Raw genomic sequence first — 123,706 nt, forward strand, 5'->3', positions numbered from 1 at the left:
CCTTGCGTTCTGCCCAAGACAGGGCTTCACGTTACGATTGGTTCCAAGATAAGCGCCAGTGGGTTCGGGCGGCAATTGAAAGAAAGCGCGGCTCCTGTCCTTCAGCGTAATTCACACGACGTTATCTCGTTTGGTATTGCGTCTTTGCTTGTTGAGATGTTTCTGCCAAATTCCAACTCATGAGATTGTCATCGTTGACCCCCATGCATTCTGCCAACGTGAAAGCGCAATTATCGCCTCAGAAACGGGAGCCGTGCTTTCTTTCAGCTGCCTCCCGTATCCACTCACGCTTTTCTCGAAACCAAGCACAACGCTAAGCTCTGTCTTGGGCAGCACGAAAGGCGCAAAGAGAGTGGTTTTTACAAAGCACGGATTAGAGCACTGTAATCGCGGCGCATTCGGGCGTACGGAGCGCGCTGTCACGTGGTATTTTTTAAACTGCGCGGACTTTCGTTTCCCCCGAATAAAAACGGGCACGCTAAGTCACGCAGCACTTTTGCTGGGCTAGTTGGTCCATTCTGACATTAATGAAAACATGGACCAACTAGCCCAGCAAAAAGTTCTGCTAGATTACCTTTCTTATACAGAGCTCTTTCCTGTCCCTTCCTCGTTTCGCCTTCGGGCTCCTTCTTTCGCGCTGTTTTCACTACTGTCAGAACGCTAAGTCAACTCCGCTGGAAGCGCCTTTGTTGGACAATGTTTGTGGAGCTCCACAACTTTCCTATTGACGCCTGAACGTTTTAAGCTATATTTAAGAAGTTAATTTATTTATCTGGACTAATTATTGAAATAGTAAGAGCGAAAAAATGGTACTGTAACTTTAGATAAAACCTAACAACTTCGACGCAATTTCAGTTCAGAAGAACGCTTAGTTTTTTTTTAAAACTCTTTCAGTCACGGTGTCTCCATATGGAGACGCGACTTTCTGCTCCCTTTTTCTCATCAAAATAGGTATGATTCGCGCTGCAACTTGGTGCGACTAATAATCGAGACACATGGTGAAGCGATACGTAGCGCCATCTGATGTGAAGCGGCGGAACGCTACTCCGAAACAACGCTTCAAGATGGACGTCGCAACGTTTTACGGGAGCTCTGGTGAGTTGCTGTTCGAAGTTCTTTTTTACGGTAACGTACGTTATATATTATAGGTAAAAAACACCTGTTTCATGTACAGAAAGCTCTATTTGAACGAAAAACAGTCAATGTTTCATTTCAGACGATTTTACTTAATAGTTTTACCGCTGATGAGAACCGCGTGTACAAATGGACACACCGTGACCTAACCCATACTTCTTTTAGCATCGCCGGGGAAGGTCAGTTTGCTTTGCCATTTGCTGTATGTTGATTTTTGGTTGCATTCATCTCCTCTCAGCCATCGCAAATTATCTAAAGACTGGCCGCAAGGCCAATATCTCTGCAGCTGCGAAAATATTTTTGGCTATTGCGGACGGCAACGAGTCTGACGCTAACCTCTCGGACGATGAGACCAAAGTGTGCGACGATGTTGTGAATGTGGTATGTATACTTAGCAAAAGTATTTCGTAGTTTATAGCAGAGCGCGGCCCTAAATGATTGCGTTCTATATTTTTATTGTAGGACATTGACTTTGGAGGTGCAAGCAACGCTTCTGCACCAGCGGCCATGGAGACCAGCGACTCAGATGAAGATGAAGATGTTTTCTAGTCAGGTGGATTGAAAATGGGGTGGTAAACATCGCCTCTACGCAAGTAAGGTATGGTTCCGTTGGTGTTGCCAGCAGGTGGAGTGACGCATCGAAGGAGCGGGTTGAAATACCCTGCCCAGAAGCTAATCTGGAGCACAAAGTTACGAGGAAATTTAGCGGCTAAAGTGGTGAAAGGCAAAAGCCTGAGTGCTGCATTCTGCTACGCGATCGTTGACTTCACATTCTGTTGGTGCATTATTTAACTGCCAATTAATTACGCTTAATCTTTGCCTCTGAAGAGAAGTTTATTTGGACCCGGGAGCCTTTAGGAGTGGAACGCGACACCGTGTTGTAACGCTGCCAGGGAGTCCACGGAACGCCACCACCCGTTTGGCGCGATGCGTTGCTCTTTGAACGCAACGCTTCTTGAGGAAAGGAAATGGTGCTTTAATTCTCTGTCATTGCGGTGGACACCTGAACCGCAGCGTGCAGGAAGGGAGGAAGTGGAGTGAAAGAAGAAAGAGAAAGTCGGGCCGTAATGAAGAAAATGAAAACTGTATTTGAGGACAGGAAATTAGGCAATAACTGTCTCACATATCTCGGTGGACACCAGTCGAAAATTGTATTTAAGGAAAAGAAATTGCGCAGTAACTGTCTCACATGTTTCGGTGGACACCCGTCAAAATTCGTGCTCAGTGACGTCACGACCATTTCTACCAATCGGAAACGCGGACAAATTTGCTAACACGTCTTGGTCACGACAGTATGAGCTATTAAAGGCTTTCGCCTTAATAGATTCATGGGAGGAGTGGACAAGCTAGACTTTGTGATGGCCCTCTACCCCATGAAAGCGAAAAACAGAAACTGGCCTGTCAGAGTAATGGGCCACTTCACATCACTGCTTTGGCCAACTCATGGCTGGAGTATGTGCGAGACACCAGCAACCAAGAGCTTCCAAGAAGAAAGGCCCTCGGCATGCTCTCCTTCGAGACTGATGTGGCTCTCTCTAGTTCAGTGCAACAAAGGGGCACCAAGGAAGAGAGGGCGGCCGAGTGTTGACTCAGCTGATCCACCACCACGTCGCTCACACAATGCTCGTCCGTCACCACCAAACGCTGTGAGATACGATGCCAAGGAGCACTGGCCTCAGCAGGTCCAGTTGCCGTTTCCACTGCGGTGCAAGTACGAAAAATGTTCGGCAAAAACCAGGGTCCGCTGCAGGAAATGCGATGTTTTTCTGTGCATTGCAGCTGAGAATGACTGTTTTTTTCCTTTACCACAATCAGTGAATCTTTCTATGCGCCATTCGTACACTCTACAATAAATATTTTGCCTCCTTGTTCCAAAATGCTTCCGTATAATTATTATATATATTTTTGAACAAAAGCAGCATTCAGTCACGATGTCTCCATATGAGGACGCGACCGCAATTGCATAATAATTATTCTAGAGAGATGAAACCTTCTACTTTACCCTCTGGACATCGGAAGCATCGAAACCTGAAAGTATGGAATTTTTCTCCGAACAACACAATAATTCGTGAAGTCAGCTGGGGCACCATCTATATTGCGTTTGGAGAGGGCTATCATTGCTTTGGACGCGGCCGTCTTTTCATCAGTGAAAATAGTCTTGCGCTTTAGTTTTCCGCCGATGTCCTTCCTCCTGGCTTTGGGAAACCAGCGCGACGTCGTTAGCGTCACGCACAAAAAGCACACTGTCAAACGGTCAAGAGTTCCCCGAGAAAATGGAATTGAAGCTCTACAAGGCACCGATACGCACAACGCGCTTGGGGCCGGTTATTATGGGCAGCCAGGAGGTTTTGGAGAAGTGGGACCTTTCAGTGGCCTTGGAAAATCCCTCTTACCGCACTTGCGCACGCAGCGAAGGTCGAATGCTTCCTGCAGAAGTGATGAGGCCTAAGAATAGTCTTACGGCTTGCAACCTTCTAGCGACTATTTTATTATCGCCTCTGTCTGCTCTCGCACTGCATGTTTTAACTGGTGGCCTGTCGCCAAAAACCATTGATAACGGACTCGTGAGATTATAGAGGCTGAAATGATAGACAGGTTGGTTGGGTCCAGCATGGTCAAGCCATATATTGCTCTAACTGGTAAGGAGCTGTTATACTTTCGTCAATATATGAATGTGTCGCCTACAGCGCATGCGTGATATTTGCCCGGATTTTCAGCTATATTTACTGGTCCGAGCTCAAAATGAACTGTTGCAAGTCAGCCCTCGTGTGTTCTATGTGTCTTCCTTGTGTCCTCGTCTGTTTTTGCGCTTCACATTCCAGTCACTAATAGTTCTGAGCAAGTGGATCGCTGAGCGACTGAAAACTGTTTCCAGGAAGGAAAGCTGGTGCCGGGACCGAGCCTCAGCATTTACAGCGGTGACTTATTGCTTGAGGCAGTTTCTGCCTCCCGGAGCCATATATGAGAACTCAAAAAACCTCCTTCTTTTGTGCCTTTCGGCGCAGATCAAACCTGCGGACCTTATGCCGATTTCGTGTAACGTGAACAGATGCGCTTTGACGACATCCCCATAATCCCTGTCGTGCGCACTGGTAAGCAGAATTTCTTGCTTAACGCAGTAAAGACGCTACCACAGCCAGCGTCACTGTCTCTTAGCGGCACCGTGTGGCGGCGGACGTAAACTCTCTTGTTCGTATTTCATACGTTATTAAATGTGTGGGGGCCTAGAATAAGAACTCTTCTTCCGGTGTTAAATTACAAAATTCCTGGAGTTTTAGCTGATGCCTGAATAATACTATGCGAGTGAGCCACAGAGGTTCACTTCCGTGAATAAGCATGATCATCATTAAAATATAGTGTTGATGAGGACGGCGACGATCGCGTGCTCGTGATCTCGGGTGCCACACAGTCGCGCGTGCTCGCATTCTGGCGTGATTCGATTTCTTGGTGGTGGCTTCTCGCATCACAGCCAAGCGTCGCATCGCCTGCCTTGTTCAGGTTAGCAGTGGCTGTCCTGCAGACAGCGCGTTCCCGCCCATGCGTCAGGTGAGACTTTTCAGAGGCGTCATAACAATAACCCTTTTGAGGGTGCCTGCTTGACACAGCGGCTGCGCGTGCTTTTTTTCTTTGTTTTGTTTTCACAGCCTTCCAGGTATGCAAACGAGGTAAGCTTTGAAGCCGCTGGCTGTAGGCAGCATCTGCAACCTGAAGCTGGTTCTGAACTGTGTTGTCCTTGGCGCACGTTTTCGCAGAGCCTAGCGTTGGTGACCTGCTAGACATCTGCCTTTGTTTCATGGCTGGAAAACAAATGGGCTGCTCCCGCATCTGTTCGGCATTCAACCGCGCAGAAAGACAACGTTCCAGGGAATGTGCATTTATGCCGGGAACAGGCGTGTCGACAGCTGCACCCTTGAAAGGTGAGCTGATTACGTGAAGGCATGCGTCGGTTGCTCGATGCTTTATAATAGTCACTTAAAGATATTTCAGAGTGCTGCACGGTGGTCTCAGGTTCCCTTCAGCGCGTTCATCTGGTGGCTTCGGAGGCATGTTCGTCCGATGGTGCGCTGTTAACGGCTTTCCTTCTCGTGGGTTCGCTAGAATAATGACGCGGCTGTTAGAAACTCCTGACCGACCTTTGTGAGATATGTGTTTGTTTTAATGCTTCTTTATTTTTCATATTTTTGTTCTGGCCTGAAATGTTACACGCACTACCTAAGTAATGTACCATAATTTGGGAAGCGCTTTTGAGTTGGAGGAAAGGGAGAGGTGTTTAAGAGGTAGGTCTTTGTTTAGGAAGCACTGCGGCGGCCATGGGTTTGGCCAGCGTCCCCGGGTGCCGAACGTGCTGCACGGGTGACATGCATTTTACCCCGCCTTTAACCTGGCGGTGCTTCGGTGCTGTCACGTGACTACGTCAGCACTTGGCCGGACGGTCAATAGCACGGCAGCGGAAACACCTCGCTAACCGCGGAGTACGGGTGTCGTCCCTTTCACGCTGCGTGCTGGAAGACGGCTTTTCTGCTTTTGCCTGATACTAATCTCAGGTTCAGGTGCACTGTAACAACGCTCGGTAACATACATTGCGCTACATGATATTCGGAACAAGGACGCTTCCAGTCTGCTTCGTAATTAGCGCAAAAACTCATACGATCGTCAGCGCCGAGCAAAGATTTCGCTTGTGTATCGCCCCTTGCCATAGTTACCTTGACGTCATGGTTGAGACTACGTATAGCTACTGAGCGTATTAATGTCAAAGTACTCATACGATCGTCACAGCCGAGCAAGAAATCTTGTATTTGCATGGCTCGTTGCCATAACAACTGTGACTCCGATGTTGAGCGGAAATATTGCTTGTGAATCGCCCGTTTTAGGAAATGTGGCGCCAATGTTGAGCCAAAACACTGCTTCTGCATCGCTCGTTTCCATAAGAGCAGTGACGCCAAGCGGCAAGAATTTGGCTCGGACCACCGCCGAAAATTCGAGATGCTCGACACATTTTTGTGCTGAGTCAAAAGTGTCCGCAAAAAATAACAAAGCAGACTTAAGCTGCCCGTCTTGGAATATCCGGCGGCGCAGTGTAAGTTAGCGGTTGTTGTAACAAAATAATTCAGCCTGGGCTGTCGTTCTTAGACATCAACCGTCGCGGGTGGCTCTCGGCTGCTGACCAGAACAACATGGGTATGATTCGGACCGCGGCGGTCGGATTTCGTTGCAGGCGAAATGCTACACGTCCGTGAGCTGTGCTGTCATTACACGTAAGAGATCCCCAGGTGATGTAAATTTCCGGAGAGCTCCACTAAGGTGACCCTGATTGCCTGAGGCATTTTGGGACGTTAAACATCATAAACCAGACCTTTCTTAAATGTCACTTTTAATTATGAGGCAACTGTGGAATAAAGTAAGATACGACTATGAACATATTGATAGCAATGGTCTAACCTTCCTATGCGTAGCTAAAGCTTGCTTTTAACCTGCGTCCTGCGCTCGCACTGAGTAGTGTAGGCTACCATAATTCTCAAATAGAGTTTTTCTTAGAATGAATACTAGAACAAATAGAAGCTTCCCGAAAGAGGATCTGCGGATTTATTTGTTGTTATAGTGAAATTTTTATGATATACAAAAAAAAAGTAGCGCTCATAAACAACTTCTCTTTTAAAGCATATGCTTATTCGGATCTTCTGGGCATGCGAACGCTTACTCTAGTGGGCAGCGTCGATTTAGCGTACCGTTCGAGCTATCACTATGACATACGTTAATTTCACGGTGATTTAAGCGTGAAAACTTTATGGTGGAATCCTCAGCTGCTGTTGTCACGCACGTTACGAAATAGAATACCGAGCGCGCGTTTTTCTGGTCCTCGACAACTCAAATTTTAAAGGAGTAGAGACACCAAATTTTAGATCTTTGTGTTCAGAACTTGGAGGGATGCGCAGCACGTTAGAAAACGTGGATAGCCACGTGACTTGCGCCAAAAAGCTGTTAACAATTTAATATATTTTTTCTGTCATGCTGTTTCGCTTACAACGTCCGAACGAGGGCTGTGAATTAACAGATGGCTTGAGCTGCCGTGAGGCCTAAGAAAACTGCAGTATGGTTGTTCTTTCTGCGTTTTCATTCACACTAACTTACGGAAGCCCGTCCAAGAGTTGTATTAAGAATTAAGCAGTGAATATACCGCTTGACCTCGAATCGTCTGCTACACCACAGCCGTCATTCAGCCATTCGAACCGAAACTGAAATGCAGGAGGAAAAAATACATGTTATTCATCAGGTTTAGGTGAATTCCACGTCGTGGCTCCTGTAGCCTATTGTTTTGCGCACCATTTATAAGAAAAAAAAGCAGGTATCCGAAACCTTGGCTTCTCTACTCCTTAAGGGCAACTGCATAGCTTCTAGAAATCGACGAGCTTAAGGAGGTCGAATGTGCGACACTTGCAACTAAAACGCGCTGGGTACTTTGGAGCTAGCATTTGAAATGCTGGTGAATTGGTGACTCAAATAGAGAAATACATCAAGCTTCTCCACGGCGCACAGCTCCAAGGGGGGGGGGGGGGGGGGGGCACATCACGCCGGCAAGGAAGGTATAAGTAGATTTCCAACGTATAAACGCTTGCTTTCAAGCCTTTATACGTTCGCCAAAACGATCGCCACCGAAGGAAAAGGCCGCCGAGCGTTGTTTAGCAGCATGCAACTGGCACGGACCGGTGTATTGGCGGCAGCGGAAATTTGAAATCTTACCTTCCGAGTCGTCACAACAAACTTCTCCGCACTGTTTTGTTGTTTTTATTAGAAGCCTGATAATTATTCGTCGATTACGACATTATTTTAAATCGCAGCTCAAAATCACTTGGAGTGATTTACCTGCAGCCTATATTTATTTCTGCCCCGCCGCGGTGGCTGAGTGGTTACGGTGCTCGGCTGCTGGCCCGAAAGACGCGGGTTCGATCCCGGACGCGGCGGCTGAATTTCTTGAAGGCGAAATTCTAGAGGCCCGTGTGCTGTGCGATGTCAGTGCACGTTAAAGAACCCCACGTGGTCGAAATTTCCGGAGCCCTCCACTATGGCGTCTCTCATAGTCTCAGTCGCTTTGGGACGTTAGACCCCAATTAACCAAACCTATATTTATTTCTATCGTTGAACAGCACGTAATCCTCATAAATTGGGGCTCTAGCCCCTTAACTTAAAGCGCAGCTCACGAATTGAATGATGTTTACATGCGTTCCTTTAACAAAATAACACTCCCACTCTTTCACCCTGCGCGCAGCCGAGAGCACTCACTGCTGCCTGGCATGGACATACAGATTGCCTGCATGCTCCGGGGCGGGCTTGGCCGCCTGGCGGAGTCGCTCGAGTACGCGTTCGATGGAATGGGCTACCTTCCGAAGCCGTGGACTAGGCTCCTCTGCAAAGTGCAGCCGGTCTCGGTTATCGAAGCCGAGCCCGACCCTGACCTGCTCGAGAATCTGCAGCCCGTCGACGCCTCTTCACTGTCTTCCACCACGGTCTGCGAGGTGGGTCACTGGCTGTGCGCACCAGCTGAAGCTTAGCATGGTTAAAGAATGCAGCGCGAAAAGACAAGGACAAACGAGCCGCCGCGGTGGCTCAGTGATTATGGTGCTCGGCTGCTGGCCCAAAAGACGCGGGTTCGGTCCCGGCCGCGGCGGCTGGAATTTCTTTGGAGGAGAAATCCTAGAGGCCCGTGTACTGTGCGATGTCAGTGCACGTTAAAGAACCCCAGGCGGTCGAAATTTCCGGAGCCCTCCACTACGGCGTCTCTCATAGCCTGAGTCGCTTTGGGACACTAAACCCTATAAAACCAACCAACAAGGACAAACGAAGAAGTGGACAGGACTGGCGCTTACTACCAACACATTTATTCCAAGAAACGAGCAGCTTTTTATAATGCCATCCAAGACCCACGTGACCAGATAAAGCAGCAGGCGCTGGATATCTATCTGACACTGATACACATCATTGCACACAACATGGAAGTAACAGCACATCGAGGCCACGCAACGTCACCTCGGTGCCTAAGAACTGCATGGCTAAATGACCAGGATGACCCAACACAAACGAGTAACAAAAGAATGAATTATCGTCTACCGCTGTCCACTCATCGTGATGCAATCGGCAGAAACAAAGAACAAAAGCCAAAACAAAACAATACCGCGAAACTGTGTAAAAGTCGAAGCAAAGCAGAGTCAAAGAGACAATACAACAAAAGGAAACGCTACGCGAAAGCTGTGTCAAATGCTGAAAGCCATACAGAGCCTAGGAAAAAGTTAAAAAGTTCTAAGCAACTTGTCAAAAGGTTCTAAAGAACAAAGGTCAAGCAAAACACAGAGGTAATTAAAGCGGGCCAAGAAAACTCAACTCCTTGTCTAAAAGTAAAATTTAAGGGGTGCTAACGCACTTGTCTCCAGCTTTGGCGATCAACCGTGCTTCAATGATGACTCTTTCTATTTCGGTCTTCGCTCGTGCTCTGATGACCTTGCGCTTGCAGAATGGTTCGCACCCTTGGCAAATCTTGCAGTGGTCGTCCAGGTGCCTGTCCACTTCTTCGTTTGTCCTTGTCTTTTCGCGCTGCATTCTTTAACCATGTTCACTGACCAACAAGCCCAAACAGCCACTTTAGAAGCTTAGCACTCCGCTAACGTGTGCAATATGCCCCGACGGTGGCTCATTGCATCTTAGTAACGCGTGGAAGGGTGCGCCAGAAGGCGATCACAACGACTTTTGTCAGCTGGAGATTGAAAAGTATTTTTTTAAGGTGGGTGGAAAATTTTTTAGTACTGGCGCATTAAGAGGCACAAACCCGATTTTTCCGTTATATACCAGGTGTTTCAAATTATTCCGCCTATATTTTTCTGTAAAAACCCCTGAATGATACTTCGATACGCTGTCTGTAGTTTGATTTCACGGAAGACACGCATTATTTTGCGATGGAGCGCAATTAAAATGCAAACAATCATCTTAAAATAGCTGATAAACTTTAGTATCTCAGTTATAGGGCGCAGGTTATATGTCTAAACTGAAGGTCGACAATATCAAAGGCGTGCGCAGTTTTGAAATTCCAGCATCTGCATTATGCTTCCAGATGTCGAGAATGAAAAAAAAAACACTTTTGAGGTCTCTCTAGCTGGGCTTTCCGACGTTGCATGTTGATAAAATTGACGCTGCTTGAATAATACGAAGACGCAGCTTAAGTGTTTTAGAATGTAAATGGTGTTGGCTTGACTGCCGTGCTGACATCACGTGCAGCAATGCCAATTATCAATAGCACCGCGGAAAAGCTAACTAAACGAGCTGCCCTACACGCATTTCTTACGCTACATATCTAGAAACACTATGCTGACTCAAAAATATTGTGAACTGTGTTCGGCTTCTGTGTGGAAGGCCTCCTATTTCTGAATAGAATTTTGTGCCTTAAAGCAAAAAATAAAAAGTTTATTAGTATATTTCAGTTAAATACTTGTCTTTTCAGTGCTCTCTATTACGTTAAAAATTCCGTCATGCCGCGTACTCAATCTGAAAAGACCGCGGAGGTGACGTTTCACGGCTGTTCAAAGAAAAACGTGTGTCAGTTATTTGCAACATCCTGGATAAAAATTTTTTGCTTGCCTTTCTGGTGTATAGGTACAATTGTCTTTTTACGCACCGCATGTTCTTCGTCACTTTCCTCGGCCCTATCGGTAGATTTGGCACCTGAGGACGCCGTGCTTAGGAAAAAGTAATGTGGTTCCTTCTTTCCTCAACTCATTACTTGCTCTTTTCAGTCTAGACATGTTGTGCTGACTGTGCATCGCGTAAGCGGTCACTGAGTGGTGTCTCTTACCAATCCCTTTATTTGCCCTTCTCAGATATTGGCGCAGAGGGAAGGCTATGAAAGCAGCCGCTTCGATGCCAGCGAGTTCTCGGCCCGCCAGCACCGGTACGCGGCATCCTCGCAGGCTCTGCTCTGGACCCTGGAGCCCAGGGACCAGGAGAGAAGTGACCGGTGCCGCAAGGCATACTAGGGCTGCACGCCAACGAGATGCTGTACACCCCTGTTACGCTCATCTCGGAGGTGGTGCACATTTCGGTACGCCTTTTGTATTTGCCGGGTGGGCACAGCATTCTCAGGCCATACAGTAGAGGCTACAAATTTCTTTTGTTCAGCTGCCCATCTGTGTGGCTCCTTTTCCAGACACTGAGAATAGCTGACTTGCACGAGACGACTCTTCGCGGCTGCAGCGTCCTCTGCATAGGGAATAGTTGTCCTGGAGAATGTTTTTGCACCAACAATGTGTCTGTTTGATTCTGAAGTGGATCCTTAAAAGATCGCAGTTTTTACAGCCGGATGGAAATCGGATCAAAGCGGGAACCTTGAGGGGAGAGAGGATACGTTTGTATTAGATGACACGTCGCTCTGCTCGACATGGCTGCCTTGATGTTCGCAATTCTAGATGACGCACTGCAGATGTTGTTTGTGACTGGGGACAAGACGGGCTTGTAAAAGCTTTATTGCGTCTCTCCTGATGGAAAGGTTGGGCCCTGATTGCCGGTAAACAGTAAGAGTGCCCTTGTGGGAGAGAGCTTTGGATCATTCACATTTTCTTGGAAAAGGAAATGTGAAATAAATTGAGAGCATGTGGAACTTCTGCTGTGCGAGATGTAGCATGGAGGGACTTTGCCCGTGTAAATATTATTTTATGTAGTGTGCGAGCAATGAAGTCATTTGTGCGAGATGTAGCAGGTTCTTTGCCCCGTGCAAATCGTGTTCTATGCAGTGTGCGAGCAATGAAGTCATTGTGCAAAACTTCTCTAAGCCTGTGAATGTCCTTCTTCTGTTAGCGTCGATTGTGTTGCTCAGATCATCCTAGGGTGTCATGTGCCGCTTCACCATATTAAACCCAGAATACTGGGCAGGCGCAGTTTTCAAGCGTAAGTTACTTATGAATCAATTGTTTTACGTATCGCTAGACTGCTGCGTAACAATTAATATATCCGCACGTGCCCCCTCGGGACGCTTGTAGTTTTCTGCTGTTTATTGCCAAAAACAAACCCCATTGGTTGTCCACGGCGGTAACAACTATTCGGTGTGAGCTGAGAACCAATTTTAGAAACAAGATTTTACTCTGCATTGGAAGATTAGATCATTCCCATAATGTAGTAGCAGAAGATCTTTATTCGTCTGTAATTTACAGGCAGAGCACCTCGACTGCCTGGGCGACCAGACGACACTGTTATTCTTCCCCTTCAGCATCAAGCCAGTTGAGCCAGGAGGTGATGGATAGGGAAAAAGAGGGAGGTGATAGGTCGTCGACTGCTTAGGAGCCTGGCAGTACAAGAGGCAATGGGCCAGGTCCGCATAGGTACAGGGGCAGCAGGGACAGGAAGGGTTCGATTGATGGCGATAGAGAAAGAGGTGGGAGGGGTAATGACTCTACCTTAACTACCTTAACAAAACTAGGAATAGAAACTAACCCAAATTGCGTGCAGTGCCACACTCCAGAGACTATTGGACACTTCTTTGCGAGTGCGTGAACTACACTGATGAGAGGATAACATTGGAGGCGACCGTGAGACAACAGGACTCTCGCCCTCTCTCTGAAGTAGCTCTGCCAGGGCGGAACGTGCTGATTGGTGGTGTGTGATGAAGGCCGCGCTCAAGTTATATGAAACAGGCCTGGATACCGGTCTGTGACTGCCTGTTCAATACCTGAGTAGTTACGCGCTTTACAATCTGATATGCGTGAGAATACACATTAGCGCTTTCATGGCTCCCCTACTCCAGTATGTGCTAATGACACGAGTCGGTGTGTATATTCAAGACAAGAATTTCACATGCGTCTAATCTACTCTATGCGACTGCCAGCCAGTGTTTGTGTATGTGGGGATCACCGATGAAACTTATTGTATTATGCCGTCACCAGCCTTCATTCGGACTTTCCTTTTCGTCCCCTTTCGTTTCCATGGTCCGGAGTAGCAGGCCAGGGCCATGTTACCACCTGCCGACCTCTCCTCTTTTTCTTGTCGCTAAAATTCCTTTCTATTTCTCTTTTATTCGAATGTGCCGAAGAAGGCGAGCCTGAGGCACGGTGAGTCGAGGCCGTGCTCGAGGTAGACGTCCTTTATGGTGCGGCGCAAGGAGAGCCTTCTACTGTCCTCCGGGGATTTGGGCCTGGGGATAAACGGTGCCTGGCAGAGAGTGTCGCGGGCGAGGTAATGGGTCACCTCATTGCTATCAATACGTGAATGCGCAGGGGCCCAGAGGAGTAACATGGCGGAAGGCTGCTGTGCAGAAACCGAACGTTCGACCTCGTGTTGGAGTGAAGAGTTTAGGGTGTGGTTTGTCATGCGGCAGATAGTGGCATCAGAGTCAGAAAATACTGTCGACTCTGGGAGAGAGGGGAGGAGAGCAATTGACTGGAGGGCTATGAGGTACAATGCATCCGGAGGGTGCAGGTACGGCCCGCCCGCTGATGTGCGTTTCAGGTGCGCAGAGGTGGGATGGTACTAAGCGTAGCCACAGGAAACTTGAGGAGCCCCAAAAGAGGCATCCATGTAGACCGCACTGTAGGTATCAAAGAGAGGGGAATGATGCTGCGTGGCCGCATGATCACGGCTGGCATACATGACGGGCGGCATGTTGATCGGAATTTGGAGGATAAGGTGATTGGGAGCCGGGGTGGGTGTAGAAAAGTTAAAGATGGAAATGGAAATGGGAAAGAGAGCCACCTGAGCCAATAACCACTGACCCTGACAAGTAACGAAATGCCGGGAAAGTTGCAAGTCACTTTGTACAGTGAGGAGAGAACATAAACGGTTGAAGAGGCCTGTGGCAAAGACCTTGGCAGTAGAGGTAGTGATAGTTAAGCTTTATGTTCAATATACTATCTTACAATACTCCGAAGTTGTCTCACAACTGGAAGTGATGCCCAAGAAAGCTGAACGCTTAGGTGGCGTATATTTTGCGCCCTTCGTTTTCAGGTTTGTTTTTCCGTGATTGAGGGAAGGGTAACAAAGCAGGGTTCTATTTTTGCAGCTCACAATCGGATGTAATATAGGTTACTCAGGAGACGTCTTCTCTTATTCGTAGTTTTTTTTAAGCCCCAGAAAGGCACTTTTCTCTAAGCGCTCGTTCATGTGCGGCGCACGAAGTGCTCTATTTGAGCGCATTGCTTCAAGAACAACATGGTAATTGTAGGTGGAAATAAAAAATTGTTAAAAATATTTTTCTCCCTATTTTTATTAGTCTCATACGCAGCATTTCTATGTCTGTACAAGACGCGCCTGTCTTTGTACACTGCAGAAATATTCGTTCAACATCACAGCGACCATTTTAAGCGCGGAAGAACCGTGGATCGGCACTTCCTTATGATGACAAGAGGAGGACTGTTCAGTACCGCGTTTTAGCTTCTCGCTTCAAAAATGTGCTTTGAGAACTTATCTTAAGTTTAGCCGCGTGACGATTAACCAGTGCTGGAAGAGATTTAATGTCGCCAGCCTGCCGAGAACACTCTTCTGTTGTACGCAGGGTATATATTTAAGGATGTCTGCAGTTTTGTGCACTGGGAACAGTACGTTCCCTCAAAAACGAATTTTTGGATCTGCAAGGACTTTTTGAACTGGCAAGTGTGGTTTGAAGTGTGCAAGGATCGGCTAAAATCGGCTTTGAACCGAAAACGCGAGGCGCTAACCATATAGTGCATGTGGGCTGTCGAGAGCAACTTGAAGAGAGGCTTCTAACTGCCGTTTACCTATTCGAGAGCAAATAAATCGAATCTAGCTGTACATGGGGCGCAAACACCAAAAAAACGCATCCTGGATGAGCCGTAATAATATGTGCATACTGCTCTGCCAGTGTTTAAAGACACTGGCCTACCATGGAAGAGGTAGTAGCATTGTGTGTTTGTAACGAGAACCATCACATTCCTTTCTTTTTATACTATTCTCACCAGCACTGGTATCATCGGAATATGGTTGCTGCTATCAATTCGTGGAAACGGGTGCCACTATGCCATGGTTTGTCGACGAGGCTTCATGGCGGTGTTGCGGGTAGCAAAAGTTCTTTGACACAGAATTTTCGTGAGCCGCGCAGATTGCATGCCATTGTGAGATATATCTTTTACTGTGTTAACACAACGTCTAATGCGGCGGTAGCGCGGACGCGGTGTTCGCCATTTCATGAGCCACATCAAAAGTGTCCAACGAACCCAACAACCTACTGCAAGACTCTCTAGTATCGCCCCAGCTGAGCTGATATCGATCTGCCTTTTGTGCCTGCATCCGAGTAACTAGCAGGCACACACCACTGCACACGTGCACGCCCATAGACACATCTGCCACTGCCTGCTGGCACCCATGAGCAGTGCTTTCGTACGGGTCTCTCTCCAAGCGGATCCTTACTTGGACGTTTCCTTGTCGATCACAGCGCCCTAACCCACACCCAAGCGAGTTGAGGAAACGCCAGGCCTTGTCAAGCGCAGTCAACCGAGAAGCGCCTTCAGCCATAGTGTTTTAATCGTTGAGATTGTGGTCTCAATCCTATCCTGACGAAAGCGGAGGTCGGCGGTAGCTTCTGGATTCGCACCAAAAAAGGAGCCTCATTTGGGCCTGCGATGCTTGTTTCCACTAGCAGCGCGCTTCCACTAGCAATGAAAGACCGAGACGAACTGCGGGGGGCATTAGGGACAGTGCCTGCGACGGCTACCTGGTCATTCGTTCCACCGAAGGAGAGGAGGGTGCCTGATTATAGTTTCACAAAACTTATGGCTAGTACTTCCAGGCGCACTTCGCTATTTTGTTGGGTTAGAGATATGCTGCCGATCTCTATCTTGTCTGGTTGCGCACTTTTCTCGCATTTGCTGGCATCCCGAAACTTTCATCCAGCACACCGAAGGCGCCCACGCGTTACCGTTACCTTCTGTTACGCGAAGTGAAATTCGCCAGACAAGAAGGCAGGGACATGCGTTATTGTGGTGGGTAAAAAAGGAATATACCAATGAAAATGGGTTCTTTGTTCTCCGCGCAGTTCTGCGCCTCTCGATGTGTCGCAGGAAAGTGAGACACCAGGGTGTGGTTGTCTGGGTATGTGCTTTATATACACGAACGATTATGTTGAACAACAAGTTGGTGATAGCAGAGAATCCGTCTGGTCGAACCTACTTCATGGCTATTAGAGGACACGGTTCGCTTGCCTTGTTCCAGCCGAAACCGAAATCACTATGTTGCGATGAATGTTAAACCCCTCTCGTTTCGCGTCCCCATATACACAAGTAAATGTAATATACATGAAATGAATATTTCCCATGGCCTCTCTCTTACCTCTAGTTCGAATGCTTCCATTAGACTAGAGCGAAATTGAGGCTTTCCCATTGGATTTCATAATGTGCATTGCATAATGCACCTTCTCTCTCTCTTGCATAGCACCAACTGGAGCGGCGACTGCGGTTCACTGCAAGCGGTTGAGCGGCGTTCTGCCCTAATGAAGGAATTTCACGCGTTAAACGCGTTCAGCGCGCCGCGCAGCACGGCTCTTCCGACGTTCACGCGTGTTAATATCGACGAAGCTAAAAAACTTTGCCAAAGCTTACACATTCCTCCGAAGATTAAGTAATCATAAACAAGATTTACTGAATTCCAAAAAGAAGAGGTGAGAAGCCAATGCCGCTTACTGTAACACATGCTGGAAACCTCTGAAGAATAACATAAACTTTGTAACACTAACAAATTGGCATGTAAAAAGTGGGCCGCGTCGTTGTCCAACTTTAGCGCGGGCTCTAGTTCATACACTCATAAGCGATGACAAGAATTCCGCGTTCCCATGTTCAAGTCCCGAGTGAACGAGTTGGTCATTAATCCCAACGCTCATTTTGGAGACGCTACACTGCGTCTGCATTACTGTGATGTTTCCAGTATTGGTGCTGAATTGTCACATCTTAGCCCTCCCGTGAGGTACAAAAGGGGGTGTGGTCGGACACAACAATTACCTGGGCGCCATATGCCCACGTCTGAAAAAGAAATTCATGGTCCAGATGACCTAGAAAACTGGCCTTTCGATAGTTTCCCATCACATCTCCTTCAGCCTCAAACGATGAATAGCAAAGGCGATCGGCACTTACGAGCCGTCGTGCGGTTAAGAACATGGCTAGCAATTGCCAGTCAGCGCGGCTAATGGAAGCATTTTCTTGTAAACCCTCATGTTGATTTTACGGCGCTTCTCTGAAAACCCCAGGTTTTGCGAAAAGCAGAGCTGACAGAAACCAGTTAAGTCTGATTCACGACTCTCTTCGCTGATAAGAGCGGTCGCGGTTCTACTAGCGCACCTGTATTCCAAACTACTCGAAAATCAAGTCCTTTAATGTAACGTTATTTTGCAGGAAAACGACAAGCGTAGCATTAGGTAACAGACAAAAGAGTTAGACAATAAGGTTGAGCGGAAAATGTGCGCCTCAAAACGATGTGCAGCGGCTGTGTAAAGAGTGGAACAAGCAAGCACTTGTCTTCTGCAGTAGCAGTTCATGCCCGGCAGGGTGAATGTAGGTGAATAGCACATTCTTGGAATGGCTTTTCACACCATGGGCTGAAAGTAGAATTTGCTTTAAGAGGACTATGTCCTGCGACAGCCGTTGTTCATGGCCACTACGTTGTGACCTTCCGCCCCTGGTCTGCTGTTATCGGCTCTCACGTCCACGGTACTGTAGCGTTGTCATGAGGTGTCCAAAGTGGCGGCAGCTCTTTTCCATCGTCTTCGTAGGGCATGGAATTCGCCCGTCATCCTCGGGGTCTGGACCCGGAGTGCACATGCGCTGTACCGCTGGAGCATGTGGCTGCGCATGCTGTACGAGCAGCAGGGGGCAGCCTCCATGCAGTGCCCGTCCCGCGCCAGGAGAAAGGCATGCTACGCGTCGTCGAAGAACGCCTGCTGCGGACAGGAACAGCGAAGGCCAGTTGTGGTGGTAAGCTACTGCACGATTGTAGTGATTGTTGAGACCCGTGGGGCGAACGATTTTCTTGGATATGCAACTGCCGTAACCGACAAACCGTGTGGAGGATTCCCTCTAACAGGCGCTCTCTAAACGCGGCCCACTAACTCGCACGTCTGCATTTCAATCTCGGTGGCCACGAAATGTACATGACAGGTTTCGGTTACGCCAGACTGCGACGGCCATAGAGTTTGCCTGGTTTGAGAGAGTTCCTATTGAGCAGTTGCCTCCAATCCTTCTTGCCCTCTTATCTTTCAGCGCTAATGGATATGAATGTTCGTCATGAAGGTATCACTGGAAAAGCAAAACGCACTTCTCGCCTCCTTTGTGCTGTACCTTATGGTAGGCTTCAACCTGTTTACCAGAAGATAAGGAGCTGCACTGAGGCGGTTAACAGTGCAGTACCGTGTCAACACATGGTCGTGCTTTTGCTTCTCATCCTACTTTTTCCACTCTTCTAATCATTAGTGAAGGTTGTCTGGAACACGTGCTGTGCAGTTTGTTTGAAAGCGTGTTTACTTTCAAATATTACTGCGTGAATGTTGAAATTGGCGGGAGGGGGGGGGGGGTGTTGAACTTTGTTTCAAACACCGATATTGACGCTGTTGCAAGCTACAGGTGAGTTAGATTTGCGGATTCTGCCCGAAATTGCTCTACCGTAGCGACTCTCAAATGTTAAGTCCACAAATCGGCCACACACGTATGACCTGGCTGACCTATATCGCTATACACACAATCATCCACAAAAGTCAATAGTCGGCTCCTGCTATCACCATCTAGAGTGCAAATCCGAGTCCTGGATGGACTTTAAATGGGCTTGAAGCCTCTTTCCTACATGACTTGTCCGCGCGGTTAGGCAATGTCAGGGAACTCTGAAGGGCTCGTGTCCTCATGAGGCAAGCGAACAACGCTCGCCTTTCCGCGTTGTACACTGGACAGCGCATAAGATAATATTCTAAATCCCCACACACCACATTTGGAACATAGCGAAGACGATGCCAGGCCCATCTTAAATATACCACAGAGAGGTACGGGCATAGCCCGTTCGAATGCGATGTAGTAAAGTAGCCTGGGATCTTTTTAGTCCCTTGGTTACACATGGCTTGTTGAGTGAGCGCGGCATGGTACTAAAATGGCTCAGCACCGTCTCCTTGAAGAGCCTCTTGGCATCTTGAGGAACTTTTCTGTTTTGCTCTCGTTGAACACTGTTGCCCTCCCCTAGCGCGCTTTTAAACACCTGCAGGCAGGAGTGCCCGTAGGAGAATTACCATGCAGAATGATCTGGCAGTGAGTCGCACCACCGCGATTATTCGTCTCACAGCCAAAATTTCGGTGCAGATTTCTCATTTGAATTGACAGGAGGGCGCTGCGAAAGTGAAGGTGATATTAAGATGTGGGTGTACAAGGAAAATCGAAAGGATAGTATTGCCGCTGCAAATAGCACCTGGCGCCTCATCACCGCAGAGTTATACAGCACCAGATTCATTATTCCGCTTTCCACTATCAGACTCCGCCCTTCAACGCCTCTATCTCAAGTATCCTTGCGGTGGCGGGAAAGTAAGCTTTTTGACGACCAAAAAGCGCCCACAAATGGCACCGCACCATTCTTAGTGATCACTCCGCCAGAGCGTCTTAACAGCGAAGATTCCCACCCGGATGATTGTAGCCGTGTGCTTAAGATGCGTGCCCAAGCCGATTGGTACCGCTAAGCACTCGGGCCACCTTATGCTGCTGGTCCGAAAGGCAAGAATTGCGTGTGCGCGGCAGTGTGAAAACATTGAAATCGGCACGATGTGCAAGGAGTGAGTCCGCATTGTTCATTTTAAGGCTATGCGTCGCTGCTGGGAATTTCTCTGGAAGAATTTTCAGCGGTCGCTTAGCTTCATTCGGCACGGGAAGTAGCTGCGGTTTTCTAGTTCTCGCATGGGTCTGTTTTGAATGTTAAGTAAAAATATTTTCTAGGCAGGAGGACGTCAACTTTCTGATGACTGCATCTCGTGGCCGAATGACACACGTAGATCTCTGTAATTTGCAACAGAACCAGGGATCACTTTTACCTCGTGTAAACTGCTAGCGCCATTTTTAAACGTTTCATTGCTTATGCGACGTTCCAGTGGCTTTCATTTCTAACGCGATACCGGTAAAAGCCTCGTTCTCCAGAAAATCTGATGTCGGCGTTTTTGGCGTTGTGAGCGAAAAATGAGGAGCATGTATGGCTCCATCAGGTGGTCCCCAGACAGCAACCTTGGAGGCAGGTGGGCCATCTAAGTCACGTAATCTTGCTGCGTGATCACAGCCTATCCACCCGATAGTGAGCAAACTTCCCATCGTGGCAGGTGGCAGTTAGATTATTGATTGGTCGCTCTGGAAGAGCAACCTGAGCACACAACGCCCACCGCTGGGAGCCCTGCCATCGCAGGTCAATGGCGCATCGCTTAAAAGCTCCACCACTCTTCCAGGAGGAGTAAGAGGACTTCCAGGGATCTATGAATGTAATGTAGACAGTGACCTTCGGCATATGTGGGAATGAACCCATTACCCTTAAGGTGGAACTTTAATATCCGCTCCAAATTTTATCACCGGCGAGTTTCTCGATCTGTACTGTACCAGGCTCTATATGTTAACCTTGAGTTCTCGAGGTGCCTTTCTCGGAGCATCGAAAGCAGCATGCGGCCGTAGGCATTGGAGAAGTGTGCGGCTACGCAGGTACGCTAGTTGCAATCAAGGAGCCGCTACAAATTTCCCCTCCCTGATCCGAATTGATCGAGCTTTCTAAACGATCCTGGCAAGGTCTGCACTGCCGAAAGGTGATTTTCTTACGGTGACCATTTCTTCGGTTGCTTTAGCACTCATTTGATGCGCGCCCGGGTCTTCATCCGCGGACGCAGGGAACGAGGACAGCGCGGCGCACCACCCTGCTGCTTGGTCGTCGGGGGAAAGTGTAGCCCCTCGTTTGATCCGCTTGCCGCCGGACGCTGACCACCGAGGGATGACGCCGAGTGCGCACGTGGGCTTTGTTTAGGTCGGACGGTGCAGGGTGCAGCCGCGAACTGCTCCGACGACAACACGTGATGGCGCCTGGTCACCATTACTTGTGTTTGAATGTTGTCCTTTTTCTATCGATAGAAATTAACGATATCAGTATTAAACATTAGTAATAAATGTCCTCCAAATCGATCGCTGCCGCTGTCCTGTATTCTTACCATGCTTGGTGCCTTTCTTAGATGACTGGAGCCTCGAAACTTCTAGCGCAGAAAATGTTTTTGAACAACACATTGTGACGTAGACACGAGTGCGTATTCAAAATAAAATGAATGCCTCAAAATGAACCTTGTCAGGATGGGTTATAACTTCACCAGCGAAAGAACGAGACACGATGAGAAGAAGAACACAGGACAGCGCTGTCCTGTGTTCTTCTTCTCCTCGTGTCTCGTTCTTTCGCTGGTGAAGTTATGTCTGATGTGCACCAACTAGCCCACATGGGTACCTTGTTTCAGGATGGGTTATTGGTTACGGCGTTTAATTGCCCAACGCTAGCCTAACACTAGTCCGCCTATTCTACCAGCAGGCCGCCTCGGTGGCTCAGTGGTTATGACGCTCGGCTACTGACCCGAAAGAAGCGCGTTCGATCCCGGCTGCGGCAATCGAATTTCGTTGGAGGCGAAATTCTATCGGCCAGTTGCGTGTGCGACGTCTGTGCACGCTAAAGAACCATATGGTCCAAACTTTCGGAGCCCTTCCCTACGGTGTCTCTCATAGCCTGAATCGTGGTGAGGCGTTAAACCTCCATAAACCTATTCCTGTAGAAGCACAGAACGCCTCGGTGAAAGAGAAGTGGTTTATCTCTCGGAAAGGTGTCTCGGTTCTTGCTGTGCCTGAGAATTTTCTTTTCTGCTTATCAACGAAAACCTGACGCGGATGAACTGGGAGCTGTTGCGGTTAGCCCGCTGAAAAGGAAAGGCAAACGGACATATTATCTTATGTACGGGAAACTGAAAGGTTCTGAGAAGGAGCTCCGAGGTAGCACCTTTCATTGGAGAAGAAAAGTTCTCGGAATTGGAATTTGCCTGTACTTGGCTGACTTGGAATGTTTCAAATGGACGGACTTTGGGGTGTAAATAGGTTCTTTTTTGAAGCCTCCACTAGCAGTTTTAAATTGCGCATGTTAACCTTTGCAGCCTTAGGAAACTCTCTATTCAGTTCTGGAGCATCACTTCATCTCGCCTAAAGTTCAACGCTTTTGTGTTACAATATTAAATTATATATTTCCTATAAAATATTAGATCTTTACCTAGCTTTTTGTAAACAGTTCCAACCAGAAAAGGAGGAGGCATAGCAATCTTCATAAGTAACAGTTCACTTTTTCCTTTACCCAAGCTGGAATTTTACTGCGGTTGAGCCCGCCTGCTTTTTTGGTGCTTCTTTCGTCGGTTTGCCGACTACCCAGTTTCAATGCACTGATTTTTTTTATCCGAACTTGATCTGGCATTGTCAAGCTTATCAGCTGAAGGGCTCGTGTGTATCATCGGTGACATGAATATTGACCTTTCGCGTCTAATAGTAAGTTTGGTCGCTGATTACCGCAAGAGCCTTTCCAAATAGTGCTTGGAATGTGCCATTTATGAGGCGACAGAGGAATTTTTGGCCGGTAAGCTCGTCGTGTCCTGTATTAATCATGTTGTCGTTCGTGATCAAAACCTACCTGTAAAATCCGCTGTAGTAGAAACTTGGTGATAATTACTTTGCGGCTCAATGATTTGTCTAAGTGCTGCGACGGCACCCACTGGTTCTTCTGAACTAACCTCAGGGCTCTATCCGAGTATATTTGATAAGCTTGTGGCGCATATGACTGAAATTTTTTTAGCGGTCGTTTCTCCTTATGGCCTTTTTGACAAGCTCGTCGAAGTGTGAGAGATTAAAAGGAACTGCTACCCGAACACTTTGTGTCAAACGACATAACATAGCAACAAGCGGATGTCATCTCACATACTAGCTGGAATAAACGGAAAAGTATTACTGTGGGCCCAATGTAAGCGTGGAAAAACGTAAGAAAAAACGACCTGTCCAGACCTACGGATCAGGTTTAAGCAGATGAAGGATAAAGTTAATGTCTTGATCCGCTCTGCAAAGCACACACACACTTGCGAGTGACGTTTAGAGATGGCAATCACAGCAGTAAGAAAGCATGGTCGTTAATTGAGAGCTTTAGAGGTTTTAATACGTGAGGTAGTATAGAGAAATATTTTCCCTCCATTGTATCCAGCGGCAAGGCGGAATATTGCTGATGAGTGTAACACTTACTTCTCTCGTGTAATTAGCAACGCAAGCTTACAGGTAGGCTTGTGTTTCTTGCACCACAGTATTGGTGAATGGTCATTTCTGCCTTTAATTTCCCAGGAAGAGCTATGGTCTATTATTTTCAGCTTAAAACGTAACAAATCTCCTGGAATCGAAGGTAATTTTATAAAGACTTGCGTAGAACTTATTAACACATCTGAGAACTTTTGGTAGCACTGCCAAATCGTAAAATCGCAAATCGCAAATCGCAATCACTGCTAGTTAGGTGACTTTTACGCCAGCGTTTTAATTAGTTCTTTGGTGCGCCCTCTTTACTGCTTTGACCCCGTTTTTTTCGTACTTTCGCACAACGAGTATATTGGCTACAGAAGTACGCGCCTGACTCATGATGTTATTCTTTTTTTTCTAACTAATCTGTGCTAACAATATTTAGTACCAACAGCTCATCTATTGTTTCCTCTAGCGCTGTTCAGCGTGGCGGACGGTTCTCACCCGTCTCCTTGCCCTCTTACAGGCTCAAGTCGTCGACAAGATGGCCAGGTGTAGCGGCGAGTGTTATCTAGGAAAACGGAGCTGTGCCATTACATACGCGTTTACATAGGCGAAAAGCATTGTATTCTGGTGTCTGAGTTCCACGTGCGACTGCACGATGCAAAGAAAAATCATGGGTACAGTGAAGCTGTTCACAACGCGTCTCAGTGTGGCCCTGTTTCAAAGCTTCTCTTTGGCGAAAGCCGGGTTCTCGTGTCCCTTGTCGAGCCAGTGGCGCTCGATGCGCGGCACCTGCACCATGGGCTCCGGAGCCGGTGGCCGCCTGGCGGCCAGCCTCTGCGCCACCAGGGCCTCTAGGCGCACGAAGGGCTGCTCCAGGAAGAGCGACAGCACAGTCGCCACCACCAGGGCCAGCACGAAGTGGTGGATCAGCACGTACGACTGCGCGAGAAAGGTTTGGTTTGGTTTATGGGGTTTAACGTCCCAAAGCGACTAAGGCTATGAGAGACGCCGTAGTGGAGGGCTCCGGAAATTTCGACCACCTGGGGTTCTTTAACGTGCACTGACATCGCACAGTACACGGGCCTCTAGAATTTCTCCTCCAAAGAAATTCTAGCCGCCGCGGCCGGGATCGAACCCGCGTCTTTTGGGTCAGCAGCCGAGCACCATAACCGCTGAGCCACCGCGGCGGCGCGCGAGAAAGGGATGGCATCGTAGTTTACACTCGTATAGCGGGTCTTTGTGAAAACACAGTACGGCTGTAAGCGCAGACTGAGCGTAGTCGGCGGCTTTAAATGGGCGACCAACAGCACGACTGCCTCATGACTTCTGCCGGACGACGCTGCCTGACTAGACTGGGTGAAGCCGGTGCGGGCGACCAGAGCAATGAAGTGTTCACGCGCAAAACTCGCATTGTGCTATTTGTCGTGAAATTTGTTCTGTCCGACTTCGAATAGCTGTCGCAGGGCATTAAAGAAACCACACAGGACGGTTACCACTGCGCAACACGACATCCAGCAACAGCAGCGGAGCAATTCTTTTTTCGGAACACATTGAAGTAAAGAGTTTGAGAGAGCCATGAACGAGTGCATAGCTATAGAGTTGCCTTTTTTTATTTTCCACAAGTACTCGTTTTAGTGAACCAGCACTAAGTGCCTCCCAGCGAAAAAGCTGTCTTGTGTGGGGATGAAGCCTTGGTGCACAAACTAAATTAAAAGACTTCACATACGCGATTAGGTTTCTCACCATAGGGAGGCGAACAGATCCGCGTCGTTGGCCGCTGCATTCGACCACTGCCCATCGCTGCAATGTGAGTCGGGCGCGCTAGACTATCGCCGCAGTCGAACACCCCGCATGCTTGCCTCTCGCGCTGTGCTTTACACGTCATCGTCTTCATTAACTTCTATCCGTGGGAAACAGATCTAATAACCGTAACCGAAATGAAAAACGAAGTCTTTACGCACAGAATTCGCATTTGGATTAAGTGCCTCACTAGCGAAAAGCCTTCAAGTCTGGGGGTCAATTAACGGAACAGCCACCTGCCACAGCTGACAGGTGGCAAAACAGAGGGTTGGAAATCTACAATTTCCTCTTGTAAGAGAGAGGTTGGAGAGAAACGACGACGATAGAACGAAAACTCGGGTATAACTAAACACTTGGATACAATGAAAGTCTATGCTGTGCGTCTTATTCCTCCTTAAAGGAATTCAAAAGGGCACGCGCTTTCGCATTTCCACAGCTTCATTAAAATTGATCGCCAATAAGTTTCATCCCCTATTTAACTCCGGCAGCACAGTGACCACGATTAAGAGACAAAGTTACGTTAAGTGAGTGTGCTGGCTCACCTACGACGCAATTAGTTTAACGAGGTGAATACGGGGTTAATTTTTTTTCGACTAGCACTCCTCTCGATGCGCCGTTCAAGGCGCTCTCTAAATATCGTCCTGCGCCCAACGCGGCGTTGGAACAGTGGCAGTTGACGGTAGCCAGCGGCACCCTCGGAACCACGAGACGCTAGTCACCATCACTAAAGCGTCTGCGGAATGCACTGGAGTTCTGGACTGAGAACGTAACCCACAATACGCTCCGGTCTCCTTTTTTACAATAAAAGTTTATACTATCTCCGTCTTTCTCAAAGGTAACACTCTCCTCCACTTATCATCCGATTACGCGCGAGTGCTCCGATTTGAATGCCACGTTTGCGCGGCCAGTGGCCATTTATTACAATGTTTGCGCGATAGCTGTTACCCTCCTGCTTACGTTAAAAACCAAAGTTAGCTCCCTAGAAAGAGAAATTTAACTTTTCAATGGTATGCTTCGTTAATAATATTTTTTCTTGTTGCGAAGGACGTGAGCAAAAAAAAAGAGTGCATAAAGCAATACATTTTTTCAAGCTGCCTGCTGCGTTTTGGAAAACTACCCCACCGAAAACGGGGATGCTTCTGCGCAGTTTAAATGTAATATTGACACCGCCATTCGTCGTCATCGCTCTCATGAAAACACGACCGCGCGGAATGCGCGCGACCTCGCCTTGAGAAAAGAAAGAAGCCGAAGTGTGGGGCAAGCGAACGCTCAGCTTTAGGGCTGGTACCGACGTCCACTGCAGTCGCCTACTTTGACGTACCCAACCGTACTGAACCACGCATGACATCTGGTGGAGGTGTCAGCCATGAAGAACGCCTTGCTGCATGAACCTGAATTCAATTCTCCCTGAGGTTCCTTAAACCGAAAATCCGAAAATCTGGGTTGGTTTTATGACTTTCATTGTTACAAAGTGATACAAGCTATGATTGACACCGTATTGAGGGGCTCTGAATAATTTCTTCAAGCTGCGGTTCTTTAACGCACACTCACAACGCAGATTACACGGCGCTCTAGCAATTTTGCTTTCCTTCAAATGCGATCACAGCGGAGCAAATCAAATCCGCGTCTTCCGGGACAGCAGCCAAGCACCACAACCACTGAGCCACCGCGGCGGCTCGAAAATACGAATGTTCATCGAAGACCGGCTGGAGCAAGAGTTCGTGTGCTCAGCACGAGAACACTGTAACCGGCGTTGAGCCGCTACGGTGGAAGCCTCTGTAAGATAAAGTACGGTCGGTTATACCGACGATGAGTATGTCCGATGAGTACCCCGAAAAAAAGCCCAAGAAAAGCCCGGCGTACTATTCCGCTGCATTCTTCTAGTAATTCTAGGGGTGTGCGGTTATCTTGGACGGCACGCACGTTTACAAGTTTTCATGTATGGCCGCCGCTACTGCATGCGCAGAAACTAAAGCGCAGTAAATTTAGCAGCAGAGTCTTGGCAGAAATGAAAACAAAATTAGTGCATTTGTGGCGCAGAGGGCGCGAAATATTATGTCGGAAAAGCAAGTTTGACCAGTCCGCTTACCATGGCGTCGTAAGATAGGAAGTAGGCGTGCTCTCGGACTCCGTTCGAGTAAGCGATGACCAGAGGGCTGGCCATGTACAGTGAGTAGAGGAGCCTGCTCAGTGGCTGCCAGCCTCTGAGCGACAGCACGTCGTTCAGCCAGCCTGCGTCGACAGGGAACCTCGTCAGGAGTCGTGGAGCACGTAGCGTAAACATAATTACGCTGAGATTCACGCCAATGAAACAGCTGCTAGCAGCGCATCTGATGGAACACGTATTTCGAAAAAGAAAGGCTTACTGCAGGAAAGTTGAGAGCTTTCCTATGCCACACTCTTAAAAAAAGTTAGTGAAAAGGTAGTAAGCGCAGCAGTTACTAACCCTGACTTCGTTTTGCTACATTTATCAGCTATTTGCTACCCTCTTCAAGGTATAGCTAGTAAAAGTAGCCCTTGCTACCTTTTTACTAAATATGGTCGCTAGTTACTACTTAATTAGTAACCGTTCTTTTAACTCTAAAATGAAGTCAAGGAATATAAACTGACACAGATTGTCGTGCTAATAAATTGGTTTTGTGATTAATCATTTCTGCAGGGGCACATGGTTAGGTAGACTAAGCTGTTTCTACAATCAAAACTTCATTATTAACGCTAGTATCTTAGCTCGTAAATGAGAGTCTGATTTACGGAGTGTATAAGACTGAGAAAGATTTGCCGACATGTGCGGGCGCATTGCGCGAGTGTGACTCTTTCTTATTTGTGCTTTTCCTGCATTCTGAACCTTTGTGTGCGCAGAATTCTACATTCTAAATGTAATTTGTACATGTAATGCGCGATAAGCTTATACCTAAGTGTGTGATTTACGGCCAGCACACTCTGATAGCTCTGGCTGGATTCCGGAATTAGTGAATTTGACTGTGAAGATTTTTTATTGTTCGAGCACGCATAAATTTGACAAGTCACGCCAGCACACCGTACGATGAATCTAGCAACATATGCAAGTTTTTGTTCATTTTCTTAGTAGTAGTAGTAGTAGGTTTATTTGGCCATATTATATACAATATGCCCTCGAGGTGAGGCTAAAGGAGGTAGACCAAGCATACCTCCTGACAAGGCCTACACCCCGATCACACATCATGGAAACGGGGGCCGAATGGACATGAGATAAAAAAACAATGAGCAAACATGATCACAATAGAAAATAGTTAATGATAGACAATAATAAATATCAATTAACAATAAACAAAACATTTCATAATATGCACATTTAAAATAAAAGCAGAACACAAACACACACTAAAAAAAAACAACTAAGTATACAGAATTAGCTGAAATTTAACCGGGCGAGAAAAGAATCGTCAGTTTTTTCTTGAATACAGACACACTATAACTTTCTAAAGCAATCTGAATAAGAGACTGGTAGGTATTACACAATGTTATAATTTGATAATCGGTTGTTTGTTTACCATAATTTGTTCTGGGTCTTGCAGTAGATAGGGCAACGGAACGTAGACCATACGCAACGTTTCTTGAATTATAAGTGTTAGAAAAAGAGCTAAAGTCATGCTTGACTTTATAAAAAATATGAAGAGCCAAACTAAAATTGTATGAATGAAAGAAATTGCGAACATGAAATGTTTCGAAAAGATTCGTTTCAACAGATGAACTTGAACTTAATAAACGTAGAGCTCTTTTCTGGAGAGAAAGCAATTTGTATGAATCAGTTTTGTTGCATGTACCCCACACTAGGTTGCAATACACCAGGTGAGAATGAACAAGGGCAAAATATAGCTGTTTTTTAACTTGTAGTGGGAGGAGATGTCTAACATGATAAATAACATAAATAGATCTGGCCATTTTTAGTCTAATGTAGTTTATATGATCAGTCCAACCCAAATCGCTACGAAAAAACACACCAAGGAACCGGCAACTACGAACTTGCTCGATGTTAAAGTCATTAAAAAATAGTTTGATGTGATGATCTAATGGTTTGTTTTTTGGATGGAAGAGCATAAACTTTGTTTTGTTTACGTTTAATTGAAGTTGATTAACATAGAGCCAAACCGCTAACTCCTCAAGCCAGGCATTACATTGGTGTTCAATTACTTGGAGACTGGAGCCGGAAAAAAAGACATTAGTATCGTCGGCATACATCATGATATTAGGAGTTAATGGAATGTTTACAATGTCATTAATATAGAGAATAAATAAAAGTGGTCCCAAAATTGAACCCTGAGGGACACCGAATTTTATCATACCAAAACTGGATTTTACATCATGAATCTGAGTGTACTGTATCCGTGCAGTTAGATAACTTTCCAAAAGTGAATTTGCCACTCCACGGATCCCGTAAGTCTTTAATTTATGGAGCAGTATTGTATGTTGCACAGAATCGAAAGCTTTGCGCAGATCAAGAAAAATTCCAACTGAAAAAAGCTTAGTTTCTAAATTGTTAATTATAGAGTTCTTAATATCTAACAGAGCAGATTCTGTTGATTTACCGGCCTGAAAGCCATACTGTTGGGGGCAGATAAGATGTTTAGCTTGTAAGAAATTGTTTAGTCGCCTATAGAGTACACGCTCAGCTAACTTCGAAAACAAAGGCAATACCGAAATAGGACGGTAATTATTTGGGTCATTTTTGTTGCCTCCTTTGAATAAAACGGTAACTCGTGCGACTTTTAATTTGCTAGGGAATACACCAGAAAGTAGCATTCTGTTACAAATATGCGTAAGAGGGCCAGCAATAATATTTACAGCACATTTGATAGGAAAAGCAGCAACTTCGTCATCTCCAGGTGAGCAGGTGATTCTAAAAGAATTAATGATAGAAATAACTTCATCCTCTGAAGTAGGGGACAAAAATATAGATTCAGTACTGCAAGAGGGTAAGTATGAGTCTACAGTCCGAGTTGAATGACAGCTAGCAGAGGGTCGGTATGCTCCGGCAGCTAAAAAGTGTTCATTCAGCATATTGGCAAGTGAAACTCCAGCATAATTCACCCCATTGACTTTCAGCTCAGAGGGAAGACAATTCTTCCTGTTCCCTATAATAACGTTAATACCTTGCCAAAGTAATTTAGGATTGTACTACTACTACTAGCTTTCCTTAACTACTAGCTTTCCTTTACTAACTGCAGGTCGCAGTCGTTACTACCTTCACGTTACTAACTGCAGTTACTAACAGGGTAGTGACATAAGTGACAACCAGTTACTGCACCACAGGATAGTAAGTACTACTACCTTTTATCTAAGAGTGTATGAGGCCTGTGGCCTCATAGAGTATCTATAGGGATAATTCAACAGAAGAACACTGCGTCGATGTAGCCATTCAAGGCATACCTACCTTTATGAATCAATGCCGGCACTGGAAGCTAAAGGCCGTCTGTATTTTAGCCAAAGGCGCAGCTTGAAGTGTAAAAAACGTGGGACAGCAACGCTGTACCATCAGGCCGGGTATGATCAATGAAGCCCGGCTCATGTGCTAGAGTAACGAGTGTTGGTGTGGCTTCCTTCGACGTATACGACGTCGCCCTTGGCGTCGGCGACACAGCATATCCTAAACAAAAGCTGTCTCGCTTACCAGCTGCACGAAGGCGACCTGACTAAGTCGGGCCTGAGTCACAAGAGTCATTCTGGCCGGAGAGAGGGCACCCTTGAGAATGTCACTTCTATGGCCACATGACGTAGGGGGTTCTGGCGGTGTATGCATTCGCGGAAGTTGACGTTAGGTGCAGTATAACTGCCGCTGAAACTTTTTCGCCCCATCTGAGGGGGAACAGTACATGAATAGTACTGGGCTCAGTGTTCCGATAGCAAACGAAATAATTGCTCGGAGAAGCAAGCGTGACGCACCGCCGTAGCCGTGGGCACAGGCGACCACCACCCAGCACACGGCGGCGGCCCACAGCACCCTGGAAAAGGCTCCATATGCGGCGGATGCCTCGGTGCCTGGCAGCTCCAGGCCGCGGTTCCACTTGAAAGGTGCGTGGATGAGGGCTAGCAGAGTTGCCAAGCAGCAGATCCAGCCAAGAAATACCAGAGCCTGCGCGCGTGCAAAATTCGACAGCCTCGACTTGTCCAATCTGCACACTTCTTCGACATCAACGTCACGACCGCCACGAGGCCGGAATTACCTATCTATAGGCCCTGAAATCGCCATGTGCACGTATACCGTGCATATGGGCATACCTGTGAAGATTTTGTTGCAAGGGCGAAATTAACTGGTCTGGGCAGTGACTCAGGAGCCTTGAGTCCGCACAGGTACTTACAGTGCAGTCTACTAGCTCGTCCGGTAGAATGTGAAAATGCCGTGTTTTTCTTCCGTGAAGCTGTAACTGTTAATTGCATGCACTCCCAGATCTCCAAAGCTGATGTCGACTACTACACAACATGCTGGGTAGGAGAAGTAGAAGGAAGTTGGACAGGGAAGGGACAAAGAAATAGCAGGTGTTATACAGCATGCGGTGGTGTGCGGCAGTCTATACGGGCGGCGAGAGTTGGCGGGAAGCACTGCGCAGAGCGCGAGAAATTCGGCAGCTGCGGCGCACCTTGGAGTGTGAGGATTCGCCGCTACAGTGCAGAGCGGTCAGAGAGGATGGGACGCCGCGGCACGAGGCTAGCGGTCACTGCACTGGCAACGCGGTATGGAAAACGGCAGGTGGTGTGTTAGGCAGCACAGTGTTACAGCTATTGCTTTAGGCAGCATAGCGTGAGCTTTTGTCAGTCTTTTAATGTTGGTATAATCCCAGTGAAACGACAATCATGTAAGCTTTCCGCGCCTTTAGGCCTACGCGTAGGAGCCAGGGGTCCCTACTTCCGCACTGAGTGCTTACATGTGCAGTAAGGAGGAATTAAAATCGTCTTTTTACCGCGAGAACTCGACCAACAAGCTGCGAGCTATCTTATCAACTTCGAATCATTGTCCTGTGCGGATGATATCTCCATCAAATCAGATTAAACATCCCGGCTCCTTCCTTTTTTTTTTTTAACTGACCTCCGAAAGTAGGAGTCAGCCAACGCGTGGTGCACCTTTTAACCAGTCGCGTGGCGGCTTCTCATTCGCTTTTATTTTGCATTTGAGGTTTTCTTATTAAATATTTTCAGTCGCAGACTACAGGGCGACAAATTAGGCCAACGGAAATAAAAATACTTGTGGATTCTTTGCTTTCGCCGTTAGCTACATATCGCTCCGCCGATGGCAGAGCGCCAAGCCGCTACACGGATGGCTGAAAGGCACTCCGCGCTTTGGCTAACTCTTCCTCTTTTCAGAGGTGTGTTAAAAAAATAAAGCGAGAGCCGGGATGTTTAGTTCGATTTAGAGGGGAAAGCGGCTGCACAGAACAATAATTCGAAGTTTCTAGGAAAGCTCGCAGCGTTCAGTTCGAGTTGCCGCGGTAAAAATACGACCTTAGAATGTTCTTTATTGCACGGAGCGCGGTTCTTCTCTAGCGACTGCAAGGCGGCTTTCGGATTCTTCGTTTTGGTTTCGGAGTCCGCATGCAGCTATCAATGGGCTTTATTTCGCGCCTGCAGGTCACAAGTAAGCATTCCTTGACTAACGTTGCAGAAGACGCTCGTATCCTGCAAGAACCAGGTTTGCTCGGGCTGCCAACTGCTTGGCGTCGCGCCTTTTGGCATTCATTTGTCATTATAGTTTCCTGTATAAAACCTCGAGCATGCATAACAACATATCCGTTCACATGGCCAATGCTTTATGCCTTCACAGTGCTCCACATTTCTATCCATGCTTTCGCAGTATATTGGGGCAATATGGTGTGCCAGCAGGCATCGCGGCCGAGAGAAGCGCACTGACTAAACTCGCGGCAAATCAAATCAAGCTCTAGCGATCGGGGATCGCTTTTTTATGGCGTCTAAGATGAAGGTCACCAGCTCACCTTGTGAATGTTGATCTTCCTCCGGTGGGAGAGAAACTCGCCTGTCAACGTCCCTGTGAGAAACACGCTGACTCTCGTGTAAGGCCGGATGTAGACCATCTCCGTGTAGGTGTTGCGCGTTCTGAAGTATGCCAAGAAGAACCGATAATATCAGCGTGTTTGCCTCTATATACACAAAACTAAAGAAGAAATACATCACATCTGTTCACATAATTTTTGTTAGTTAAGACTTGATGCGCAAGAAAGTAATTGCCCAGCGTGCGGCTGATAGAGATGACCTACCCTGGCTTGTACTCACGGAACAACCAAGTGGGTCCCAGGTCGTAGAGCAGCGTGAAGAGGACGGATAGGGCCATAGATGCCACAATGCCGCTGATGGACAGCACACGACCCACCGCCGGTCGGCTGTGAGCGTTTGACGCAGAGCAAAGTCATTTTTCACAGTTGTAGGCATCATTTGCATGCACCCCATTCGGTTTTTGTTTAAACTTCTCAAACAGTGTCAAATCAAGCACACTTGCCGCCACAGCATGCAAGGCGACATTATCTTACAACACTTGCGTGAAAAAATAGGGGCCGTTGGTAGGGATTACGTTTAGAGCCATTGTAGTATCTGCCCCTGCAGACAGTTAATACAGTGATAACAGCGGCAAATATATCAAACTCTAGCCAACATGCTCTATTTTTTTTCTGCAGTGAGGCAGTTATTATCTTCACAAATGAGCACAGTTTTCAGCCATTGTACTATCTGTCCCTGCAGACAGTTAATACAATGATAACAGTGACAAATATATCAAACTCTAACCAACATGCTCTATTTTTTTCTGCATTGAGGCAGTTATTATCTTCACAAATGAGCACAGTTTTCATCCGAGGCGAAGCTAATCTGCATGAATTTCGAGATCAAGTGTCACGTTTTTCACTTTTCTCGTGAGGCAGCTGATGCCAGCCGTGATTAATGGCGCAGGGCACTGACACTGCGCGGCCTCGCCTCGCCTGCTCGTTGGTTTAAGTTCTCTTTCGCTATCGTTTGTACGTGACATTCACGTGATGAGTATGGACGTCTGAGCAATAGCCGTTAGGAAACCTCGGCACGTAGGCACGTTACACGAGCGGGGCGCGTGTCTTTATTAGTAAAAGAAGGAAGCAAGATACATTTCAACCGCTATTCTGCGTTCTCTACTGTATGCGGAGTCGTAATATTTAAGTGGATCGTTCGTTACAACACAATGTAACGAATGCCCAGGTTTATCTGCGATGTTTAAAAAGTGTGGAAGGTCACTATTAAGTGTGAGGTCGGCAAAAGGAAAGTTACCCTCATCGCCTTCGCCCATGTTCAGACCTTGTCAGGAGATGCAAGCAGGCAGCCAGCAGTGCATAATACGTATGCAGAGGTCAGGCGTACGTATGTGCACCAGTGGCTTGATGCCTTGTCGACTCCCAAATTCACTGAGCAATGTTAGCGACCCTGCAAAGCCCGAAGTTCTTGGCACCTTTTGTCGGCATTCCGTTCTCATGAGTTAAGCAATTCTTTTGAATGCGTATGCTTTCTCAACGAAGAGGGCAAAGTGCCTTGCTATCGCCCATATTTTATCAAATAACCGACAACGCTTGTTATATATTGCATGGCAGCCCTTGCCAAACCATTTCCCTTCCGGGTGAGTAGCAGACACAATGAGACTGTCCTATTTGCCAAGTAAAAATAGCTGCGAGTTCCGTTCGGTACCTGCTCTCAGTGTGCTTCAAGCAGGAGCATCTGAGAACGATTGCACAAAACTTTGAGGATGATCGCCATGCCAATCGGTACAGAGTGGCCCACCTATTACCACGCTCTGGCTTGCGCATTTTATTCTGCTGAGATGGATGTTCTGCTAATGGGGAAGTTCGCACAACACACAAGCGGCCAACAAAGTAAGGTCTCTCTCCACTGAGAAGGCAGCGACAGTCCCAGTTTTCTCCTGGCTTCCTCCTCGAGCCTCCATGTGTCAAAACTGCTCAGCCCATTTAAAAGTATGTGAAGCTTCGCTATCTTTCTGCGCCTCCATTACAATCAGTACTTCATATGAAACTTTATTCCGATCTTTTGGTTAAATTTCGTGTGACCGCTCGGGCTATCGGTGGCGAACCTCGCATGTCTTCAGCGTGTGCTGAAGTTTTGGAACGTTTTCAAGGCACAATTAAAATTAGTACCAAGTGTACGAAGCACGATGTGGCCGCACTGCTAACAGTCACAAAGAAGAAGAGATAGAACACTACACAAGGGCCTTGCATACACTTACACATGGCTGCAGTACCTGCCGTAGGTCGAGGCTATTTCAAGCGCCGGAACGAAGCGGGGCGCGCTTTTTGTGGAGTGTATTCGTGAAACCAGGCCAGCTTCGGTATCTTGAGCACGCCAACTCTTTGCCTCGAAGTTTGTTGGAAACTAAGTGAAAACAGCTGTTGACATAGCAGACGCAGAGAAGTAATCTGCGGTCTGCTGTCATGAAAGAATAATGCAGGATTGTCTTCACTTTTGCTAACGTTCACTGCGGCTATCACGATTGCCGAGAACAAGGGCGGGAGGCAGTCGTCAAGCGTGTTTCAGTGAGAGATATCGTGAACATCTTGATTCACAATTTCCTGGTTGCAGTCCTAGTTCCAACTTTTGTGCGAAAGGACTGCGAGACTCGGCACGCGCGTAGCAAAATTTGTTTGCAACTGAACTCTTTGCCTCGAAGTTTGTTGGAAACTAAGTGAAAACAGCTGTTGACATAGCAGACGCAGAGAGGTAATCTGCGGTCTGCTGTCATGAAAGAATAATGCAGGATTGTCTTCACTTTTGCTAACGTTCACTGCGGCTATCACGATTGCCGAGAACAAGGGCGGGAGGCAGTCGTCAAGCGTGTTTCAGTGAGAGATATCGTGATCATCTTGATTCACAATTTCCTGGTTGCAGTCCTAGTTCCAACTTTTGTGCGAAAGGACTGCGAGACTCGGCACACGCGTAGCAAAATTTGTTTGCAACTGAACTTCTCGCAGACCTATTGAGCAATGCTAGAAGCATAGGGGCTGCTCATCTTTACCGTCGGTTGTTCCTCTAGTGCGGGTAAACTGGGAAGCTTTTTAATGGAAGAATTGAAGCACTTACTGGTAGAACACCGGCACCAGCAACACTCCAACCACGGTGAACTGCATCATCACGGCGAAGAGCCAGGTGTGTTCCAGGCACTGCAGGAAATACAGAATATTCGCATAAGTATATTTTTGCCGGTGAGCCGAAAAAAGAAGCAAGCTTTATAGTCTTTGGGGGTTGCTCGCTTCGAAAATGTTGATTATGCGCACAGCGAGAAGCCAGTGAAAATATTTAATGCGAATTACACCGTGGTACGCATCATTAGCACTAGCTTACCTACAGTGTGTTTTTGCAGGTCAGCGCTTGTATTGCATTTGCTCTGCATTAAGCTGCCTCGGGTATACTGTCATGCAGCTCGTTTGTGGTCACCGTCCTGCGAGCATTCGTCCTATCTTAAACCCGTTCCATATTTGTGGCGCTGGCCTCCCGCACACGTGCAGCGTTCAGAGCACGGTGCTCCGGATCGTCTACATTCATGGCCCATTCAGCAGTGCGACAGACGTGCCACAACACGACAGTCTGCTTTATCGCAACTGTGGTGGCTGCTGCTGCGCCATCTGGTCGTTTGAGATGTTCTCATGAGAGGCGTCCCAAGGCGTTCGCCGACGTATTTTTTTTCGACCCTGCGCCCTACCTGATGAAAGCGAAGTTAGCGCGAGGCACAGGCTAAGTGCACGGGGTGGTCACGTGAGCCGCAGACACTCGGTGCTGACAGCGACTATCTTACTACTACACGAAGGCCAGGAACGTTGGCGATAACAGCTACAGCTTTTGCAGTGAAACAGCGAAAAAATCTCTGCCTCTCCCGTAAACGAGAGTACAGTAAGCATGAAATGTTTACGGGCCTAATGTCATCTCGGTAGACACCCGAACCGCACCGTACAGGAAGGGAGGAACGCCACCACCCGTTCAGCGCGATGCCTTGCCATTTGAACGCAAGGTTTTCTGAGGAAAGGAAATGGCGCAGTAATTCTCTGCCATCTCGGTGGACACCCGAACCGCACCGTAAAGGAAGGGAGGAACGCCACCACCCGTTCGGCGCGATGCCTTGCCCTTTGAACGCAGCGCTTCTCCCCCGGGCCCCTGTGCGCCTGCGCGGCTTTGCTTCGATGCGCGAAGCCCCTAAGAGATCACGTATGTCAAGGGAAGTGTAACGGGGCATTTATGTGCTTTTTGCACGCGTTATTAGAAATCGGAAATTATAATTCCGTGCATTATCAAACCCACAGCTCCACTGATATCTTGATAAACATTGAGAAGGCACTGGCAGCAGTTATTTTTTGTCTCGTTTGGAGACCAACTGGCGCTTGCATGCCGGTCGCGTAGGAGGGCTTACAGAGTCTCGTTAATTCTCGTTAAGTCTCGTACGGTGCCCGGATGTTCTCGTTTCAGAGCCCGGATGACTGGAATTCAGTGCCCGGATGAGTGGATTTCAGTGCCCGGATGACTGGAATTCAGTGCCCGGATGACTGAAATTCAGTGCCCGGATGACTGGAATTCAGTGCCCGGATGACTGGAATTCAGTGCCCGGATGAGTGGATTTCAATGCCCGGATGAGTGGATTTCAATGCCCGGATGAGTGGATCTCGGTCTCGGCGTGACGTCACCACACTGCCGACAACGGGGGCTAAAAGCATTTCATGCTTAAAAAAAATTAAGTTGCCACTCATGCGCCGAATCAGGATACGCTAGCTGGCACGCTGTAAACCGTGCATCCAAAAATTACTCATTAACTCTTCCCTTACCGCGGGAAAACAAGCAGTTTCATGGTGCTGTGCGGGAAATATTTATTACCCATAAATTTAAACACTTTGGTTTATTGCAGCATATCATTGTGGACGTAAGATTGGAGTAAAAAAAAAATTATCCCGGCCTTTTTAGCTTATGAAGGAAAAATATTTGCCAAAATTTGGGGGACTCGCACAAAAATTCACGCAACTGTTCGTTTATTTATTTTATTTACTTAAAATGCCCATAAGAGCGCTCGTGCGAGGCTATTACATAGAGAGGGAGGGGGCATACGAACATAAAATACGGCACAGACACTTGAAATAAAACAAATAATGAATGTATGACGGAGTATTAAATAAATCTAGTAAAGTACACAGATAAAACAACAACGCAAAAAAAATACACAGTAAAAGTATAATTCACATAATACCACAAAAGTACAAAATCTTTTAATGCATGGTTTCCTTTAACGAATGCTGAAAGGATCGTAAGTTAACTTTAGTAGTTATGTGTCAGAAAATAGAAGAATAAAATATATAGAAGATAAGTTATATGCATTACTATGCCACAAATAGTATAGACAGAGAGCTGTTCATGCTTAACTTTCTGGTCAGTAAAAAAAAATAAACAGCTTGTGCGAAGTTCTTTGGAATACTCCGCAGAGCAGGGGCAAGGTCAATTCTCACCGAATAAAAATCCACAATCACGTTAGCGATCGGGGTCATCGACTGCAATCACAATTATCGATCAAAGTAGCGATTACCAGTCACAATTTCTGATTACCAACCAGCAATCTATAGGTTACACTGCTCGACACAATGGGCCCCTCAATACTCATACTGATACACACCATTTGTTTAAGTGCGATCAAGCTGAATAACACCACCTTTTTCATTTGGTGCAATTTGTGACGCTTAATTCGCATATTAAAATTTGGTTTTCGCTTTTTTTAATTTCTATAAGATCAGTACACATCCCGCACACACGTTACTAAGTCATACACAATACAATTCGTTCACTAGGTGCCTCTAACACACTCGAACCAACGACCCTTCGTGGCCTATTGCTATGCGGAATCACGGTAATAAACAAAAAAAAAACTGTTCGTGGCCTATGCGTTGCTTGCCCACATGACATGCAGAGGGCTCGGGTTTCAACCCCTATGCTGGCTATATGCTGATTTTTAGGATTGCGGGATATTTCTCGACTGACATCGAATGAAGAGCGACGCCGGATTTTAAGCAGAACGAGCTCCTTACGCTCTCGCGGAATATGCTTCCATGGACGCTACGTAAGTGTGATTCTAGTGGGGTGATTTCGGAGTGTAATCATTCACTTAACATTCCCAGCAGCTGTACTTAAGTACTGCTGCTTACCTCACGAAGATGAACACTACTGTTTGTTTTCATCCCGATTTCGAAAAAGACATGACTATGCACTACGCGCGATTTGCTACGCAAGCAGGCGTAATGACCACTATGAGTTATTGCGATTCTTGCACACCGCGTCACCAGATTCTCAGCAAAACCATTGTTTATCTTACTTCGATTAGCATCAGTATGAGCGACGTTTAGCCGAACTGAATTAATTTCGTCATGACCCTTTTCCACTCCAAGCAAGAAAAGCGCAACAGTGTTCACAATGCACACAATTTCCATAATCAAGAGTTATAGCATAGCGTGATCCGCGATCCGCTACCGTGAACTGTTTCCGCAGGCACCACTGAGTAGGCGCTGATTGCTCTCTACGCAGCATACGCGCACGCAGATGGCGCGTGCGTGGCGCCATCTGGCGCCCACAGGGCGTTATGCACAAGCGCAGTGGCGCCTCGCGGAAGGGGCCCACGGTAGGGGATCGCGCTAAGCTATAACTCTAACAGTTTATGGTCGTAAAACGAACGAGAAAAAGCAGAAGAAGAGGACACCTGCTGCTTCCTCGGGAGAAAGTTGTTGATGTGCAGCACGTTGAACCACCAGTTGCTACGGCACTGGGCCACCATGCGTCCGGACTCGAGCTCCCACGTGGGACCCTGGCCCAGCTGGGAGTATACAGGGGCCACTAGCACCGTTGTCAGCACCATTAGTGGCGCCAGCCTGCACGTATGGGTTGTGCGCGCTCCGGATTGATTTCATGCGTACCTCAAAGACTAGTGCAGAATACTAGTCAACGTCAAAAAATTTACAACGTTTACGCCATTATGCGTAATGTGCTAGACATGATCTGCAGAAGGTATTGTATCAGCCAGACGAAACGGTGCCTCATTGACAGGCGGAAGGAACGTCACGCAGCAGTGGAAGCCACTGTGGCATCAGGCCATCTAGCACACCATTTCAAGTGGTGTGAGTGCATTAAATCATATGAGTGTGCATGTGAGGTAGGTAGAGCCGGAGCAAGGACTGAGAGGGAGATCCTTCAAGCATTCTTCACTAGCAAGAAAAGAAATATACAAGTGCGTTAGCAACCCGTCAGGAGCTTTTTCGGATAAAGACGTAGAGTTAAACAGCCACGCTCCGAATGATAGGCTTCAAATTCTGTGCAGTTCACCTGCTTAGACAAATGGGTTCGTAGGTTTTTCTCACCCTGTATTTTATTTTCGTAATTTTCATAAGTATTCGTGTCTGCGTGCGCATATGTGACGTGCTGTATATGGTATACAGGATGTTCAGAATCAGACTTTCAGTATTTTTGTAAAGAAACACTGAGCAGTTCACATAAGTATTTTTCGCACGTAGATTACGTGATCTGGCGGGCATAAATTGCCATTCACCAAGTTAACCAAAACCAATTATTAAAGTTTTAATTCCTGTGCTTAGCATGCATGTTTATACACAAAATTTCCAGGCAGTCGAGTTATAAGCCTATTAAATTTCGTAGATTTTTTCCTGCACGTCGGTGTTACGAGATAATTATTCTCGCCATCTGCCTAATTACGTCCACTGCAGTACAAGCGACTTTACCATCTCTCTCCAATTAACCCTCTCCTGCTCCAGCAGCGGCCACCTTAATCCTTAAGAGACGATTCACCGCCAAGTTTTCGAGCCAATCTGCATAATTGTGCAACAAAGGCGGTAACAATCGTTGCTAACTCCTCCAGTTGTGACACAGCTGTTGCGTGCGGTGTTTCGTCGGCAAACAGCGTATAGCAAGAGGTGAAGTTGATGGCTGTTTCTCTTTTACTTTCGGTCAGCACAATAAAGAAAAACCCTATATGTAACACCTGCTTCAAAATGAAGCCCAGTGTTGTGTCGATCACCACCCCTTTGCAGCCGTAATGACGGAGATTCACTTGCTAATTTGAAGGCGAATATATATCGACCAGCGCGGGCTAGGAAAATTCTACCAAATAAAGTAGTCTAAGAATACGACCGTTTTCAAGTTTACAACATAAACATGCATGCTTAATTCAGTCACTAAAATGTGTAATAGTTGATATTAGTTTATTGGGAGCCATGATGTGGGGTGTAATTGGAGGATAAATACGTTCTCCCCCGCTTAACCGCGGATGACACAGTTTACACCGCCGGACGCCCCTCCGTGATTGCGCTCCCCACCGAGCGCACGCCGAGCACGGCGGTCCTTGCTCTGAGGGAAACAATACAACGACACTGTGGCTGACACAAACGGGCATTTAATGCTACAACAAAAATAGCGCAAGCTAACTCCAAATACACGAAGGAATTGAGGTCATCCGGCTAACCAGCACGGTTACGAGATAACGCTCGCCCACGCTAGAGTAGGGAAGAAGCTGCGATAGCGGACGGGACGAGCTGCGGGAAAATGTTGCCGCTAGGCCTCTTCTCGCGTGCCGACACCGCCGTGCGCGACCTTGTCGCGCACGGCGCAGGTGCGCGACCAGCCGAACAGATAGTCCTATCCTCTTGCGCGCAGCAATCACGCCGTTAGTGGCGCTCGTGTGGCTGCGCCGCCGACATCGTCTCTTGTTAGTAAAGGTAACTAGCTAGGGATGGTGCATGGTTAGAAAGCAAACCACAGGGGACGAAGTGGGGGCAAGTCTTCACAATGACGACAGTTGTCTTCGCACTTCGTCCTCGGCTGGCCGCATGATAGACTTGTGAAACCGCTTTTGCGTACTGCTCATGGTTTGCTTTAAAAAATCCTGACAGTTTGTAATTGAACAAGATATTGAACATACTTTACATACCCTGCGTTCGCCGCGTAAACACACATTTGATGTCTAGTTTTCACAGTGTGTGTCGTCCTTCTTATCCGTTGTCTTTCATAAGCGCTCACCTACCAGTGCAATTGACTTCGTAACGGCGTTTGGTGCCGGCAATTTCTGGACAGTTAAATGAATTCTCCTTTCATTGTTGCGTTATTTTCAGCGCCAGGAGCACCAGAGAAACCCCGCGATATTTGCCCACTCTAGCTCACGCCATCTGCTAGCTCGCTTTCGTGCATCTGTCAGTGAAGATCCGTGTGACACGTCCCAGACACCAGACCCTTATCGCCTCTGGTGTTAGTGATTTTACGAAAGTCAGAGCCTTCCCAATCTTACATTAGGCCTACTTTCCCTCCGAAAGTGCTGCTCCCTCGTGGGGCGAAGGCCAGACTCGAGTGGTGGCGTATTACCTGATTACGCGATGAAGCAGGTACTTGAACAAGTAGCGTTTTGTCTGCACGGCGTTCTCCTCACGAAGCCTGCGGTTGTTCAGGTAGACCATCATGAGGCCCCTGTGAAAAGAAGCGGGCGCTTGGAAGCTGACCAAGTGTACGATGTGACATGACCAGTGTTATCAACTCAAGTAGGCGTGGCCCATCACGTAATACAGCTTCGCACAAAATTCGGACATAAAGGTATCCTGCAGACAATTCGAGTCCATTCTGTGCTCGATCAATATTGTTCCATAAATTAAACACGACAATGCCCACTTGTTCAGAAGAACGAACAGCGTATTGTGCATATATTTCCCACAGTAAGAGGTGGTGACTTCGTCAAGGAAATATTAGGGGCTAAGGGTGAGGAACGATTTAGAGGTCTGTTATTAAGGAGGGTCCTTGATCTTTGCAAATAAGAATAGGCAAGAAAGGAGCAAATGGCTGGTAAACAGGAATACTTTCTGGATGCGCCACACTGGATTTTTCTGAGGCTGAGTGTGAATGGATGCCCTCAATCGAAAGGGCCAGAACCGATCCCCTCGCGGTAAAACAGGCCAAATGACCCTGCTAACTTTTGCATAGCCAAATAGTCAGTGAGTAAGCAGTACATCGGGTCCGCGGGCGTAACTGCATGATACAGCTGATCCGTAAGCCATCTATAAAAAACGCGACGCCTTATTTTATTTTGTTACAAATGCTAAAGACGCACCGTTGCCTGCACTTGTAGCCTCTTGCAGATGCATGTTCTTAGTCGTTAAGCACCGAAGCACCGTTAGATGATAGCCACACAATTCTCGAACTGCCAACGCCGCGCAGACGTTGGGAGATGTCAGACAAACACTGGCGCGTATGCACACCGCTGTTGTCGTTTGCGTGTTGACAGTGACTCGAGTACTACTGAATGTAGTTTGTCCAGAAGCTCTAAATGACAGTCCTTGAATGTGAGATATCTTTTTCCTGCTCTTCTACAACAGTAAAAGCCACCATTAAGCTGGCCGCGGGCCTACTGATGTCGTCAGTAGAGGCTTTTACCATAACAGAGGCGTATTAGCACAGAAGTCTACCGGATTAACATATGTCTGCTGCCCACACACTGTTGTAATGAGGTGTGCCGGGTAGGGCATGCACCCGCCGCTGCAGGTGCGCAAAAGACAAAAATTAATCCGGTAGACGTCTGCGCTAATACGCTTATGCCGAATAAGCCTATGAGACGACTCGTATCAATGACTCGCACACCTAGGCAAAACTTTAAAAGTCTTATTTTGTGTTGTGTATCAACGTTTCAGATAATTAGAAATTATGGCCTTCGGTACGGAGCGGTGCAAGCAGGAAAAATGGTTAAGTAGATATGAGTCGGAATTCAGAGAGAGAATAATCGCAACGTGAAGAAAATGACGAGCGGGAAGGTGGCATATGTTCAGTGCCGATCACTACCAATATTTATATAAGTTTCAGTGCACCATAATTGTTCCATTCACCTAAACATGCGCTTACAGAGAGGCAGTGGATATACGGGTCATGTTGCCAGATACGGACAACTAGCAAGCATGTTTCTGAGCATACGCACAAGTGTCAGTGCAAATAGTATTAAATTTTAGGTCTCAAATTCCATACACATGCAACAAAATTGATATACGATTATCTATGTGCATGGAATACAACAGTGGTCTGCTTCCTTGTCGTAATGCTACGAGTAACATATTGCTTATATTCAAACAAAAACAGTTGCTTAGCTGTAGTCATGCACGGCAAGGGAAATATTTTTTCCAACGTACGTCTCTCTCGGCAGAGCACTTACATCAAGCAGAGGATGCTGTCTCCGGCAGGAGTGAAGTTCACGATAAACTGTATGCTGATGTCCTTTATCTTGTCTTTCAGGAGCACCAGGTTCTCTAAAACACAGTACCAACGTTACTATGAAGTACAAAAAGGCACGGGTAGTTCTCACGCACAAATTTTGTGAAAAGTTTGAATGGCCTCCCCCTGCGAAAGTAGTTGAAGTGGGATGACTTAATGGGCGGCGTTGTTATTTGTAGTGCACCCGTGGTCGTACCAGAGGAGAAGGCGCATTGCTGACGTTCTAATGAGACCGCATTATCATCACACGCACAAGTGCGCGAAGGTCATGCCCTAAGCGACACCTATCAGCCAGAGGATTAGGACGAGAGCAGCATAGCTCTACGCACTGCACAACCTCCGTATAATGGCGAGTGCCGGTGGACACCTCTGTACTGTACAATAGTAAGTAAAAATATTAGCACAAGCGGCAAACGACCGCAAGAGAGGAATCGCACCGCGCGGCGCCTCGGTTCGCAAGCATGCTGATAGTGACGTTGCCAGGCCGTTCCCTCATTTACAGTCGAGGCACACACGGCCGGCCAATGTCTGGGTCAGCACAGTGGTGATCCTATGATTCGGAAGCGGCGCGTTTGACAAACGTTGCTTCGTGCCGACTTGCTCCCGTCGCGGAGGCTGAAAGCATTACTCGTTGCGCATCACGGCTGCCGTTGTACCCCCCAAACGGCTTGAGCGGAACGGCTTGTCCGAAACTATTACAGCTTTCGCTGTGAAAGATTGCTTCACACGCTGTGTGACTGTCTGCTGAGCCCGCTTCGAACTGGAGAGTGGGAACAGCCTGCCAATCTCGTTATCGGTGTGTTCCTGTGGCCGCAGCGCAGCGAGTTGCTATTTCGCCGCTCCGCTGATCGTTCACTTGTGCTAATGCCTTTTACTCTCCACTGTACATAACTGTGTTGCATATATGTTCACCTTGTTTCATTCGGCAGGGAATAGGGTGAGGGGATATGTGCAATAGTGTGTATTACGTCACAAAATGAAAGTGATTCCGAGGGCACGTTATACACGTGAAGTACAAACACCGTGGTTGCGCAAGAACACCTACAGCTTCCACTCTTAGATGACACTGTGCAGTCACCTTCAGTATTGCCGTGATTGCTTACGTGTTGGTAGAGTAGAAGTGATGGGTTATCCAGGCGTGACAATCACTTACGCGTACAAAGTGAAGTTAGGGAAAAAGGAGCCAGCTATGCTGACGTACTAATAATGCGATACCATTTCCCGCCTCTCGTTCACCAAATTTTCTGTTTGGTCAGGACACGTCACGTCACGTTGTGACGTCATCATATTTTGCCCACTATTGATCGCGGGAGACCTTCCCACCGGACTGTTAGCAAACTGCCCGTCACGGCAGGTGACAGTTGAATTAATGATTGGTCAAGTGAGGTAACGTGAGCTAGCGACGTCATCACAACCGGCCCTCCGAATTCTGAGCTACCTGGCTGTTGCGGCCCGTGGCAAGGAAATTAATTGAAACAAATGCAGTGTAATTGCCCACTTGCCCATCATGACGCTGCGCACGAGTCTGGCGGCAGCTCAGGAAGAGCAACATAGGTCGCACAATCCCCACTGGTGGCTGCGTTTGAAAGAGCCACATGCCGGGACAGTGGCGCATCGCTTAACCGTTGCACCAGGACGGATGAGGACTGCCCGCGATCTCGAAATACGATTGAGAGGGCCATGACGTCAGCAACACCACATGACCGCCAGTGGAGCCATCATAGGGCACCATCAATTTGAAAATCTGAGGAGACACAATATTTGGAAGTTGGCCCACCCCCCTAATTTTGGAAATAGGCCCACCCTAGAAAATAGATTAAGGTGAGTTAATGAGTGGACTATGGTGTTTAGTCCGTAGGAAGAGTATAATCCTCTATGATAATACAGTTGAAGGCTCTCGAACAATCTAAAGACGAAGACACATGCATATCATATAAGGGCAAAGGAACCGGTCCCAACCGGAGTTTTGGCCAGAAAATCGCAAAAAATATGAGACACTTGTTATAGACACCATAGTAGGCAACCTAAATGGTGTCTCATATTCTTCTTTAAGAATGTTGTTAAGAAGGGCTCCCAAGTGTTTTTTTTTCAGCCTTCGTTCAAATCTGAACTGCGGTAGAGTAGTCTGTCTGAGTAGAATGCGACTAAATTTGCCCTGTTCTCACTGAATTTGACTGTACGCCAGTTGCTGGGCGTCCTGAACACTGGTCTCCTCCCAAGTGTTTGCCACATACGCGTAGCGTTTTGCAATCTGCACGTAGCTTCCAATGCCTGTATGCATATGGCAGTAGTTTCATTATGACTTCAGTAATGAAGCGTTTGTAATGTGCTCGGCCCGTGCATCCAACCGTGAATTTCAGGCAGAGCATCCAGCATACGCAACAACAGCTTACAGCAACCGAACAATCCTGGACAACAACATTTTTGAGCAGGAAACCGTTTATGAACGCAATTTTTCCATATAATGAAGATTTCACATAACAATCATTATCTCCGCACGTCTCCCGACAGCAGTCTTGCATTTATTCTTATATGAACTTTTTTTTACTGTTGGCCAAAGCGTTGCCGATTGGTTTTTTATGGTAGTCTTAGTTTTCGATGCGATCGATGGAAGATTTAGCTACATATCCGAAGAATGGAACATTAAGTTCATTATTTTAGTAATTGTCTTACAATTTTTCAGTTTTCAAAATTTTTGTTCTTGAATGTAGGGCATCTGTAACAGACGCCGCTAGGGATGCGGCAAAATTTTGAGCGTTCGATGACCTTGAGTACCTATTATTACAGCTTAAACGACCTAGAATTTCAGCAGTTTCGGCATAAATCTGCTCATTTTTTATTAATGCGAGCCTCTCGCTCTGGCTGCCATTCTTGAGACGATGGGATTTCATGAACTATCTCACCTGAGAATTGCTGCAGGGATTGGAAAGAAATTTGTAGGACTTGCGTGTGAGTACGTTTTACAGCTTAAATGCGAAATTTTATGCTCTCTGTTTGTTATTAGTATCAGCAACAATTGTGGAAAATTATACATGGTAAAATCCGTTGCTGAACAAAACTTGTGGCAAAAAAGCAACAAAAAGATAGGGATGAAGTGTCACACAGTACAAGGTAAAGCACACATATGGAGAGGACTTGCACTTTGCGGATAATGTTTTCTGGCAAACTTTTCTTTAAAGAATCATTTCAGAGTGGGAGCGCAATGCTGCATATATAATAATGGGCGGGTGTCTGACACCGAAACCCCGCACTAGCACGCCAGATTGCATCGCTGTAGCGGGAGCCTACACAAACAGTCCGCGAGAATGAACAGCATTGCTGGAAGTACAACGCTCGGTTTCGAGCCCTGAAAAAAGCGTTGGTAGGCCACACCATCGGTCTTTTCAAGTTGTTCGCATTGTCTTATATAGCCTTATGTAACGTTATACTAGCTGCATTTCGTGCTCACTACGATTCTGAGAAGGGTATAGGGAGAGCGTCTCAAAAGGATGCTTGCATGTCTCGAGTTAGCAGTGTTTCCGCCATGGCTGCCTTCATTTAATGTGGTTGCGCAATCCCTTCAGCCATTATAACGTGCGCTTCTCGTCGGCGTGCAGAAAGAGGCAGGTATGCAGGAAGGAGCACTATTAGCCTTGTAAAAGGTGCTAAAAATTTATCACAGCACAGACAGTGGGAGAGCTGCTTTGAGACAAGCAGCCTAAAATAACTACATATGTGGAAAACTGTAAGGGCGCATCGTGCGAGAAACTAAGTAGGAAAAAAGGTGGCTCTCACTGGTGAGCATCATGGAGTGCAGCAGCAGGAAGTGGCCCATGATAAACCAGACGACGCTGAGGGCGCGGAGGCCCTCTACACATGCCATCTCGCCGCGCTGGTCGTCCGTGCTCAAGAGCCGCCGCGCGTTGCTCGGGGCCGAGAAGCATCGAAACAGGTCACCTAACCAGCTGCCCCGCTTCTCTGCATGAGGGAGAAGAAACTTTAGTCTGAAAGTGGGCGTGGTGCTCGGCCGGAAGACCAGCTCTGAAAGCATACTACTCGAAATTAATAGTGGGAATCGGGATTGAGAGCGATGTAAGAATGTTTAAAAGTCGAAGTGGATCTCATTTAACTATATAACGAGCCATATGCATGGCGTCCAAGGCCTGAAGCAACAAAAAGCTGGACACAAATAGGCCACCAGTATGCATTCAGTACGCACAAAGAAAGCACACACATGTGGTCCACAAATGTGCATCAGAGGCCTGCACTGCTGGCACCCACTCGAAGTTTGCTTGAGCCCTTGAACTACACGTTCTGCACTTTAAATAACCTTGACGACATCAGAAGCTATGACCTGACATCTTTTGTTGTGGCTTGAACAGCTGCACGGGTGGGAGCAGCGGCGGCAGACCATCCTATCATCGCTGTGGGATGCCTGCCGACTAGCCAAAGGATCATAAGTAGGCAAACATTTGGAGGAAAAAAAAGTTATACTTACACGTGAAAAGATACCCACAGACGCCTTTCAAATTCTAGCCTAATTTTTTTTTGTACAACTTGTTACGGCGAGTCCACAAGACATCATTATCGTTGCAGTGCTACCCGCGTTATTCTTACCGCAGCAGGCGGCCACAACAACAGCAGTATCTGCGTTGTACGTAAAGGGTGGTGCCGGGTGGTGCAGTCGCCAATAGTTAGAAGCCTAGAAGCGCTCTCCTTTTAACAGCTTCCTGGTCCCCGAAACGAATTAGCATGAAAAGCCGGTATGCTAATCGACTAGACATTGAATTTGAGTAGAACGGTAATGGATCTCATCAGTTGGGCAGAATAGTCTGCATACCACCGCCACTAGAACAGCCATCATTGCGAATAAGAATGCCCACAACTAATTTATCTTTATGACGCATTTTGCAAATGGTGTAGATGATGGTTATTTCGGTCTCCTGGTAGTTTTCAGCGTACGTGAGCCAAGATTGCAGTGCGCTACCGTTTCTGCATTTCGGACAGTATTCGAATGCAGCTCATAGGGTCAGGAGTATAGGCAGCGAACTCGTCCTCAGCCACAGAACAGCGTAGCAGCGGGCCGCTATATGAGGGCAGGTCTGCGATTAGTCAGCAGAAGCCACGACTAACCGCATCACCACCGAGTCTCACCTGAGCGCTCTGCATGAGTTTTACTTGGCTGCACATGACGACATAATGATGCGGGAAAAGGATATGCTGCACAAAGGGCGCGGCGAAAGACGAAGCTCAAAAAAACCGCGGAAGGGTGTCAGAAACACAGTTCTATAAATAGCTGGTGATTGCAAACCAGGAGCAGCATCCAATTCAAGTGGTCTTTTCTAACAGGCAGCTATATTCTGAGAAATGAGGGCTACGCGTACAGTTGCCCGGACCTCCGCGCACGTGGTGATAGCCGAACTGATTACCGCCATATGACTTATACCAGGTGTTTCAGGAAAGACTACGTAATTTTCAAATTTACGCCTTCTGGGGTCATAATATGGCTTTTCCAGCATAATATTACCAGTGTTGGTGGACACCAAAAAAAAAACGGTGAATCGTTTTGAGTAGTAAATTGGATAACTATTTTTTAATAATTAACTTTTTACCTAGTAGATTTAGGTGCCTAGTTGAATTTCGATATTTCTAGCCGGTCGTTAGTAGTACATATATGTATCAGTTTTAAGAATTTCGAAAACGCGATTATCCTCTACGTTGTGGCTCAACAAAAATTTGGCTGGATCGTGCCAAAATACATCCGCTTTCGAAAAGCAAGCAGGCAAAGCAACCTTTCCAGTGGACGTAAATATACTATAAAAAAGCCAAATTTTGTAGAGCCGCAGCGCCAAGGGTAATCAAGTTTACGAAATTATAAAAACTGATATCGCTATCACTAACGACCGTCTACAAATCTCCCATAGACACTAGGCGCCTAATTCTAAAAGTTAAAAAGTTAATTACTAAAAAGTAGTTAACTAGCCTACTAGAAACGATTCACTGGCTTTCTGATGTCCAGATTTTTACCTCAAAAAAACTACTTTTGAAAATTACTTAGTCTTCCCTGAAACAACTGGTATAGGGAGTCGCGCCACCTGCATGAGGGGCATGCAGCGCCAAGAACGGACAGATCAAAAGAAGCGTGGAGGATCGGCGCTGACTTAAAGGGAAGCTGAAGAGTTTTTCGAATTCATTAAACTGCTCACGTGTGGATGTGGGAACTTTGTAAATCATGCGGGTGGAATTTTTTTACAGATTCATAACTTAGGAGCGACGTAATCGCCGTTTAAAATTACGCGGTAGCTCCGCCCCCCGCGGTCCGCCGAGCGCTGCTGATGGCCCTGACGATGCGAGCCAAAACCGGAAACCGCGGAGTGGTGACGTAAACACAGGTGTTCCGTCGCTTCACAGCCTCCGCGGCCGTGCTTGTTTCTGCGTGCGTGCCCTCATAAGCTGCTTCGAGCTGCCTTGTGTTTCTTTATTTGTGCGTATTTATGTTTGTGGTGGCGTACAGAAAGGTGTGCAGCATCGAATAAAGCGGTGGACAGCCCTTTGCGCAGCCCTCGGCTGCACAAACATCCGCGGCCGCGACGATCTGGTCTTTCATTATTGACCTCAAAAAAAGAAGCTCTCCGCGAAGTGAGTCACTAATGAGAAGCGAAGGGATTTCAAGCCGTCAAAGGCAACAGTGCTATGCTCTGGCCACTTTCGTGATTAGAACTATCACCAGAGCCTGTCGGCGATGCATTCACAGCACCTGTCAACAGTCAGCTCGACTGAAACCCGGTGCAATACCGTCTGTTTTATGATAATTTCGTCAATTTCTTGGCAGCACCAGCAGTCTTCTTCATTCCCCTCTGCAATGCAGCGGACGGAGGAACACCTGTTTTGGAAGTAGAGTGTTTACAATGACATCACTCAACTGCCAGGAATACATTTCTAATAACGCATGTAGTCGTAAAGAATTGCAGACTGCCGCGTGGCTTCATACATTAATAATAATACTATGTAATTGTGCGCCAAGTGTTGCTACAGCCAGCCTTGGGATTCGTCCTGCTCGGCTGCAGCACGAGTCCATCTAGTTAGTGAAAAAAAAACCCTTGCCGCTAGATCTGAACAAGCGCGATAAAGGCGGCGCAAACGGATGAAAGTATTCATACAAGGACTTGTAGCATGAACCAACTCGCCTAAACAAGGATTTTAAGTTACTGCTAGCTCCCATCATGGCACGCAAAACGGAAGGCGCACGTTTGTCACCTAGACGAGTTTTGTCGCAAAGGGCTGCGTACTTGTATGTTATGAATCGAGCCGGCATGCAGCGACCATGAAGTGGTGCAACCATAAAATTTGCGTGCAAAAAGAGCCTGATAACGTATTGCGCATGCCAATGATCTTTGTGGATTACAAGCAGATTTGCGGCAGCACTGACAAGCGGCAAGACAAAAATGCCGACGATCGCATCCCGCTTACATTGTATTAGGAAAATTACGTCGCGCAGTACTATACTGCATTTGCTCGCCTCAAAATTCATCCACCGTATCTCTGAATGTAGTTTGGCAAGAAAAGTATACTTACCAAAGCCATTTCCAACACGTGGAGATGCTGACACTTCGCTTTCGTTCGAGTTAAAATCACGGCTTGCGCCAGCATCGTGTCTTTCTTGGAGAGGTTTGCTCTTTGCAATCGGTTCTAACATGTAGGGGATGACGCCAAGATACTACGGGTAATCTTCGATATGTTCCATCGTCGTATAAGAAGCAAAATAACAATCTCTAACCGCCGAGCGCCGCGGTTCATGTGCAGCGGCGGCGGCCGAGCCGACCGAGCCAGCGCCATTGTTGATGTTACGAGGCGCCCAACCAATCACAGGCGGCAACGAGGCGCGCGAGCTCGCCCGAGGCTGCTGCTGCACTTCTCGCCAAAATAAAATATGTTTGCGCTTTCCTTTGCCCAATTTCGACGAGAAATTCGAATTCCGAGGGTGGAAAACTGTTAAGTGCATCTCTCCACTCAATTTTTCGGGTAAACCTTTCAGCATCCCTTTAAAAGCAAGAAAAAAAAATTCCCGATGATTACGTTATTTTCTAATGGGAAATTTGAGCCCAGTTCTTCAGATGTTACAGCTTTTCGATAGATTGAGGGAAAGAATTTGAGCAAGACATGTATGTACAATTACAGAAAACTTGTGTTACGTTACTTTCTAATGGGAAATTTGAGCCCAGTTCTTCAGATGTTACAGCTTTTCGATAGATTGAGGGAAAGAATTCGAGCAAGACATGTATGTACAATTACAGAAAACTTGTTATTTTTCACACATATTCCTTCCTCAAGAAACACTCTCCACTAACAGTTCTAGATTGTCATCAAGGAAGCTTTGTGGAGAGAGAAATAGATGGACATATGCTCGCCTTGCTGCACCAATGCCTGGTTCTCAAAGACGAGGTCTGCGCAAGTATTTCGCGAGGTTGTCACAGCTTTTGGAGCCGATACGAGCGAGAGAAAAACGGGATGTTCTCCCACATAAGTGGTAAGAAGTTCCCGCTTGTCTTTATATCTACATTAAAGTCCTCACCCACCCTGCCACCCTGGCAGGTGGCAGCGTTTCTCGCACAAAGTTGTCAATGTCAAAGCATGCAGCACACATCCGTCACAACCGCCACGTAGCTTAACGCACGATTGAAGTGTCCACTGTTCTAAGAGGGCAGTTATGCGCCTTCCCTCTGGTTCAGGTGTCCACCGAAATGTCTGAGACAGATACTGCGCATTTCCTTTTCTCAAAAACCAATTTACAAATTTTACCCTCTGCTTTCCAAGCCCGCGCTCTATTGGTTTCACAGCTGTGGGAAACGATACTCCGCATTTCCTTTCCTCAAAAAAATGCCAAAGGCACTTGGAAATTCTGAAGTGTGCCGGGCGAAAGCCTTGTGGTCAACCCACTGCCGCTTCCCCGAACCGCTTGGCGCGGAATCACTGGGCCGTTTCGGAGCCATGCGTCTCACTATTGGGCTGCAACGAGACGTCTGTCGATGGAGCGGAGGTGTAGCTGCCACCGCCGACGCGCGCGCGCTCGTTCTACCGCTACTGTGTGACGTCATGGTTGTTATTCCCAGCTGCGCCCCCAACTGGCGAGCCGGTTGCTAAGGGGGGGGAGGAGGCCGCGCTTTTACTTTCTCCTTTCCAAGCTCCCGCTCCATTGCTTTCGCAGCTTAAAGGGTGTCCACTGCTGGTCACAACGGACAACGGCAACAGCGACGCCGCGAAACGCAGGAACGGGCGCTTAAGAGCTGCGCTCTAAAAAAGAATAATTATTAAACTGCGCATATTTTTAAAGCCATGGACGGCGGGTCAAATAAAGCATAAATAAACCAAACCATGCACAGAGTGGACCTTCAGACAACGCATCTCACGTGGAAAAAAAAGAAAGAAGAAAGCCTAATGAAAGCACGCACGTCATATATGAGAACGGCCGCCGCGGTGGCTCAGTGGTTATGGCACTTGGCTGCTGACCCGAAAGACGTGGGTTCGATCCCGGTGGCGGCGGTCACATTTCGATAAATGCTGGAGGCACGCGCTCTATCCGACGTCAGTGCTCGTTAATTAATTAAAGAACTCCAGGGTGTGTAAATTTTCGGGATCCTTCACTACGGTGCCCGTCATAGCCTGAGTCACTTTCGGACGTTAAATCCCCATAAACAATCTCTGAGACCTTGACTTCTTTGCCGTTCAACGCCAAAGATGGCGGACTGACGCACAACGTGGGGCTCCTTGCAGATAAAATACACCTCCATTGCCATAGAACTGTAATCAAACAGGGACTACTTCCGCACCCGCCCTAATGCGCCTACAGATGGTAGGAACGATCATCGAAGCGAAGGAAAAAAGGCATTTTTTAAACGCACACTTCAGACAATCTTGACGTACTGGTCACTCTGCCTTGCAAATGTGCGCCTCTGCGTGTGATTTCTAGTTTTTATCTTTCGGATTTTATTCGTATTTGATGTATATAATGATATTTGCTGGCAATTAAGCTTTTAGCTGTTAACAGTAGCGCCTGTGTTGCCTTGATCCCACCGCCTTTGTCCTCCTGCTCTCAGAACCTGTACGGCCAGTATGGACTAGCAAATATTTCCTTTTTACGGTGATCAAACAATGAACTTTTGGGTCTGCGTAAGCGTAATTTGAGAAAATAACCTGTCTGCTCATTTTTTTTGCAGCTCTGCTACCAAGTTACCGAGCGAGGAGGAACATCGTTGCTTGTCGGGAAAAGTCATCCACACAGTTGCGCAAGATCTGCCACATCACTCACGGCTCGATCACCGCGTGCCTTGTAGCCAATGGCCACTCAGTCGCTCCCTACCATGACGCCGAAGATGGGCCACCCGAGACAGCGAGACAAAGAAGTTTGCGAACGTCTCGGCGAAAACGTGCGCAAGGGATAACTACGGAATGATGCGCAATTTCGCGCCAGTGAAGTGGCGCGAGATTTTAGTGGGGCGAGGGAATCCTGACGTGCAGCTCGCGATGCCGAAAGAGCGTAAAGATCAGGTAATCAACGTTCGCGTAGCCTGAAGAAATTGCGACGAAATCGGTGAACAGTCACTGGAAGCATATTTCGCGCTCGTGATCGTCACCCATCGTTTACCTTGACAGGCAATGAAGTCGTGTCCTTAGAAGACTCGGGATAATATTTTTGTTGCTAGCTTTTATATTTTTTTCGTTGGTGTGTTTTCTTCGCGTCACCACTGCGCATACTTTTTCTGATTGTTCCTTTATTGGTCATTTAGTTCCTGTGTGTAATTATGCGTACATTGTGTTGAATTCCTTACCTGTAAGTTAACACTAGTCCTGGGTACCTATTTTTTTTTGTCCCGTTGTTTCATCGCGCGGTTGGTTTGTTACCATTCATAACCAACTTGATTAATTGCGCATTCTGCTCGTAGCGGGAAGTTTCGAGTATTATCGAGACACTTATGTCGATCATCATGAAATAAAGACTGCTTTCTGTTTGAAGGCACTGAGGCTGGATCTTTGAGTGACATTGGAGGGAACTCACCATGGACGCTGTTCTTCGTCGGCTTCAAGTTGTCCAAAATAGACAGGAGCGAGCCGACAATCACGAAGAACAGGATGGCTCCTAGAACAACACTGAAGAAGGAAACGGCGGGACACGCATGTCACTAATGAGCACACCACACCCTTCAGATCTTATCACGTGAGTGGGAGTTTTGTCTGTTCTGACCTCCGGTCAATCTAGCAAACTTGAAAATAAATCGGCAGCCATAGACTTCCTCAGAGAAGGCACTTTAGGGCAGTCTTATTCAATCGTGCTTGCTTTGCATGACTCAAAGATTGCGACAGTTGCACACACAGCGTGCGTTACCTACATAACAATTATTTGTGAAAATAACATAGAAAGACCTGGCTATTACTCATGTGGCGCACAAGCACTGTTTAAGATTAGAGGTGCTCACGTGTGTTGATTTACAACAGGGCTAATTGAGAGGTACTACTCCCTCCCAGCCAACGAGAGCCGATGGCCACTTGAAAACTGTGGCAAAGAATTTTTCTACAAGAGGATGGCTGAGAGACGGCGTTAAACCTCGAGGTTAAAACAACCGGATTCAATGTGCTATTCTTGCAGATTAAATGCACCTGAACGGTTGTAAATGTGGCGAGCATTGTAAGAAGACTCTCATACAGTTTCTGCAAAGCAAGCGAAGCCTCATATGAAAGCTGGAAGGAATTAGCTACGCGAATGTTTTGAAGTTGTTGAACAGTGAATTTTGTGTACTAGGCAGACGTTTATACGACCTTTTCACAACACTCTATGAAAGGGTAGCAAAGAGAAGAAAGGCACATCGGTTTTCTAGAAACTACCGCACAAAAAATGTTTTACCTCCTTGCGGAGCTCCTTGCCAGGAGAAGCCGGACCGTTCTCTCCCTCACGTACAATTCTCTACTTCTAATTTTTTCCGCTTTAAACCCTTAAAATGCGTACTTCTTTGCTCCAGCTTCGGCAAAAAGATACACACATACTGTTCTTTCTCCGAATGTTCGCTGCATTGTTCAGAGAAAAACGAGCGCTCCTTCTCGTTGTGCCCGGCAATCTCTTCAGTAAATGGGCCAAACTACAAACGCTGCAACTCCCAGCTTTATCTCTTCCTGAGCACGTTCGTAATCTTCTAAGTAAGCTCTACTTCAGAGCAAACATTTCAATGGGCGCAGCACTATTTCCTCTTCTTCTCGCGCGAGCGTAGGTTCCCATCGCCAACATTCAGCAAAACTAGAAATTTTAATTTCAGTATCACTGTTCTATTTCCAGCAAGGAGTTGGGGGTCTTCAGGTGGTAAAGGTTGCCGTTTGCAGTTTGGGAGTGCCTGATGGCCACGCTATGGAACGGTGCACGAACATACAGTAACGGGTGACGGGGCCACGTCAGGCAAAAAATGAATTGCCTTTTGTCCCGTCACCTCTGACAAATCGATGTCAAAATAAACTTCACTTCACTTCACTTCACTTCAAATTTCGTAAACGCTAACACATATCCAGGAAAGTTCAATTCATCAAATACAACCCAAAACTCAATTCAGTTCTGTTGAGTACATTGGCGGAATCATTTCAGGTTATGGGTACAGTGCAGGACAACGCAACCAAAAAAATTGTGGGCCGTGAAAATGACAGCAAAAATACGTAGTCAATCACAGCAGGAGTGAATTGGTTGCTGGTATTATAGCAGTAACATATTTGCCTATCGCTTCCGATTACACGTACTTATTTAAAATTTGTCTGTAGTCATTTATTCCGTACAACAATTAATTGTACCCGAGTGACTGCCACTTATAATTAGTAAGTGTCCGTGGTGGTGGCAATCTATCAGCTCTAGGGGCGTCTGCTTTTTCATGGCGGTAGCAATTCTAACAATGTTCGATTTGTATTTCGAAATTACTAGGAGTACACTGTACGGAGACTCTTAATTCTTTCATCTCTTATTATGCGTATTCTGACTCCGTGGCACACGCTGGGGCTTCGGCCTCTCCTCAAATAGATGACAGATCGCAGACACAAGAAAAATTGAAGTTTATCCAGGCATTTACAACTCGTAAAAACGCGGTGCTGCCACAGTCGTGCAGCGCGGTAGAATCAAGGAACGAAATAGAGCGCAATTACGTAAGATGAAACCCGGGAGGGTGGTGAAAAAGGCAGGAAGCACGCGAGTGAAAGTGAAGGCGTATGGGGAGAACGAAGAGAAAGGGAGAGAGGGATAGGAGCCGAGTATTTGCAGATGAAGCCGAAGCCCGGGCGGGAAATGCAAACTGGATTCGGAACACCACAATGCGTTATCCAGTGAACAACCGTTTAAAAGAATATAAGTACGATACATGTGCCGCAAAGCGTAATGCTTTCATTTGGAGGATGAGAATATTTTGACGTGTTGTCAATTAGGGAATGGCCCAAATCAGTGAAGAGGAATGCAGTATCTGCAGTAAAAGAATACGGGACGAGAATGCGCACAAGTAATCAAGTGGTGCAAAATGTGTCACGGTACGGGGCCACATGCATGCTCCATGCGTTCGCAACAGTACCACGCGCGACACAGAGCTATTGTAATTTTTTTTCCGAGAGCACGCGTCCCCGAAACGTTTGCTGCCGATAGTGAGTGAATAAAAACAAGACATGGTAAATTTGAAGCTTCCCTCGCTCAGGAAGAAAATGGCGTCACAATGGCATTGGGCTGACCACTTAAGGCAGTTTTTGATAACTATTCCATGTGTCATATTTATGAAATATTCAATGAAAGCAACACAAAAATCAGCGTTAACGGTAATCACATTTCATGAATTCCGAATACTCCTGAGAATATTATTAACAGCTCTCTACAAATCGCAATTTGAAACCAGGCGCCAAATTCGAAATTAAAAAGTTAACTATAAGAAATTAGTTAACACGATTCATCTGTTTTTTTTTTACGCTCGCCAGCACATGTATTACTATGCTACAGAAGTCATCTTTTTACCTCAAAAAGCGTACTAAGCCGCCGCGATGTATCAGTGGTTATGGTGCTAGGCTGCTTACCCGAAAGACGCGGGTTCGATCTCGGCCGCGACGGTCGAATTTCGATGAAGGGTAAATTCTAGAGACCCGTGTACTGTGCGCTATCAGGGCACGTTACAGAGCCCCAGGCGCCTTTCACTATAGGCGTCCCTCATAACCCGACTGGCTTTTGGACGTTAAACTCTCATAAAACAAACCAAAACGCGCATTTTTAAAAGGTGGTAGTGAGCTTTCCTGAAGCATCTCGTATATGTAGTAGTGAACAAAATTATATGTTGTCAGTTTTTTTCCGCACAATTTCAAAATATCTAGGAAATAAATACATTGGTGCTTTTTCGGACTATAGCCGCCGCGGTGGCTCAGCGGTTATGGTGCTCGGCTGCTGACCCAAAAGACGCGGGTTCGATCCCGGCCGCGGCGGCTAGAATTTCTTTGGAGGAGAAATTCTAGAGGCCCGTGTACTGTGCGATGTCAGTGCACGTTAAAGGACCCCAGGTGGTCGAAATTACCGGAGTCCTTCAGTACGGCGTCTCTCATAGCCTTAGTCGCTTTGGGACGTTAAACCCCACAAAACCAAAACCAATTTTCGGACTATATTTTGATGCCATAATGCCATCTCCTTTCACAAGGAGTTCGGGGGTGTAAATGATTGCATTCAGTTTGCTTTTAATTTTGTTCTTCAATGGACACAAAGCACATAGCTAAGCTTTCGTCTGTTCTAATTATTATTAACCCCATGTCGTTAATAAGTGACAAATCTGCAATTACATGTATTAATGCATATATTTATAAGCAATGGGCGCGGTGTGAGGTGCATGTAACGACTCCAAGACTGTTCAATTAGCAATTATTCGCGCCCATTAGCCTGGGAGGAAACACCACGAAATCTCTGTGCAGTTCACAGTAACGCAGTCGCCGGCTATGCCAGTTTTTAAGATACAAAAGTTCTGAGAAGGCTTGGTTTTCTGATCTTCACCGGGACATCCCAGACCGACCAACCAAGTTGTCGAAAGTACATTCTTCGATCGAGCGGAAAGAACTCAGAACTCTTTGTTATCAACATTTCCAAACAATGCGCACTGCTATCAGGCTGTACAGTTGCTGTATGGACTGTAAGACGTCTTGTGGAATGTACTGAGCTAAACGCCAGGAGTCTTGCTCAAAACCCGCCTACCACTGAAAAGATTTAGGCTTCCAAGATGAGGTAGGCAAAGGAACCACTTTTGTGAAGAGATGACTTATAGTAAAGAATGATTTCAGTAGACGACTAGAGGCCCTTGTTCAGTAGGATGCGATTTGTTATATACGTCACCCCAAGCACACAAGATATGTACCTTGTTATCAACTTTAAAGCTTAAAACATGCAAGCTGCAACGTAATCGCACGGGGCTGGTTTTCCATTTGTGGAGTTGGCTTCATTTACAGAATTGAAGGTACCTTGATTTAAGAGGTCTATCAGGGAATTCTTTAAGATGTTGTGCTTCCTTATGCATGCAAGAATTTCGGCTTTGGATATGTGTTTCAACAGAACTACGATCCGAAGAACTCGTCTTCGCTTGTAGAAAAAAATTGGTTGAAGAAGAGAAGGGCGGACCTTAAGGAGTGGCCATGCTGGTCTACTTAGATTAATTCGATTAAAAATCTTCAGACAGGCTTCAAGCGTCGTCTGATAAACAAAAAGCTAACAGAGCCGAGAATAAATTAAGCCACCGGTTGCAAGAATGGGGAAACAGACGAGGCGTCCATTTACAGATTTTTAGACTCAATGTCTTGACGGTGCCTAGCAGTGAACAATGCATAAGTCTTGCATGCGAAGCACTGATTTTATTTGGTTGTCGTCAAAAGGGATTCCTGAAATAGATGCTTCATTTTTAATAAACGTCTATATTATCCCTGACGCTGGTACTTTCGGGCACCGTAGAAAGCAGTTCTTCAATAAATTTGCTGAGGGAACAAATTGTGGCATAATATGATGGTAAGTATTCTTTGGTATCCTATAATTTGGCTGACACCATCTTGCCATAAACCTCATGTGCTACTATTACTGCGGTAAAAAAAAGTTAAGTTGAACGACTGAAATATGTATTTTTGATCAGTGATATATAGTGATGAAACCCCTGTTATGTCAAAGTCATAGGCTTCGTCCGAAGGCCGTCATAATTTTCTGAAATATTGTTTCATAAATTTATGAAAAAATGGTGTATTTCTGTATCATCCGCAAGACAAACAGAAAACGTCTCATTGCACTGTTACTGAAGTAAAGGGCTTGTCTATTTATTAGAATAACGTGCATAGTTCATAAAGTGCTCATTAACATGATGAGTTGTTCTGTATGCTTCAGTCCAATATTTTACAAACTGTGTTAGCAGGCCCTTCAGCTGCATTAGAAAATTGAATGTGAAGGTCAATTTGTGATTCGCTTTGCAGTTCCGAATTTTGTGTAATTTGTTTAGTACTTAAAGGCTGTATGTTTGCGTGGGTGCTAGGCCTGCCACAGCGCTCGGAAAAGCATTTTTGAGCGATTTGCACTTGGGTAAAAACAAGATTTCCTTATCATTTTTTAAAGCTTAAGACTTTGATATTGGTACGGCAACTGATACTATACTAAGTTGCTGTGCCAGTATCAACGTGTACTAAATGCTAAGTACACGTAATTTCTCAAAGCCAGCTTTTCTAGACTTCACCTTTAACTGTAAGACACCTGTGGCATATTATAAAATACTGTCACGTAAATACTGAAGGTAATGGTATAATCTTCCAATCCGTCGCAAAATCTTGCCTTTAAAGTTTGTCCTGTGCTCACACCGAGTAGTTAAAACTGCGATATAGAATCAAAATGGTGCGTTTATAAAAATAAATAGCCGATTACAACAAGCGTCTCGATAAGGGATCTGCGGATATATTAGTGTTGTAGTGAAACCTTTAATATGCGAAAAGACGCTCATAAACAACTTCCCGTTGCAAACATGCGCTTGACTAGAATTTCTGGTCATAAAAATACTTGCGAAAAACGGTTGGTTGCTGTACTTCATGGTGGTTGCAGCAGAATGGTTACAACCAAGACAAAGAAAGGAACGAGCGAACAAGCGTAAACAAGGCTGCCTGGTATACTCCAGCTCATCGCAGCCGAAGTAATTTCTAGTGATTACTTGAGAGACACCTGTACTTTAGTTGACAATTTTTCTAGAATTTTTTCGGAGAGCGAAGGGCATTCGGGAAAAAAAGATAGGGCTAAGGGCACTAGCATTGTAATTTAGAATACCAGACCCCAGAACAGTCGTGTCTTCATTTGCAAGAAAAAGTTCAAGTGTCCGACTGGCCTTCGCTGCTCGAGTTCGCATCTTTATGACTTTGCGCAACCTAGATGCGACGAGGCTGCTATATTTCAGTATTCGTATCAGATCGAAATGACAATGCTTTTGAAATGAGGAAATTCTAGTATTTCTTTGGGAAGCCCATGAACGCGGTCCGTTAGCCAGAAAGACAATGAGGGATAAAAATACTGCTCGGTCGCTTATCACACACATAGCTTCGGGATATGCCGTGGCACGTGCGCTTTGCTTCAACTCATCTCTTGGTGAGCGTGGTTAGAGCGGATTGCAGCTTTCACGGCCACAAATGAAATGAATGTATTAAGGATGTAATGAGGATGCACAATGGAGGATGTAATGGCCATCCGCAGCTGGCGGCACAGTGTCGCTGTTCAATAGCAGAGTGTGCCTTGCAAAAATACAAAAAGGGAAAGGTGGAAAGAGAGAGACCAAAACGTATGAAATTTAACACAGAACGGAAACAGCGACGTTTATCGCTTCGCAAAAACGCATGTGCTGAATTGGCAGTGATCGCTCCCCATTAGTGTTTTCCGCTCTTGCTTCTCCTGAAGGCTTGCGAGCATTGTTTTGACAGCCGCGGAGGAAGTGCTGGAAATGAATGGCACCGCATCACTCTTTTCAGCCTGTTTATAAGCGCAGACACATAGCACCTCTTGTAATAACTATCAAGGCTACATGCACGCACTGCTGTGTGTTCCCTTTCGTATGGTCCACAGCTGTAGCATCCGGCACGCAGGTTCAGGAAAAAAGCCGCGGCATTTGATAGACGACATACAATTGAGCTTGTTCGGTACGCCATCACCGAATATAGAGGAGAAAACATTGCTCGAATAAACGAGACATTTTTAACGCCCGTCCTGGTTTTGCAATGAACTTTCGCACCACCCATTTCCTTTTCTTCTTCATTTCAAACCTTATATCACGGTACATAACTATACCATTTCGCAGGAATGGTAGTATTTGTTCATATACAATATTTTTGCGACGAATAAGACATTATGAGGGAAGGGACTACATAACCAGGTATGAAGAAAAACACACATAGAATATAGCGTAGGAAAAAAAGCATGATGTCTAGAAATTTGTTTGGTTTGTTTTGTGGGATTTAGCCTCTTAAAGCGACTCAGGCGGTGCGGGACGCCGTAGCGGTGGGCTCTGGATAATTTGCACCACCTGGGGTTCTTTAACGTGCACTGTCAGCGCACAGTACGCGTGTGCCTAGCATTAAGCCTCCATCAAATTGTGAGCGCAGCGGTCAGGATCAAACCCGCGTCTTTGGGATCAGTAGCCGAGCACCATAACCACCTAGCCACTATGCCTCATTTGATGTCTCGAAATGCCAACTAACATGGAGGACACAAGCAAATTGTAGCACGAAAAACAGGAACGGTAAAAGAGTGAACTCACAGGTGACGATACAAGGTTCCGGGGCAAAACATTCACATTTAAGCTAAACCTTTCTTGTTTCCACTAATAACAGTTTTAGTTATGCTAGAAAATAACAAAGGAAGTCGACGCCACCGACTTTATGTTCATGTTTTAGAAAGTACGTGGCTAGTCATTATGCTTTAATGTTTATTTGTTGGTAGTCTAGGGAAAAAGAGTGTAGAGGCCGCCTTTATCCAACAACTGCGTGGTGCTGAGCTTTCATAATCATAATATGCGCGCGTCTTCTGAAATTGCTCTCGGCGCGGTTTTTGCCTGCAAATCGAGAGCGGTGCGAATTTATGTTATCCTTTCTTAGTAAGCTGTCTTGACTAATGTAATCGTTTGAAACTGCTTCTATGCCGACGTAGTCCTCCGCACTAATCAAGCACACTTCAAGGCGTCCATGAAAAAAAAAATCCTCGACATGCTGCAACCACAACTTCTCACGTATGAGCCAACAGTGGAATTTTGTGATATAAATAAATAAATAAAACAAGAAAAACGCTCTCGAAACGACCCTTTTGTGGCGCTTTAGCAGTAGGCTAATTTATGACGCGTGGTTGCAGTGTGGGTGAACGTCTACTTGCATCGTTCACATGACCTCGACAGAAGTCGAGCTAAGTTTTCTTTTTGCAGGAAAGTAAAAAAAATGAGGAAGAGAGTAGATGACTAGTAACGGCTTTCTTTCTTAAAAGCGGCTGTTTCTAACAGTCAGCTCGACTCTCACTCCGTCGAGTTCATGTAAACGGTGTTACTGTGTAGCCGAAGTGAACAGCGCAGACTGACGAAAGACGAAGCATAGAACAGAGACCAGGTTTGCGTCATTCCTTTGTCTTTAGTCAGCGTTGCGTTTTTCTTTTCTAGGACATATATAACAACAAGCTCAAATATTCGCATATTACTTCAACGAATTCGTGCGCGAATGCAGAGCTCCTGCCAAAGCAGCCTAGTGTGCAGGTATTTCTTGACACCAATCCGCGACATGGGCTGCTTCCAAGAAAATGTGCCAGTCTAATGACCGGAAAATATATGTATGCAGTTATACTTCGTAACAATGTGCAGTAAAGTAGGAAGGGCAGACATAGTTTCAAGTTTCATTTCATTTCGCTTTGTCCAAATGTGCAGCCAAGACAAAAAGCTGTGAAAACAGCTTCAAAGGATCCTGGCCCCTACCATGACGCTTTATTATGGCGGGAGCGCAGCAGTGCACTTCAAAGCGATCAAGTGTACCCCGGAGAACCTTCAAAGTCAATTCCTATACCAAAAGTTTCCGGGAAATGGCTTGTCCTGGAACATGTCCAGAGGACGCAGTAGACGTCCGGGGTTCGTGCCAATGCCCTGCACTTGAGGCAGCTGACATCAACCTTAGCGAAAACCTTTCATTAGCTCGTAAATTCTTGCTCAAGTGAACCACACGAAGTTCCCCCTTACTGTAGAAAACGTAAGCTAGAGTAGCAGCACCTGAATGTAAAAGTATTTCTGCAGAGAACATTATTAGTTCATTGCTTTTCGAGCAAAGAACAAACTTTTTGCGTGAAAAATTGTTCACACACACAAAGAACGCCTTTCATTTACAGCTACGTGCGAAATTTTGTTTCTTCACTTCCCTTTAAGTTGGAGGGTGATGTATGCTTCAATGCCTAGCACCTGACGGTATGTCCTTGCTCCACCTCTTTTATTTTGCAGCGAAACCTTTCTTCGGGCTTTCATACCCAGGTTCCGAGGTCTACGGCAGTAACAGTTTCTCGAATTCTCATTCCGATACAGTCAAGTACTAACGTATCGAACGCGGATATTTTGAATTATGTTCTATATCGAGCCCACAGTTTGTCCCCTTGAAAATTACATGTCAAAATATACGAAGGTTGCGCAGTATATTGAACTCCAATTTCACCGTCTATTCAATATGCGCTTCTCTTCTCCTAATGGCGCTCTTCAATCCCTTTTCCCACGCGGAGCCGGGTCGGCTGCGCGGCCTTGGGCACCTGCTAGCAGCGCCAGCGCTGTGAAACTGCTTGACGAGCTGAACGCAGGGTGTGCATGAGGGTGTGCTTCGGTCTGTTCTACTATTTTTTTTTTACATCACGTCGCAGTTATGTGGTGAAACCGACCTAAATGACAAAAGTCTAGTGACGGCGCTTTCCTGGCTTGCTTCGCTCGCTTCGATGCTGAGGGCGCTGCGGAAACCAACTGTACCTTAATTTAAATGAGAGAATACTCTGTTTATAGTTTGCTGTAACCAGAATTAGACGTGCTATAACATACAGTGGCTAGGTGAAAAGAGCCGTCCACTCAGGCTTCGATGCGGAGCGAGTTAGGTATATTAATATGCAGCGACCGGTCTGCTACAAGCGCGCCAGCATGAAGCACGTCACTGAAAAAACCACATAACTAACCTGGGTGGAATGCATTGGAATTGCATATGTAGAATTCTGGATAAAGGAAACTATTTCGCGACTTCTATTTAGGTCAATATATCCCGATTCAAATGCGTCCGAAAACCACTTGAAGTTTTCAGTGTGGTGCGGTGTAGCCTTGCCGCAATGAGAGCGTTTAGTCCTTGATGCGCGCATTGCTGCTACTGTTTTAAGCCAGTACTTACAGAGCCGCAAAGAAAGACGGAGTCCAGTCGATGGCTTCCACTTCTTCCCGAGTTTTGCAGGCAGTCACTTGCACCGATATGGTGATGTTGGTGAAACTTTTCACAATCGGCGTAACTGTGCAGGCAGAGGGAATGAGCGTAACCAACGATGAGTGAAGGAAGCTAAACGGATTACCTCTCATCTACAGTACATGATAATTTTACGTGAGGAACGATGCTACAGAAAGCCGTCCATTAAGGCAGAACGTATGCCTAATTTTTGTGCTATGTTGCTTCTTAGACTCATCTACTGGAGAGATTGCGGTCCGAATTTTCCAGGCACACACACAAACCAAGTATAAAAATGGCTTACGGTTTAGCAATGCTAAGAACGAATTATTGTGCGAAAGCACAATATTTTTGCAGGTGGACACCAACGCCACGTACCTTAAAGCGCGATTGAGGTGTCCAGTGACCAAGGAAGTACATATAAACAGCGCTAAACGACAGGACTAGAAGAGGAGTAGACAAACACGGCGCCGTGTTTGTCTACTCCTCTTCTAGTCCTGTCGTTTAGCGCTGTTTATATGTACTTTCGCCATGGAACACCAACTCGCCCAATCTACTGTTCTTCTACAGACCAAGGAACCCAGTTATGCTCGTCTTCATATTTTCAGATCTCCTTCTTCAGATCTCCAACGCCAAATTGCTCATTGTACGCAGGTAGCCTATGCTCTAGTGCCGCGTTTCTGCAGCAGTGTTGCCAACGCTTATTGCTCTAGTATGGTGTTTCCGCCACAACGTTGTGTACGCCAACACATGCAGCGCACATCTCTCCGTCACTACCATCGTGTAGCTAAAAGCGTGGACATTAGGTTGATAGTAGTGTTAGTTGATGAAGAAGACGATTTGCAGTACACAACACGAGAGTGTGTCGCATTTGAACACGAGGCGTGTTCGGCTGCAGTCACGTTTATCAAAATCTCTGTTCAGATACCACTGTGCTATGGTAGGGGGTGTGTATTCTGCGCAGGATCGACCCCCTGGCTGGCTCCGTCTCCTCGATGCATGCGTGCGTCTCCTGGAATTTTTATGTGCTGGAAAAGTGAGAATGGATGCTGGTGTGATTGTGTATGACGGGTTGTGTGATGCGACCTAGTTAAGACGGACTTGAAGCCAGTCGGTGCGGGTGCACTTCCATGCAATGAAGGAAAAAAAAACTGCTGTGATAGCCTAGTGCTCTCGCGCAGTGGTCAGCGAAGGTAATCTGTTCGCGCCTCCGCGGGTTCAAATCGCAGCCACGGATATTTATTGGTTTTATTTTTATTTCATTTTTTCACTTCGCGCTAACCCACAAGCATCGCAAAATCTTCTTCAGGGTTTACCCCTCAGGGTAGGGATGGCGCTGTCAAAATGGGAGTACTGGCGCTGTAATTCCTTTCTTCTTCCACTCAGTTCAGTACAAAAGTTTTCTCTGCTGGTTTGTGTCTGGCAAATTCGCGCAATTTTCATTATGTCAAAACTATCTGGTTCCGCAACAGATGCTTTCCTACATTGAAGCGGTCACGTTTTATGATCATCATGAGCATGACTACGTCCACTGCAGGATAAAGACCTCTCCCATACACTTACAAATAACTCTGCCTTGCTGTATAGCCGGTGCTTAAAATTGAATAAGTTTATCTGAGTAGTCAGGTGGTGGATTATGCAATGAAAATATCTCTACTTGCTCAAATGATCAGTAAGAACACTTTTCGTTTGTTTCAGCCGCCCGTAGCGGGCACCTTGAATGTTTTTTTTTACTTTCGTACTTTGCATATATGTTACCTTTACAAATCATTCTCTCCTAAATTTTGGACCTTTTGACTGCTTAGCGTGTTAGCGCGGCGTGCTTCGCCAGAGCGCTGAGGTCAGAGTGCTCAGGCATCAAGGGTGCATGCAGGAGGTGGTGGCTAAAGCGCAATTCATTGCCGCGAAAGAGACCAGCCACGCACGCAGGCTTCGGAGCGCAACCGTTGCAGGAGGCCGCTGGACAGCACCGCCTGTTAATGAGCCACAGTGTACAGAGTTTTTAGCCTATTCATGGCTACAAGATTATAGGCTTCGTGCCGAGGCGCATTGGAGTATATAGAACCCTCCCGCCGGACAGTGGTGTAGCAGTGCAAAGAGAGGAGCAGAAGACAGGAAAGGCAAACAACTCGCCAGGCCTAATACCCAGTTTGCAAGCCTACTCATCGGGAGGCGAAGAAAGTGAGCGAATGAAAAGAGAGCGATGTGTTCAGCCCTTTGTGCCTATGGGTCATGCTATTATGATACACACACACCTTGGAGCTAACAAGCCGCCTCCGCTTTTTTAATCTCAAGCAGACACTTTAGCGAGCATCGCATAAGCGAGCTGTTTAGCACTTTAGCTCTTTAGGCTAGCTGTCAGTAGCGGCGGTCAAAGCAGAACTTTAAGTAATTATTTCTTCTACACGGGGTCGTGTCGAGCCTTATCATATGCAGTCCTACTGCGGCCGTGAGTTCGGCTTTGTGTCGGTTGTCGTTCAAAGCATATTAGCTAGCGCAAAAAGACTGTGAACCGAGGAGGGAGAGATAGGAGGTATTAAAGACTAGAAACAGGAACCGCTCTGCCGTGCATTTGGCGAACTGAGAAGTCGATCCTTCAATCACAATAACAACAGGAAAAAACGACGGGCAGTACAGTCAGACGCTTGAGGCAGTTAACACTGAGAGTAAGCTGGCCAGCTACACAACTCAATGCCGTGTTTCTATCTGTAAAATGACGTACGTGAAGTCTGTTCCTCTTCGCTCTTTTTGCCACTTGTTACTATGACTCGAGTGCCTGCGCACTGGAGCCAGTCACCGCAGATCGCTGGTGCCCCATAGATCATTCCATGTGGCTTTTTATTGAACTGTCCAAAGCAATGTCTTTCAATATTTCTTTGGAAAAAATTTTTCCCGTCGTGTGAGGGCCGTTTCAATTTTCCAGCCTAATGCGAAGCTAGGCCTCCGCTGAAAAATTGCGCACAAATTGTTACTTTTTGTTTCCACTCAGAATTTTTCAAAACAATCTATAGGAGTTCTAGTTTTCTATCATGCATCAAGAGATAGTCGGCAGAGATTTTTTGAGTTTTTAAATTCGTTCTTTAGTTCAAGGATCATCAATTTTTAATTTTTAAAAACCTGCAAGCTATATTCATGACCAATATAAAACTTCTTGTCGGGTCCTCATAACATGTAGTATTTGGAAAAAAAAAGTTCTAGCTAAAGGCGGCCTAATAACCTTAGGAAAAAAAATGCCATGATTAAAAAAAATCCTGATACGTAGTTGCTAGTTGCAAAAATAAAAATAAAAACTAAAGTGATGGTCAGTTTCGTTTTAGTTTTATCCACAAATTTTCATCGAGGCCTTTTTTCTTTTAGTTGATGGAAGAAATTTATAGTACGGCGAAGCACTCGTGGTGGTTGTTCTGTACTGTCACTTCACTGCACAATACAACCTCGGCGCTCCTCAAACTGGTCATCTTCCGTGAATTCACGTGTTCAAGAGTTGCTCTTGCACCGTGAGCGATGTCCGCATCATCGCTACTCGCGTTCTGTGTTTACCACAGAAGGGATACGCGAAGATAGAATGAGTGGCTCGAGGGGGCACCCACAGCAGCAAATGTATGATCGCCTCAGGAAGCTGGTGTTTTACCACCACGACCTCAGCTTTTTCTTCTTTCAACCAGCCCTTTTGCCGGAGCCGAAACACTTCGGAAGGCCCCCGAGTTCTGCAACCTACGTCATCTTCCGCACGGCATAACAGTTCCATAAAGAGCGCGTCGTCACGTGATAAAGTATCACCCGATCATCCTCATTGAAGCCGGCCGGCAGCGACTTACACGACCGCCATGAAGTATTTTCTGGCAATTCAGACTGCCTAGAAAACAACGGTGTTGATGCGGCTGTGTTGCAAGCTGAGGCTGAAAACACTGAACAGCGATCTTCCGTAAATGAGAAAAATACATTACTTCCCGGATGGCGCCGCCTCCAAATATATAGAAACAAAAAGAACTCCGTTAAGCTTTGCTAACATGAAAATAATTTTGACTTATCGGCTGGGTGTAACGTTTTCGCAAAGTTTCATAGCAACAGCGTTTTCGATGTCGTTGGCGGCACGGTAAAACGCCTAGCATCAAGGGCAAGCCTTCAAAGGTCTTACAAAGGCCACATTATGACACCCCGTCAGCTTTTCACGGGGGCAGATGATACCATAAAACGTAGTGTGACCCTCTGGGTTCCAGAAAGCGCAGTTCAAGAAAAGAAAACAACTTGATCCCACCTTTGGATGGCTATTCCGGGGAAAGCCACTCCTTTAAAGCCTCATCCCGTAGTACTGTTCTTGCTGGAGCCACATCCACCTCAGAAAGAGAGGAGTTTCTAGTAACAGAGTGGGTGAACGCACAACACCTTTGACCCATCACACAGGATTCTGGCACCAGTCGTTTTGAGCTACGCGAAATCACAAGCACAGAGGCGCTTTCGTAGTTGGTAAACCGTCCATTTAACTCAGACTGCAGCACGAAGGAAGTACGACGGAAGACGCGGCCGCAATTGTTTCAGTTTTTTGGTTCGTGCAAAACATGAATGCTGCCAATAAATGTTCCGAAAGATGTTGTGTTGACTCATGTTATTAAGGCGAAAGCCTTTAATGTCTCATCGTTGTAAGCAGCAGTTGTCGACAGAAATGTCACGCTCTTCAATTGTTCCAAACGGTCGTGACGTCACAGTGCGCGAATTTGCTAGTAACTTTGGCTAGTAACCAGGCAACCAATTGAAGGGATCGTATAGTGATGCTCCAAGTAAGTGGGACTGAGCTTAGTTAATTGCTCAATTAGCCTAATTAAGTTTTCTAGTCAGGCCATATAAACAAATAAAACCGAGTAAGAAATTGGTCGAGCTCGGGAATCGAACCCCGGTCTTCGGAGTGTGAGACGAGCATGCTATCCACTCCGCCATGCCAGCTCGATGGTTTGGGAAGAACAAGGGTGCGTCTAGTGAATACGGTGTCTTCGCACACTCCCAGCGCTCGTGTCCTGTCTTCACCTTACCTGTGTCTTGTGTTTCGCGCTACGTTTTTCGAAGATGCAATTGCTCCGACTAGCCCAGTTTAGCTTACTTGTGCCCATCCTCCTCCCTTCCCTTCCGGCGAGGTTTAGGTGTCCACCGAGATATGAGAGACAGATACATTTCCTTTCCTCAAAAACCAATTTACCGACGAGCGAGGCATAGAACCGAATGGGCGATGGTGTTCTATGCACTCCTGGAAGCGTTGCAAGACGCTGTCGCGTTCCACTATTAGAGGCGAAGCTTAACATCTTAACCACACATCAGTGACCACACTTTAAGTCAAAAAAGTGCCCCCCCCCCCCTTAATTTTGACGGGTGTCCACCGAGATATGTGAGAGAGTTACTGCGTAATTTCCTTTCCTCAAATACAATTTTCATTGTCTTCATTACGGGCCATCTTTGTCTTTCTTCTTCCACTCCCACTTCCTACCTTCCTCTACGGTGCGGTTCAGGTGTCCGCCGAGATGACAGAGAATTACTGTGCCCTTTCCTTTCCTCAAAAGTGCTCAAAGGGCAAGGCATCGCGCCGAACGGGTGGTGGCGTTCCGTGGACTGCCTGGCAGCGCTACAACACGCTGTCGCGTTCCACTCCTAAAGGCGAAGCTTAAGCGTCATTAATTAGCAGTTAATTAGTATTCAGGCACAAATCAGTAATTAACCATTAATTAGTGATTTGTCGTCACTTAGCAATTAGTACTCAATTACATGTGACGCCACCAGCGCCACAGAAGCAGTCAGAGTGGTGCGGAAGACGCTTTCGCCTCTACGCACTTTAGACAGTCAAAGTGCCCCCTGAATTTTCTTCGGATCATATATCCTCTATAATTATTGATCCACCTTGGAATCTAACCTTCGGCTGAAGGCGCTGAACAGATAAAATTCTTGTTTTGTTGTGACCTTCACCAGAGCGCTATAACAGCGAACTCTAATGGGCTGGATGCATCCTTGGCTGAACACGATGTTCTCATTTATACATTTGATAAAAAATGTTGACATTACAGAACTCCGTATTCCGCTGAAATGCATTAACTCCGGTAGAGCGAGAACAAAATGCAGAGGGTCGTGGTGTTGAGACGCCAGTCATCCTCGCATATCACTTGGCAGCCAGTTATATGCTTTACCAATTTTGTGCAACCATGACTAGGGCTGCGGCGCACAACTTCAATTTTTTTTATTCGCTGAAGCACAAAGATCACGACAAAACATGTTAAACTACATTAAAATGACACGGGCTATTAGGTGAATTAAATATTGCATTTCTGCGACGAGGACCTGAGCAGGAAATTTTCGGTCGAATACATAGCACAACAAACTGTTCTGAACATCTGAGGGTTGGTTATAAATTTTGTACAGGTCATTAATTCTGCTTGCAGGTTTCAAAGAAAGTTAAAAAATTATTCTTTCTTAGGTGAAAAAAAAAACGAATTAAAACATGTATGATATTGCCACGTATCATTGCAGTGTTTGTTCGTTCACGCTCAAGGCAGCAGGAAAGGGTAGTTATCACTTTTGTTCGTGGCGCGCGAAGCGACCAGACTAATCTCGATCGTTCGCAGCCATGAAAGGCTGCATCTAGGTTTTTCCAGATTACCGTAGATGATTTTGACCTGTTATCTGGAAGTTTCCTTGCCGGCTTTAAATTGAGCGATGCCGCGAGCGGCGGACATTCGTAGTTCGACGACCGCCGAGAGCGCCTGTTGCTTACGCCGCCGCCGAGTGATTCAGTTCTTTTGAGGGCGCAAGTCAGCCCAAATAAAGAGCTTCGTTTGCAAGTATTTCTGGTGTCTTCCTGACCGCTGGACTGCCGTCACTACAACGTGACATCTGGTGGAGGTGCTGGGTAGCCTTCCATGTTCCGGACACCCCCTACAAGTCGAGACGCCAGCCCTTTGAGTCATCTACCGCAGGACCTGAGTCCAGTCCACCGCGCAAGCCGACGCCTGCAAGGGGACGCACCTGAGTTCGGGACCCTGCCGGACCCTACCCGGAAGCGAAAGCAAGTACCAACGTCCATCATGACCTTGCCCCAGACGACCACTCCAATCATTCTGCAGCAGCCCCGGGTGCCACCAACCTTCGACGCTTCGCCTGGCGCCGACCCCGAGGAATGGCTGGAGCAGTTCGACCGTGTGGCTGTCTTCAACAACTGGGACGACGCCATGAAATTTAGGTACGTCTTCTTCGCCCTGGAGGGACCAGCAAGAGTCTGGTTCGAGAATGAGGAAGCCAGCCTTGCCAACTGGGAAACCTTCAAGGAACAGCTTCTGAAGACCTTCACAAACGTCGTGCGAAAGGAGAGAGCCCAGCAGCTGCTACAGTCTCGCATACAACACCCAAACGAGACCGTTGCAGTGTATACTGAGGAGATGAAGCGTCTCTTCCGGCGTGCCGACATGAACATGAAGGAAGAAGAGAAGGTGAAGTTGCTTATGCGAGGAGTTAAAGAGCAACTATTTGCCGGCCTCGTTCGCAACCCACCGAAAACTGTCGCTGAATTCGTAGAAGAGGCATCCACAATGGAGAAAACTCTCGACGCCCGAGCCCGCCAGTATGACCGCCAGCAGCGCTTTTTGTCAGCAAGCTGCATGGACACCGTTAACAATGATAACCTGCGGGAGGTTATACGTGAAGTTGTGCGAGAGGAGCTCCGACGGTTGCTGCCAACGGGAACGCAGCCGCAACTTTCATCGCTCACTGACGTCATCCGGGACGAGGTTCAACAGGCCTTGGGTGTGACGCCGACACCCACGCAGCCTCTGCAGCCCCCAGCCATGACTTACGCCGCAGCTGTGCGCCGTCCTGCACCTCGACGACGGGACCCAAGCCCCTATCGCCCTCAGCCAGCTGCGTTGGACCGCCGCCCACTCGCCCCAACCCGCCCGTCCTACGAGCGACGCGCGCAGCGGAGGAAATGCGACGAGTGGAGAACTCCCGACCAGCGCCGCCCACTATGCTTCCACTGTGGCGAAGCCGGTCACGTCCTCCGGCACTGCCCATACAGAAGACTGGGCATCCGAGGGTTCTCTTACGACGCTCCACGACCCCGACCCGGCCAGCGACCAGCCGAAATCGAGGAGTTTTTACGTCGGGAAGAATACTCATCGCCGAGCCGCCTATCACGTTCCCCGTCGCCATCGTCCCCGCGCTTTGTTTCTCCTAGCCGAGGTTACGCCGTGCGTGGACGCTCCCCCAGCCCACGAAGGTTAAACTAAATAAAGCAGCCTCTGGAGGTGAGGTTGCTTCTAAGCGCAATGACAAAGATCCTCCATCGACGAGTACTCAAGACCATGCCTCAACTACGACGACAACACCGACGACGACAACACCGACGACGACAACACCGACGACGACAACGCCGACGACGACGACACCGACGACGACGCGACCGACGACGACGCGGCCAGACTTGAAGCTTTTACCGCTGCCCAGTGAAGTAACGTCGCAGTACGCCCACCGCAGCCTCACTACTCGACGAAGCCGAGATCGGACACCGAAGACAACGTACAATACCAGAACGCGAACAAGTGACCTTGAAGTTACGGTCGACGGTCACGCGGTTACTGCCTTGGTGGACACGGGAGCTGACTACTCTGTCATGAGTGGCCCACTCGCTGTCCGACTCAGGAAGGTGACAACAACCTGGGATGGCCCGCTGATCCGCACCGCAGGTGGCAACCTGATTACGCCGTCAGGACGCTGCACCGCGAGAGTTACTGTAAATGGGAGAACCTATGCGACAACCTTCCTGATCCTACAGCAATGCTCGAGAGACGTGATTTTGGGAATGGACTTCCTGAACGAACATCGGGCGATCATCGACCTTCGATCTAAGTCGATCAAGCTTTCCACGGAAAAAGCCATACCTGTTGCGACGAGCGCAACTCATCACGTTGCCTTAAACGTCCTCGATGAAGCATTGAGCGTGCCGCCCCGATCAAGTGTTCTCGTCGGCATAGGTACTGGAGACATCGAAAATGCCGAAGGTGTTATCGAGGGGAACACCCAGTTACTCCTGGATCGAGGATTGGGCGTCGCGAGGGGAGTCGCCGAAATCCGAAATGGCCGAGCCCAGGTGTTGCTAACCAACTTCACCGAAGAATACCGGCATCTAAACAAAGGTACGACGATCGCTTTCCTCGACGAGCTGGCAGACATCAGAGACGTATTTGCCCTTCCCGACCAACCTGCAGAACTATCTGAACAAGGCCATCAACCCACGTTCGACATCAACCCAGCATTACCCCGGAGCAGACAAGACCAAATACGCAGTCTTCTTCAAAGGTACACCGATTGCTTCTCATCAGCATCGAATGTGCGACGAACCCGGCTTGCCAAGCACCGCATTGTCACAGACGAACACGCACGACCACTGCGACAGAGCCCCTACCGCGTATCGCCGTTAGAACGCCAAGCTATCCGCAAGCAAGTTGAGGAAATGCTTCGTGACGACGTCATCCAGCCATCGAGGAGCCCCTGGGCAGCACCGGTCGTCCTAGTGAAAAAGAAAGACGGCACCCTTCGCATTTGCGTCGATTACCGCCGCCTGAACAACATTACGAAGAAGGATGTCTACCCCCTCCCCCGCATCGACGATACACTGGACCGGCTGTGCAACGCTAAGTACTTCTCATCGATGGACCTGAAGAGCGGCTACTGGCAAATTGAAGTCGACGAAAGAGATCGCGAGAAGACTGCGTTCATCACGCCAGACGGACTCTTCGAGTTCAAAGTGATGCCATTCGGCCTCTGCTCTGCCCCAGCGACGTTCCAGCGAGTAATGGATACGGTGCTCGCAGGCTTGAAATGGCAGATTTGCCTAGTCTACTTAGATGACGTTGTTGTCTTCTCCTCAAGCTTTGAAGACCACCTCAGAAGGCTTCGGATAGTGCTGGAAACGATCAAGTCTTCAGGCCTGACACTGAAACGAGAGAAGTGCCACTTCGCTTACGAGGAGCTGCTGTTCCTTGGTCACGTCGTAAGCAAGGATGGAGTTCGCCCAGACCCCAAGAAGACGGCTGCGATCGCAGAGTTTCCACAGCCTAATGACAAGAAGGCTATACGCAGATTCCTTGGATTATGCGCCTATTACCGGCGATTCGTCAAGAACTTTTCGCGCATCGCTGAACCTTTGACCCAACTTACCAAGGCTGACGTGCCTTTTAAATGGGAAAGGCCGCAAGAGGAAGCTTTCAACGAACTGAAGCGCCGCTTACAGTCCCCTCCTGTGCTCGGGCACTTTGATGAAAACGCCGAAACCGAAGTTCATACCGATGCAAGCAGTGTGGGCTTAGGAGCGGTCCTCGTTCAGAAAAATGGCAGACAGGAGAAGGTTATCGCGTACGCTAGCCGTTCACTGTCGAAAGCCGAGGCCAACTACTCGACCACCGAGAAAGAATGTCTCGCCATTATTTGGGCCACGTCGAAATTTCGCCCCTACCTGTACGGACGACCATTCAAGGTTGTGAGCGATCACCATGCTCTGTGCTGGCTAGCCAATTTGAAAGATCCCTCCGGCCGCCTTGCTCGTTGGAGCCTGCGCCTTCAAGAATTCGACATAACTGTAGTCTACAAATCTGGCCGCAAGCATTCCGATGCAGACTGCTTGTCGCGAGCCCCCGTCGACGCAGCACCAGAAGAGGAAGACGACGACGCTTTCTTAGGACCAGTAAGCGCGAGCAGTTTCGCGCAGCAGCAGCGCTCGGATCCTGAGTTGCAAAGCCTGGTTGATTATCTGCAAGGCAAGACCGCATCGCCTCCCCGAGGGTTCAAGCGCCAACTGTCGTCCTTCGTCCTTCACAATAATGTCCTCCTGAAGAAGAACTTCGCGCCCAACAGGACAGTGCATCTTCTTGTCGTGCCCAAAAATCTCAGGCAAGAAATTATGCAGGCATGTCATGATGAGCCGACTGCAGGACATCTCGGGATTGCTCGCACGTTGCACCGCATCCAGGAGAAGTACTATTGGCCGCGGCTAGCTACCGACGTTTCGCATTACGTGAAAACGTGCCGTGAGTGCCAACGACGCAAAACGCCTCCGACTAGACCAGCCGGACTCCTGAACCCCATACCACCGCCAACTAAGCCCTTTCAGCAAATCGGGATGGACCTACTCGGCCCCTTTCCTACTTCATCATCAGGTAACAAGTGGATCATCGTGGCCACCGACTACATGACCCGCTACGCCGAAGCAAAAGCGTTGCCTAGTGGTACCGCAACAGAAGTTGCAAAATTTTTTGTCGAACAAATTCTCCTCCGACACGGCGCACCCGAAGTACTCATCACAGACAGAGGAACAGCATTTACAGCGGAACTGACGCAAGCCATTTTAAAGTACAGCCAGACAAGTCATCGGAGGACAACTGCCTATCATCCGCAAACCAACGGACTCACAGAGCGTCTGAACAAGACCATCGCAGACATGCTCTCCATGTTCATCGACGCCGAACACAAGACGTGGGACTCTATTCTGCCCTACGTGATCTTCGCCTATAATACTGCCACCCAGGAGACAACCAGGTTTACTCCATTCCAGCTGGTATACGGCAGGAAGCCCACAACAACACTCGACGCAATGCTCCCGCACGTTTCCGACGAAGACAACCTCGAAGTCGCCGCCTACCTTCATCGCGCCGAGGAAGCCCGAAGACTTGCACGGCTTCGCATTCAAGACCAGCAGCACACCGACGCCCGACGCTACAATCTGCGCCGACGAGACACGCATTACAAGCCAGGTGATCGGGTTTGGATATGGACGCCAGTTCGCCGCCGCGGATTGAGCGAAAAGTTGCTGCGACGCTACTTTGGCCCGTACAGGGTTCTCCGTCGCATCGGTGACCTCGACTATGAAGTCATCCCCGACGGCACGACAGCATCTCAGCGACGCCGCCCACGCCCGGAAGTCGTACATGTCGTACGCCTGAAGCCATATTATGAACGCTGAAGGACTCGAAGTTTAATTCTCCGTGTTTATTTTCATTTTAAAGCATCGAGACGATGCTTCTTTGGAAGGGGGGTAATGCCACGTATCATTGCAGTGTTTGTTCGTTCACGCTCAAGGCAGCAGGAAAGGGTAGTTATCACTTTTGTTCGTGGCGCGCGAAGCGACCAGACTAATCTCGATCGTTCGCAGCCATGAAAGGCTGCATCTAGGTTTTTCCAGATTACCGTAGATGATTTTGACCTGTTATCTGGAAGTTTCCTTGCCGGCTTTAAATTGAGCGATGCCGCGAGCGGCGGACATTCGTAGTTCGACGACCGCCGAGAGCGCCTGTTGCTTACGCCGCCGCCGAGTGATTCAGTTCTTTTGAGGGCGCAAGTCAGCCCAAATAAAGAGCTTCGTTTGCAAGTATTTCTGGTGTCTTCCTGACCGCTGGACTGCCGTCACTACAACGTGACAATATGATAGTACAACTCCTGCGCATTGTTCATAAAAGTTTGGGCACAGGAAAAAATAAAATTTTTAGTAACTTTTTTACAGAGGCCAGTTTAGCAGAAGTTAGGAAAATTAAAAGCGTTGTCAAACGACGCGAATATTTTTCCCCCAGAAATAGTCAGCAGAACTGCTTTTGACTGATCATTAAAAAGACAATTTTTTTTTTATTCGGAGAAGATCGAGCGCGAACTTTGGAGCGTTTGGCATGCAACTCAATGGAAACGAGTCACTGCTTATGAGGTACACTCGATTTCTTTTATGCGAAGCATATTAACGTAGGTTTCGGGCCTTCGCGCGACGCCCGGCGGTGGCCACCATTGACCTTGAAGTGAGATCACATGATGTGACGTCACGTGATGACGTCACACCGGCTGCAGATGGGGCCTCATATCGCGCCGTCGGACGTAGCCCGGCGGAGGCCTCCACGCTTCGGTTCGCGCCGTCGCGCGCGACGCGGCGGCGGCGCCACCATCGCTGCATCACGTGATATGTGACGTCACCATAAAAGCGGGCATTCTTAGCACTCAATAGCTGGCCCCATCGACACCTACAATATACTTATTCCTGATTCACTTATGTCAACGACATCTAAACGGAATTCATCATATCACGGCTATGGTTTTCGTAGCTGCTCTGGAAGAATGCACACTGCATTTCTCTTTCATTTGAAGTTACTCTTCACTACGCCTTATCTTCGTGTCAAAGACAACTTGAAATACTGAGTGTGCTTTGAGAAACATTTCAACCCCAGTCAGGTAATAATAGAAACAGTTGTTGAAGAACCACCGGTTGGTGGTTCTTCACTTCTGACTTGAATTGTGAAGTGAAGAACCACCGACTTCAGACTTGAAGCGCACTTCAGACTTGAATTCTCGTTGCCTTAGCAACACAGGTCTCTGACGCAATATGTACACACTAGTACATATGGAATCACTAACTAAGCTGTGGGCCTCAAGATGACTTGTGCTCACTGGAAAAGAAAAATGAATTGAAAGCTGCTCTCGAATTTCACCCCGCTTAGTCACCGGCGAGTGAAAATCCAGCGTTATTCTTTCCAATGCAAGCGAATGTTTTCTTACTGAAGTTGAAGATGGACTGAATGTCTTTTGCCGAGCAGGCGGACGGGACGCACATTCCGAAGAAACCGGGGAAGTCTTCTACGACGTTCTCGATCTCTCCTAGAAGGTAACGCTGCGAGGATCAAAAGTGGTGTTACAACACGCTAAGAAGAAAACAAGGATAAAAATTTGCGCAAGTGCAAGCGTGATGGCTGGTTGCGCTTGAGATTTCATTTCGTTTCATTTTATTAATTTACCCCTAGGCCAAAGTCATCACAGAGGGGGAGTGTTGAAAAAGGAAGAGACAAACACTACAGAAAACTAAATCTCCTGTACAAACACATACTAAGTTAGAAAGAGCCTGAGCAGACAAGAGAAAGGAAACGAGGTGGTCCATATGGCACACATGACGGAACCATGAAGCCGGCAGCCACGATAAGGTAATTAGTTTTTTGAGATAACTGATTACAAAGCAGAAGAAAAAACAACCACGTGCCGTTAGTGGGATCCGAACCCACGGCTTCCGAATATCGTGTCTGGTGCTCTACGAGCTGAGCTACAGCGACGGCTGTGCGATCTTCCACTTTTAAGGGCATTTATGTGTAATGTAGTCGAGCTTTGAGAGTGTTTACCAGCGCCATCCTCGTGCATAACGGCGGACGTGGACAACCTGTTTTACCTCGAGTGCCACGTAGGAAAGAGATCTAATAGTGAGGGCAGAAGCAGTGCGAGAACCCTCTTATGCTACCTACGCATCAAGACTGGTAGAATCGAGGCTTTTTTTAGCGATTCAGCAGTAAAAAGAAAGGAAAACAGGCGCTCGTTATGACATATGACGGAACCCAACAGTCACTGAAACCAAAAAGCATAGGGGATGCATTTATTATATTTTCGGATCTTCATGAATGGGAGCTTATTAGGATAATTATTTTTACAGTTAACTGATTAGCAAGGAGAAGAGAAAACAACCACCTGCCGCCGATGGAATCTCAACCCAAGATCTGCGAATTTCGCTTCCAGTGCTCTACGGCGACGGCTGTCCGACGACAGCTAGGGCGACTGCTGTCCACTCTCGTGCTTTAGGGGTTATTGATGTGTAGCGTAACCGAACCATGACAGTGTTAACCAGCGAGTGTTCACGGAAGCTTCCGTCATGTATGCAATAAAGATCAAGCCCCTCTTTCCCCTTTCCTTGCCTGCTTAGTCGCTAACGAGGGCCTCGATTCTGACAGTCTTGATGCCGTAAGTGGCATAAGAGGGTTCTCGCCGAGCTTCCGCCCTCACCATTCGATCACGCTCCTATGTGAAACTCGCGGTAAAACAGGATGTTTGGGGCCGCCGCGGTGTCTCAGTGGTTATGGTGCTCGGCTGCTGACCCGAAAGACGCAGGTTCGATCCCGGCCGCGGCGGCTAGAATTTCTTTGGAGGAGAAATTCTAAAGGCCCGTGTACTGTGCGATGTCAGTGCACGTTAAAGAACCCCAGGTGGTCCAAAATTTCCTGAGCCCTCCACTACGGCGTCTTTCATAGCCTTAGTCGCTTTGGGACGTTAAGCCCCATAAACCATAAAACAAAACACGATGTCTACGTCCGCCGCTACAGGCGAGTGTGGCGCTGGTTAACACTCTCAAGTTTCGATTAGACTAAAGACAAATACCCTCCCAGTTAAGGACAACGCAGTTAGCTATGGAAAGAAAAATTACAGGTGTGACGTTAAGAGACCGGAAGCGGGCGGTGTGGGTAAGAGAACAAAGACGGGTAAATGACGCTCTAGTCGAAATCAAGAGGAAGAAATGGGCTTGGGCAGGGCATGTAATCCGAAGGCAAGATAATTCCGCTGGTCCTTGAGGGTAGCGGTGTGAATTCCAAGAGAAGGCAAGCGTAACAGGGGGCGGCAGAAAGTTAGGTGGTCGGGGGAGATTAAGATGCTTACAGCGATACGGTAGCCTCTGGTGGCAAAGGACAGGGATAATTGAAGAGACCTGGGAGAGGTCTTTGCCCTGCAGTGGGCGTAGTCAGACTGATGATGATGGCATTATGAAATAATCCTCTAAGCAGAAGATTGGTCAGCGGTCAACGTAGGTCGGTTGTTAGAGCACCGATGCGAAATTCGGAGTTTCTGTGTTGGGATCCCTCTAAGGGCATGTGTTTTTTTTTTCGTTCTGCTTTCTAACAGATTCCTGACTCTCATGCTGTTAAGAAGAAGAGAAAGCTGGGCGAGTTGGTTGTAATCAATTTTTTAACAGCGTAATAAAGACGACGTGTTGTGAACGTGTTGTTGCGATGTGTTGTTGTGTGTGTAAACGTCGTCGTCTTTTTCGCACTGTTAAAAAATGGATCACATGCTATGCATGTAGCACTGATGTAGCACTGATGCACAGAGAGCAATTTGTCTATGCTAACAATCATTCTTCTCCACGTAACCCGGTCATTTCAGGTGTTCCCCAAGGTTTTACGAATTGGAAAAACAGCGCAATCAAAGACGAGACACAAGAGAAGGACAAAACACCAGCGCTGACTAACAACCAAATGGTTTATTGCTACAGGCAGTCACGTATTTGCCCTCTTCTGGAATTCCCCAAGGTACAGTCCTAGGACCTTTGCTTTTCCTCATATATATTAACGATCTTCCTTCCAGTATTTCCTCTACCATCCGTTTATTTGCTGACGATTGTGTAATTTACCGCCCAATCACTAACAGTACTGACGCTGGCATTCTTCAACAAGATCTTAACCGAATCCAAACTTGGTGCGAACGTTGGTTAATGTCTCTCAATATTTCCAAAACATGTTTAATCTCATTCCATCGTCGGCAGATGCATACTCCATCTAAATACACTCTTTTCGGTTCAGAAGTATCGTCCGTCTCTTCCTGTAAGTACCTGGGTATTACTGTAACACAAAACCTAACATGGTCATCTCATATCACGAACATCGCTAACGAAGCTAATCGTACCCTTGGTTTCATACGGCGCAATCTACGTTTTGCCACCCCATCCATCAAATCATTAGCATACATAACTTTTGTCCGTCCTAAACTAGAATATGCTTCGGCAATATGGGATCCTCACCAGTCTAACCTCTCTTTAACCTTAGAAGAAATACAAAATCGAGCTATTCGTTTCATTTATTCTGACTGTTCGTACTACACTAGTGTGTCTGCCTTAAAAACTAAAGCTAACTTACCCAGCCTTGAAACGCGACGAAAAATTTCTCGATAGTGCCTCTTTCATATGTTTTATCATTCATCTTTAGCAGAATCAGTCATATCACCTGCTTATCGCCTCTCAAGCCGTATTAACCACCATAAGGCCGTCTACGCCCCCACCGCAAGAACTACCGCTCATTCTCGATCTTTTTTCGTCACGTCATCCCGGGACTGGAATGATCTACCACAGGACGCCGTGCATCACATCAACGCCATCCATTTTAAGAACGCCATCAAGACCATTATTGTTTAACTGTCATGCCCATCCCTCATGTAATGCCCCATACCAGGGGCCTTTGAGGTATCAAATAAAAAAAATAAAAATATAACAGCCTCGAAGGTTCCAATATAAGCTTGTAAGCCAAATCCAGCAATTCAGTGGTTAATTAATTGGTTTAATTAACTGGAAGATTAACCGCGACGCATACTGTTTCCATTTGGTCTGTACTCGTGGTATAAACTACGTTCAAGACAGCTTCCGTACACTTCTCATAGCATTTAATTAAAACGTCGTAAAAGTTTATTTTGGAACACTACAAGTTTAAGGCCCGAGGAGTTCCGACAACGTGATGTTGAGCTCTCGGCAAAAACGCTGAGGTTGAACGTAGACTAATTATATAGCTGGTAGGAAATTGGCTGCCTCGTTTTCCTGCGACTCCCAGATTTTGTCGATCGTGTATTGCCCAGAAAACGCCGTGCACAGCTAGGAAGAATAATCGCGCTGCCACGTCACCATGTACTGTTTAAGAACGCTGCAGATCTATTTGCGCTCAGCTAAATGCTGAGCATAACTGCGCAGCTCGCTAGCAGAAAAAACGTTCGAGATCACTGCGGCGACCCGCACTGGGCAAATGCGAAAGCACTGATGCCTCCTCCACACTCGTCGCCTGTCTTTGCCCCAGTTTACACTGTTTGCCTGTCTTTTTGCCTCTTTTTCTCTCTCTTTTCCCAGTTTGCCTCTCTTTCTACTTCTTCCAGTTTAGACGCCTACCGCTATTTTCCCGTCCTCGCAAAATATGCATCTCCAGAGCTATTTTGGCATCTTTGGCCTCTAATGCATTAACTAATCTTTTCAGATAGGTCAAATTTTCTGTACAACGACATTTTTTTATCCCCTGTCACGCGGTTGCTTTTTTTCCCGCAATTTTCATGTGCAGTACTGCTTTCGCGACCTCGCACTATATCGACGTCCGATACTATTAGGACCTCTAAGTAATATTTTTAGCACTAATCAATTGACTACGTGCTCCACATCGACCAAATTTTTACGTGCATCATCCTCACATCATCCTCTGTCACACACAATCATTCTTTTTCGCTTAACTCTCACACGAAGGGAGAAATCGCTGCCGACATGCTTTGCAGACACGAAATCGTCTACATAGCCAAGTAATGCTTCCGCATTATTACGACTCGCGCGTCACTATTAACTGGACAGCGTTAAGGGTACCGCGCCGCAGGATTCCGGCGTCGCCGTTGTAAGCGCCCAACAGGCGGCGAGCGTCCTTGAGAGAGGCGCGGAAAGTTTTCACTCGTCGCGGAGGCCGCTTAGGGGCGCTGCAAAAGCTGTGCCGTCACTGCTCTTCAATCAAGGAGGGGGGCTCGCGCTTTCTGAGGTACGCATCGGGTTCTAGTCTTTATTCTTGCAATGTTGTTGTCATCACCAACTGCCCGGCCTCTCGCGTGTTCCTCTGGCAGTTTCTCGCGCTGTACTTTGGAAGCCGTCGTCTTCATCACATTCCATCCGTGCTCATGGAAACCCATCAGCCTGCAACAATGCTACCGCATTGTCCACTGTTAATGGCAATTAAGCAACTAAAAACAAACTGCATGCATTATCGCGTCACAATCTTAAGACGGAGCTTAAATGCGCGAGCTTTTTGCCTCACGGACCAGGTGCTCATTGATTTCTTTCACCGGACTGCAGCACTGATGGCTTAGACAGCCTGGTTCGAAGTGGCGCCGCGGCAGCGGATGAAGTATACTACTACAGGTAGTGGACAAGCGCCATTTAATAATGCGATACACCTCTTATTTACTATTTACTATTCAGTTCACTTATCAGTTAATCAGTGCATCAATCGGGGATAGCACCGGTCAGGGACATAGCAAAATTATAAAGCAAGACGTCTTAGAGCTACGCTTACCACTGGGGCAGTAACCTTGGCTTCAAATTGACACCGCATGCAGGGGCGTTTTCAAACAGCCCCCCAACCTCAGCAGGCAATCATTTCTGCTTGTCACTTTCATTCAAACGGGACCGCCGTAGCCGCATATTTAACACTCTGCCTGGTGAAGCGTAGTGCGCTGAAAGTCACATGGCCGCTAAACCGCCAGAGACGTTGGCTCAAAAAATATTCTAGGATGAAAAGTACATGCACTCCCATCAGTAGTTCTCGCTGGGCCTTTATGTTAGAATTCTAGTTTAGTTCTATTCTATTTCATTCATTCTACTGCTAGTCCTTGGCTCAGCCGAAGTCCTGCTATTGCTAGGCCGAGCGAGCCAGTGAGACGGAGTATAGAGAAGGAACAGAACTGGATCAAAAGACCGTTCTTTTATTGCATTCTCAGTCTCTATAGTAGGCATACAATCATGGAAGCTTTAATATTTTCGTTCTGCTCACGGCAAACCGTGCAGCATCAGAAGCTGGAGGCGGCATTTAAGCTCAGCCTTAAATGTAGGACGCGACAGCTTAATGGGCTAATTCCCATATATTAAGAAGGTCCTTGTCTGCTTTACTTTCATAGATCCCTCTGAGTCCTCATTCCCTCCTGGCGTCGTGGTGCAGCGGTTAAAAGAAGCGCCACTGCCCTGCGATGGCAGGTGCTCTCAGCGGTGTCTTTCGCGCGGTCCAGGTTGCTATTTTCCAGCAAGCAATCATTAATTTAACTGCCACCTGCCACTGAAGCAGTTTGCTCACTATCCGGTGGGCAGGTTCTGATGGCGCCACAAGATCAGGTGACCTAGGTGGCCCACCAAACTGCCTATATTGCCCTCTGGGCACCAACTCCCAGAGTCATCCTCCTGATCTGTCGCTCAGAACGCTGACAGTGACAACGCCGGCACCATATTTTCTGGACAACGGGGTCTTTAACGCTATCAATACTTGCGTCGCTGCAGCACTGATGACGACTGCAGCTGCTCTGACTTAAGCGCGCAGCTTCAGCCAACGACTCATGTGTACGTTTATTTAACACTGGGTCATTATTTAGTGATGATTATTTTTCCGATTCACCATTTTGTTCTCTACTTATTGGTAGCTTCTTCTGGCGACGTCAACGCTGATATCTCTCACGTCGTATCAGTGTCCGACTGTCGAATGAAAGTAACTGTTGATAAAGGTCTGAGAAACAAAAGAACATCAGTAAACCGGCAAGGGACCTTCAAAAAATTTTCCATTTGATATTTCACCTCCAGCGTCCGGTAATATTGTTTATAATCACATAGTCATTCTTTAGCGTCCTTATTTGTGAGCTAGACGGTTACGAGCTGTGAGTGTTTCTATCAATTTCTTTCGTATATCGTCTGCTGCTCGTAAGCATCCTGTTTTCTCACTGAATCTCAGCAAAAATACTGTGTGTCGCCCTAAAGGCAATATCAAGACTGCCTGATGCATGCCACACATGGAATTTGAGATTCCATGTGACGGAAGTTCTTTTATACTATGCTCGTAGTAGCAGAAGCGCATTTTTTCATCTGTTGCGGCCAAAGGCACACTCACGTCGTCGCCGAGGATGCCGTCGACGAGGTCCAGCATGTTGGCCGAGGCGCGACCTTCATCGACAGCGCTGAGGATCTCGCGGAGACCGATCCGGTAGCGGATCTTGCAGAAGCTGCCTTGGACGAAGCCCACGTGCCAGGGCCTCTGGCGAGAGTCCTTACCACTCACGTTCAGGTAAGCGTGCGCCTTGAGGCACTCGGTCTGCGAGCCGACGCTCGAGAAGGCGCCCTCGAGGATGCCCGGCTCTGGCTTAGCCGTCGCGTCCACCACTGCGCAGACGGCGCCCACGTTATCGTGCGAGAACTTTGCACTGCAAGCCCACCTCAGTGGGCATCAGCACATGACTTAATTATTCATGTAGTAGTGTTAGTTTTACCTAACTAATCTAAATTAAAAATAAAAGTCTTAATCCGGCACTAAAGGTTCAGCGTAGTACTTTTGCAACATATGCCTGCTGTCGGTGTTCACGCACGTAAGAGTTAAGTTCCCGAGAATAAACGCTTTCCGGAAAAACGTTTAGTAGTATTAGTGTTGTCTTCGTAACGCAAGCAATGTTTTGGAGTAAATATAAGCGCACAGGACAAGGAAATGCAAGATACACAGGACAAAGCGCTGACTTGTAAATGGAGTTTATTGACGGCATGGAAGCATACAAATACTGAAGCGAGTGCACCAAAACAGAGAGAAGAAGAGCTCAACGCATGTGCGAGCCATTTCAATCCAGGAACGTCATTTGCTTACCCGAGAGATTAACTGGGGGTGTACTGACGGATTCGAGTGCCTTATTGCGAATCATTCTTGCTTCCATAATCTCGCGCACATGTGGTCTATTGCTCCTCGCTTCAAACGTGCACTCACTGAACAAAGGCTCGGAAGTATTGGTAGGGCAGTCATGGCAATTCTCCGGCAGCTGGCCGTTTCATTGCTGTGTTGCATTACGGCTGTGTTCCACTTGTCTCTCATTTAGGCATCTGTCATTCTGTACGATGTATACTATATGCTAAGTCAATGGAATGCGATAAACCACACCTGTTGTGCACTCAACAAACTTCCTCAGATGCTTCTTTTTACACTCCCTTTGGCTGCTGATAAACCGGTACGTCATCTTACACTATTTCGACAATATTTCTAAGGCAGAGAAAACCAACCTGAGATTTCTAAGCAAACGTACTTTTTACTGAGTATTCACAGAAATAAGTTGTCAAAAGTAATTAAACTTTCAAGCTGGACTCAAACTAATGTCGAAATCATTCAGCCTTCTGGTCAAAGAGAAAAAGAGGTGGTGTTACAGTCTCTCTGAAAGTTCGTTTCTTGTCATGTTGCTTTGTCTTGTGATGTGTTGCGTATGTTTAGAAAACGTCAAAGAAGGTCACTTTTTTGCTGCCCTCCGCACTACATAAACTACTGCCTAGGCAGTCCAGGGCTATGCTCTAAAGGGTCAACGTCTGTGGCTGAAGCATTCACTGCTGAGTGTGCCCTCATGAATCAGTAAGCAAAAAAAAGTCAGTCATGCTCGTCCACCTTTGTGATGCCTTGGTATAATTATAGCAGATGGATCTCACAGAGAGATGACTTCTACGGAAGCGGAAAATGGCCCTTGCAGCGTTTTTAAATTGCTGTTTTGGTGTGAACTTGACAGACCCGTTGCTCTGACCCAATGTCAGCACTAGAGCGCCTCCAACACAAGCTCCCTTGAACGAATTTATCCTTTGATCGTTAATAGGGACAAGAAACAAACGAAAAACTCAAATGAAAATGAGCGACGAGATGGTTCCCGTGGCAGCATTGTCACATTGAAGGCCGTGGAGCTTCTGGTGACTACGCAGTAGGTTTCCATGCTCAAGAAGCTCAGGCAGGCGTACCGTGAATGACACCTCCAGAAGGATGCAGTTTCGCAGAGTACATTGCAGCACAGCACTCCGCATCTGTCTACTCAGCAGCTATGCTGTAATATATGGCGCCTGTTGCGAAAGAAGGCCACTCGCTTGGATCCACTGCGAACCGACTCGGCCTCCGCGCCGGCACGGCTACACAAGATACACGGTGCTGCGACGAATCTGTACTTGAGCAGTGCCGCACTTAGGAATGTCCAACATTTCTCCTCTAATGTGTCCAAGTTCGAATGACTAAAGTAAGAACCTTCCTGTGCAACCATGGGAAGCGGCAACCAAGGCAGGCGGTGCAACCAGCGAAGGTGGGATGTGCCTTCGGAAAGCGTTGTTCGCCAATTTATAGAACTATTTATTACACCGCTAACACCATTAAACAAATATAAAAAATTAAGGCTAAGCATGATGGCAACTGCCACCACTCCGATTCAAAGGGGACGCTCTCATCCGTCCGTCCGTCCGTCCGTCCGTCCGTCCGTCCGTCCGTCCGTCCGTCCATCCATCCATCCATCCATCCATCCATCCATCCATCCATCTATCCATCTTGCCGATTTTCACGAAATCGACTCTATACTGCGCTGACGCCGCGAAATAGTCAAAGAAAGGTTGGCGCGCTCAGAACCGAGCCTCTTGCTAAGTTGTCTGTGTTGTTCATGCGCAGGCTCAGACGTTGTCCGAGCTTTAAAGTATATCCTATGTGCGCTGTTGCATAGATGTTGGATTGGGTCAAGAATGGGTTCTCTAACAGAAATTTTACTTGTGTAGGAACAACGCAGGATGCTGTGCAGTACCCCGCTATCCCGCGTATGTGGATTCGTAATAAAGGCTCGCTGACGCACAGCTGGGTGGATATAACGTCGCCTGGTGTGACTTCGTTGCTGACAATTACGACAGTCGCATAGCAGCATCATGCTTTGACGGAGCGATTTCACTCGAAGTTCAAGCGCTTCCCAACTTCCACTCTTCTGATAATGACGATGATGTGGAGCTGGACCTACACTTTAAACACGAATAAGCCTATATGAGAGTAAAACGTGAGTAACCTGTCTTCTAGCGAACTCCCTTTTTAGGGCCAGGATATGCTGTCGAAGTCCCCGATTTCTATCACTAAACAAACTGAATGCTTATTGTTGTCAATGAAGGCATATTACTACTCCAAAGCATAGTAATGTGATGCAGTTAGGAATGAGAGGAAGCTTTTGAACGTGGAACCTGAGGTCTTGAGGCTAGGAAACAGTGAATACTCAAACCTGTGTAAAAAGCTTTAGAGTGGACACTTGAGCTCACTCTTACTGGTATGACGCGACAGCGTTAATGCATTTATTCCCAAACATGCGGAACTGGGCTCTCTCTACTCTACACTCATAGATCCCTGGGAGCCCTCATACCCCTCTTGGCGCAATGGTGCTGCGTCGCTGCCCTTCGATGGCAGGTGCTCCTAGCGGGGTCCATTGAGCTGCCCAGGTTTCTCTCAAACAGAAACATGCCCCGGTGGTCAGTTTTCTTACAATCCGGTAGGCATGCTCTGACGACGCCACAAGGTCACGTGAGCTAGGCGGCCAACCTAGGTAGCTTCTCCGGGCAGTAACGCATAACCGCTATGGATAAATTTGGAGGCGCCGTTATATGCTGTACTTTAAAGAAGCTGATATGCATAACAGATATTAAAAAAAAGCTGTTTCTGTTGTCCGACTGTGTCTTAGCTTATGCATAAATGAAGCGAGCAGTCATTGAAACCAAGGAGCATAAGTGAATGTTTTTTTATAGTTTGTGGTGTTGTTCAATGGAATATTAACAGTGTAATTATTTTATCTCTTAACGACAGTTGATTACAAAGGTGAGGAAAAAGCAACCATATGCCACGGGTGGGATCCGAGCTTACGACCTCCGAATTTCGCGTCCAGTTCTCTACCAACTGAGCTACGGCGACGGCTGTCCAATATGCTGCTTTCGGCGGTATTTGTTACGTGTCCAGCCTCACCTTCAAGTGCTTACCAGCGCCACTCTCTTCCATAGCAGCGGACATAGTACGGCCTTTATTAACTGGACGTCGGGGCTATTTGCCTCCTTCATATGTATGTCATAACGAGCCCGTCATTTCTGTTCTCTTGAATGCTGTATTTTTGGTTGTAATATAACAAGTCAACTTGATCTGAACTTCGAATGAAACCAACGCGGTCCACGTAGCCGTCAGATTCATTGTTAGAGGGCTAAACAATATTCACAGTTCGACTTCGAAGCGCAACTAGAGTACGACCACAGTAACAGACGTGCTTCGTCACCTTCTGTCGTCGTTCTTGTGCTTCGAAGTGTAACTTTGGATGGAACTTCCCAGTTATTTTACTTTCTGCACTATATAAGCAAAACCCAAATTATTGTGTTCTGAAGAAGGCAATATTAGCAAGCAGCTTCATCTTTGAAGACTGGGTCAAACACAAGTACGCTATTAGAGGTTTGTGTTCCAGTCTACTTCGAAGATTGATGTCATCCGCACCTTTCCATCCTAGTAAACACCTAGGGGAAAATGTAGAGGATAGAGGCCAGATCTCTCAACTGGCATCAAGGTGAAAACTGTGGCTGCCATTTGCAGATACAGGATAAAAAAAAATTAATGGCAGGATAGAGAGAAAGCAAGATAAAAGGCAGTCAGGAAAGGATCAGAGACGCGACATAGCCATGGGCTATACATCGCTGCGATTCTCTCCTGCCTCTGCAGAAGGCAACAAATTTTAGTGTGGAGAACAGAAGGGAGCCCATAAAGTTTTCGTAATAAAATGTCTTTGTTCTACCCGTTTCCTCATAATTTCGAGAACCTATTTGTTCCCTGCACGAGGCTAATTTAAGGGAGGTGGGTTGCTAACAGCACAGCGCACTTCAAATGTATTTTACCATATCTTTCGTTAAGGTTGTGTTATCAAGGAAAGAAATTCTGGAGAAACGCTTTTAGTTTGCGCGGTTGCTTCCAGCTGTCATGTGGCTATGAAGGCGCAACTACCGCATGAGGAAGGAGGAAAAGTTGGAGAGGGATGCTTATAAAACAAAGGATTTCCTGAGGCGACAGTAGACAATGAAGATTCGCATGTCATCCAAGAATCATCACAAAAGAAAACACCGCGTGTCTGCAAGATGGGATCTAAAGGTGCCGTTTCCGTGTCGGCAATGTTACAAAGGTCAAACAGGCGGATTCACAGACGACAGAGCCTGAGAACAGATGCATCGCTCAAAGGAAGTTCAACTAGCAATCTTATTCACCATAACCTTTACCAAAATGGGAAATTAAATTTGAAGGCAGTATGGTGATCTAAAAAGCACTAAGAAATTAATGCGTCAGATAATCAAAGAGGCAATCGAAGGTTGTGGGCAGGCATGTGAAAGTTCCCCATCTTTGAACTTGACTCACAAAGGTAGATAATTTTGTTCACAGCATAGACGCAGCAGATTTGATTTCCTTGCCTTTGAGATCCTTTTTCGACGATGCTATAATAGTATATCTATACTCAAGCCCTTTGAGGCTTTGGTAAGCCTGATTTATGTTGTATGACAATTTACATGAATATAAGTACTCTCTCTCTCTCTCTCTTTCTCTCTCTCTCTCTCTCTCTCTCTCTATATATATATATATATATATATATATATATATATATATATATATATATATATATATATATATATATATATATACAGGGTGTTTCACCTAAGACTTTCTGCAATTTTTAAAAATAAGCTATTTGAATTAGATGCGCGCTTTTTCTGGCATAGCATTGTCAGTGGTGTAGTACATCATAATTCACCTAAGACGTGCTAACTAGCAGGCTTGTTAACCAATATTTAATAGCTAACTTTTAAACTATTACCATTGGGCTCCTTAATTATTGAGAGGCATGTAGCCCACCGTAAGTAATGTCCATATCCGTTTTTAGAATTTCGAGAAAGCGATTATCCTCGGCGCTGTGGCCCAACAAATTTTGGCTATTTCGACGAGTTAGGTACACTGGAGAGGTTGCTTTGCCTGCAAGCTTCTCAAACCGCATGTATTTTGGCGCGATGTAGGCGAAATTTGTTGGGCCACAGCGCCGAAGATAATCGCGTTCTCGAAATTCTAAAAACGGATATGGACATTACTTACGGAGGGCTACATGCCTCTCAATAATTAAGGAGCCCAATGGTAATAGTTTAAAAGCTAACTATTAAATATTGGTTAACAAGCCTGCTAGTTAGCACGTCTTAGCTGCATTATGATGTACTACACCACTGACAATGCTATGCCAGAAAAAGCGCGCATCTAATTCAAATAGCTTATTTTTAAAAATTGCAGAAAGTCTTAGGTGAAACACCCTGTATATATATATATATATATATATATATATATATATATATATATATATATAGAACAAGGGGCCACAACTTTCCGATTATCTGCAGTTAATACCAACAGTTTCGAACGGAGGACCGTCCTTCATCAGGATAATCGGAAAGTTGTGACCCCTTCTACAAGTCTACCTGGCCCATTCCACCGGCGGCATGTGGTTGTTTTTTCTTCTGCTTTTCTAATCAATTAGCTTTAAGCGATAATATATTCAGTAATATTCTAAATTGATCAACAGCACAAAATAAATAAATTAATTAAAAAAAAATCCCCTGTGCCCTTTGGTTTCTGTGGCTGTTGGCTTCTGTCATATTTATAACGAGCCTCTCATTCCCCTTCCCTTGTTTGCATAATTGCTTAGCGAGGGCCTCGGTTCTGGCATCCTTGACGCCATAGGAAGCATAAAGAGGGTTCTCACGCAGCTTCCACCCTCTCCGTTCGATGACGTTCTACGTCACACCTGCGGTAACTCAGGACGTTCTACGTCCGCCGCTATTAAACGTGGGTGGCGCTGATGAACACTCTCAAGGTTAGGTTACTTGTAAACATAAATACCCCCGAAAGCAGGAGGTTTCACAGCCGTCGCCGTAGCTCAGTGGTAGAGCACCGGACGCGTTATTCGGAGGTCGTGGGTTCGGATCCCACCGGCGGCATGTGGTTGTTTTTTCTTCTGCTTTTCTAATCAATTAGCTTTAAGCGATAATATATTCAGTAATATTCTAAATTGATCAACAGCACAAAATAAATAAATTAATTAAAAAAAATCCCCTGTGCCCTTTGGTTTCTGTGGCTGTTGGCTTCTGTCATATATAAATATATATATATATATGGTTGCCATGTGCAGATATAGGATAGAAAGAATGAATCGCAGGATGGAGAGAAAGCAAGATAAAAGGAAGTGAGAAAAGGATCAGATACACGACATAGTTCTAGGTATATATATATGTATATATATATATATATATATATATATATATATATATATATATATATATATATACAACTTTTCCATTCACACTTTGTTTCTAAAGTCAATAATTAAAAAGTTCGTTAATTAAGCTTGACTAATTAGTCAACCCTGAAGATATATATATATGTGTGTGTGTGTGTGTGTGTGTGTGTGTGTGTGTGTGTGTGTGTGTGTGTGTGTGTGTGTGTGTGTGTGTGTGTGTGTGTGTGTGTGTGTGTGTGTGTGTGTGTGTGTGTGTGTGTGTGTGTGTGTGTGTGTGTGTGTGTGTGTGTGTGTGTGTGTGTGTGTGTGTGTGTGTGTGTGTGTGTGTGTGTGTGTGTGTGTGTGTGTGTGTGTGTGTGCGTGCGAAATTAAGAAACGCTTCATTCAAGTAAACATTTATTGCTAGTCGATGTTTCGGACAGAGCCTGTCCTTTTCAATGACAGACTTTCCTTTTTCAAGACTAGCAATAAATGTTTGTCTAAATGAAGCGTTTCTCAATACCTTGTGTATATATACACAGGGTGCCCCAACTAAATGTAGCCAAGCTTGTAAAAAAGAGGATGTTCCCTAGCCCAGTGAGACCAACTGAGAGTTGTTGACAGTGGCGTGTCCTAATCAGCGACAGTTTTTCATTATACAAAAGTAATTAATTCGCAGATACTAATTTGCTAACTTTTTAATTATTGCCTTCAGAAAGAAAGTATCAATGCAGGATTGTAGATCCCTTAGAAAAATAACCATTTTCCGAGTTTGCGACCAAGTGCCATTGATACAGCTTCTTTTATTTACCTTAAAAGAAAGCCTGCGATGTTAGTGCACGTTAAAGAACCCCAGGTGGTCGAAATTTCCGGAGCCCTTCACTACGGCGTCCCTCATAGCCTGAGTTGCTTCGGGACGTTAAACTCCGATCAACCAATAAAAGAAAGCCAGCGAAATACAAAAAGAACCACGTTAGAGGGAAGCAGTTTCAGCGCTCCCAGACGAGCAGTCAAGCAACGACATCCGCTTACGTTTGCAACGCTGCCCCGAACAGGCTTCAGCGTTTTGAGGTGATGGCGAGATATGGGGCAGGAACGGCTGCGTCATGGAAAGAAAGCGGGCGCTGCTTTTCAAGGAAGTGAAGCGCGGCTAGCATGGAGCTTTTTTTCACGCGAAACCTCGCTCGACTGATAGGCATGTGGCCGTGCCGCCAAACTTGCACCATCCCTCGCTGAAGAAGCGGTCGCCCTAGCGTCGGTGCGAGAGTTGCAGGCGTATATCTTGCAACCATCGCAAAACGCCGAACCCTGTTCGGGACTGCGTTGGAAAGATAAGTGAATGTCGTTGCTTGACCGGTCGTCTGGGAGCGCTGAAACTGCTTCCCTATGGGAAACCTGCGCTGAAGTTTGCCGTGTCGATTGCAGCGCCGTAACACGCAGCATAGCGAGAGGAGCAAGCAGTTTTGGGGGCACTCGTAGCGCTATTCCACGCCACCTTCCTGAGCTTACTGGCGTGAGCTTGTGCGCTCTGTCGAAGCCACACGCGGTGCGTGTCAGCTATCTGGGTTATGTCTACAGAAGCGAGGCAAACAGTGCTATCAACCAAACGCGGGCTTCTAATCGTTCAGAATGTGCCCTCGCGTTTGTAGCGGCCCAAGCGACTGACGGCAGCAGTTTTTAGTCGAATAGTGGAATAACTGCAGTGCCACCTGGGCAGCGCAGGCTCCCCATCACGTAGTTCTTTTTGTATTTAGCGGGCTTTCTTTTAAGGCAAATAAAACAAGCTGTATCAGTAGTACTTGGTTGCAAACACAGCAACCGGTTATTTTTCTATGGGATCTACCATTCCTGCATTGACACTTTCTTCCTGAAGGCAATAACTAAAAAGTTAGGTAAGTAGTCTCTGCTAGTTATTACGCTTGCATAATAAAAAAATACTGCAGACTAGGACACGTGACTGGCAACAAACCTTAGTTGGTCTCACTGGGCTAGGGCACTACGTCTTTTTTTAAAGGTTGGTTACATTTAGATGGGATGCCCTTTATATATATATATATATACATATATATATATATATATATATATATATATATATATATATATATATATATATATATATAAATGTAATGATCAGCACCAAAAAGTAAATAAATAAAAAAAAATCCCCTGAGTTACCTTGGTCTCGGTGGCTGTTGCCTTGTGGTGTGTGTGTGTGTGTGTGTGTGCGTGCGTGCGTGCGTGCGTGCGTGTGTTGGTTGGTTTATGGGGTTTAACGCCCCAAAGCGACTAAGGCTATGAGAGACGCCTTAGTGGAGGGCTCCGGAAATTTCGACCACCTGGGGTTCTTTAACGTGCACTGACATCGCACAGTACACGGGCCTCGAATTTCTCCTCCAAAGAAATTCAACCGCCGCGGCCGGGATCGAACTCGCGTCTTTCGGGCCAGCAGCCGAGCACCATAGCCACTGAGCCACCGCGGCGGCTACTGCGTGTGCGTGTGCGTGTGCGTGTGCGTGTGCGTGTGCGTGTGCGTGTGCGTGTGCGTGTGTGTGTGTGTGTGTGTGTGTGTGTGTGTGTGTGTGTGTGTGTGTGTGTGTGTGTGTGTGTGTACAGGGTGTCCCAGCTAAATGTAACCAAGCTTTTATAAAAGACGAAGTGCCCTAGCCAAGTGAGACCAACTGAGGGCTGTTGCCAGTCGCGTGTCCTAGTCTGCAGTATCTTTTTTTATTATGCAAACGTATTGATTAGCAGAGACTAATTAGATAACTTTTTAATTACTACCTTCAGGAAGAACGTGTCAATGGAGGAATTGTAGATCCCATAGAAAAATAACCGGTTGCCGTGTTTGCAACCAAGTACCACTGATACAGCTTCTTTTATTTGCCTTAAAAGAAAGCCCGCGAAATACGAAAAGAACCACGTGATAGCGAAGCCGTTTCAGCGCTCCCAGACGACCGATCAAGCAACGACATTCGCTTATCTTTGCAACGCTGTCCCGAACGGAGCTCGGCGTTTTGCGATGGTTGCGAGATATACGCCAGCAACGCTAGCATGGGCGCTAGGGCGACCGCTTCAGCGCGTGACGGAGCAAGTCTGGCGGCACGGCCACATGCCTATTTCTCGAGCTTGAACCGCGCTTCACTTCCTTGAAAAGCAGCGCCCGCTTACCTTCCATGACCCATAAGCAGTTCCTGGCGCATACCTCGCCACCACCTCAAAACGCCGAACCCTGTTCGGGACAGCTTTGCAAACATAAGCGGATGTCGTTGCTTGACCGGTCGTTTGGGAGCGCTGAAACTGCTTCCCTATCACGTGGTTCTTTTTGTATTTCGCGGGCTTTCTTTTCAGGCAAATAAAAGAAGCTATATCAGTGGTACTTGGTTGCAAAGACGGCAACCGGTTATTTTTCTACGGGATCTACAACTGCTGCATTGGCACTTTCTTCCCGAAGGAAATAGTTAAAAAGTTAGCTAATTAATATTTGCTAAATAGTTACCTTTGTATAATGAAGAACTACCGCGGACTAGGACACGCGACTGTCAACAACCCTCAGTTGGTTTCACTGGGCTAGGGAATATTCTCTTTTTACAAGCTTGGTTACATTTAGCTGGGACACCCTGTATATGCGAGAAGCCAACAGCGACAGAAACCAAGTGACACAGGGGATTTTTTATTTCTTATTTTTTATTTATTTTGTGCTGTTGTTCTTATATTGTTATTACTGTGCTGTTGATATTTTGATTATTACTGAATATGTTATCGCTTAAAGCTAATTGATTAGAAAAGCAGAAGAAAAATTCGCTGTGGCTTAGCTTCGTTAAGCCCGGTAATTGCGAAAGCAATGTCCGTACCTACGCCATGGTTCAGCTGGTAGTGTAGCTGGTGGTGGTGCTTGTGGTTAGACTTGTGGCAATGCATATGTTATACAATCCAATCCAATCCAATGCAATCCAATCCAATGTAATCTAATGTAATCTAATCTATTCTAATCCAATCCAGTCCAGTCAGGCCGCCGTTCATGTGCACCGCCATCGCACACGGACGGCGCGAGATCGCGAAGCAATGTTAAGCCGCTGGTGGTTGGCACAGCTACTGCTTTCTAGCGACGTGAGTCGAGCCTAATCTCTTCAGCGTAACCAAAGCCCCTAAATCATTGAGGGGCTTTAAGCGTAACGCCACAATCGCGCTCCTAGCGGAGAGCGCAGGAGTTAGGCGCCGGTGGTGGCACCGCCGCGGCTTGCGACGGCGCGAGTCGGTCGCCCTTCTCTTCGGCGTGACGTCACAACACCTGTTGCGCTCCTAGCGGAGAGCGCAGGAGTTAGGCGACGGTGGTGGCACCGCCGCGGCTTGCGACGGCGCGAGTCGGTCGCCCTTCTCTTCGGCGTGACGTCACACATGACGTCACACAGAGGTCAACTAAAGGTCAATGGTGGCACCGCCGCGCCACGGCAAAGGCTGAAAGTGCAAGTGGTAAAGCTTTCGCTTTAAAGAACAACCACATGCCGCCGGTGGGATCCGAACCCACGACCTCCGAATTACGCGTCCGGTGCTCTACCGCTGAGGTACGGCGACGGCTGTCAAATCTTCTGCTTTCGGCGATATTTATGTTTACAAATAACCTAACTTTGAGAGTGTACATCAGCGCCACCCACGTTCTTAAGCAGCGGACGTAGCACGTCCTGAGATAACGCTAATGTGACGTAGAACGTCATCGAACGGCGAGGGTGGAAGATGTGTGAGCACCCTCTTATGCATCCTACGGCGTCAAGGCTGCCAGAACCGAGACCCTCGCTAAGCAATTAAGCAAACAAGAGAAGAGGAATGAGGGGCTAGTTATAAATATGCGAGAAGCCAACAGCCACAGAAACCATGGGACACAGGGGATTTTTATTTTTATTTTTTATTTATTTTGTGCTGTTGTTTGATTTTGATTATTACTGAATATGTTATCGCTTAAAGCTAATTGATTAGAAAAGCAGAAGAAAAAAAACCACATGCCGCCGGTGGGATCCGAACCCACGCGTAATTCGGAGGTCGTGGGTTCGGATCCAACCGGCGGCGTGTGGTTTTTTTTTATGCGAAGCATATTAACGTAAGTTTCGGGCCTTCGCGCGACGCCCGGCGGTGGCCACCATTGACCTTCAAGTGACTTTCAAGTAGGTCACGTGACATGACGTCACGTGATGACGTCACACCGGCTGCAGATGGGGCCTCATGTCGCGCCGTCGGTCGCCTCGCGGCGGTGGCCACCATTGACCTTGAAGTGAGATCACATGATGTGAAGTCACGTGATGACGTTACACCGGCTGCAGATGGGGCCTCATATCGCGCCATCGGACGTCGCCCGGCGGAGGCCTCCACGCTTCGGTTCGCGCCGTCGCGCGCGACGCGGCGGCGGCGCCACCATCGCTGCATCACGTGATATGTGACGTCACACCAGGGATGAGGCGGCGCGCGCCCGCCGTCGCGTCAGTCTCTGTGCCCGCAACCGCGCCAGCGTCTTTGCGCTGGACGTGTATGCGGTCAAGATGCCTCCAAACGCTAAGGACATGCTTCGCATCCACTGGCCTTAACCTTGATAAGCCTCCAATTTTTTCTTCTGCTTTTCTAATCAATTAGCTTGAAGCGATAACATATTCAGTAATAATCAAAATCGAACAACAGCACAAAATAAATAAAAAATAAAATCTCCTGTGTCCCTTGGTTTCTGTGGCAGTTGGCTTCTTGCATATTTATAACGTGCCCCTCATTCCCCTTCCCTTGTTTGCTTTATATATATATATATATATATATATATATATATATATATATATATATATATATTAAAAAGCCATTGGCAGCTGATTGATCAATATCAGATAAAGTCATCAGGAATTCAAAAACACAGTAGGAATTAATTCACGACGTTTCGACTGGAGGGCCAGCCTTCCTCTTGAGTTTTTCGATTTCTGGGGAGTTTATCCGATATATATATATATAGACAGAGAGAGGGATGTCTTATATACAGAGTGTTGTTGCACGCTACATCAACCAAGCACTAAAAAATGTGGCTCACCAGAGCTGGGCAAAAAAAACGGACATATTGTGCCCGTCGTGTGGCGCTCCTCAGTGCATTTTTTTTTAAATTCCTATAAGATAACCGGTAAGGTAAGATTAATCATCCAAATTTTTTATTATTTACTTTCCGGTCATGGGCGTGCCGCAGGTTGTAGAGGAGGTTAAGAAAGAACCGATGTAAATTTTTTAGTAACGTTTCTCCTAAGTGGTCCTTTTTTCCGGCATTTTGAGAATGCCTTAGAAATATGAAAGAAAAAACACGCGACTGGGCTCATGCGCTATCATATTTCAGCGCACCCAACCGTGTTTCGAACGAAAGAAGTGGATGCGCTGACCGAGCCCTAGTGAGCGACTGAAGGAGGCTAACATGAAATACGCTACTTCACGGCTTTTTCTGCCTTTTTTGTTTTGCCTAAGCAACTCTGCAGAAGCTGGTTCTGAACTGGCTGTCGATGGCCTGCTGATCAGTTATCGCAGATCACGGCACGCGGGTTCCATGTTCGGGAAGAATGGGCTGCCGTTCTTTCAAGGCAATGTTGAGAGCGGCGTTGGCCGCTCACTTTGAGACGATGAGCGCACAGGTTTCGTTCACTTAGGACATGCCTGGCAGCGCTACAATACCGTTGCGCAAGAGCGCAATCACATGGCTTTTTTCATATCGCGCGGGCTTTCTTTCAATGTTGCAAAAAAGGTTCATGTAGAAGATATGCTACTAGAAAAACTGGATTGGTTGTTTCTTAACCCTCTCTACAACTTAACGAAATGCATGTGAATGCATGTGAATTTTAAAAATACTTTATGGAGCGCCACACGACGGGAAACGATATGCATTTGGTTTCATTCAGCTCCGGTGCGGCACTTCTTTTAAATCTTTGTCTCAAGTTACATGAAACACCCTGTATGTATATATATCATTAGTAAAGCCGTTGATCGTGTCAGACTTGCCCTGCGTCTTACCTACATGTGTTTGTATGTTAGACTCGAGCGGACGCCTCGCAGGACATCTAACAATCGGCTCAGGTTCAGCCCATAGTATATGGCTACAGAGAACAAGTGTTAACGCTAAGGCGCCTGCTCATACCCCCGGTAATCGACTGCAATATATGGCGAAGCCAGGCAAGTCTGAGAGAGTGGATGAGTTTAATCCACTCGCGCCCGGATCACTCCTGTTTAAACACAAAATACAAACTGCAGATTTTCCTGCCAGAAATAAGGACGACCGCAGCCGAGGCACAGGTGACTCCCGCGGTGCTTTCTTGAACTTTATGCCGTATGGCATAGCCCACGACAAGATAAAAGCGGCATTGGTCCCACAGGACAACCACACGCGTTTTTGAAGACAGGTTAGAGCAGTTGGACACTGTGCATTCATTCATCGCTCAAACCGCAGAGGTCGAAGGTGAGGATTCATCAGCGGTTATCTCTGTAATACGGTCCTGTCTCCGCCAGCGTAGCTCAGTTGGTAAAGCACCGTACCCAAAATTCGAATGGTTGGGTGTTTGGATCCCACAGACAGCATGTGGGTGCTCTGCTACTAATCAGTTATTTTTGACCTGTAAAATAATTACACTGTTATTATCCCATCGTTAGGTCCAGAAATTATAAAATAAGAGAAAACATCCCCTCTCACTTGGGTTTGGTGACTGTTGACTTCATTCATGCTTATGCCATAGCTTTTTTTCAAGGCGGAATTCTGTTTTTCACAACACATAAGGGCACATGAAAACGCTGCTGAAATACCTTTCCTCTAGAGTGGGCCCTTGTCTATGCAACCCTTCTTCTAGCACCTGTCTTGTCCTCTTAATGTGTTGCACTAAAATGAATTCCGCCTTGAAAACATCAACCAACAAGCCCCCAAGGAGACACTGCTGAAATATGCCAAAACGAGACCCCAACTTCCTTCCCCACTTTTGCTGAGTCAACACTGTCTGACATCTTGTGCATAAAAAGCTGTGACCGCAACTATGAATAAGCGCCGCAGTTAAAATTCACTTGCGGGAGTCTCCAGGCATTGTCTTACCTACGAAGGTAGACAAAACTTGGAGAAAAGGTCAACTCGGTAAATATGGCACCCGTTCTCAAGGCTCATGAGTAGCAGGAGAAGCATTCGAAAGGCATTTATATAGTGGTAAGCACTCTCAAACACTTACCGTAAAGAGCCCAAAGCTTGCCGCCGAATGTGTCCCGAATCAGCTGCTTGAGAGTCTTCGCACATTGGGGAGACGCACCGGTGACCCACAGCATACTCATCAACATCTCCATCGTGTCCCTAATTTTGTCTAGGATGACCTTCGGGTCGAAAGCAGTGAAATCAAACTTCATAGCCGACGCAGCAGCTACCATAGTCGCTAGCCAAATAAACCTCCCGCTTTGCGCCATAGCAACTGGGCGACGATACTTCCTGCACGGACGGGCTCCGCTATTAGTGAGCTCTAATTATAAAAAGGCTTGACCATGCAGCATGCATCTGTTTCAAGGTGGTAAACATATCTTTACTCGTAATCTTCTGAGTGCAGTCACTGGGGAAGTGAGAATCAACTAGAATCTAGACTGAGCGTTCAGGCGGCGGGGTTAGGCGAATCAGACTGCGGGCTGTTTCATAGCTGCGCCGCGTATGAAGAAATGAAACGGGCGTGACTCGAGATCAGCAGCAGTAGTGGGAGCGCGGCTGAGTCAACGCGGCGCTTTTCCTCGATGTGCTGTGTGCTCAGCGTCTTGACCAGCGATACCCCGTGCGCCTGCACCGCTCGCTGCGCAGCAGCGTGATTGATCTGAGTGCAGAACCTTGGCCCATTTTTGAAATGGCGTAGATTGTTGGAAGGCCCTACACTGGAGCGGTACACTCAGCACATGCTTGAATATCCGGTGCTTCTCGCCGTGATTGAAGCCAGCCATAATGAAGGACACACAAGGCATACTGCACCTACATCTGAATCCACGTATTTATTGGCAAGATGAATCTGGAGCTACGACATGTGGTTATGCCAGCTGCAAACATGAATAGAGAGTCATCATTCAAACAAAAAAAGACAAAAAAATACGCCTCTGCATAGAACCTTGTAGACAATGCAGAAAAGTTGCATAGCTATGAAGTGGTGTGCATATGAAGTTTTGCTTAAGATATTGATCTCGGGAGCCGGTGTATCCATTGGTCACAAGAGGACAGGGTGATATTATGATAACCGTGACTTGCAAAGGCGTGGTAATCCACGGCATATTTGAGCTCTAAGTTAGTAGTTAGTGGCATCCAGAATGCATTTTAATAACATATATGCACAGCGGTTACAACGCGCTTTCGGCGAGCATTCTGGCAATGAAAATAAGATATTAGTTTCTTTGTACGCCTGACTGCCATGCTCGTGACTGATCGTAAACATCTGCTGAGGAGTAGAAAGAATTCACCTGCTAATAACAAAATATTCGCCATAACAACCATAACAAAACCATAAAAAAATATTCGCCATTCAAACGACCCAAGGAAGTTTTGCCTTGCAACCGGGGACATTTTTCACTTATTGAAGCCGTGTGTAAGAACGGAGAGAAGTAAACACAGGTACAAAGTGCAACCCATTCAGAGACACAAATTTACAGCCAACGAATTTGTTAGGCAACCGCTGGAATGCAGTAATACAGTGCAAAATTAAAAAAAAAAAATTATGTGTCCTTGAGGCTATACGAGGCACGCATGAACAAAAGTAGAAGTTGTGGAGGGGGCGCTGGTCAGGATAACCTTTATGGGGTTACAGAGACGAGTGCGTCGACAAGCTACCGTCTCCCCTTCACTTACTCTCTCTATTTGCCACTGGGGTGAGGATACGCTTGCTGGTGCATTCCGTCGACTCAGCGAGAGAACGGGATATGCTTCGCCAATTGTTGCGTGAAGTGCTACGTTGCGAAGATCCCCACCCGATGCGCCCAACGTGCGAACTCAGGAACACTGCACAGTGTTGTTACCATAACTCATGAGTCATGATTTAAACTTTACCGTAAGGCAACTTTAATGTCGCTTCACGTACGCCACGGCAAAAGTATTCCACTGGACAATGTGAAACGAGAAGGTTGTTTTTCTTTTCCTTCGTTCCTTTACTGTGTATCACGCAGCCATCCGGTAAGAAGAAATGTCATGTGACTTCTAAAGCCGACATCTCAGACTCCCGAACGTCATCAGGTAACGGTGCCGTAAAGTATAGCAATCATCTTAATGGTCATTGCTATCGAAGCGTCGTTTGTAAGCGAATTCCGTGTGCTTCGGCCAGTGAAGAACGACGTTCTTGCTATTATCGGCCATGGCATGCATGACATACGCCCATTCGAAATACGTTGTCTAATGGACAGCAGCCCTTAGTTCCGGGAGCATCATTTTGTGAATCTGTAAATAAACTTGCTACTCCGTGTCTACCTAGTAATCTATCATAAAGTTACGGCAGCCATGATGCATTGATTAGTCTGCATTGTTTTGGAATAGCTTGTACCTTAGAGCCGCGGTTGGGGCTACGTTTGTCGCGAAGTGGCGGACCAGAGTCTGCGTGCCCCTTGAACAGCGACAAAACAGCACAGAGAAAAAAACAACTTGGAGACAATACAGCACATCGAAAAAACAGCAAGCGTCTAAACAGCATGCCAGACAAAACAACACTGCGAAAAAACAGCACGACAATAAAACAGTAGAGCGGAGTATGGTGCAGGGTTTCTGGAGGGGTGAACATTTTTTTTTTAATTCGAGAAGTGTGCCATGAGGCATAAGTTGAGAAAGGGGGAGTGGAATGTTGGAGATAGAAAGTTAAAAGAAAGAGTGGAGACCAATTTCGCTGAGGTATTCGCAGAGGTTGCTGGTGATCTGATTGGAGGGGTGAACTATCACAGTCATAACCGAAAACGGTAAATTACAATAGATACTGCAGCGAACTTTGGAGTCAGCGAGTGCTCGTTTCCCACACTATATAAGGAAGAGGGTAGGATAATATTTGTGACCTAAAATATACGCTTTTTTCTGGACAGTAATGGAATGAATACCGATCAAGAAGTTTTTCTGAAAGCATCGATTCTGCGGGTTGACCCGACGTTGTGTTCTGGGTGCACCAAAAGTTATTCTTCAAAACACTCACTCTCGGCAATTTAATCTTTTGCACTTTTGTTTGCAGGGAGCTACAGGCCTTTCATACACTGAAAATATCCACTATACGATGCTCTATTTTAACGATAGCAGGATTGTCCGAGCCGACATTTTGACGTTTGGTGTTTAACCAGGACGCTGGACAGTGGTTGTTTAGGGTGACCGGCAGCCACTTTAGTTCCGGAAATAGGCTGCACAGCAGACCGGAAGCTGCATGCATCAGCGTGTATTTGTTGAGTGTAAATTTATAAAAAAATCTCTTTTTTCACTCCCTAGAGAATTATCTCGAAACTTCAATTTTCACAAAATTTGACCAAAGCTACTTTTTTTCGCTACGAAACCAATTTTATTCAAACATGAATTTTGATAAATTTGACCATTTAGCTCAGGAACCATAAGAAACACGTAAGAAGCATGCACCTAACCTAACAAACACAGGTGGGAATCTACTGAAGCAGAGTTGTAGAATGCAGGGAATTTCGTTTCACAGGATGTTTATTGCGTGTTTGAAGACTGAGAAGCTCCCGAAAAAAATAAAAACAAGAATAATGAATTGGTGATATACTATGTTTTGCTTCAGTAAAGGCATCAAGAAAAGTAGTGGTTCTAGCGCAGGCGAAAACAGCACGATGACTAAACAGCAGAGCGGTCTATGGTGCAGTGCTACTGAAGGAGTATAACCGCAAACTGCAAATCACAACACATACGCCAGCGACCAATGGAGTTAGCGAGTGCTCGTCTGATAGACTCGAGAAAAAACAGCGCGCAAAAGAGCTAGATTCCAACTCCATTCGAACGATCTTTGCTCTTTGCAACCGCTCTACAAGCTTTGCAACCGCTGTGTGTGTCGTTCGGTTAGATATCCGAATTTTATGGCATGAAAATAAACTTAGATCTCTGTTGTCCTTTATATATACACTTTCGTTCATCTTTTATTTTCTTTGTTGTAGCTGTTAGGTGCCATTAAGATCCTTCCTAAATTCACAAATTTACGAAGCAGAAAAAAATGATAGTACATCAATCAGAATTCGAACCAGAGACGCGCTTAGCATTTCGATGCATTGGAGCTATCGGCCATTACAGCAGCCTCTTGCTCTCCCTGTTCTAACTGGTAGCCTCTTTCGCTACGCTTTGGAAGTCGACATTGCCGCGAATCTTCGGTATGGGCGCTGAAGAGCGGGCGAGGGCAACGCCACGTCAAGGAGCGAAATGAAACGAGAGACGCCATGCATGCTGCCTAACAATTGAAAAAGAAAGCGGCTGCGTGCTATGGCACGTAATACATCAAAAGCCACCAAGGAAACCGAATATAGCTAGCAAATAATACAAGATAAACTACCCGGGACATTTGACCTCAGAAACGAAAGAGAGCAACGGTAATCCTCAATCTATGAGCCTTTTCTGTATCTTAATGAACCAGATAAACGGGCACTTGATAATTCCAAAGGTCACTGTCGTATGAGTTGTGATTTAGCGTTTGCCGTTATGGCTATGATAGTTCACTCCTCCAGCAGCGCTGCACCATACTCCGCTGTGCTGTTCTGTTGTCGTGCTGGTTTCCCCTGCGCTCTTCTGACGTCGTGCTGTATTTTTGCTGTGCTGTTTTGCCGCTGTGTCGTTTTGTCTGGCGTACTGTTTTGGCGGGTGCTGTTTGGTCGCCAGGCTGCTTTGTCGCCATGCTGTTTTTCCCTGGGCGGTTTTGTCGCTGTGTCCTTTTGTCCGGCGTGCTGTTTTGACGCGTGCTGTTTTTTCTCTGTACTGTTTTGTCGCTGTGCTGTTTTTTTCCTGTGCTCTTTTTTCGCTGTGCTGTTTTTTGTGCGCTGTTGACGCATGCTGTTCTGACGTGTGCTGTTTTGACGTGTGCTGTTCTTTCGCGTCCTCTATAGTTCTTTATTCATCAGTGTACGTCAGCTGAAGGGAACACTCCTATTCCTTTTCTGACTTTCTTTTCTTTTCTTCCAAATTTCTTCTCTTCCAAATTAGTCCAAATGTATAGAAATGCAATGAGATGAACTCAAAAGATAAAGCAGACATCATCCCAATTTGGCAGCGAACAGGTTACCATAGCAACGTAAAACTGCCTAGCGCCCACTGGCAGTGGGCAGCCATGGCAGCTTTGTCATTGCTAAGGAGTGAGCAACTTTATTGCAGTGCTTATTTTGTGAACGACGTCACTAAAGTCTGGCTTAAGGGCTGTCAAGGCATGTCCTGAAGGTGGCGCGCAGTGTCTCCAATTCCGCACCCTGAAATGGAACACCCAACAGACATTATTTTGCAACGCGAGACACCAGGACACTCTAACCAGCCCTGCTTGCATATCTCGAAATAGTGAAGCAGATGGGTACTAGATGAAAAAAGGAGCATATATTCCCAAGTAGATGGATCAGAATTTTCGGCAAGGACAGTTTAAAGTCCAGACGAGAAATTGTATTGTAAAAAACTGTTTTTTTTTGGCAAACTCTACAAAAACAGTAACACGAGTGTGAAAATGTTTTTCTCCGCAATTTTTTTTTGTGCCTGGGTCGTGCACGACGGTCTTAAAATACATAATATTCAAATCGTAAGATCATTGCCTCAGAAGGAAATTTTGCTCCGGCTGCCCTAATTTTCGCATAAATTTGATCACAATCACAGTAAACTCTTTTTCTTTTAACTAAGACCATGCGTAGTTTTCTCAGTACACCCATAGACCCAGAAATGGCGTTACATGCAAAGCATCTGATTGAAAGCGTTGCGATAAGAGAATTTAATCATGCAACAGGGGCTTTTCACATTTGACGCTAGCGTTCCCGTGCACACAGTTTCCTCTCCAGGGATAGTAGCAGCAGTAGCAGCAGCAAAAAGGAAAATGCTCGTCACTAAGTTTGCGTGATCCTAAACATTTCAGAATAGCCCACGGAGAACATAGCTTCATTAACGCCACCACTAACGCAGAGCTAGGCCATTTTTCAGAGACTGGTTAGGAATAACTCACCGTCAGCGATCCCTTCGACCCCTTCTCCTGAAAGTATAAAATAAAAGTGTTTTAGGGTGAGCATATATCTGAGCATAATGAGCACGTAGATGCACTCGATTCAGCTGCGTATGCTTTAATGAAAAGGGCGGAGGCGCAAGTCGATTTGCGTACTCTTCGTACCGCACTGCATTCATGAGCTTTGTAATCTTCTGTCTTCGTTTGTCGGACGACGCGGTTAGTTCCCCGGCACTGTTATTTCTTAAAGCGTTATACTGGGCCGTAGGCGGTATCGGGACTGTGCACATAAATGGCTAGTAAAAATATGTGAGTCCCTCAATACAAAAATTAGTTGCGAGTCAGCGCTTGTCTGCGTCGTCTTCTACTTTGTCGTTTGTCCGTGTCGTCTGCTACATTGTCATCAGCTCGCCCAGCTATCCATCTCTCTTTTATTCTTTTCCTCACGGCACTGTTCATCGTGTTTTGAAAGCCTCATGGCTGACCCCGACTAGCGTTCTCACAACAGCAACCGCATAGGTTGTTGTCCGTGTATCCGCTTTCTCAATGCAGTTAATATAAGTGACAGTGAACTTATGCGTAGCTGGAAAAGCTGACCTCGGAGCTAACGTTAACGGACACTCAGATTAAATGGCAAACAGCATTTCCCTAAAGCTAGTTTAAGCCGCTTATTGCGCCTGCAGCTGGTCGTAGAGGAAAGCCTCGTGGCTTTGGAAGCGCAGCGGTCATCCGCTCTCCTGAAGGTGCTTTGAAATGATGGTGTTGCGAGTCTGGCAACATAGTACAGAGCGCAAAACGCATCTCTAGAACAGCCGAACTGTGTGTTCCGCTGCTTCCAAAGCCGCTGACACCAGGAAAAAAAATGACGATGAAATCCTACGAGTTTAACTGAACATGCTTACATCCAGATCATTTTTAACCTGGATGTAAGCATGTTCAGTTAATCTCGTAGGATTCCATCGTGTTTAACTGAATATGCTTACATTCAGGATAAAAATGATCTGGATGTAAGCATCCAGATAATTTTAATCTCCCCCGCCGCGGTGGCTCAGTGGTTATGGTGCTCGGCTGCTGACCCGAAAGACACCGGTTCGATCCCGGCCACGGTGGTTGAATTTCTTTGGAGAAGAAATTCCAGAGGCCTGTGTACTGTGCGATGTCAGTGCACTTTAAAGAACCCCAGGTGGTCGAAATTTCCGGAGCCCTTCACTACGGCGTCTCTCATAGCTTGAGTCGCTTTGGGACGTTAAACCCCATAAACCAAACCATTTTTAACCAAATATTATAGCTAGATATCGCGTGTTAAGCCCGAAACACGCCCACAGCGTGTTATAGGCAAGCGTTTTGCCCTCTGTACATTTGGACTCCGCCTTGCGCGGTGCCTCAGTGTTTGGGCGCTCGGCTCGTTAGCTGGAGTACACTGGTTCGAACCTGACTGCGACGGCTGCGTTCCGAAGGAGGCGAAAGGCAACCGAGTACTTTCACTCTTTCCATTCGAAGGAAGAAAATGAGCGGAGAGAGTGATAGCCGCTGGTCAGTTCTGAGAAAAGGAACGGCGCAGTGACTCTCTGACTTCACGATGGAAACTTCAACCTGAAAAGCGTAGCGTGTTAAACTTTTGATGTTGGCGTGACGCGTTACGGCTCCCGTTGTACCCCTTAAATTGCTTGTTATACAAACTAAATCCAATTTTAGCTGTAAAATAATGTGAAAAAACCATAAGACAAATGAATATAAATTCATGGCACTGCAATCTTTGTTATATTTCCGTCATTAGAAATGACTTAGGAGAGCAGAAAGTTGGGCAAGTTGGTTGATATGCATACTGAAAAAATTGCAAAATCACTCGGGTACGCAGGGGGTGACATGTGATGTTCTTGATGTCAGATTGGTATGATTAGTTTTGTTTTTGTTATTTTTTACTGTTTATATGTGCATGTGTTTCGGAATAAATCTTCAGTTGTGAGTTAGCGCTCGTCCTCGTATTGTCTTTGCTTCGTCCCCGTTTCTTTTGCGCAATTTTTTCAGTATGTATTTAGAAATGAAAGTTGCACGAACTTATAGTTTAAATTTGAACTGTTTTTTCTTGTTAACTAACTATATTTGGAATTAGAAGCAGCTAACCTGAGTATAGTGTTCAATACCGCTTTGAAGCGGCCGCTAGCTACCAAAAGCTACCAGTCATGCAGCACTGCATTTATTTTTTTGGTACGCCTTAAAATGCGTTTTCTTGATTGATGGATTTATCTTAGCTCAACGCTTATTTTTTCAGTCATCAAAACTATATACCTGATGTCTCCTATAAATAAAATTAATTGACTTAGTTCTTCTAACACACGCCTAGCGCCTCACTTAGATATCTTTCTTGAACAATGTGCTTGAGCTGCACGTCTAGTAGCCATAGCTGGAGCTATAGTTTTTTTTTCATGCTTGGAAAAGTTGTCGTTGTGCCTTGTATGCTTATCTGCTTCTCTGTTTTTATATTCTGCGCTATTTACTGTAAATTTGTTTTAAAGTTTTCTCGAAACTGTTTTCTTTCTTTTTTGGAGAGCCTTATTTATATTTATATATATGTATATATTTACTGTTGTCTTTTTGTGCTCCACCGTTCGTATATTAACACGCTCCCCCTTGTAATGCTCTCGTGCTCTCAGGGTCAAGAAACAAATAAATATTGTTCTCATGGCGGGCGAAACTCACCAGATCACCGTTGTGTTCCGCGCACACCTTCTTGACGCCGCATACGAAGTCCTCGCAGTTCATGCTTTTCATCAAGGCGTCCAGCTTGGCCTTAGGCTGTCCGAATGAAAATAATAACAGTAATACTCATCGCTACGACCGCCGCGTCAACGTGTATAGCTCGAACAATTCAGCAAGGGAGTACACTGCGCGCCATCTGTGTTGACTGAAACAAAATTCTTTCAGCCGGTTCGCCACATACGATTAATTTCGTTTTAGTCTTTGAGGTCTCACGAGATAAATACAATTTGTTTGTGTGGTCGGAAGATAGGAACTGATTGCTCTTCTGCAATATACTGCTGACGGCAGAAGACAGACTCATTACCGTCGTGTTAAAGCTATTTCTCTTTCTGTCTTTCTCATTAGCGTTCTGTGATATAGCACTGACGGCAGCAGAGTTAAAGAGCGCACGACTCTGCGGTGAAAAACCACGATACCGCGGTTGCTGTCGCCTGACTGCCACCAATGAAACCTATTTCCTCTCGTTTATCATGACACTCGGGTCGCACAAAACACAAAAGCGAAACTTGGGGTATTGCTAGACTTTGGCTGATTCATGGTACTATATTGTATTATAATAGTAGCGTACGCGTATCACGCAGACCTTCGTATATGTTGTTCCTTAGATTCACCTATTCAAACACCAGCTTCGATATCGCGCCTTTTGTTGGTGGCTGTTCGTAGTTATCTACTCGCGCGTTGTCCAACTCAATCCAGCTTTATATCGAAATGTGCAACCTAATAGTCAGCCTCTCTTTTGTTATATATCGAGCCTTTCATTTGGTTCTGTAGGGCGAGCTGCTAATTTCCACACCTGTAAATGCAAGGAGCTAGTCAATCAGGATGATGGTTATGATTCAACTTTGCGGGATGGTTTCGAAATTTTGTGTCCTTATTGACCCCAAAAAGTTCTTAAATCATGTGCGCAACTGATGAATGCTGCACAACCTACATGCTCTTTCGAAACACCCGCCTCCAGATGGCCATAGAACAAGGAGAATGTATGTTGAAAGATACATAGTTTATGTAACAGAGTTGCAATTGAAGGAAAACGTCCGTTATGTGCATGGCTTCTCTCTATGTGGAACGTCTTGCCAAAATTTTGGGGCCAGAGCCACCGTGGTCGTAGTCCGGTTACACGCGTAGGTCGGGGAAAACGTTACCTAAATTTGTACGTAATATCTCGTTATGGAGAGCGCAGTTCCTCCGCGAAATCTTTATTAGCAACACTATCAGGTATGGCGGCGATCACTGCTTCGCTGTGCGGCTACACACTCCCCACGTCAATGGGTGCTTTATCATGAGAGCTCATGCAACAGGCACCGCCTTTGCCTAAAGTAACCGAACAACGCGGCTGGCTTCCCACCCGCACAGTAGAATCTTTACGGCGCCCCTCATACCCAACAATTTTGGTCAAAAGCATTTTTTAACCGAATAGAGTTTATGAGCGCAATTTTTTATATCTTTCAAGATTTCACTATAAGAATCAATATATCCGCAGATCTCCCGTCGGCTGGCTTGCATTTTTTTGCTGTTAATATTTTCTTTCTATCATCGGAAGCGTTCCCCTTTGGTTTGCTATGGCACTCTTAGGTGCTCGATGCGAGTGATGGAAACACTATAATAGAAAGATTTTGCTACATATCGGAAGAATAGACCATTACCTTCAATATTTCTGTAACAGTATCTTACAGTTTTTCAATTTTCCAGAGTTTTGTCATTGGAGACAAAAACGTCTATATGAGAGAGGAAAACGTCTACTTAAATTAGGACAAGGGTTCTCCTTGCCTTGTACAGGTTACCATAAGTGTTGCGTTGATGCTGCGCGCACTTCAGGCAAATCAACAGTTTCGAGAAATAGTTGTATATTCCTACAGTTTTGCCTCAAGCAAAAACGGATTATTAAATGTCAAAGAAACCACTCTTTCGGTACGCCATTGGCATAGCCTTTAAGTTCTATTTCTTGGCGTCAAAACAAATTACTTGAGCTCGCGTTTTTAGAATTGAGTCAGTTAACCATGACAATTTAATACGAATGCCGAAGGATGAAAAGCACGCACCCCTTCCAGAACCTCTTCTCTCACGCAGGTCAGCACTTTCTTGAGGCGATTGTCGTCCAACTCTGGAAAGTCGAGGACAAGAACAGCATGGAGCCGAAGGTCCAAGCTAGAAACAACTCCTCTGGGCTCGCCCATGTGCAACGAATTTTTAAATTCTTTGCTAGGACATGATTAGTAAACTGTGAGCCCCGTTTGTGCACTAAATTCTCAAACACAAGCTCTCAAAAAAAGCACCTCAAGTAGATGCAATCATGTAATTCTTTGGTAGGTGGAACACACCGCTATTAAAATCCTGAACAAGAGAGAAAACATGCGGGCTAAATGCTACACCTGATAAACAACCCTAACCAAAACCAAAGAGTTTGCATATGGACCTCGCACCTGCCGAAAGATCACCTACAAAATGTGCTCAAGCCGGTTACATTCTTAGGCACCTTGCTAATTTTTTTTTTGGTCCCATCCAGAAAGCATATAGGCGTACCGACTCGTGGACCTTCTCCTCCACATACTCGGCCAGCAATTATTACTGAATCTGTGTCTTTGTTAAGCGAATGCCGCCGCTAAAGAGAGCCAGGTTAGCAGTTGCATCAACCACGTTAGCAGTAGCACTTGCGGATTTATTTGTGCCCTCTCGAGTCCTACACTCGGTGCCTCTGAAGCAACGTGCCTAAATTACATCATTAGACGCCACCGAAACTCAACAAATGCACCACCCTCTTTAGTGTTACCCATTCTGGAGCTTGCAAGCTTGAGCAAATGATAATGAAAAAGCAAGTCCTAATGAAGGGAAGAGAAACGGGTTAGGTGACTAGAAGACAACCGGTCTAATATGTTTCAGTTATTTTATTTATTTATCAGCTGCAATGTATAAAGTAAAACTGAATCCGTAACCTCAAGCATCTCATTTATCGCCCCAATGCACATACTCTGCAGTTGTTGGTTACGCACGATTGTGTCTTTTCTTTCTCCTGGCTCTCCTTTTCGCGCTGTTTTTTTCTTCAAAATACCAACCTACGGTGCCCAGTTCCGTTGGTATGGCCAATCGAGAGCTTTAAACGCACCACTGATGGAAGCAACGAAACTGGAATTAAATAAAACGCCAGCAACATTACTTTTGCACGTTATAGCTGTTACAACAGTCCCTAGGTCACATTTAATAAGACGCCTTCAACAGTAGTTATAGAGCTTAAAACTGTTACTACAATTATAACTGGGCTACAATTATGCGAACAATCACCAAAAATTCCAGAAACTCTCTTCTTAAGCTAACCATTTACATATTCCCTTTTAAACTGGAGCTTACCAACCGTGCCTAGGAGCACTAGTGTCGGCCGCTTGAAAACCGTGCGAAGCAATCTGTTTTCAGACTGCAAAGATGTTTGCACTTACATTTCATTTTGCGCAAGCGCAAGAGGAGCAGGGAGACGACTACACTTACTGCACGTTTCCGACTCGTGGGCGACGCAGCCCATGAAGGCGACCAGAGCCAGGACTAGGACGATAGCAAACGTCTTCATGGCTACGGCGGCTGAATTCTGCAGGGTCCGGAGTGAGAGGCGAATCTTCTTCTGGGCTCCGACGGCACGGCTGCGCGTTTATAAGGCCGCAGCCGCACCCCCTCTCGCATCCCAAGAACCTCTATTGTCAGGCCGATAAAAACAGCCAGAGATAAAAATTTCTCGCGGAACACAAGACTGCGCCGGAATAAGAAAAGGCAGCATTCTTGCTATCGCTTCTGCTCGGAAACGTGCGAAACAGCAAGGTTATAGGCAAGCGCGTGCCTAAACTTGAGGAAGGCGTGTTCTTCCCGGAGCCTCTCCTCTTCTATTTATTCTTTTCCTTTGAGCTTGGTGTCTGCTGTTCTTGAAAAATGAAGCCGTAAGCGAAGAGTAGACGCGGTGTCCTTGAGAGAAAAATCGTGCTGTCACTGAGCGACGACGTTCAGCAGTCGATGAAGGTTGAAACGTTAGCAGCGAATGAGCATCAGGGACACGGGGCTGCGGTGAAAAGCACGTCTCCTTGTCCAAATGATACGACACTTGAGTGCGAGGAGCCGGGTAATTCTTTATTCAGTTATAGGTACGTATGTTCGGCTTCTTGGATGGACGTGAGTAATTCTGGAGGACGGTGGTACGTCGCCGAAAATTGAGAGTTCTTCTAGCAGTTAAATTATCCGTGCTATAAAAGCTAGTATTTTGCGAATGAAGAGGAGTGGATTTTTCTTGTCTGTGTTTTTCTGACTTTTATAATTAGGCACCTTACAGGCAGAAATGAATACTTTCAGATGTGTTGAATTAGGCGTAAATTTGAATTACTGCGGGAACGCTTGATTTTTCTCTCTTCCAGCTGAAACTACTCCCGAGGTTCCTAATAGGAACGTTTCTTCAACGAGCGCTTTTGCTTGGAGACGAAGTTGTGGTCCCATCTACGCTACGTTCGCACTATATTGCTGATTAGCGAAGCACTACTAAATTGGGAAAACTTCCTTTCACGTCAGTAAGCTCGGCATTGCAATCGCAACTACCATCAAACTAAAAGGCTCTTTTTGTCTTCCTTTTTCTGGAACCCACTTGTTGTCTTGGCCAGAAACGAAAGCTCCCTCGGCGACCTTTGCATTTGATAGTGGGCCGCTCAAACAAGTTAAGATAGGAGCAAGCTATTTCCACGAGACCCGGAGCTCGAATGCTTTGACGCCTCTCGGTAGTTTAAGAGAGATGGCAAGTGACAAAGAAGTCGAGTACAGCATTTTGTTCGAAATAAATGATCCGTGCCTGAATAGAAGGCTTCACATTCGGTATAAAGGCTTTCTGCCGTATGCAAGATCTCTCCTGTGCTTAAACAGGCAGGAATGTGCGCGCGACCCGATACATGCAGGGTTCGGTTTATGTGAGTTTTGTAGAATGAGGTGCATCTGATGGTACGGCCGATTCACTCTGCCTTCTATGGTTTTAGCAGCGTCGTGTTGTTCCAGAAAAAAATTTGTATCACTTTCGGTTCTAAAATGTCGCCTGCGCTTTCATTTCTTCTCCTGATACGTTTGTACCCTAATATAGCAAATAAATTGCGAGTTACAACCTGCCAGACGTATTGACAGCATTTGCGGCACTCTCGTGATTTCACTTCAGGAGTTGCGAACAGGCACGTTTCCGACAGTTCAGTAGTGCAGCTAGGTGGTACGATGAACTACTGTAATATGAAAACCGGCAGCATCGCTAAGGCCTCGTAAACCACATTTCAGGCATGTACACTCTAAGCACAAAAGAAGTAAAAAAAGAGTAAACTTCCTTTAGCACACTCTCTTCAAGGGGCCGGGTATGCTACCCAAGCCCTGGGGCGCTATGCTGGAAGGCCCGAGTTTGCTGAAACTCGGAATCTTCCCGAGCTCTGGCGACGCCCTCAGATGAGTGAACTAATGGTAGCAAGACAAAATCCCACCCTCGTCACGCCTCCAACTTCATTGGGTTATCTGGATATACTCCGTGCTTTATCATCACATCGGCGCCACTTCATCGGCTTCTTGGGCGGTCTACAAAGAACGGGTCACGTGAGCCAACCGCCGGTGCACTTTTCATTTGTGTGTCGCTCCACCAAGTGCACTGCGTGTGCAATTAGACAAACGAGGTTTGTTGATTTTTATTGCACCTAATACACCTTTATAATCATTTTATAGTGTGCAAGATTTGGATTTAAAGCGCTTTGGAGTGATTTATGCATTATTAAATTTTGCTTTGTACCGCGAGGGAACGCTACAACGCCCGTCATCAGCTGACCGCCAATGGCGACGAGGTACATGTGCAACGCTACGGAAGTAGGCCGCAAAAAAAAAAAAATAAAGAGAGGTGTATCACTCCGCGCTGTTCTGTGGCCGTGTGGTCTAACGCGTCGCTCCGGAGAGTCGACAGGCAATGGGAGCGCGTGGGTTCAAATCCCGCATGGTGAAACTTTTTTATAACACATTTTTTTTTTCATCGCAAGTTGAATTTCGCGTGACTTGAATGAGAAAACTTGGTGTGTTCAGAATCGCTTGAATATTATGCCGTGTTCTGAAATGAACTGGATGAATCTGTTCATTTCATGCATACCGCGTTAATGTGAGCTGTCCGAAATTCGTTGTCAATGAGCTCGCACCGGCTTTTGGTCAGCAGTGGCGGTTATCTTCCCGATTCTGCAGCATTGTGACTATACTTTTTAGATGCAAGTGAGAGGTGTCTGCGAAAGATGACATTCATTCGTCGGATTTAATTAATTAGCACAGTGGTGAGTGCTCTGCAGTGGCCCGATTAACAAATGTCCATCTGCAACTTTCGATTTCGCCATTGCCGAGGAGCCCACTTTTTTTTTTTGTGGGCCTCTCTTAAGGTACCTGGCATGTTTGAATTGTTCTGTGGAACCGGTTAGCGGCTGATCCAGTCTTCGCCAAAAGAGTCTGGGACCGACTTTGGCACTGTGCTGTAGAGTAGCCCAAAGGACTTGGCGAGAACAATTATTTTTTTTTTGCTGATTGCAATGTTCAATGCATAATGTGCCTTCCTCCTGAAATAGTTGGCCTTCACCATGTCAGGGCTGGACTTCGAAGGGGCCTTTACGCCAATGTAGGTCCCGTGGACGCATCCCACGACGTCTGTGATGCCGCCGCGCAGAAGGAAACGCTCCTCAACATACGCACGCTCGGCCGCAGTCGTGGGCAATGCGAGCCACCGCTTCTGCACAGCCGCGTCGATAAGCGCGTTGGAGATGTCCCTCACACAGCGGCTCACAGTGCTTTATTGGCGTCCAATAAAGCGGTCTGCGCCGCCGCTCCCCTGGAAGCTCCCGGTCGCGAAGAACCGGAGGGCGCAGAGGACTTGCTCTTCGACCGAAAGCGAATGAAGCCCGGTACGCACTCTCTGCAGGCGTGGGTCGTCGCCTAACTATTTACACAACCATCGTACCGGTTTTTTGGACGGGCGAAAATGTCGCTAGAATTCGTCGTCGGCCAAGGCAGTAAACGGGTCCAGCCGGCCCTACCGACATTTACCGTCAGAGGAAGCGATTACCCAGGCTGCTGCTGCTGCCGCCATGACAGTCCCGAGATGAATTCGGGGCACTTCACCGTTCACGAGTTTAGCTCCGAGTTCACCTGTCAATCAAAACCATTGGTCACGCCCCCGGAGTGCCGTACATAAATTATAGGCGTACGCGCTATGGGTGGGCCACTCCCAACATCCCTGCCGGCTACAGGTATGCTGCGTGGCTGTGCTGATTGCTGACAGACATCGACGTTGTTGACCATCGAAATATAACAGGCAAACGCACGTCATCGCTGATAAATCTAAGCACCTCTGCGAAGGACACGCAACGTGGCGAAAGCCGCCGATTTCTTCGCTCGCATACCAAGATTGCACAACACTATAGCCTGTTGCAACCACGTAAGACACAGCACAACGCTGAAGGCGCGTCACACCTGCTTGCAAGGCGTCAAACACGGAGCACGATGACGAACCGGTGCTTGGAGCACGTCCTACTCCAACAACATCGCATCACAGGTGTTTGGCTTGGCCGTCCTTTAATCGGTGATAAAGCTCAGCATCAATGTGTCAAACACATCTGGGATCGACAAACGATCGCTGCTCCAGACCCAGTGCAATAAAGTGTTTGTAATTTCTAGCACGCAAGCACTGCGTACTTCACAACCGTAACACCTTTCTCTGTTATAAGTCCGATTCCATTATTACAAACAGGATCCCTCACCTGCCCGAATGATATTAATGAGATGTCCCTGCGGTGTACAACGGCGATCGACGTTAGTGACCAAACCAGTCCGCAAAACCTTGAAGTGGGCGACGTTAACAAATACTACGCAGATACGCGCGCCACCCCTTTCACAGCTTTTAGTCAGCGTCTGATGGCATAGGATGAGTTGTGTCGCTGGGTAGCACGCTCTTCGCATCCGCAGTGCACTAAAGAGGCGTCACACACAACAGGCATACGTAATGAATCATTGAATACAGCCAAACAGCAATTTTTTTTTCTCACACCGCATCACAGCCGCTAGCACGGCCAATTTCTACCGCTGAGATTCGCCAAGAGCGTACTAAAAGCAATGGTTGGCCATAGCGGGGTGCGGCAGCGGCCGTATATAGCAGCGGAGAGCTCCACCTGAGGCCACTGCAGAGAGCAGCAGAGACGCGGGGGTGCAGTGAAGTTCAGTTTTTTGCTTTTGTTTATTATGCAAGCCAGAAGATGCATGACTGTTATATTTTGATAAACGACACAATAAAATATATTATCGCAATGGCCGAAATATAAGACAGATTCAGCGTGTAGTAGTTGCCCAGTCTTTCCAGTCGAAGGCAGCGCTACCGGCGGCGTGTCAGCGCAGGAGCTCTCTCGTTTTCGACACGGTGGGCTGCCGCTCTAGTTCGTATGCAAGCCACGCTGCAAGCCATGGAGGAGTTCTTTCCTTCCTCCATGCTGCAAGCAATTGCCTCACTATCGCCTCTAGCGGCAGAAAGTGTCAAATCTTTGTTAATTTCCTAAAGCTATGCTTTTCAACAACGCTTTATTGGATTCAGATTTTAAAATACATTTGGAAATGAACAAAATGTTCATAATATTATCTGTTGCCTTTTAACGTATTCGAGAGAAGAGAAAGGATTGATACAAGAGTGCACTTAGTGCGCACTGTTCGTCTTCGGAAATGGAGAGACAGATAGAGCTGAAAGAGAAGACACGCCTTTGACGCGCCCGAAAAGGCGTGTCAAACAGCTAGCGGCGAGTGTGCAGATAGATAGCAGAGAAGTCACGATTTCGCGATTGCTGACATGGCGCTGATAACTTCAGGTAGCGCTGCGGCCTGGTATTGCGCAGTGTATTGTGTTTGAAGTGTGAAACAGGCGCGCAGGGTGCGCTTGTATCGCCTTTACGTGGCTTTATCTCTACATTTTATTGTCCGCTGCCTGCGCACGTTCCGCGCTATCTTCGTTCACTGACTGCCGTCATCGCAAACTCGGATGAAACTCGGGCGAGCGCCAAACTCGGGCCTTCCGGCATAGCGCCCCTGGGATATATTTCATTCATTAGAAATGCGGAATACTTACGGTTGGCAATGTCAGCAAATTCTCCCGTCAAAACATGCGAGGTTTTAGCACTTACGAAGATTTTAAGCGAGGTTTCATTCTTCTTTTTTGCTAACCTCAAGACCTCCGATAGCATATTTAAAAGACTCCCCCTATCACTAACTGCATGACGTTAGTATGCTTTGCAGTGGCAATACACCTCCGCTGCCAAGAGTAAGCATTCTGTAAATTTAGTGATCGATATATGCTCCGGGACTTGGGCAGCATACGCTGCCCTTAAAAGAAAATTCGGTAAAGAACAGCTTGCTGTCTTTTAACTCCCATATAGGCGTATTCAGCTCTTGTAAATACACAAATGATTTAGGTACTGGCATGCTGATTCCCTAAAAAAAAACCGATAGAAACGACTGGCATCGCACTACTTAGAAATAATAGCAAGACCGAAGTAAAAAAAAAACATTCTAGTCGCCCAAGATGATTCGCATTTCATTGGTTTGGTTTATTTTGGTTTAACGTCCCGAAGCAACTCAGGCTATGAGGGACGCCGTAGTGAAGGGCTGCGGAAATTTCGACCACCTGCGGTTCTTTAACGTGCACTGACATCGCACAGCACACGGGGCTCTAGAATTTCGCCTTCAACGAACCCGCCTCTTTCGGGTCAGCAGCCAATCGCCGTAACAACTGGGCCACCGCGGCGGTGCGCTTCGCATTTCAGTGCTAGGTGTATAATTAACCCTTCCATTCCTGACGATGGTGATGATAATCAGTCATTTAGCAACGCAGACGCACAAGCCTAGTAAGACACCATGCTAGGGTGCACAGGTAACGTAAGCCCTTGTCACAAATGAATTAAAAGCTAGTACAGAAGTTTGAGATTCGAAGGAATCTTTCGCACTGCGCAGCTAAACTGCGCGTGTAGTAAAACTCTGGTCCCCCCCCTCCCCCGGGTGTCCCCATCTTCAGAAGGGTGATGAGGAGGGTTTCACCGATGAGAGATCTGGAGACTGGCGATTTAAAACGAAGCAGTCTTCATGGCCCAGCAGCAAACAGATTTGGCTGCGCATTTGTTGGAATGCCTGTACATTTGTTCCAGCACTGGTACTGTCGCTTTCTAATCAGAGATTAGGTACTTATAACTTTTTCCACAGGGCACTCTCTTCCCAAAACGAGCTCTTTAGTGGTGTTACGCTAGCTGGCTGTGCTGGCCGGGGGTTCACTCTTCACTGGCGCTTGCATTATCAACCGGGCTCACGTGCACGCTGACGACGGATCCTCGCAGCTTTTCGGGCGATACTTCGATCTCTGTATGCCCTCGCTGCAGCCTGAGACTCTGTCGCTATCCAGTAACTCAGTTCCTGCTAATTGGCTTCAGTCAGGGCTAGAGCTATGACGATCTCTTCCGATGCTTGTGTTGTCCTTGTGCACACTGATGCACCAGTAATTATCTCCCCTTTGGCGTTCACTATTGCTACCGCCCTAGCGTTTTTCTCCGTTCTGTACTTGGACGCCGAACTCCGCGGGAACGCGGACGTGCTCTCATGGGCTCCGTGAATCGTCAGTGCTCTTCACCGGAAAACCCCAGTCTAATGCAAAATGTTTATTGGATGTGTTCCGTGAAGTTACGAGGACCATCTGGACACTACTTTTATCTCTTACGGGACATTTAAACCTTGAGGCAGCGAGACTCACGCTAAACCTAATGCCGACGTAGCGTCGGCAGTGGCTGAAGCAGGAGACGCATGGGCTTCGCTGGCCCTACTGGGGCTGAGCAGCCTCGACGGCGGTATGGCATTAGCATCGGCTGTAGCACACATTACGGCCCCGGTTATTGAAAATAGCCCGGGTACGGACCAGCCCCAAGCCATGCAGCTTGCAAGAACCAACAACGCTGGAGCTACGAGGGGACCGCAAGAACAACCAAGAGTCTGCCTACTCAACGAGACCCCGAGGCGAGTGATGAAGGAATTAGTGGAGCGCAGAGCCCAGAAGGACAGGAAAGCTACCGGTCAGGCAAATACACCTTCGCAGGCAAACAAGACTCCAGTGAGAACGAGCGAGCAGCAGCAGCAGAAACCTGGGACGCCGGGACCGAACGCCATGGTCCCGAACGCGCCACTGGCGTTCGCTGTAAACAACCAACTGAAGACACTCGCTGGTAACAGGCGCGATTTCGTACAGCTCATGAAAGGAGGCTACACAATCGTATTCCGACCGAAGAGCCACAACCTAAGAGTGGGAGATTTCAAGCGCAGCGAATACATACAAGCCCTGGTGAAGGAATGCAACCTAGTATACATCGGCGACATGCTTGTCACGGTGAAAGCCATCTCAACATAATATTAGTCCGGGTGCGAAGGCGGAAGCCCTGCAAAAGGAGAAGTTTTTCCTCGGAGACAAAGAATTCGATTTCAATACCTACTGCTCCACGGCCGAGGGAACTGTCCGGGGTGTGGTGCATGAAGTGATGGCCGGCACCACGCAAGAAATCCTAATGAACCACATCCAAGTAGCAACGCCGGGAATTCGTGCAGTGAAGTCAGAGTCAGCGCTCATTTTGTTCGACGGACCAAGGTTGCCCAAGACAGTCGCAGTGATGGGAGGACTCTACAGAGTTTACCCTTATTAACCTTCCAAGCAGGTGTGCTTCAGATGCCACCTGCAGGGGCACCGATCAGACGTCTGCCCGGGACCACAACCCATTCCGCAGTGCCCTGGATGCAAACGTGCCAACGTCGACGGACACGAGTGTGGGGAGCCCAGGTGTGAGTGGTGCGGCGAAGCTCCCGCCACGGGCGATATAGGATGTAAGAGGCGTCTCAAGCGGAAAGGCAAGCAGAGCCAGCAAGGCCGTAAAATAGAAAACAATTACTACGGTGGCCACAGGCCGCGGTGGTTCTACAGCGAGGAAGCCGAAACGAGAGGAAAGAACGGCGTTTCGAGATCTGAGCCTCGGAACAGGCGCGGCGGCAGCAGAAGCCGAACACCGCTCTTCAAACAGGGAGACTTTCCGGGGCTAGCAGACGCGAGATCCACCGACCACGGCGGCGACAACGCTTGGGTTCAGGGGAACGCTCATGGTGCTTCCACATCAAAACAGAAGAACAAGTCCAAGAAGGTTAGTCAGTCTAAGAGGGAGTCAGCAGCCAACCCACTGCTCTAGACTATTCGATACAGGCTAGATTCGAAGCTCTAGAAAAGACAACCAGGGAACTTAGAGAGGAAAATGAACGACTAAAAAGGAGGCTCTCGTTTATAGAACAGCGACAACAAAGAGAAGAAAATGATACAAACCCAAGAAAAGTACACGGAGTACAATCGCCCACGACGAAAACAAGCACGCAGGAGCAAGCAGCCGTACAACCGCAAGTAAGGGAAGCGATAGATGCTACTACACCACTACACAAAATACAGAAGCAACAGAAAACAGTCTTGACGACGTTGGAACAAATCATGACAAGACTGAACGCAACAGATCAGAGATTGGCAGAACTGTTCAGGAGACAAAACAAGAGAGGACCGGAGCAGGTCGACCTAAACGAATGCGCGAAGATCTTCGCGGCGCAGCAGTAGTGTCACATCATGGCTAACGCAGAAGAAAAATTTACAATATGGAAATGGAATTGTAGAGGATTTAGCAAAAAAACTATTTCAACATACATGTAGTACAGCATAAACACCCACCCACTGTACTAGCGTTGGAAGAAACTAACACTTCGCGAAGATAGCCGGCTACGACACCATAGTAGATGAAAGATTTAAAAAAGTGGCCATTTTATGTCAGAAGGGGGTCACTACGCGCATGCACACGACACCAGAAGAAGATATAGAACACCTTTTAATAGAGGTCATACCTAAGAAGCGCGGGGAGAAGAGCCTATTCGTACTTAAAAAATATTCACCTCCGCACAAGAAGAGACATGACTTCAAAGAAATCTTTAGAGAGCTGATCGGCCTGGTAAAACAAAACCACCTGGTGATTGTAGGAGATTTCAATGCTCCGCACAAAGAGTGGGGCTACAAGATGAATACAAAGAAAGGAAAAACAATCTTAGATGGAGTGGAAACGCACGGGCTGGAAATCGTTACCGATACCAGATACCCTACTAGGGTCGGAAACAGTGTTTCAAGAGACACTTGCC

General features: G+C 46.8%; 2 protein-coding genes across 2 annotated transcripts; both read right to left on the minus strand.

Annotated features, from left to right (window-relative positions):
• Window positions 1–23,406: 23,406 nt before the first annotated feature.
• LOC149357865 (O-acyltransferase like protein-like) lies at window positions 23,407–102,222 on the minus strand. The gene is made up of 15 exons (XM_089577982.1): window positions 101,777–102,222; window positions 86,384–86,652; window positions 79,476–79,587; window positions 65,871–65,985; window positions 55,510–55,601; window positions 48,252–48,434; window positions 44,419–44,512; window positions 42,594–42,695; window positions 39,928–40,096; window positions 36,288–36,367; window positions 33,440–33,562; window positions 33,158–33,278; window positions 31,116–31,305; window positions 27,286–27,428; window positions 23,407–24,335 (listed from the first exon to the last, which is right to left on the minus strand). Exons 1-15 carry the CDS (start codon window positions 102,003–102,005, stop codon window positions 24,114–24,116), a joined length of 2,244 nt encoding a protein of 747 aa, XP_089434108.1. The 5' UTR covers window positions 102,006–102,222; the 3' UTR covers window positions 23,407–24,113.
• A 4,649-nt stretch (window positions 102,223–106,871) lies between these two features.
• Window positions 106,872–114,060, minus strand: LOC149357866 (antimicrobial peptide microplusin-like). The gene is made up of 5 exons (XM_089577981.1): window positions 113,948–114,060; window positions 112,510–112,571; window positions 110,411–110,506; window positions 107,714–107,740; window positions 106,872–106,982 (listed from the first exon to the last, which is right to left on the minus strand). The coding sequence occupies exons 1-5, from the start codon at window positions 114,024–114,026 to the stop codon at window positions 106,926–106,928; spliced, it is 321 nt and encodes a 106-aa protein (XP_089434107.1). The 5' UTR covers window positions 114,027–114,060; the 3' UTR covers window positions 106,872–106,925.
• Between the last annotated feature and the right edge of the window lie 9,646 nt (window positions 114,061–123,706).

The sequence above is a fragment of the Amblyomma mixtum genome, chromosome 3, assembly GCF_055824585.1.
Source record: "Amblyomma mixtum isolate Tamu chromosome 3, ASM5582458v1, whole genome shotgun sequence".
NCBI classification, from domain to species: Eukaryota; Metazoa; Arthropoda; class Arachnida; order Ixodida; family Ixodidae; genus Amblyomma; species Amblyomma mixtum.

Coding starts and splice junctions, on each gene's coding strand:
- LOC149357865 (XM_089577982.1), bottom strand. CDS start 102,005: ATGGCGCAAAGCGGGAGGTTTATTTGGCTAGCGACTATGGTAGCTGCT. Junction 33,279..33,439: donor TTCCGTGAGTACAAGCCAGG/GTAGGTCATCTC, acceptor GGCATACTTCAG/AACGCGCAACACCTACACGG. Junction 27,429..31,115: donor CTGTGCCCACGGCTACGGCG/GTGCGTCACGCT, acceptor CTGTCGACGCAG/GCTGGCTGAACGACGTGCTG.
- LOC149357866 (XM_089577981.1), bottom strand. CDS start 114,026: ATGAAGACGTTTGCTATCGTCCTAGTCCTGGCTCTGGTCGCCTTCATG. Junction 110,507..112,509: donor GAGAAGAGGTTCTGGAAGGG/GTGCGTGCTTTT, acceptor TCATTCGGACAG/CCTAAGGCCAAGCTGGACGC. Junction 107,741..110,410: donor CGGAACACAACGGTGATCTG/GTGAGTTTCGCC, acceptor TTATACTTTCAG/GAGAAGGGGTCGAAGGGATC.